This window comes from Ochotona curzoniae, unplaced genomic scaffold, assembly GCF_017591425.1.
Source record: "Ochotona curzoniae isolate NIBS_2020 unplaced genomic scaffold, NIBS_Ocur_1.0 contig_2699, whole genome shotgun sequence".
NCBI lineage: Eukaryota > Metazoa > Chordata > Mammalia > Lagomorpha > Ochotonidae > Ochotona > Ochotona curzoniae.
Genome location: NW_024465561.1, coordinates 1,077,584 through 1,211,864, shown reverse-complemented (window position 1 = coordinate 1,211,864; position 134,281 = coordinate 1,077,584). Strand labels below are relative to the sequence as shown.

Sequence of the window (134,281 nt, the reverse complement as noted above, 5' to 3'; positions counted from 1 at the left end):
GGCTGGAGCTGAGCTAATCTGAAAGCAGGAACCAGGAGCTTCTTCTGGGTCTCCCATGTGGGTGCAGGGCCCCAGGCTTTGGGCCACCTTCTACTGTTTTACCAGGCTATAACCAGGGGGCTGGAAGGGAAGTGGAGCAGCTGGGACTTAATAGCACCCATATGGGAGGCTGGCACTTGAAGGTGAAGGATTAGCCCAATACACCACTGCACAGGGCCCACCTCCCCCCCACCCCCGCTTTTTTTTTAACTTACTAGCGATGTGGATTCTTGCTTTTTCAGCAGGTTATAATCTTTTATCTTGTGACTTAATTTGATCCTTCATTTGTGCCACATGTGGTCCTGGGGAACTTCCTTCACATGTCTTTCCGGACCCCCTGGAGTGGGTCGCCGTGGGGCACAGGCAGGCTGCAGAACCTGCCCGAGTTTCAGTGATGACAGCGGCAGGACCAAGATGTGTGTGCACGTGGCTCCAAGCCGCTGTTTGAGAAGCCAATACAGGGAACTGGGGTGCACCCCGCCCGCCCACGAACCGATGGATGGCCTGCAGCAGGTGAATTGATCTCACCTCTCCCCAAAACTCCACCCCACCAGCATCCACTGGGGCAGGATGGGGGTAGGCAGGGAGCACTGCTGGACCATGTGTGTGTGTGTGTGTGTGTGTGTAACACACAGCAGGTGTAGCCACAGCCGACCGAATTCCAGACCAGCTGGAGCACGAGACCCCGTTGGAGGAACCAGCGATCACTCCACCAAGAATGGGTTTGGGCACGGCTCCTCCCGTGGGAGAGCGGGCAGGGAACGCGTGGCCTCATCTTGCCGGATCACAGCTGCCTGATGTCCACGGGGCACAGGGGGCTCCCCATCGGGCACGTTCATGGCCCCTCCACTCCAGCCCTGCCTGGCGATCCCGGCCGTCACGCTGTCTCCCCCTCCCACTGTAGAATTGAAAAGAGAATGGAGTAAAAACATGGCTCATTGCTACTAAGAAACTGTGTGAGCTTGCAGGCTAAATGTCCTATGTGATCTTTGCACTGATGGGCTCCAATTCTCATGAATCAAGACCCAAGTCTGGTTATCTCACAGGTGCCTCCAAGGCCCAATTCTGGTTATCTCACTAATGGCTCCAAGTAATTAAGTGGATGGTTACCTTAATTGCTGGACCAGAGAAGAGCCAGGCCTGGGCTGTCCAGCTGAGCTAGGTAGGGAATGTGAGTGGTATTTCCCCCCTCACCTTGTGGGCTATTGTGGACTGCCCCTATAAAAACCCCGTGAATGTGCTGTTCCGGGCCACACTCCGGTAAGGGGTGTTGGTCCCAGCTAGCCGGTCAGCTGGTCAGTCAGTCCGTCGGTTGCCTTGCCTCTCATTTCTCATAAAACTTAGTTGTGACTATCGCTGGTGTACATGACAACCTGTTTTAGCGGTCGAGTGGATGCAACACCACCCAGAAGCTGAATCTCCCCTCCAGGCTCCCACTGCAACCACTCTGAACCCGGGGAGACGCCCTGCACCTGCCTCGGCTCACCCCCCAGGCGCAGGCCTGCCACTCTGTGCACATCCATGCACTGGCCAGTTTCTCCAGTCTGGGGCCGTTTCAGAGCATAATACAGAGCAGACCACACCAGGGCTGGCGTTGTAGCGTGGCGAGATAAACACCAGACCATACGGGAACCCTGCCCTGTGCCCATCCAGCCCCTTGCTGATGCACTTGGCAAAGCAGCAGACTATGGCCCAATGTCTGGGCAACTGCTGATACAGGAAAAGAAGGTGAGAAGTTAGATGAGAATAAATGAAACTGGGAGAAGTGTAAAATTCTGTCTTATTTTTATTTGAAAGCAGATTTCACCCTCCAGTGGTCACAATGGCCAGAGCTGAGCCAATCCAAAGTCAGGAGTCATTAGCTTCTTCCAGGTTTTCCATGTGGCAGCAGGGTCCCAAGGCTTTGGGCCATACGCTTATGCTTTACTCTCCAGGTCACCACTGTTTGAAAGATGAAGAAAGTGGGGCGCAGGCAGGCTGCATAATCTGCCCGAATTTCACTGCTTCTCCAGGCCATAAACAGTGAGCTGGATTGGAAATGGAGCGGCCAGGACGAGACTCAGCGCCCATGTGACATGCCAGCATTGCAGATAGAGGATCGGCCTGTTGAGTCGTTCCAGCCCAAGGATTGACAGCTCTGCGTTGTAGCACTCGCTAACCTGTCAATCCGGCACGCTCACTTTCCCATAACGCGTGTGTGTCTCATCCAGGACCAGGAAGGAGGAGCCAGGATGGCTCTGTGTGGACGCTCTGTGAGGCTCCCAGCAGCCCGCACGCATACCACACTCGACCCAGGGTGCAGGTTCAGTTAGGGCACCATCTCCCACGCCCTGAAGGAGTGCCAGCTTTGACTCTTCCCTTCTGGGTCCTCCTGGCCTCCTCCCCGCTCTTTCCTCATGGTTCAGGATCTCTGTGTGGGCTCTCTCTCTCATCCACCCTGTTCTCACGTGTGCACGGCATGAAGCCATCAGCTTTGAACCCTTCTCTCTGTGGGGGCGAGAACCTGGAATCAAAGCTGAGATACTATCACCACGCGTGCACGCCTCATGGTCCAGAACTACAACAGCAAAGCTGGGAAGATGCCAGCCTGCCAAGGCCCATGTGCTGCAAGGGGGCTCAGCTGCCACTTGTCACCAGCATGCCATTAGGACCACAGGTTCAAGTCCCAGCTGCTCTGCTTCTGTCCTGCCTCCAGGGTTGGGCCCCTGAACCCGTGTGGGAGACCCGGATGGAGCCCTGGGCTCCTGGCTTTGGCCTGGCCCAGCCCTGGTTGTTGGAACCATTTGGGGAGTGAAGCAGCAGATAGACATGCCCTCCCCCCTTCCCTCCCCCGCCCTATGTGTTGTTCTGACCTTCAAATGCATAAATCAATCTTGAGCAGGGGTGGGGGGCCCTGAATGTCTTGCCTGGAGCCTGGTGCAATGGCTCAACTGGCTAATCCTCCACCTGTATCGCCAGAATCCCACAAAGGCGCCAGTTCATGACCACTTCCCATCCAGCTCCCTGCTTGCAGCCTGGGAAAGCAACAGAAGATGGCCCAAAGCCTTGAGACCCTGCATCTATGCACAAGATCCAGAAGAGGCTCCTGGCTCCTGGCTCCAGATTGGCTCAGTTCCAGACATTGCAACCATGTGGGGAATGAAACAGCAGATGGAAGATTTTTCTCTCTGTCTCTCCTTCTCTCTGTAAGTCTCTCTTTCAGCGCCTGCTGCTGCTGCTCCAAGCCATGGTCTCCCTCAAAGCACGCCTCTTCAGGAAGGAGTACTCAAAACACACTGGGGGCCCGGCACGATAGCCTAATGGTTCAGTGCTCACCTTGCACATGCTGCGATTCCACAGGGATGCTTGTTCATATCCTGGCTGCTCTACCAACCTTCCAGCTCCCCGTTTATGGCCTGGGAAAGCAGTGGGACCCTGTGCCCACGTGGGAGACCCAGAAGAAAGTTCTGGCTCCTGGCTTCGGATTGGCTCAGCTCCGGCCGTTGCAGCCACTTGGGGAATAAACCCCAAGGAAGATCTTCCTTTCTATCTCTCCTCTTCTCTGTATATCTGACTTTGCAATAAAAATAAGTAAATCTTAAAAAAAAAAAAAAACCGGGAAGGGGAGGTACCCATATGTTACTAGAGAGGAGATCCCAATGTCGCCTGCAAGTCATGACAGGGGAGACCCCAGCATCTCCCTGAAACCAAGAAACCTGGGATAGAGGCAATGAGAGGAGTGCACCTGCCTCCCAACTCCTCAAGTCTCAGAAATTCCTGAGCTGTGCCGTCCACGTGACCAAGTGCTGGCAGGAACCTGCACGGGCTGCCGGCTGGCCGACAGCAAAGCGTGCTCTCCCAAAGCAAAGCGTGCCTCAGCCGCTGTAATCAGGTTGGTATGGCTGGGCCCAAGAGTTCATCGGGGGCAGTTCGGCCTGGCAGTTGAAGGTGCAGTCAGCAGGCCCACATCACACAGGACAGCGCCTGCTCCTGACCCCTGCCTCTGGCTCCAGCTTCCTGCTAACGCACATCCTGGGGGACAATGGTGACGGGGCTCCTGCTCCCCAGGTGAATGAGGGGACAGTTTGGGGCTGTGCAGGCATTTGGGGAGTGAACCAATGAATGGGCTCTCTCTCTCCCTCTCTCTCCTCTTCCTCCCCTCCGTGGGGTAGAGACCAGAACTCAGCCCGACCTCAACTCTCCCATACATGGGGCACCAGGTGTCCGAGCCGGAGGGAGAGGCCGGTGGCCGGCCATGTAGGTCTGCTGATGGACTCCGGCCCCCGAAACAGGGACTCCTAGAGGACAGGAAGTAGCTTCCCAGCTGGCAGCAGAACCCCTGCCATGTGGGACTCCTCTCTTCTTGGGGCACCTGGGGCAGTGGCAGAGGATTGCCCCACCCTTTTGATGTCACCTTTTCAAAGAAAGGGCTCCCAGTCATGGACAAGGCCGGAAACTCTAACAGAGACTTGCACACATCTCCGAGAGACATCCAGGGGCGGGGGTGGGGGAAGAGATCGCTCTGGACTTCCAAGGCCAGGTCAGGGGGAGTTCGGGGGCCCAGAGCTGGGAAGAAGCCTGTCTAAAGTTTACTCGTGGGAGGTGTGCTGGCAGCTCTGCAGCCAGTCGGTCTGGGTTCAAGTGCAGGTGCCGCTGTTCACGACCTGGGTGACCTGGGTCAAGTTTCTCAGCCTCTCTGATTTCCTCACCTTGTAAAAGGCAGCTGATTCACACACCCACCGTCTGGAAGGCTATAAAGACGGTAGAATCCGAGGACTGCACACAGACAGACGCTGCACTTTGCACACGCAAGGCCTGCTGGGGGCTCGTCCATCACTTTCGGAACCTGTTTCCCCAGTAGCAAGGTGAGAAGCTGGAGGAGACAACGGCCGAGGACAGGCAGGGGACGGCCACCGACCGCGCGTTAGAGAGCCGTGTGCCCTCCGTGCAGAACCACACGGTGGGCGTGTGCGGTTATTACTCTCCACTGTGTTGTCGTCACTATTATCCCCTGTTTTTTTTGTCGCTTGGATGACCTCACACCGTTCCTCTGGAATAAGCAGTTAACACTGGCCATCCAGGGCCTACACTTTCCAAGGCAGACCTGACCCTTGTCTGGTAGCAAGGGAGCCAGACGTGCAGCTCAGGCCCGGAGTGATTCCCAACCAACAGGATGGACAACAGGTGGGGGCTGGACGCCCCTGCACCCCATGCCCCTGCACACCTTCCTGCTACCTATGGGTCTGCCCAGGGCTCTCCCGGCTAAAACCCTGGGAGATGAAGGGGCGCCCCGCACACACACACCCCGGTGGGGGCTGCAACTCTGGTTCTCCACTCCTCTGTCAGTAAAGGGCCCAGGTTCCGCCACCACAGCTCAGCTTGGAAAAGCAGAGGAAGTACAAGCGACTCATGGGAAGGATTGTACCAAGTCCTGATGTGTTTATTCAGGCCTTTCTGGGCCAGCAATGACCCTGTGGGACCCTGCCCGGGACGGGCTCACAGTCTGCAATGGAAAGCAGAGGACACAGTGTTCGCAAACACGTGAGAGGGAGGGGACGAGCCCCCCGCCAGGCTCTAAGAGGGCGAGTCGGCAGCCTCCCCACTTCCCGATCCCCTCTCCCCAAGCCCAGGGAAGGCCGACGGCTCCCACTCTGTCTCTGCCGGGGACACAGTAGAGACCACAATGAAGGGTTCACTTTTTGCTACCTCCCAAAGCTGGGACACCCAGCAGGGGGGCAGGACACACACACACAATGGTGACTTCCCAAAGCCACAAACCAGTGCAGCAGAAGCTGAGGGACCCTGGGCTAGCCCAGTCCAAGGCGCATGCCTGAAGCCAGGGAAATAGGGCAAGAGAGAACTTCCCAGATGGGGCAACTCACAATAGAGCTCCAACAGCCGCAACCCACATTAGGGCTACCAGCCCGGCAGTGGGGGCACCCATGCCTTTGTTGGAGGGGTACTGGGTCCCCCCTTTGGCAGGGTACTGCTCCATGTTACTGCGGTCCTGGTGGCCAGCGGCACCGCCAGCCAACCTGCTCTCCTCTCTGCTGAACGTGGCAAGCTCTGCTTCCGTACGAGGGGTCTGGCTGGTGGTGGGCGCCGGGGTGGGCTTGGTGGCAGAGGTGCGAGCAGTAGAGGCTGGGGTGGAAGGGGCGGAGCTGGTGTTGGCCCCAGTGGTCGGGGCGGCCGTCGTGGGAGGGGGCAGCAGGACAAGAGGTGGGATGCGAGGGGAGAAGTAGGTCTTGTTGCGGAGGTCAGAGTTACAGCGGGAGCCCTGGCAGCAGGAGCCACTCAGAATGAACCCAGGGCCTGTGGCTGCATCCCGGGTGCAGGATTCGTCCTGGACACAGCCCCGCACGGGCAGGGACACGGTCACATTAGCTGTGGGAGGGAGACACGAGGGGGTCAGACAAGAGGAGGATGCTTCCAGGAGGCAACAGAACGGGCCGGCACCCCTGGGCACCAAAAGCCTCTTATGCATGGACTCCCGGCCTGGCTTGGGCCACAGGACTGGAGATGCATTTCCCTTGAGGTGCTACAAGACAAGCACGTAGGACTACAACTCCCAGAAATCCTTGGAAGTGGGCACCCGTCCCCGACAGTCCAGGATGCCCACTCGTGCAGGTGGCCAGCTTCAGGCTCTCACCTGCCGTCAAGGTGACGTTGCCATCGAAACAGCCCTTGAAGACGCGATTGCTGGCATTGTAGCAGCTCACGACGGGTGGCGCCGAGCCCTGGCACGCCTCGCGGCTCAGCCCCACGCAGCTGTAGCACTGGACGCCGTTGGGCTCGTACGCGCTCTCATTGCCTGCGAGGGCCGGGGAAGGAAGGTGGTCTGGAGGGGTTGGGGGATCCAGGGGTACAGGGAGGGGCTCGGGCCCGCCCCCAGACGTTGTGACCCCGCCCACCTGCTCGCAGACCCGCCCACGCCGGGACCCACCCGCCTGATTTTAGCCCCGCCCACAGGGAGGCCCCGCCCGTCTGTTCTCAGCCCCGCCCACAGTGTGGCCCCACCCGTTTACTCTCAATCCCGCCCACTGCCCCTGCCCGCCCTGCCCACCTGCTCTCAGCCCCGCCCACACTGGGACCCTGCCCATTTACTCTCAGCCCCGCCCACAGCGTGGCCCCGCCCGCCTGCTCTCAGCCCCGCCCACAGTGTGGCCCCACTCGTCTGCTCTCAGCCCCGCCCACACTGGGACCCTGCCCATCTGCTCTCAGCCCCGCCCACAGCGTGGCCTCGCCCATCTGCTCTCGCCCCGCCCACCTGCTCAGCCCCGCCCCGCGCACCTGCCGGGTCGAGCGCCCGCGAGGTGAGGTTGAGCTTGGTGTTGCAGCGGTCCTGAGCGCACTGATGCAGCTGGATGAAGGCCAGCAGCCCGTGCAGGTCCAAGCCGCGGTCGTTTTTGCCGGGGAGTCCCGAACCGCAGCCCCGCACCGCCACCGAGAATTGCCCGTGGACTGCGGGAAGGAGGCGGGGTCAGAGGGTCGGGACCTCGGACAGGCCGGCGAGGGGGGCGAGGGTCAACGTAAGAGCGATCGGAGGGCGAGGCGGGGAGGGGGAGAGGCAGGCAGGGGAGCGGCCGAGAGGAACGGGGCAACGAGGGGCGGGGCCGTAGGCAGCGAGGGGCGGAGCCACGAGGGGACAGCGTCTCAAAGGGGCGGGACCACAAAAGGGACGGAGTCCTAGCGGACAGAGTGACAGACGCGAGGTCAAATCGAGGGCTCAGGCTAAGAAGGGGGCGTGGCCGCAGGGGGCGCAGCCCCAGAAACCACTGGGGTCTCCTGGGGGTCGTGACCTCGGGGAAGGAAGACATCCTGGCCGACTGTAGTGGGACGGAATTCCACTGAGAAGAGCAGCTTCTCGCCATCCCACACAGCCCTGAGCCCTGCGGGGCCTCGGGACCCCCGAAGGTCGAGACGGAAGCGGGATGTCTCCCGGAGGAGGCAGGGTCGAGGCTGCCCGCTGGGACGGTGGGCTGCGCCCTGGCCCCAGACCCGGCCTCTCCCGCGGCGTCCCCTGCCTGGGCACCCCGACCGGCCGGGGAGCGGACAGCGGGGCCGGGGTCGCACTCACTGGTCTCCACGGCGCCCACGGCCTCGGTGCAGACGTCCACGCCCGGCGCGCACGTCACGGTCTTCATCCTGTGCGGGGCGCAGCCGTCGTCCGCCCGCTGCACGCAGCTGTAGCACTCCAGGGCCTGCGCGCCTGCGAGGTCGGGGCCGGAAGAAGGCAGAGAGCCGTGCTCGAAGTCGCGCCTGCCTCGGGGGGCGCAGCTCCCCGCGACCCCCCATGCGGCCACCCCCTTGCACGGCCGCCTCCGGGTGACCCTAAAGAGAAACCCCTCCCGTGGATGCGCGCGCGCGCGGCACACTTTAGCTTCCCGCACCGGTGCCTGAGTGAGAGCCTCCTCCCCCACAGCCCCGCGCTTCCCGCGGAGACCCTCGTCTCAGAAGAGGAGTCTGGGATGGGAGAACTGCCCCCCATGTCCCCATTGTAAGGTTACGCTTCCCTGCGCCTCCCCTCGCTGAAGGACTCGGGGAAGGGGGTCGCCTCTGGCCGCAGCGCACCTCGGAGGAGCAGCAGCAAGCAGCCTGCCGTCCACACGGCTGCCCGGGCACCTGCTTTCCTGGCGGCGTCCATGGCTCCGTCCTGCTCCCTCAGCGTCCCCCCTGGATGTGCCACCTCCCAATCCCGAGCCCTCTTACCTGAGCCGGGATGAGTAACCTACCCCGGGGCAACCCTCGCCTTGCCCAACCGGGCCGACTCAGCGTCCGCGGCGGGGCGGGCCCGCCCCAGGTGCGCCACCCATTGGGAGAATGGCCCCTGTCCTGGGCACCTGCCAAGGAGGGAAAGGGAATCCCAGGCCGTGGGCGCCCGCTGCGGGGAAGAAATGGTCAAGTCTGGGGGGCTGGAGGATGCGGTGAGCAGCGCTGGCAGGCCACGGGCGCAAGGGGTGGCGCAGAGGTTAATTAAATCTTATTTCCAGTTGTTCCCGGGACAGGGGAGGAAGAGCGTTAGGGAGCTCCAAGGAAGGTTGCAGGCTGGCAGTGGGCGTCTGGTTACTGCCATGAGGCCAGGTGAAAGATGGGGGGAAACATTACAAGCCTGGGCAAGAGGAGAGAGAGGTGGGAGGCAGTTCTGGCGGTTCTGAGAGGAGCCGGGTGGGAACAGAGGCAGGGCTGTGTGGTTTGGAGAGGTCAGGTGCAGGGCTGGGCTGAGCAGGCAGCTCTCAGCACTGGGCAGTCTGGGAAGCCCTGCCAGCGCTCATCAGGAGGAGGGTGGGAGGGCAGCGGTTGGTGGCCGACAGAATGCCACTTGGCCTTCCTGCGCCAGCCTTTGTGGCCTAGGGCTTGTTCCCTGCCAAGAAGGCCACCAAGCCAAGACAGTCTTGCATTGGCTGGTGGGATCAAAGAACAGAAGAGGGAAGGACCCTTCTCCCTGCAAACTTCATCCCGCACAGGTGTACAGACACGCAAGGGGCCTGGCATGGTCGTGCAGCGAGACTAAGCTGCCACCTGCAAACCCGCATCCTGTATGAATGCTGGTTCGCGTCCCTGCTACTCCACTTCCAAAACAACTCCCTGCTAACGCACCTGGGAACGCAGCAGGGGATGGCCCGAGTGCTTGGGTCCCTGCACCCGCACTACAAGTTCTCGGCTACTGGGTATTGTGGCCATTTGGGGAATGAACTGGTGGGTGGAAGTTCTCTCCCTCTGGCTTCCTCTCTAACTGCCTTTCAGATAAGTAAATCTAAAAAAAGGTAATCACTGGACACGCATAAATGTGATACATTGTCTCCAATAATGTGCATTATCCTCAATTAAAAAAAATCTTTTTTGAAGATTTCTGTTCTTTAGTGGACAGGCGGTTACACAGAGGGAGGGGAGACACGTCTTCCATCTGTTGGTTCATCGCTCAGGTGGCTGAAATGGCTGGGGCTGGGCCAAAGCCAGGAGCTCCAGCTGGCTCTCCCACAAGAGTGGGCAAAGGCCTTAGCATGGGAGCTGACATTTGCTGCTTCCCCAGCGCACCAGCATGGAGCTGGATCGGAGGTAGAACAGCGGGGACGACATGGGATATGGGCAACACAGGTGCTGACCTGACTGGCTACGCTGCTATGCTGGACCCCTGTCCATGCCGTTTTCTCTTGCACCTAAGTCACCTCACAGGCCACCAACATTACCCCAGGCAACATGATGACCGCGAGGCTCCAAGACAAAATCAAGGCCAACTATGCCGAGAATCAGCCCAGTGCCCTGTAGACACCACGAGGTGACTCAGAATTTCTCGGCAAAGGTGAGTGGCTGGCTGTGACTCTGCTGTGAGGTTCAGCTGTAACCTCATTTGGCTTCTTCCGCCTTCTGAATGAGATGCAGCAGAGTACCCGACTGCGAGACAGCGTCCCATCCCGCATGCAGCCCATTCCCCACCCCGATCCTGGAACCAACCCCCAAATTAAAAGGCACTCAAGCTCAGAGCCTAACAGAAGTCTTCTCACAATCCCTGCTCCTGAGGCAGCCCGGAGAGCCCCATGGTGGGAGAGGCAGCCGGAGAGCCCCATGGTGGGAGAGGCAGCCGGAGATCCCCATGGTGGGAGAGGCACCTCTGGTTCCCGCACAGGTGCACGGTGGCAGAAACACCTGACTCAAACTGCAGGAGCAAAAAAGACCCGAACTGTTTTAGGAGGAAGGACAGTGGGGATTGCTGATGGGTCAAATGGGCATACAGGCACAGGGAGGTGTTCCCGGCTAGACGCCCACAGTTCCTACCAGGAAGCCACACCATGACAGCAACAACAATGACCACTTAAGAAATAATAATGGTGGTGGGGCCAGCATGATGCTGTAGCATGCTAATCCTCTGCCTGTAGCACTAGCATCCCATGTGGGCACTGGTTCATGTCCTGGCTGCTCCACTTCCCATCCAGCTCCCTGCTTGTGGCCTGGGAAAGCAACAGAAGATGGCTCAAGGCCTTGGGACCCTGTACCCATGTGGGAGACCCAGAAGAAGCTCCTGACTCTTGACTTTGGATCAGCTCAGCTGCAGCCATTGCAGCCACTTGGGGAGTGAACCAGCAAATGGAAGGCCTTCTCCCTGTCTCTCCTTCTCTCTGTAAATCTGCCTTTCCAATAAAAATAAATCTTTAATAATGATGATGATGATGAAGGCTGAGCATGGGGTTCTGATAGTGATGGATAGGCGTGGTTTTTCTCTGCATGGCTGTGGTTATTTCTGGAACCCCCACTCTGGGCTGGGAACCCTCTCTGCAAAGGGCACATTGAGTCCCCACTTCACAGTTGAGAAAACTGAGGCTGAGATGGGAAAGGCTTGGAAGCTGGTCCATCTGGGTCAGAATCCTCCTGTGGCTGCTTGTGGAGTCCGAGAGGGTGCTGTAGCCCAGGACTGTCCACTCAGGGATCCGATGCACTTGGGTTTGAGTCCTGAGAGCCAGGCGACCTGGGGCCGGTGGCTGTGACACTGATGGCTGCAGTTCTGCTCAGCAGAAATGATGGGCGAAATGCTACAGGATGAAGCATGCTCTCCGATGCCCACTACCACTCGGATGCTACCAGCACCCACGTGCTGAACTCCAGCCATACACCCCATGGGTACGTGGCCTGTCACAAAATCCTCTCCTCAGTCCCCAGTGGAGGGCACCCCGTTTCTCAGAGGAGCTAACTGAGTCCACAGAAGAGGAAACAACGCGTTCAAGCTCACACAGCAGGCAAAGCAATAGGGTCAGGACTCAGGCCCTGCGCACCTGCTTGGCTGGGCAGGAGACACAGAGCAACCTGCAACCCGCCCCCAGCCCGGCCATGACGAGCACCTCAGTCACTCAGTCCCACCCCCATCCGTATGGCTCAGCACTCCGAGGGAAAGTGAATGACTTTGGCTGAGGTCACCCAGCCCAGGCCCCTGAGAGTCCCCACCCTGTCCCAACAGAGGAAGGGGTGCAGGGCGGTGCAGGAGCTAACGGGCAGCCCCCAGGTCTGGAGTTGGAGTGACAGAACCATTTCTTCTGCTACAGACTTCTCTCGCTGGGGGACCTCAAGTCACGCCCTCTCTGAGGTCTGGGAGGAGTTGGGGGCCTCAAGCCACACCCGCTCCCTCTGGAGGGGGCTGTCTGTCATGGGGTGGGAGCAGCTTGGTCAAGGGCAGCGCAGGCACAGGCAGGGCTACGTGATCAGCCAACAGGCCCCGCAGGCCGCGCCAGCATCCCTGAGCGTGGGAGAGTTTCAGGGAGGGGCCCCAACTGGCACAGCCGGCAGAACCAGCGTCCTAAGAGGGAGTGGGACCAGGGCGGGGAGCCTCCTCCTGCTCAGGCCTGCCTGGCCCATTGATCACCCCCGGCCCAGCCCCGCCATGGAGCAGTGGGGGGGAAGCAGGATGGGGGAGGGGACACAGGGGCCCTTGGACTGTGGCTCCCCCTGTCCATCTGCTATCGGATAGGCTGCTCTTCCCACTTCCACTTCCTCAGCCTTCACGGAGAAGCTTCCAGAATCTGCTTCCTCAAGCAGATAGCTAGAAGGGGCAGGCCACAGGCCGGGAGGTCATCCTGGGGCCTCACACAGGACTGGGGTCGCGGCCTTCGGCGTCTGTGGGTTTCCTGTCCCCTGGAGGGACAGGCAGATTCACCCCCAGGATACCCATCTGAGAAGATGTGTCAGCTGGGTCACATTGGGGGGTCAGGGACAGAATGAAAACGTGGGGACGCAGGAAAGGGGGGCGTTACCAATGCTAAAACAGCAACAGCTGTCCCCTCCCCAAGCCTGGTGTGCTTGGGGTGCTCATGGGGCCAGCGCCAACCCTCACACAAGCCACAGCCCCTGGCCTGACCCGAATCTCCCTGCACCTGCTCTGGGGCCGCTGCCAGGCAGAGGGTGCCGGTCACAGGGTGGGATAAGAACAGGAAAGCAGGAACCCCGCCCCCGTGAGACCACCAGAAGGCCACAGGTGCAAACCCCACGACACAGACTTCACTTCAAAAATGCCCATTCCTCGATCCTTTGGAGCATGCGCCATTGTGACTCAGGCATGATATCGGATGGCTTTTCCCCATCCCTGGGTACTGGGATGGTTGGGAGGCTGGGATGGCCTATCCCCTTATCTCTCCCCTCCCCCCAGAAATAGGAAGAAGAAACAGAAAGCTTGGAAGCAATGCTCACACCCACTCCTCCCAAATAAGATCCTCCCCGCCCTGATAGATTATGTAAACATCATCTAAAAAAAGAAAGGAAAAGCCCATTCTGAGATCTGAAGCCATGAGAATTTCCTGGTGGTGAGCAGAGCAAGGGCCCTTGCCATGTGAGGGCCACACTGTGAGAGCCACACTGCCACGTGGGAGAAGCAGCCCCCGGGGAGGGGGGCTGCATGTGCAGGGGGCCCACAGGAAGGATCTGCTCCAAAAATCCAGGAGTGAGGCCACAGTACCAGGGCCTGGGTCCCAGGGTTCAGGGGCCTGGGGGGTCTTGTGTCAAGGACACAGGGATGGGGGGATCCTGAGGGGGGGTGGTCTTGCCTTCCCGCTTTGCAATCTCTCCGCTGAAGGGGGATTGGCAGGGAGGTGCAGAACTGTCTCCAGAGTGACAGCTTAGGGTGCTCGGGTTGGGAGGGGCCTAGAACTGTGGGGACCCAGGACAGGGACCTGCCCCGCCTGGGAGGTCAGAGACAGCTTGAAGGACACACAGAAGCTGGGGGCCTGACCCAAGCATGCGGGTGCCTTAGGGCTTCCCAGAGGAGGCTGCATCTAAACTAAGATGAGGGGGTGGGGAACACCCTACAAGGACACACACAGAAAAACAGCCCCCACACCCCAACCCGCGGGGCTGAGGAGCCTCAGGCGCCTAACTGGGTGGGAAACCAAAGCCACAGCCCCTGTTTTTCCTCCAGGTTTAATCCAGCATCACAGGAGCACCAATAAATAGTTCCTTTCCCGCCCCTGCCATCACCGTCCTGCTCCGGGCTGTGCCCGGCAGAGGGGGCGGGGCTCGTAAGGCAGGGCGGGGCCCCTCTGGGCACGCCCATTGTGGGCGTGTCTCCTCAGGGGGCGTGGTTCTCATCTGCCGCAGTCACGATGACGTCCATCCAAATACGCATGGCTTCAGGGTTCGGGGCCACCATGTAGAAAAGGCGCTCGTAGGTCTTGACGCAGAACGTCAGGCGAGGGTTTGGGCTCTGGAATAAGCCAAGGAGAGAGGGAGGGAGGGTAGTCAAGACCACAGACACCGGGTACAGCTCGGGTTCGAATCCCAGCCTTGTTACCACGTAGGCTTTGAGGATTAAATAAATTAACACAAGACAGTACTGAAGATCAATTTACATAGGGCGCTATTACCAGGAGCAAAATGAAAAGGGGGACTTACCCCCCTCCATGTGATTTAGCAAAATTAAGCCTCCACCTAGTACACCAGCATTCCATATAGATGCCGGTTCGAATCCCAGCTGTTCCATTTCTGATCCAGCTCCCAGCTAATGGCCTGGGAAAGCAGTGGAGGATGGCCCAAGTGCCTGGCAGGCCCCTGCACCATGTGGGAGACTCGGAAGAAGCTCCAGGCTCCTGGCTTTGGACCAGCCCAGCTCCATCTGTTACAACCATGTGGGGAGTGAACCAGTGAATGGAAGCTACTCTCGCACTCTCTCCTCTTTGTAACTCTGCCTGCCCAATAAGAAAAATAAATCTTTTTTTTTTTTTAATTCTTTCCCACCCCACCCACCTCTCCTTGCCTTCGCTCCCTCCCCTGCATCTCAGCCCCCTATTGTATCCCTAGGGAAAGTTAGCAGCCAGAGCCTATTTATGTTGAGTTGTGTATATCCCCCTGGACAACTCCAAGAGAACAGGTTAAAATGTGCCCGTTTCACAGATGAATAGACCAAGGCTGGGGACAGGGACCACTTGGCAGATCTGGGCAGACGCCCAAGCCCCAGGTTGCCACCTTCCTTCTCTGCTCCCAGCTTGGCATTACACTGGTCTCTGATACCTTGAGAAGTCGTGCACAGCTGAGAGCCCGGGCCAGCTGAGTTGCTCATCTCTGGGGGCTCCCTGCCTGGGAAGCGGGGGAGGCGCTCCCCAGGGCCTGCTGGAGGGGCGCCCGGCCACGGCTGACTCACCTTGAAGGGCCTGCTGGAGGGGCGCCCGGCCACGGCTGACTCACCTTGAAGGCACAGCGCAGGTGGTCATAATAGACTTCCTCAATGGCCTGGAAGTAGATGACGCCTTTGAGCTTGGTCTCTTCTTTGTCTGGTGGAGGCAGTGAAGGAGAGAGAGGCCGTAAGCTGTGATGGTTTGCGTATGAGGATGGGACTTAGGGTCGGGAGGGCTGGGTCCCAGTCCTAACTGATGGGGGGACAGAGACGGGAGGTCCTGGAGTCACCGTGATTGGGAAGTGAGGGAGCTGCTGAGGCTGGATGGGGGCTTGGAGAAGACTGGACTGGACAGGTGGGGACATGGAGGATGCAGGGCCAGAGTTCCAGGCTGTGGGGTGCAGTGGGGCCATGGGGGGGAATAGGCGGCCTGGCTAACATTACCCGCGTAATAGGCCAGGCGACGGGCCTGACGGTCGAAACAGAACCACCGCTTCCTCCAAGTCTTGATACGGCCGCCCATCTTCACCAGGGGCCCTCGGCAGCAGCCCCCGGACACCCGCACGTGCGCACAAGTCTCTGGGTTGTGGCCCCATTGCTCCAGGTGCTGCCGGAGGTCCAAGACTCGGGGTTCAGGAGGGCGGGAAGGGGGCATGGGCGGGGCCTGGGGAGCAATGACATCAGTGTGAGCCCCGACTTATGCAGCCTGGAGCCTGGGGAGGGGGACCTGCCACGGCCTGGAGGGGATCAACATGAACCCCATTTTACAGATGTGCCAACAGGGCACAGGGATGAAATAGTGACCTGGGCCCACACGGAGCTTCTAGCAGATGAACCCAGCTAAGCTGAAAGTCAAGGGGTAAGTTCCTTCCCCCCCACCCCTCCCCACCCCACTTTACACGTGTCAAAGCCGAGATTGGCAAGGCACAGTGGCACAACCAGGCCTGGCCAGGCCCCGCAGCCATCTCAGACAGGTACAAGGAAAGGCCCCAGGGAAAGGTACTTGAAGCATCTGCATCTTGGGGGGGTCCTGCCCGTGAGGAGTACAGGCTCCCCAAGTCAGGCTGAGGCAGGCAGCACGTGGCACACTGCCAGCGGGCACTGGGGGTCTGGACACACACAGACCGTGGGGTCTGCTGGACAGAGAAGCCCCCCTCCCTCCTGGAGATGCTTATGGTGCTGGTTTGGGGACCCCAGGTTGAGTACGGAGGGCTAAGACAGGGAAGGGTGAGAAACACACCGGCAATAGTGTGGCCAGTGAAGAGGAAAGGACATGGGGGGACCACAGCGGAGGGCAAGGCCTGGCTTACAAGGAGCTGGGCAAATCCACCAGGTGACAGCAAGACAGTGGGCCAGGTGAGCCCTCAAGGGGAGGTGGCTCAGCAGGGTGACCCTGTTGCGAGGAGCGGAACCACAGGGCCCCAATCCAGGAGGGCACTCTTTCGGAGCCACGCTGTGCTCCACAGCTGACTGTGCCAGCAGCTGGCAGGTGCTCCAACCCGGGGGGCATGAGGGGTGGAGCATGCACCCCACATGTACCCCTTGAATAAATGATGAGGCCACCAAGGAGGGACAAGCAAGAGTGCTTCATTTTTTATGAAGCCAGCCTCAGGTCCCAGCTTCCAGAAGCCTCCACCTGCTTCTGGCCGACTTCACTCCCTGGCGCTTGCCAGCACCTGCCGCCGTATGTGGTTCATGTTCCTTTGCTACGTCACTCATGGTCACTGTCCCTGCCTCTCTGGGACTCAGGGGACAAACATGACCAATCTGCACAGCTTAGGAAAAGCTGAGTGGGCTTCAAAAAATTCTAGCCCCACATCTTTTCATTCTGTGAACTTTTTGGGGGTACTCTTATTTAGTCACAAAAGATGGTTTTATCAATGTATGAAAATTACTAGGTAAAAAAAAATGATTTAAAGGCTTTTCTAGAAAAAACACCTGTATGGAGGTGAGATCAGGAAGGAAGACAGGGCGGGAATGATGCTGGATCATTCTTTCCTTTTTTTTCTGGATCATTCCTTTTAGCAGAAGATGTGTTTATGCAATTAACATCAGTAAAAAAGCCATTTTAACAAAACAGATAATACTAAGAGTGTGAAAAAACAGATGAGATAAATGACTTGTTTCCCACCCCGATCCTCATCCCCGCCACTGCAACTCGCAAGCAAACAGGCGAGGCAGGTGTTTAAGACCCTGGCAAGGAGCAAGCATCCATGCCACAGTGCCAGCTGTGGTCCCGGCCTCTGCTCCTGACTCCAGTTTCCTACCTACCCTGGCAGGTTGAGGTTAACAGCCCACAGCGGTATCTTCCTGCCACCTGTGGGAGACCTGGAGGAGTCCCTGGCTCCTGGTTTCTCCCGGCTTTGTCCCAGCCACTGAAGTCATTTAGGGAAGGGAACCAATAAATGGCAATTTGTTTGCTTCTCTCTCTCTCTCTCTCAAATAAATATTAAAGGGAAATAAAATAAGGACTTACAGAGATCAAAAGATTTCCGAATCACTTTAACCAAAAATCAAATAGAACAACTATTAAAAAATAATTTTGTGGTTCATCAGGCACAATGATTAAATTCAAAGGTTAAATCCTCACCTTGCATGGATCCCATATCGGCACTGGTTTGTGTCTTGGCTGTTCTACTTCCCATCCAACTCCCTGCTTATGGTCTAGGAAAACAGTGGAGGACGGCCCAAAGCCTTAGGACCCAGAAATACTTCCTGGCTCCTGGCTGCAGATCAGCTCAACTTGGGCCATTGCAGCCATTTGGGGAGTGAAGCAGAGCGTGGAAGATCTTTACCTCTGTCTCTCCTTCTCTCCAAAAATCTGATCTGCCTTTCTAATTAAAAAAATATATATATACTCATTTTTTCAAATGAATATTGCTCTTAGAGACAGAGGGAAATGAATATGTACTTTATACCACAGTATTACTGGGGCCAGTGGGATAGCTCAACCGGCTAATCCCCTGCCTTGCAGCACCAGAATCCCACAGGGTTGCCGGTTCGTGTCCCGGCTGCTCCACTTTGATCCAGCTCCCTGCTCATGGCCTGGGAAAAAATCAAAACTACTAAAGGTACATAGTGAGTATAGATGAAAAGAGACAATATCTAGAATTTGGTTTTCAAATATTCTGGGGCAAGGGCTGGTATTGTGACCCAGCAGGTTAAGCCTCCACCTATAATGCCAGGATCCCATATGGATGCTGGTTCATGTCCCAGCTGCTCCACCTCCCATCCAGCTCCCTGCTTGTGGCCTGGGAAAGCAGCAGAGGATGGCCCGAGGCCTTGGGACCCTGCACCCATGTGGGAGACCCAAAAGAATCTACTGGCTCCTGGTTTGGGATCAGCTCAGCTCTGGACATTGTGGCCATTTGGGGAATGCACCAGCAGATAGATGATCTCTCTGTAAAATCTGCCTCTCAAATAAAAATAAATAAACCTTTAAAAAGTCCAGCGCACCTTGCCCCTGCTCTGTAGTAGCATCAGACACTGTCACCAACTCACAGAAGGGATACTGAGGCGCACAGAGGCCAGACAAGTTCCGCAGAAAAGAGCCACAGACCCGAGGCCAGTCACGGGAGCGGGAGCCAAGCCCATGTGCAGCTCTGTCAGGTACAGGAGGAGAAAGTGGGGGACGCACACACAAAAGAGGCAGCGACTCAGCAGAGCAGGGGAGGCTGCAAAGGGGGGGGGGTGCACTGACCGTTATGGCCGCCACCGCACGACCTGGGGATCCGTCTGCGCTCCTTCTTGTCCCTTCCTGAGGAACGGGAGGCAGGAGTCAGGGCGGACATAAACCCAAAAGGCAGGGGCAGGGGTTCTACCAGACCCCTGGGTGTGAGGGAGGAGGGGCTCGGGCTGCACCCCTGGGTGTGAGGGAGGAGGGGCTGGACCCCCTGGTGTGAGAGAGGAGGGGCTGGACCCCCCCGGTGTGAGGGAGGAGGGCACCTGGCTGGGTCTCATCCCACAGACAAGGGTCTGGGCCTCACCCTGGCCTTGAGCAGTCGCTCTCTCTCCGCCACAGCCTGCTGCAGGAGCCGCTCCATGTGGGCGATGTCCGCGTGGAATACCCCACAGCTGGGCACAGGGAACAGGGTGAGCAGGGTCACAGCGGCTTCAGCCTCTTCCTGCCCGGCTCCCTGCCGCCCACCGTGTCTCACCTGTGTCCGTGGCCGCAGTTCAGCAGCTGGTAGAGTGGGAGTCTGCCGGCGTTTGCAACAGCTGTGGTGTCTGGGGGAGAGTGAAAGCGTGAGGTGCCTGGGATGCTAGGCTCCCTGCCCTGGGCTTCCCTGCCTGAGACTCCCACCCAGCTGGCTGCTCACCTGTGCAGTGCAGGGACAGCGGCCGGGGGGCTCCCTTCTGGCCTGCTCGCTCGCCTCTCCTCCGGGGCAGGCTTCCAGTTCTCTGGAGGTCAATGGAGCCCTGGAAAGTCACAGGCCTGAGTTGGGTTCGGCCACCTCCCAAGTAACTAGCATCGCCTAGAAACACAGGTTTGATTCCCAGCTGCTCCACTGTCTAATCCAGCTCTCTGCTAATGTGCCTGGGAAAGCAGCAGGAGATACCTCATTGCTTGGAGCCCTGCCACACACACGGGAGGCCCGGATGGAGTCCCAGGCTCTTAGCCCAGCCTCAGCAGTTCTAATTATTTGGGATGTGAACCAGAAGTTGGAAGTCTCTCTCTATTAATCCTGCCTTTGAAATTAATAAATCTTAAAAAGGAACATAAATTGTGTGTGTGTGTGTGTGTGTGTGTGTGTGTGTGTGTGTGTATGTTCAGAGCAGATGATAAGCAAACATCAGTTGGAGGGCAAGAAAGAAATAAAACGGAAATTATTTTTAAAGAAAAAAATAAACCCTCCCAGATAGCTCTGCCTAGATAAAAAATGAAAAACAATAAAACAAATCAGGTGGATAATTGGAGCAGCAATAATACCCTGCTGCCCCAGATCATCACCCATCTAATACAATGAATCCATGGGTTAATGAGAAATAATGTTCATTGGAAATTGAACCAGTTATCCAGTGAGCCCGGGCTTTGTTTAAAGATGAGAAAAGAAGATGGGCCACCCTGCTCCCCCACAGGGACAAGCCTCTCTCTGTATTTCAAGTCAAGCAGGAAGGAGCAGCAGAGTGGAAATGTCACCATTTGTAACTTGCAATGAATGAACCTGCACACAGAGGTTGTGATTCTGCGGCAAGAGAAACAACAGCAGGTGCATGGGAGGTGGTTAGGTGCCCTCTGGGGATGCCCCACCTACAGAGCTGTTTCAGACCCGGCTCTTCCACTTCCGGTCCAGCTTCCTTGGCTATTGCACCCTAGGAGCCAAGACAAGCGAGACTGGATGGAATTCCCAGCTCCCCGCAACAGGCCTGCTCGGGCCTGGCCCTGCCCTAGCCATTGGAGGCATCTAGGAGAGTGAACCAACATACAGAAGCTTTTTTTCTGTCTCTCTACCTTCCAAATAAGTTATGTTAAAATTTTATTTTTATCTGATAGGCAGATTTACAGAGAGCAGGAGAAACAGAGAAATCTTTTATCCACTGGCTCACTCCTCAAGTGGTCGCAATAAGCAGGAGCTAAGCTGAGCTGAAGCCAGGAGCCAGGAGGTTCTTCTGGGTCTTCCATGTGGGTGCACGGGCCTAAAGCTCTGGGCCGTCCTCCACTGCTTTCCCAGGTCACAAGCAGGGAACAGGATGGGAAGTGGAGTAGCCAGAACATGAATCCATATCAATATTAGGATCTTGGCACTTGCAAGTGGAAAATTTGCCAATTGAGCCATTGTGCAAGCCCCCAAATAACATTCTTCGAAAAGGAAAAATGAAGTCACATGGCCACTGCGGAAACCTGCCAAAAACTGACCCTGTCGCAGCGTAGGCCTCCACAGCCATTACTGCAACTGTGCAAGTGCTAAGGGGTGGACCCTGACCCCAAGAACATGGCCAGCAAACCTTGACCAGGAAAATTCTACAGAGCAGAAAAACCTGCTCACCACCAAATCAGCAAAGGAGGGAGAAAGAAATGGGAGGGAGTCCTACAAGTGACGGGAGTGTCGAAGACACGCATGTGCACACACACACACACACACACACACACACAAGGCCACACCACTACACTGTGCGGAGGTGACACCCCACCTTCATCCAGGGTCCCCAGCACTTCCCAGCTCTGAGCAAGCAGGAAGGCAAGGTCAGACCTAAGCTCTGCCTGCCTGATGCCCGAGGGGCCCACGATGCCCTAGGTGCCCGTGGTGGTTGGAACTGAGCGAGCCATCACATCAGTGAAGCTGTCTCAGACACTGCCCTGAGGTGGTACAGCATTACAATGCCAACAACAACAATGCTGGCATCCCATATGGAGCTAGCCAGAGTGTCCCCTCTGGGACAGCCTAAAGCCTTGGGACCCTGCGCCTGCATGGGAGACCTGGAAGAAGCTCCTGGCTGCTGGCTGCTGGCGTCAGACTATCCCAGCTCTAGCCAAGGTGGCCATTTGAGGGATGAACCAGCAGATAGAAGATCTTTCAACTCTGTCTCTCTTTCAGTAATTCTTTTGGTAAAATAAATAAAGAAAAACAAACACACACACAAGTGGCTGCACTATGGGGAGCAGCTGGCAGTGTGGGAGGGACCTCAGCAGGTGACTTCCAACTCCTGGGTGCCTGACGCTTGTGACCAGGAGGAGTGTGAGGTAGGAAAAGGGAAGAACAGCAACAAAGCTGACAAGGGAGGTAAACCTTTGCCATCCACCCCCCACCCCACCTGCAGGATGGAGAGCCCCAGGGGATGTACTGCAGCCCAGAATCAGCAAGGTAAGGGAGACCTCCAAAGCAGCAGGGGCCGCACCTGTAGGGAACTGTGGACCGAGAAGAGGCAGGAGGAGGAGGAGGCGGCGAGGGCAGCGGGGTCCTGCAGCACCAGCAGCTGCCGGTCGGTCTTCTGTGTGAACAGCAGCTGCCAGAGGAGTGGAGGTGAAGGGAAGCTGCGGGCTCACAGGGAACCACCACCCTCTGGCCCTGCTTCCAGAGACAGCCCATTGCTTAGACGAAAATCAAGGTATCGTCATGAGGAGAGCTGGGATATGGGTCTCAGTGTCCTGTCCCCCACCATCATGGAGGGCTGTGAGTACAGACCACCAGGGAGGACATGAGGAGGGGCTGGGAGGTTGGACTTTGGATGGGAGGGAGGAGGGGCTGGGGCTGGACCCCAGGATGTGAGGGAGGAGGGCCTGGACCCCAGGGTGTGAGGGAGGAGGGGGTGGTCCTGGACTCCTGGGTCTAAGGGACCCTGACAGGCACTGCAGCCCCATACCTTTGTAAGAGCATGGCTATGCTCAGAGACGTCCCCACTGGGTGATCCCTGAAGTTGGTTGATCTCCAGGAGCCGGTTCTGTTCCTGTGGGAGAAACACCAGGACACACCACACATCCACGTCAGAATGGGCCACCCACAGCAGGAGGCCCAGCAGGCAGGTGTTTCCTGGGAGCAGAGAGGTGGGGGACTGTCCTGGTGGGGTCAGTAAGGAGGGGGGTGGGGGATGGTGAAGGAGGGAGGGTGTGCAGGGGGCAGGGTGGTCCGACCTGGGATGCCCACCTGAGCCAGGGCCTGCAGGGCCTCCTCCTTCTTCTGGCTCAGCCCCCGGCTCTCCACTGCCATCTGTTCCCCCAGCGACTTGAGCTGCTCCTCCAGGACCTGGATCCTGCGCTGTAGTGCACCCCACCGGCCCTGGTGACTCAGCTGTCCCAGGGCTGCCCTCTCCCACAGCCAGGTCCTGCCAGGATAGACCTGGGGTTGGCTCCACCCCCTCCCCAGCGGGGTGGGGCTCTGGGATCTGAACAGGGAAGGGGAGCAGGAAGCGGAGTGCCAGGAGTTCAGCTCCATGGTGCCCCCACTTCCTTGCTGGAGTACAGGGGAGGCTTGAGGGGACAGAGGATGACGGAACACACGGGCTGGAATGGAGGGAGATGGATTTTCCAAGAAAGAGCAGGAAGAGATGGAGACCTCTGGGCCACAGGCAGGAACTGAAGCAGGAATACTCAAGTCCCCCTTCATGGGGCCAGCCCTTGCTCCTGCCCTTCCCAGCACCGCTGTGACCTTGGAAAAGGTGCCCTTGGGAGGACCGTGTTCTTCAGCGACTTCATTCACACACACACACACACACAGGGATCATCTCCTAAATGCTCCAAAGAACAGGGTGAAGAAGGTACGTGAGGGTGAGGCAGGCAGGGCAGGGGACACAGGGCTGGAGCTGGTGTGCTGAGCCCCACCTTGTGCTGCGCCACGCTAGCCTGGAGCTCGGGGACCCTGGCGACAGGCACCCGGGCCCCAGGGCCATCCCGGTCCTCCTCCTCCCGCCGGCTCTCGCGCTCCAGCTGCTGGAACTCCAGGTCCTCATAGGCCCGCTGCGCTGTGTCCAGCTGCTCCCGCGCCTGTGGAGAAGCACACCGTAGGACTTCTGTGGTGTAGCCCGCCCCCCAAGGCCCAGACGGTGGGCACCCTGCAGTCCTTACCTCCTGCACCCCCTGCAGAAGCTGCTGGCGCTGGCCCTCAGGCTGGGAGTCCAGCTGGCCCTGGGCCTCTCTGAGTCTCTGGCGGAGCCCCTCCACGCGGTCCCGCTCCTGGCTCAGCCGCCTCTGCTCCTGAAAGAACACGTGGGTGGGTTCTCAGCCTCTGCTTGAGAGTAAAGAAGGACCCAGGGGGCAGCCAGGTCAGGGACCCCATCCATCTGGCCCACCTTGCTGCAGGCGCTCAGTAAATAGTTGCTTAAGGAACAAATAAATGCAAACCTCTAGAGAAGCTGTGTGTGGACCTGGGGGTGAGTGGGACCCAGTGGGGACTCATGGGAACAGCTGGGACAAGGAGAGCCATGCCACACAGAGGTGTGGACCCTGTCAGGGGAGGGGACTGCTACTGAGGGATGCCTTAGCTTCGTGGCTGTGCGACTAGAAGGCGTGTGGCAAACACCAGGGCACATTTGGACCTGGTTGGACACAGGAAGCTGGACAGGCATTGGCCAAGGGAACAGTATGACATAGTTACATGGGGGGGAGGGTGTCCAAGGAGAAAGAACTGGGACCAGTGCTGCAGTGCTGGTAAAGCTGCTGCCTACAATGCCAGCATCCCATGCGGGTGCTGGTTCAAGACCCGGCTGCTCCATTTCCAATCCAATTCCCCGCTAGTAACCTGGGAACAGTCGTAGAAGACAGCCCAAGTGTTGGGGTGACTCAGAAGGAACCTCCAGGAGCTAGAAGCCTGAAAACTTGGCAGAGTGGAGGGGAGAAGGGGCTCTCAGAGACTGGGTGAGAGCCTAGCCCGCAGCCCGCAGGAAACCCCCACATTCAAGATGTTTGCAGAGAGATGGTGCTGTGGCACAGCAGTTTAAGCAGTCACCTGCAACACTGGCATCCCGAGAGAGCACCTGTTCAAGCCCCAGCTGCTCCACTTCCCACCCAGCTCCCTGCTCAAGCACCTGGAAGGCAGGTGCTTGGGCCCCTGCTACCCACACAGAGACCCAGATGGAGTTCCAGGCTCCTGGCCCAGTTCAGCCATGGCAGCCATTTGGGAAGTGAACCTGTGGATGGAAGATCTCTCTCACTCTCTGGGTCTCTATCTCTTTCTCCTTTATTGTGTCTTTCAGATAAGTAAAATTATTTTTAGATTTATTTTATTTTTATTGGAAAGTCAGACGAGGAAAGACAGAGAGGAAGATCCTCCATCCATTGATTCACTCCCCAAGCAGCTACAATGACCGGAGCTGCACTGATCCAAAGCCAGGAACCAGAGCTTCTTCAGGGTCTCATGCAGGTGCAGGGTCCCATGCAGGTGCAGGGTCCCAAGGCTTTCGGCTGTCCTCAACAGCACTCCCACACCTGCCACAGGCACAGAACAACCAGCAGGGCCTACAGGTACAACCCCGGCCCCATCCTGCCCATGCCACACCAGACTTCTCCAACCGAGAGCACGCAAGCATCCTTTGTTGCTGACACACCGTTTCCCAGGCGGCTCCACCACAGGGGCCTTCCAGGGACCTGCTTCAAGCAAGGCACCTGCTTAATGTGCTGATTGTCTGGTTTTCCAGACAATCAAGGCAACACGGAAGGGGAGCAGAGGTGAGCTGACTCTGAGGACTTGTGAACCTCAGAGGGAGATAACAACAGGGTGATGTGGCTCTTATCTGCAAATGACACATGCCCACATGTAGGCACAGAAGGTCTGCCAGGGGCTTAAAAAAATGTTTTTATAGGCCCAGCGTGGTAGCTTGGTGGCTAAATCCTCACCTTGTATCTGCTGGGATCCCATATGAGCACTGGTTCATAACCCCTTTGCTTCACTTCCCTTCCAGCTCCCTGCTTGAGGTCTGGGAAAGCAGGAGAGGACGGCCCAAAGCCTTGGGACCCAGCTGAAGGAGCTGAGCGTGTATGTGAACTACAGGCTCATCACAAGCCAAAAACACCTGGTATCTTGAAGCAACCAAGTCCAATGTTACCTCTCCTAGATGTCTCATTCGGTAGGAAATTACAGAAGAAGCCCCCGCCCCAGCCCAAGGCTATCTCCTCCCCTGGCCTTTTGTTCATTGGCTAAATTGCTCTACCCTTTTGAATTTCTTTAATTAACATCAAAAAACCAACCCTAAGATTGTAAGTCTCCTCCAAGATCCTGGTTAACAACAGCTTGCATATGCTGGCCTCGGCAACAAGAGCTTTGTCGCCCTGGCTTTCTGGGACATAAAAATGTGGATGTTAGGCCTGGTGTGATAGCCTAGCAGTTAAAGTCCTTGCCTTGAACGCGCCGGGATCCCATACGGGCATCGATTCTGATCCCAGCAGCCCCACTTCCCATCCAGTTCCCTGTTTGTGGCCTGGGAAAGCAGTCGAGGATGGCCCAAAGCCTTGGGATCCTACACTGGAGTGGGAGACCCGGAAGAAGTTCCTGGCTCCAGGGCTTCGGATTGGTGTAGCTCCAGCCATTGTTGCCTCTTGGGAAGTGAACCATGGGACCAGATCTTCCTCTTTGGTATATCTGCCTTTCCAATAAAAACAAATAAACCTTTTTTTAAAAAAAAAAAAATCTGGATGTTCTTAGACAATGTGCCTCATTCTAAAAGCATGGGTGATGACCGCAGTGTAGTTTAATAAAATCATCTCTCCCTTAAGCACCTTCTCGTCGTTGTCTGTTCAGTCCATCCTGACACCTGCACCTGCATGGGAGGATGGGAAGAAGCTCCTGGCTTCTGGCTTCAGATGGGCTCTGCTCCTGCCGCTGTGGCCACTTGGAGAGTGAACCAACAGATGGAAGATCTTTTTTTCTGTCTCTCTTCTTCTCTATGTGAATCTGACTTTCCAATTAAAATAAATGTGAATATTTAAATACATACATAAAGATTTTTTAAAATTCATTTTAAAGGCAGAGTTGCTAAGAGGGAGATCTTTTGCCTACTGGTCCATTCTTCACATTGCCACATTGGCTGGCTGAAGCCACAGACCTGGAATTCCACTGCTTTCCCAGGTTCATCAGCAAGGAGCTGGACTGGAAGGAGAGCAGCCGGGACTCGAACCCAGTGCCCAGATAGGATGCAGCTTAACCTGCTGTGCCAGCCCCTCCTGTGGACTCTGAGGACTGGTGAGTGAGGAGGAGGTGGATGTGGGGCAGAGCAGTGAAGCCACCACCTGGGACGTCCACCTGTCCTAGCAGTGACCCAAGCCCAGCTCCCTGTGCTTGTGCTTCTTCCTAGGCAACCACTGATGGCCCCACGTCCCTCCTTGCTGCCCACGCGGGAGACCCAGTGTGAACTGCAGGCCCCTGCTGTGTTCAGCCTGGCCCAACCCTGATGTTTATGGGAATTTAGGGAGCAAACGTGCGTTTTTATAATAAAAATAATCAAACCAGTGATGTGGAAACCCATTGGGAAACGGAAGGCCTTAAGGGCATACAGCATCTTAGACAATTCGAGTTTTGTGGGTTTCAAGTTTGTATGCTATGACATTTAAGACTCGGCCATACTGAGAAAGGGGCCCCAGGAAGGGGAGGGAGGAGGTATCTGCTCCCAGCCCCCTGGAGCCCACGCTTCCCCTGCCTGCTGGCTCAGGTCCCCAGGGACACCACCAGGAACACCCAGACGCCAGGAAGCCACGAACCTCTTCCCGCTGCTGCTCCCGGCCGCGGCTGTGCTGCTCCCTGGCCACCTGCTGCCCCAGCAGCTCCCGGAGCTGCTCCTCCTCCCGCCGAGCAGCCACTCGCTCCCCGGCCAGTTCTCCCCGCAGCAGGGCCACCTCCACCTCCATCTGCCGAGAGAAGGCAAGGGCTGGGGTCCGAGGGGGGAACGGAGCGTGGGGACCCCAGGGAAGGCAGGTGCCCAGACAAGCGCTTCCCCCAGGGACAGCTGAGGCGTCCCTGGGCGAGCGGGCGCAGCCTCACCTCAATTCTCAGCTCCTTCTTCTGGCGCTGGAGTTCCTTCACGCGCTGCTCCATCAGGGCCACTCGAGTCAGGGCCTCCAGCTGCTGCGCCCGCAGCCTCCGAGCCGCGCCTCGCGCCCCTTCCCCAGGAAGGGTGGAGGTGGGGGTCCTGGCCTCGGGCTGGAGCTGGAGGGGGCGTGACCAAGGGGACAGGCCTCTCTCAGCAAGTCCCCCTACCCAGTCCACCCTGTACACTGCTGCTGGGGAGAGGAGCTGGGGTGCGGGTGTGGGGGTCTCGGTCTGCCTGACTCAGCCATCACTCGCTTGGCCCTTTGCCAGGCGCAGGCTCTTTTGTTTCAGGTGGGAGGGGGCGGGTGCGCAGACCACCAGACCCAGGGGCTCGCCATCAGGAGAGAGTGGTCCAGGCGTCTCTCGCCCCAACCCATTAATCGTCCGCCTCGGGGCATCCCTCCCTGTACTGCTGCAGGGCATTCCTCCCCTCCACCCTACAAAGCCTGCCCAAGTTTCCAGCCCCCCCGGGGCCCCAGTGTCCTCTCTCTCCTCCTGTCTCTGGGCTCCGTCTCCACTTTCCAGGGTCTGCCTCCCAGCCCTGTGTCTCCCCAGCCTCTCGCACGCGCGCTCCTCCAGCCCGGGACCTCCCCGTGAGTCTGGTCTCCCAACATGTCACCCACTTGGGGTTCATCTCCAAGCCCACCGGGCCTCTCCCCCTGGCTTTCCGTCGTCCGGCCCCACGCGTGTCACCGGGGGCCGCGTCTCCCGAGGCTCACCTCGTCCCGGCTGCTCTCCGTGCTGCTCGCTTCGCACACTTCCTCCTCTTCCTCCGCCTGCTGCGAGGCGCCTGGGACGCGCGGAAGCTCGGCCAGGGCCTCGGGAGCCGCCGGCTTGCAAGGCTCCTCGGGGGTCTGTTCCTGGGGCTGGGCAGCCCCTTGGGGCGGGAGCTCGGCATCGCATTCCGGGACTGGCGGCGGCGGCGGGGTGCCCTCGTCCGGGCTGCTCGGGGTGCCCATGGCCGCTGCGGGCTCCGGGGTGGCGGGGTGGGCGGTGCCCGGCGTCCCGGGAGGCCGGGCCTGGCAGTTCAAAGGCTGGACTGAGCCCTCCGCGGGCGTGGCCCCAAGTTCCCTGGGGCGGAGAAGCAGGTGGGAACCCAGTTAGATGGACACGCCCCTTCCTCCCTGTCCCTGGACTCTGAGTCTGGGGTCCCTCATTCGCCCCCCACTGCAGCGCCCCCACAGCTGGGACAGCCCGGGGGCGACCCCCATGCCCGCCTCCCTCTGGCTCCCACCCGCGCCTGTACCTCCTCCCGCAGGGAGCCCACGGTCGGATCACAATCTCACGCTCTCGCACGCGTCTGGAGCTCCTGCCTTCCCTCCGGGGAACGCACAGCACGCACTCCGGCCTCCCCGGGCTCCGCGGCCGCCTCCGCCCCGCAGTCGCGACCCCTCTCTCCCTCGCAAGCTCCTGCAGCACGCGCTGCGCTGCGCCGCACTCGGGGCTCCTGCCCGCACTGCCGACTCGGCCATCCCGACAGGTGGTTGGGGAACAGCCAGAGGCCGCCCCGTCCCCCTCCCCGGCAGCCCGGAAGCGGAGGGAGGGGGCACAACAGGTCCAACAGCTCCGAGGGAGGAGGGTGCCACCAGCCGGCCCGCCCGCGGCGGCCCCACCCCGCAGAACCCAGCATCACCACTTCCCCCTCGGCCTCCGGCGTCCACATTCCTGTCGCCCGGCAGGGCCAGGTGATGCCCAAATCCGGAAGTGCTACATCGTAGAGATGGGAAGACAGATGGGGGCCTCTCCCCTCTAATAAGCCCCTTGGAAGGGCTCCGACCGGTTCGGGGAGCTGGCCAAGGGGAGGGGGTGCCCTGAGCTGAGTCAGACACCCGCCCAGAAAGAAACCAAGGTCAACGTGTGTCGGGGTGGAGGGCAGAGGTGTCAGCCAGACCCTCTCCTCTGTGTGCAAACAGGAAAATCCCCTGGAGGGAGCTGGGCGGCTCAGCAGATTGTCAGCTCACAGCTGTTGTGGGAGTCAGCCGCCGCCCAGGGGGGAGGGAGAAACCCCTGTTGGAAGCATGCTGATACCCATGACATATCTGACAGGGCCCGGAAGTGCCTGAGAGATCCTCCCCCAGGATAGCAGCAGTTAACAGTTGACAAGGGCGGGGAGCATGTCAGGCCGGCAGAGGCTGCCGACATATCATCTTCTCATCACAGCGCCCACCCATCCCACAGATGAGAAGACTGAGGCCAAGGACGGTGAAGCACTTCACACCAAGATCAGATGAGTCCCTGCTGCAACTTTGCGTCAGAGCCCGCCCCCCCCCCAGGGCCCCAGCATTCACCCCGAGGCTCTCAGCCCACATGCCCAGCACAAGTCAGACAACAGCCAAAACCCAAAAGAGGCTTTATTTGAGAAGCTCAAAGGGCTCATGGGAGAGTGTGAGGGGGAGAAGAGGGGAGGCTGGGGGGCAGCTCTTCCCCATCACCCTCACCCTCTCGTCAAGTACATTCATAACGGATACAGGAACCTCACAGCGCATGTTGTCAGGACGGGGGGCTCTGCACCCCACAGCGCATGTTGGCTGGCACGGCAAAGTCTGCAGATGAGAACCCCATAGTCCCCATGTGATGGTGGGGACCCACATAGCCCAAGCCTGCGTCCTCAGGGTGCCTGACCTCAGTGCACCCAGGGATGCAGCCCGAGCCCCTCCTCCCTCACACCTAGGGGTGCAGCCAGAGCCCCTCTTCCCTCACACCCAGGGGTCCAGCCCAGACCCTCCTCCCTCACACCCAGGGGTCCAGCCCAGACCCTCCTCCCTCACACCCAGGGGTCCAGCCCCTCCTCCCTCACACCCAGGGGTCCCGCACAGCCCCTCCTCCCTCACACCTAGGGGTGCAGCCCCAGCCCCTCCTCCCTCACACCCAGGGGTCCATCCCCAGCCCCTCCTCCCTCACACCCAGGGGTCCAGCCCCTCCTCCCTCACACCCAGGGGTCCAGCCCCTCTTCCCTCACACCCAGGGGTCCAGCCCTTCCTCCCTCACACCCAGGGGTCCAGCCTCTCCTCCCTCACACCCAGGGGTCCAGCCTCTCCTCCCTCACACCCAGGGGTCCAGCCTCTCCTCCCTCACACCCAGGGGTCCAGCCTCTCCTCCCTCACACCCAGGGGTCCAGCCCCTCCTCCCTCACACCCAGGGGTCCAGCCTCTCCTCCCTCACACCCAGGGGTCCAGCCTCTCCTCCCTCACACCCAGGGGTCCAGCCTCTCCTCCCTCACACCCAGGGGTCCAGCCCCTCCTCCCTCACACCCAGGGGTCCAGCCCCTCCTCCCTCACACCCAGGGGTCCAGCCCCTCCTCCCTCACACCCAGGGGTCCAGCCCCGGCCCCTCACACCTAGGGGTCCAGCCCCTCCTCCCTCACACCCAGGGGTCCAGCCCAGCCCCTCCTCCCTCAGACTAGCAGTTCTGGACCCCAGTGTTGTACCTATCTGCTTAGGTTTGGGCAGGTTGAGGTTGTCCATGACCTTCACAAATTCCTCACAGCTGAGGGTGAGTCGTGGGTTCAGAGTGCGCTCCTCCTCCACAGTGGACACTGTGAGCCCTAGTGGACAAGGGAGGGGAAGAAGGAAAGTCAGCAGGTCCAGACCCCAGGGAGATGGGTGGGAGGGCTCTCAGAACTACATCTCCCAGGAGGCTCTGAAGCTGGGGACTAACAGGCTCCCCTAAGAATGCATCTAACATTGCTCTTCTTCCTCCATGAGCATCCTGGGAAATGTAGTTCCCTAGTTCTGCAGTCTTTGGAGGGAGCCGCAGTGTGGAAGCCCAGCAGTCTTGCAGCATGGAGGGGCACACAGACTCTGAGCCGCAGGTGGAGGAGTGTCTGGGATCTGCAGCCCCCATGCCTGGACTTGACAACAGCTTGCAGTCCCCTCTCCAAAGTTCCAGACGCCCCACACCTTCTCCAGGAAGCCCTCACCATGGTAGTCGTGAGCAGGGTAGATCAGACAGTGCCCTGGCAGCGTGAAGATCTTTTCATGGACTGAGTGGTACAAGGTCTTAGCACAGCCTGGGGAGGAAAGGTCAGAGGTCAGTGGGTCAACGGAAGCGGGGATGGGTCGACTCAGCCTTGCCAAACCCTCTGCCTCAGCTCCTACTGACACCCCTCTGTCTATGTCCAGCTGGGGAGGGAGCAGCATGCTGAGGAGGTGGAACAGCTGGGAGGAACAGTGTGAAATCCAGCCAACCCCCAGGAGACCGTGAGGGAGGGGAACCAGGTGCCAGCAGCAAGTGAGCCCCGAGTCACAAGTTGGGGCAAGGGGTCTGGCTTCCCAGCATGCCTGTCTGCTCTCTCACCCACTGCTGAATCTCCCAACTGGGTATCAGGGCAGCCAGACACTGAGATGCAGAACCCACTGGAACCCGCAGATCCAATGCCCCCTGCCCAGCCGCCAAGCCCCAAACGTAACCCCTGTCTCAGATCACCTCCGGCAGCCAAGTCCCAGCCCACAGCACCCACCCTGGGCTGTGCAAGCCTAGGCAGCCTCAACTGCAGCCTCTCTGACACAGGTCACTTGCTTCCTGACTCCCCGGACTAGTGATGTGTGTGCGACAAGCAGGATGCTGCTGCAAAAGGGACATACAGTGGCTTCTAAGGTCTTTCTCCTTCCGTCTCTCTCCTCCCCATCTTTCCCTCTGCCTTTCTCCATGCCTCCCTTCCCACCTCCCTCTCCCTCTCTCTCTGCCTCTTTGTCTCGCTTGTCCCTTTCTCTCTGACCACTCCTTCTGGGGACGCTCACCCGTCAGGCACTCAGGTGATCCTTATAACGAGGACGACACAGGCCCCGACCGGCAGGAGCAGTCACCGCCAGCCCTGTGGGCGAGCCATGTGGCGGCGGCATCCTCTACACACGCCGGCCGTTCTCGCCGTAGCCCTGACAGCTGCTTGGCCCTGCATCTGACTCTCCCCACGTGCGGCAGTGAAACACCTTCAAGACCCAACCCTCGTTTGTAACAGAGACCTAGCACAATGTGTGCACACAGCGAAGCTAAGATCTCAGGGAACGGGAGGGAAGAGGCGGAGACCTTGCTGGAAGTCCGTCCGTCCACAGCCGCGGATCAACAGGGCGTCTCCCGTGAAGGCCATGCTGTGGTCATTCAGGACGAAGGTGACACAGCCTGGGGTGTGGCCGGGGCTGGCCCGAGTCTCCAACGCCTGGTGGGGAAGGAAGGGGCACAGAGACATCACCAGGAAGCCGGGCAGGTGACTGCCCACGGGAGCCCCACCCCATCGCAGGGTCACACCTGGACCAACTCAAACCTCAACAGGGTAAGCTCCAACTGGATTAAAGACTTACTTTAAAATTGATTTATTTTTATTGGAAAAGCAGATCAGAGAGGAGAGACAAGAAAGTGAGAAAGACTTTTCACTGGCTGGTTTCACTCCTCAAATGGCTGCAATGGTTGGAATTGAGCCAACCTGAAGCCAGGAGCCAGCAGCTAGTGCAGGGTCCCAAGGCTTTGGGCCGTCCTCGACTGCTTTCCCAGGCCACAAGCAGAGAGCTGGATGGGAAGTGGAGCATCCAGGACTTGAACTGGCGCCCGTATGAGATTCCAGTGCTGCAGGCGAGGATTAGCGTGCTATGGCACTGCACCAGCCCCTCACTTGGTAATATTTTTAAAAATCATAGTCAAAAAGCAAAAACCTCAGAGACAATATGAGGAAGATGCATAACCAAGCAATGAAACGTGTAAATAGTCTTAAGATACAGACAGCTCCTACCATCAATTAGAACTCCCCAAAGAACAGGCAGCTCGGAGAAGGAGAATAAACACAGCAGGCTCCTCCTTATGCACAAGGGATATGTCCCACCCTCTGGGCCTCCGTGGATGCCTGGAAATTTCCAAGGAGCATCTTTGGACTCTAGATGAATGTAGGTAACTGAAATTGCAGGGAGTCAAATCTCAGGCCAGGGGAACTATTACAGGCAAAAAGCCACAGGCAGGGCTGACAGCGCTGGTCTCTCCGGCAGCCCATGTCCGCTTCAGGGAGGGTGGCCCACGTGCCTAGGCCGCCGCACCTGCACAGGGAGACCACCATGGAGCTCCAGGCTCCTGGCTTCGGCCTGCCTCAGCCCTGGCTGTTGGCCATCTGGGGAGTGAATTAGTAGATGAAATCTCTCTCCTTATCACTCTGCCTTTCCAATAAGTAAAATCTGTCTCTAACAACAAAAAGCCAGCGGACAGCGGCCAGTCCTGTGGCAGAACCCGTTACGCTGTCTCCTGCACACTGGCATCCCACACGGGCACCAGTTCATGTCCCAGCTGCTCCACTTCTCATCCAGTGACTTTCTAGAAAGTGAGTGACAGAATGATGTCAGGGAGACATCAGTAAGGCTCAGACAGCGTGGGAGAAGGAAGCCACAGGAGAGCTGAGCAAAGCATCCTGACCCATCCTCTGTGGGACCACCCTTTCAATCAAGCACCGTTTCATCCAAGGAGACAGAAATGATGGGGCCAGCGCCATGGCACTGCAGGTTAAACTTCAGCCTACACTGTTATCATCTCATTTGGGAACCGGTTCAAATCCCGGTCACTCCACTTCCCATCCAGCTCCCTGCCTGTGGCCTGGGAAAGCAGCTGAGGACGGCCCAAAGCCTTGGGACTCTGCACACACGCGCGAGATCCAGAAGAAGTTCCTGGCTTCTGACTGGCTCAGTTCTGTGAACACTTTGAGAGTGTTCCAGCAGAGGAAAGATCTCTCTTTCTGTGTTTCTCATTTGCTCTATAAATGCCTTTCAAAAAAGTGAATTAATCTGTAAAGAAAGAAAGAAAAATAAAATGACATTGCAGTGGGGATAGGAGAGAGATGACATGCTTCATGTCTCCAGGATAATTAAAGTCTTTTTGAGGAAAAAAAAATTATCCTGATCTTTACCTTACGCTATACACAAAAATAAAATTCCAAATTGACCACAGACCTAAATATGAAAAATAAGATGTAAAGCTTTTCTAGAGGAAAACCTACAATTGCTTTGTAACCTGGAGCAGATCACATGGTATACATGAGAATTTCAAAAAGCTTACAAAAACTGGAAACAAAATATGCTTACTTTGGTGCAAAAATTTTTGAGAGTGTTTGGTGTAGCTCGGAATGCCCACCCCCCACACAGGAGTACCCGCATCCCGGTCCGCCCTGCATTCCAGCTCCCTGCTCACAACGCACACCCTGGGGGGCAGCAGCTGACGGCTCAGGTGTTCAGGCCACTCTGCCACCCACATGGGAGGCCCTGACGGAGCTCCCTGCCCCTGGCTTTGGCCTGGCCCAGCCCTGTCCGTGGAGGGCATCTGGAGAGTGAGCCAGCAGAAAGGAGCTCTCTTACTGTGTCTGCCTGCCTGCCTGCCTTCTTTTTGTTAAGATTTACTAATTTTTTAATTGGACAATCAGATATACAGACAGAGGGAGAGACAGAGAGGAAGATCTTCTGTCTGCTGATTCACTCCCCAAGTGGCAATAACAGCCAGAGCTGAGCTGATCCGAAGCCAGGAGCCAGGAGCACCCACATGGGAGACCCGGAAAAGGCTCCTAGTTCCAGATCGGTTCAGCTCCAGCTCTTGTGGCCACTTGGGGAGTGAATCAGAGGACAGAAGATCTTCCTCTCTTTTTCTCCTCTCTGTAAATCTGCCTTTCCAATAGAAATAAATAAATCTTTTTAAAAGAATGTCCCGCTGCTTCTTAATGTCACCACCGGAAGAGCCTTGGGGGACAAGCGCCTACAGCTGCCAACAGCGTGCATCCCAGCTGCCCAGCGCAATGCGGAATGAGCTCGACACCACAGAGGCAGCTCACAGACAGGACAAGGGGATGACGTGGGCTTCACACGGCCTAGGATGGAAGGGGAGGAGGGAGCGGAGAAGCCCAGGCCGACTCGGGGTGGTTAGAAAGCTGAGGATTCCACCCGGAATCCAGATATGAGGACATCTGGAGGCACGTGGTGACCAACGTCAGAAGACCAAAGACCAAACTTGACTCTAAGTCAGCTGCGGGGTGGTGACCGTGACCCACAGCCAAAGTCAGCTGCAGGGTGGTGACCGTGACCCTGGTTTCCCCCAGTGCACCCAAAGGTTTCAACAGCCTGGAACCCTTTTTCCTTAGGGCGATCAGGGCGGGGCCACGCCCGGGCCTGGGGAGCTCCCCCACCTCTCTCTTCTCCTGCACCTGTGCTCAGGCACTGCCACTGACACGCCCCTAATCCCATCGCCACCCTGCTCGCGGTCCCTGCTTCCTCCAGCCATGGCTTCAGACAGCCCCTGACCTGCTTTCTGCTGATACAATTTGCGTGTTCCAGACTTTGTGTAAACAGAACCGGTGAGATTATAAAACCAACAGCCAGCGCTCTGGGGCCAGATGGCGGGGATTCTGACCCTGGGCTCCGCTGAGAGGCAGCCGTTGGACACGCCGTCTCCCCTCTCTGTCCATTCGTAAAGCGGACTCACAGCTGTGCCCAGCTCAGAGGTCTGCCATAAGAATTAGTACAGGACCCGGCGCCATAATGTAGCAGTTAAAGTCCTCGCCTTAAACGTGCCAGGATCCCATATGGGCACCAGTTCTAACCCCAGCAGCCCCGTTTCCCAACCAGCTCCCTGCCTGTGGCCTGGGAAAGCAGTCGAAGACAGCCCAAAGACTTGGGATCCTGTACCTGCATGGGAGACCCAGAAGAAGCTCCTGGCTCCTGGCTTCAGATCAGCACAGCTCCAGATGTTGTGGCCACCTTGGGAGTGAACCAGTGGACGGAAGGTCTTTCTCTCTGTCTCTCCTTCTCTCTGTATATCTGCCTTTCCAATAAAAATAAATAAATCTTATTTAAAAAAAAAAAGAATCAGTACAAAAAGGAAACACTTAGGAATATACACAGCCAAGTGGTAAGTGTTGCGTGATAAAAAGAATATTTTGAGGGGTCAGCAAAGTAGATAAAGACACCACTTGCAGTGCCAGCATCCCAATGAGTGCTGGTTCCAGTCCTGGCTGCTCTACTTCCGATCCAGCTCCTTGCTAAAGTGCCTTGGAAAGCAAGAGAAGATGGCTCAAATGCCTGTATCCCTGTCATCCATGTGGGAGACCCATGGAGTTGCAAGCTCCTGGTTTCAGCCTGGGCCAACCCTGAGTGCTGCAAGGGGAGAGAAAAGGCTAGGAAAATTCACTTAGCACAGTGTCAGGCAAAAAGCACGCGCACCTGTTATCCAATTGCTATTCTCAACAGATACTTAAGTATCCACAGTCCACTTCAGTCTGTAGCAAAGAGAGAGAAGTCCCAGGTTCCCTGGCAGCAGGTGGAAGGCACCACGCGGTACACACCACACCGGGGCTTCTCCCAGGCAGGGCTGGCAGCCTCCAGCGTCAGCACAAACGTCAGTGCAAGCCGGACTGGCACGCGGAACGACCCGAGAACCTCATGGGGGCGGGTGGGAGGCGTGGGGACACTGAACCCGGGCTCGCTATTTACAGAAGAAACAAAGGTACTACCTGTTCCCTGGCTGGGGACAAGGGTTTTGTAAGAGAAGAGTTCTGACGGAGCTGAGGGCGCCCAGAGGAACTGCTGAAGAAACTCAATGTTCACAACAGATCCCAAAAGCCCTCTGGCTCTCCCAGGAGCGCCGTGGCTGGACAGGAATGCTGGGGGCCGGGACTGGAGGCTCGGCCAGCAGCCGAGGGACGCTGTGTGCCGCTGCGGCAGCCCCAGCCTTACCCCTGCGGGTTAGGAGACACTGAGTCACACATCCTCCTGGCACTGATGGGGTTGCCTTCCAAGGGCTCCCTCGCCCCAGGTGGTCACCCATTCTGCAGTGCTGCGAGGCCAGCTCTATTCCAATTCACTATAGAGCCAGCACAACACAAAAACTAAAAATTTGTAGAGGGGCCTGGAGCAGTAGCCTAGTGGCTAAAGTTTTCACCTTGCATATGCCAGGGTCCCATATGGGCGCCGGTTCTAATCTTGGCAGCTCCACTTCCCATCCAGCTCCCTGCTTGTGGTCTGGGAAAGCAGTGGAGGACAGCCCAAAGCCTTGGGACCCTGCGCACCCGCCTGGGAGACCTGGAAGAAGCTCCTGGCTCCTGGCTTCAGATTAGCTCAGTTCTGGCCATTGCGGCCACTTGGGGAGTGAGCCAGTGGATGGAAGATCTTCCTCTCTGTCTCTCCTCCTCTGTATATCTGACTTTCCAGTAAAAACAAAACAGAACAACAAAAAATTTGCAAGGGGCAGCATGCAACACAATTGCAGCTGCTTCTGGCGCTGCAACAGAGAGGTGGGAAGTGGGGGTACCCACCCCACCCCGGGACCCCTCGTCCTCCCCACCCAGTCACCCCCATCCTATGATCACACAATGCTTCTCTGTGCCTATTCTCCCTTAGTTATTTATTTCCTCATTTAGAATTCTGAGCGAGACAGCTCTCCTACCTGCTGGTTCATGCCCCCAATGTCTGCAGCAAGCCAGGGCTGGGCCGTCGCCAGGAGCCTGGAGCTCCAGCCAGGTATCTGCCACGTGGGTGGCAGGGGCTCTGCCTCCCAGGGTGCCCGTTAGCTGGGAGCTGGGGCCAGGATTCAAACCCAGGCATTCTAATACAAAATGTCCCAAGTGGTGCATTGCCCATGGCGGCTCTGCACTACTGCTCTCCCACCTGTTACCTGCCCCAACTACCTGGCTGATAAGGAAAGCAGAGAGGCAGTTCGCCAATGAGCAGCCCGCGGCTCCCAGTCTACACTGCCCCCTGGTGGCAAGCAGGCCTGCAGCACCTTGCCTTTCGTGCTAAAGTACTTAATCCAGATGGAAATGTGCACGGTGCCTAAATTCTGTGAACTCCAAAATCCAAAACTTCACCTTCGCTTGTGGCTAAATATCCTGATCTTTCATCGGCTAAATTATCTTCTTTTGCTTTGTAGAGAAAAGAAAAGCAAAGCTGTTGTGTGTAAGGGATAGGTGTAAGCGGCAGGTGTACCAAAAAGAGGACGTGAGGCCGGCCTTGCAGCTCAGTGAGTGCGGGTTCAAGTCCCACCTGCCCCATGTCTGATCCAGCTCCCTGCTTGGAAAGCAGCAGAAGGCAGCCCAAGTGCCTGGGCTTGACCGCCCGTGTGGGAGACCCGGACGGGAGATCCGGCCTTCTGGCCTCTGCTTGGCTCAGCACCAGCCATTGTCTTCATCTGCAGAGTGCATCAGCTGATCTCTGTAACTGCCCATCATGGAACTAAATAAACCTTCACAGAAAAAAAGGAGTGATGAGTGACAGAGCTGAATACTGTAACAGTCTCCAACTTTTCTATGTACTCAAAAGTTTTCATAGCAAGATGCTGGGGGTTATGGCGCGGACTGAGACAGGCTCCACTATTCAGATATCTCGTTTCAGACAGGAGGAAGCAGGCTCCGGGTGGGTCAGCCAAGTGATACCAGGGAGCTGCTGCAACAGACTGGCCCCTGTGTCCAGCCGGGGCCTCTGGGGGGGTCTCCAGAGGGGGAGGCTAGGGAATCTTCCCCCACCCTGGGGAAGAGGGGGACCCCTCTGCATCAGCAGAACCAACAGGCGGTTGCGCTTTGTCCACGGTGTCCCCGACGGGGACCCCACGTCCAGTTCTCAGTCATCGCTTCCGTCTGTTCACAAGGAATCCATCTAAGCTTGGTCCACCTTGAATGTAAAAAACTTGACCACAGCGAGAGCAAATAATAATAATATTATTAATAATAAAGAGGAATCAAAGAAATAATAAAAACAAAATAAATTAAAAAATAAAATGTAAAACTCGTTCAAGGGCTGTCCGGGGACTCGTCTCCAGCTCAGCTGTACAGAAACCACTCAGGGCACCACGCGCCTGGGGGGTTCCACACCTGGCTCCCCACTCCGGCTTCCCGCTGGCGCGCCTCTTGGCACACGGAGCTGACGGCTCCCGAGGCTGCAACCCTGCCTCCTACCCGCGCGCTGGGCTCCTGGCTTCAGCCTGGCCTGAGCCGGGGCTGTTGGGGGTGCTTGGAAAAGCAAACCAACAGTGAGCCCTCTGTCCTTCTCAGTCTCTGCGTCTCAGAAACTAAAAGTCACCTTAAAGCTTGCGCTGATGCGTGGATTCTATTTTCTTAATGAGAAGAGTAACATATAAGTCAAAATCATAAAAAAGAAATTGTCATTTAGGGCCTGGTGAAATGGCTTAGGGACTAAATCCTCACCTTGCAAGTGCCAGGGTCCTTTGTGGGTGCCAGTTTGTGTCCTGGCCGCTCCACTTTCCACCCAGCTCCCTGCTTGTGGCCTGGGAAAGCAGTATTGGATGGCAAAAACCCTTCAGACCCGGCACCCATGTGGCAGACCTGGAAGAAGCTCCTGGCTTCCGATCAGCTCAGCTCTGGCTATTGAGGCCACTTAAGAAGGGAACCAGTGAATGGAGGATCTTCTGTCTCTCCTTCTTCCTGTAAATCTGATCTGCCTTTCCAACAAACAAATAATTGTTACTTAATTTGTTGTGGAGTAGCACAGTGGCTCAACAGGTTAATCCTCCATCTGTAATTCTGGCATTCAATACAGGCATCAATTTGCATCCCTGCTGCTCCGCTTTCCATCCAGCTCCCTGCCTGGGCCTAGGAAAACAGCAAAGGATGGCCCAAATCCTTGGGATCCCACACCTGCGTGCCAGACCCAGAGGAATCTCCTCCTGACTCCTGGCTTCAGATTGACTCAACTCTAGCCATTGCGACCATGTGGGGTATGAATCGATGTGCAGAAGATTTTTCTCTCCTCTCTATAAATCTGCCTTTCAAATAAAAATAAATATATCTTTCAAAAATTGCTTGGAGGGGGAGGATTGTAGGTTATTAAGCTGCCACCTGCAAAGCTGGTATCCCATTGTTAGAGCACCAGCTAGGTCCAGCGGCTCTGCTTCTGGGCCAGCCCCCTGCTAGTACACTAGGAGGCAGCCCAAGTGTTTGGGCCCCTGCCATGCACAGCAGAGTTCCAGGAGCCTGACTTAGGCCTGGCCCACCCTAACTAATACGGCCACTGGGGAGTGAATCAGCAGACAGAACACATCTGTCTGTCTCCCCTTCTCTGTGTCTTTCTGTCTTTCAGATAAGTATTTTGCAATCAAATTGTTGGGAGGGCGGCAGTTGGCCTGGTAGTTAAGACACCAGCACAGATGCTTGCATCATGTATTGGAACATCTGGATTGGATACCAGGTGGCAGGTCCTGACCCCAGCTTCCTGCTAACACAGACCCTGGCTCAAGTCACTGGGTCCTTGACCCCACGTGGGATCCCTGGCAGTTCCCAGCTCTGGCCCAAGTTCAGCCCCAAGTGTTGCAATCACTTTTTTTTTTTAGATTTATTTATTTTTCTTGGAAAGGCAAATTGACAAAGAAAAGGAGAGACAAACATCTTCCATCTGTTGGTTCACTCCCCAAGTAGCTACCTCAGCCAGAGCTGAGCTGATCCCAGGCCAGGAGCCAGGAGCGTTTTCTGGGTCTCCCATATGGGTGCAGGGTCCTGAGGCTTTGGGTCGTCCTCGGCTGCTTTCCCAGGCCACAAGCAGGGAGCTGGATGGGAAGTGGAGCAGCAGGGACTCAAATCAGTGCTAGCACTGCAGGCAGTGGCTTAGTCTGCTTTGCCACAACCCTGACCCTCCCTCTTCTCTGTTTAATATATACTGCATTGTGTTTGTGAACTTCTTGAAGCTCCTTTGCAGTCCATTTTTACATTTTTTTCCAAAATCTTTTTTACTTTTTTTTTAAAGAGATGGCTAAAACATATCTTTTTGTAAAAACTTTTTTTTTTTTTTGAATTTGAAAGGCAGAGTTACAGAGAGAGAAGGAAGAGACAGGGAGACGGACAGAGAGAAATCTCCCACTCACGGGGCTGCTCCCCAGATGGCTACGGTGGCCAGACTGGGCTGACACTTACCTTTCTTTGATGCCCATTTTAAATGTAAACATACATTTGAGAGAGAAAGAGAATGCTCTCGTCTGGTGGTTCATTGCCCAGAGAAGCACAGGGCCTGACAACAGGGACCCCGTCCACGCATCCTCACGACTGCCCCCGAAGGCGTGCCTTACCAGGAAGCCGGGGTGAAGAGCCAGAGCTGGGACTCAAACCCAGGTCCCCGGACGCGGCTGCAGGGATCCCGAACCCCATCTTCTCAAAGACTTATGAAGCAGCCACACCGTCAACAAACAAACCCCGAGGAACCATGCCATCACAATGAGAAGGGCTGACCCCAGCGGAGTCGAACCGCTAGCCAGCAGGACTGGAAAAGGCGCGGCCACACTGGAGGACACTTTGGTGATTCCATGCGACCCAGCCATTCCACCCCGGTATCGCCCAACAGAGCCGGGGACGCCCGTTCGCACAAACAGCTGCCCGAGCTCCACTGCCCACCGACTGACCAATGAAGAACTGCCCTAACCATTCACAGCGGGGGACACTGCCAGTCAGCGCACGCCACAACAGGGGTGGGGTTTAAAACCTTTATAAAAACCACTCACAGAAGACCCCATATGGTCTGACTCTGCTTCTGTGAAATGCCCAGAACAAGCCAATCCACAGTGAAGGAAAATAGATTAGAAAGTGCTTACGGCTGGCCAGAGAGGGGCAGACACAGGGGCTGGGGTCACAAAGCAATGAAAATACGCTAGGGGCCAGTGGTGTGGTGTGACAGGTAAAGCCGTCCACCTGCGGGACCAGCATCTCTATGGGCACTGGTTCAGGACCCAGCTGTTACATTTCCTTCTTTTTTTAAAGATGTGTTTATTTTTATTGGAGAGTCAATATAGACAGGAAGATCTTCCATGCGTTGATTCACTCCCCAAGTGTCCGCAATGGCCAGAGCTGAGCCAATCCGAAGATCCAGGAGCCTGGAGCCTCTTCCAGATCTCCCAAGCCGGTCCAGGGTCCCAGGGCTTTGGGACATCCTCAACTGCTTCCCCAGGCCACAAGCAAGGTGGGCTGCTCCATTTCTAATCCAGCTACCTCTAATGTGCCTGGGAAATTAGGAAAAGATGGTCCAAGCACTTGGGTCCCTGCACCCATGTGGGAGACCTGGCTCCTGGCTTCAAACCGGCTCAGTTCCAGCCATTGTGACCATCTGGGAAATACACCAGTGGATGAAGAGTTCGCTCTCTCCTCCTTCCCTGAAATTCCATCTTTCAAATAAGTCAATAAATCCTTTTTTTAAAAATGTTCTTAATTCTACGGTGTAGGCATGGTGTTATTATGCCTTATTATACTCTTTCCCCAAGTCCTTTAACAGAACAATAGGATGCTAAGGAGTCTGATTAGACCAGGAGCTACTAACCCCAAGCCCATTTCCTGTAGAGGCTCAGCTTAACGAGTGCTAATCAACTCCTTAGCCCACAACAGTTCTTGATTCTACTGTGCCAGCATTGTGGTACCTGGTGTTAAGCTGCCTCTTGTCACGCTGGTATCCCATATCACAATGCTAGCTCAAGTCCCGGCTGCTCCCCTTCCCATCCAGCTCCCTGCCTGTGGCCTGGGAAAGCAGTTGAGGACGGCCCAAAGCCTTGGGACCCTGCACCTGCGTGCGAGACCTGGAAGAAGCTCTTGGGTTCTGGCTTTGGATCGGCTCAACTCCAGCTACTGCAGCCATCTGGGGAGTGAACCAGCGGAGAGGAGAGCTTTCCCTCTCTGTCTCTCTGTAAATCTGCCTTTCCATTAAAAACAAATAAATTTTTTTTTTTACAATTGTTAAGGACTTTAGCAACTAGGCTACCATGCCAGCCCATAATTAAATCTTTTAACATAAATAAATAGCTGTAGTGGTAGCACCATTCGGAATATACTAAAAGTCAATGGACTGTGTATTTTAAAGAGGCGAACAGTAAAGTGCATAGCTACCAGCAAAGCTATTAAAATAAAAGCGCTCGAAGCAACTACACCACAGCTCAGCCCTCCCACGTCTACACATCAAAAACCCTTCAGTGGAGCAGATCATCTTGACACGAACTCCTTCACCATCCTAATCCCGCTGAAGCTCCTCTCAAACCCACGACATGCCTGCTCACACCTGACAATCATGCCCGACACACACGTGAGCATGCCTCCTGTCATAGCGCCCGGGAGGACTGGAGGAAGTGCAGCCAAAGGCCGTCGAACCCCTCTCCTCGCCCCCTGGCCTCACACACAGCCCTCAGACCTGCTAAACAGCCTGACCCAAGGAGAATGTCTCCACCAGGGTCTCCACCAGGCTAACCTGCAGGCCGAGACCTCACGGGGTCACAGTTAGCCAAACTCTTCCCTCTGAGCTGGAATGGCAGCCCTCCCAGCTGTAGCCCTGGCAACTCCAACAGGATGCTCCGTGTCCCTCACAGGATGCTCCGTGTCCCCCAGCTTACCCCGAGCAACTCCCACAAGATACCCAGTGCCCTGGTGGCAATCCTGGCCTGAAACCTGTTGTAAGCCTCGTGGTCAGGAACCCTCAGAGCTGGTCAGGGTGAGGCAAGAGCAGGGTTAGAGCTGGGAAGAGGCTCTGGGTGCAACTTTTAAGGACGTGGCCCCTTGAGGCGCCACCCCTACCAGCACTGGCCCCTGGGAGCTAGCGCCTCCTTAAACGCCCGTCCAGCTCCTGGACACAGGATGCACTTCCTCAGTCTGTGGCTCTCAGACAGGCCCAGGTGCCCCAGGAAACTGTCACGGAGATGCCAGGCCCAAGGAGCTGCCCCAAAGCCTTGGTCAACCCTGTTGACATAAGGGGCCTGGCCAGACATGACGCCTGCCCCGGGCCTACCTCCCAGAGACGCCCAAGCTCAAGGGTCAGGCGCCCAGGGCCTCCTCCCTTAAGGAGCCCAGGCCACCACCCTCTGGGGAATTTGTCATTCACTCACAAAGCGTCCAAAGCGGATGGAGTCCCCTTCCTCAATGTGCAGGTCGGCCTGGGCCCCACTGAGGCGGGAGATGACGGACTGGCAGCCAGGAAGCAGGGTCCGCAGCAACCCTGAGCCGGTGATGTGGTCGGCGTGGCAGTGGGTATTCACTGTGAGAGAGGAGCACAGGTCCAGGAGGGTACACACAGCACCCAAGGGTCCAGCCCAGCCCCCCCTCACACCCAGGGGTCCAGCCCCTCCTCCCTCACACCCAGGGGTCCAGCGCAGCCCCTCCTCCCTCATACCCAGGGGTCCAGCCCCTCCACCCTCACACCCAGGGGTCCAGCACAGCCCCTCCTCCCTCACACCCAGGGGTCCAGCCCCTCCACCCTCACACCCAGGGGCCCAGCCCCTCCTCCCTCACACCCAGGGGTCCAGCCCCTCCTCCCTCACACCCAGGGGTCCAGCACAGCCCCTCCTCCCTCACACCCAGGGGTCCAGCCCCTCCTCCCTCACACCCAGGGGTCCAGCCCCTCCACCCTCACACCCAGGGGTCCAGCACAGCCCCTCCTCCCTCACACCCAGGGGTCCAGCCCCTCCTCCCTCACACCCAGGGGTCCAGCCCCTCCACCCTCACACCCAGGGGTCCAGCCACTCCTCCCTCACACCCAGGGGTCCAGCCTCTCCTCCCTCACACCCGGGGTCCAGCCCCAGCCCCTCCTCCCCCAGACCTTGGGGTCTTAGGCACCAGCTTCCGGTGCACCCTCTCTGCACCCTGTGGACTGACCTGCATACAGCAGCCGCAGCCCCAGCTCCTTGATCAGCTGGGCGTCTCGAGGCGCCGTTTCCAGAACCGGGTCGATCAGGACAGCCTCTCGAGATTCTCTGTCCCCCAGCAGGTATGTGTAGGTGCAGCTGTTGGGCTCAAACAGCTGGGATGGGCGGCGTGGGGGGCGCGGGACACAGGTGAGGGCGCGGACCCCGACGTCCACACGCCCGGCGGCCAGGACCGCCCCTCCCTCCCAGTGGCCAAAGCGCAGCCACCACCTACCACCGCCAGAACTGGGAAGTGCCAACTTCCTCACATCCCAGACCAAGGAGACCCTCGGCACCCGCGCTCTTTCGGCCCCCAAACCCTCGACCCCGACCCGGGAGCCCCTCTCCCGCCGCCTGGGGCCCAGGAAGCCTGCTCCCTCCCCGGGTCTGGTCACCCCTCACCTGCCGCAGGAGCACGGGGGCTCCAGCCCCGCTGCGCTGGCTCAGCTGCCGCCTGGCGACCCTCAGCACAGCGCCAGCCATCGTGTCCACCGCCGGGTCCGGACTGGGAGGAAGCCCCGCGCGCCACTCGGGGCACGGCGCACCGACCCCGGGGCGGGCCAGGGGCGGGCCGAGGGCGGCGCCGGCCTTAAAGGGGCCTCGGGCGCCTCGGGCGGAGCCCAGCGACAAGGACAGCCTGCCCCGCTGGGGACACTCCGGAGACCCAGAGAAGCAGAGACTAGAGCCACGCCTAGAGAGCGAGGCAGGGGTGGTAGGAAGAGACTAGAAGAGGAATAGAAATCTGAGGTTTCCAGACGCACAGGCCTCCTGGGAAAAGCAGGTGGTAAGAGTGAGAAAAGATGCTAGGCAGGTGTTTGGCCGGAGGTTAAGACCCCTGCAGCTTGGTGTGCACGGAGTCCCTGGTTTAGTCCTGGCTCTGGCGGGACATTCCAGCCTCCTGCCAGTGCAGACCAGCTAGTGACGGGCACAAACCCTGGGGTCTCTGTCACCCCCATGGGAGACCCGCCCTGAATTCTCCCAATGCCCCCAGGGGGAAGGGTTGTTGTAAGTCATTTTAAGGAGTGAAGCAGAAAACTGTGTGAAACAAAATTTACAAGAAATAAAAAGATGTTGGGGCCAGTGTCTCGGGCAGACTAAGCCTCTGCCTCTCATAAAGGCACAGGTTTGAGTTCCGGCAGCTTCACTTCCGATCCAGTTTCCTCTGTAACTCTGCATTTCAAATAAAAATAAACAAATGTCTAAAAAAAAAAAAAAAAGAAAGAAAGAAAGAAAGAAAAGATGTTTATCTGAAGCTCACTGCTGTGTCCCAGGACTGCTGGCTGTGTTACTTAGATTGGATCCAGGGGTGGCTGTTGTGGCTCTGCAGGTTAAACCACTGCTGGCACACCTGCCAGATCCCTTATCTCCATCCCACATGCAGAGGGCCTGGTACAAACCCCAGCTTTTCCAGGCTTCTGATCCGGCTCCCTGCTCATGTGCCTGGCTAGCAGCAGATGATGGCCCAAGGGTTTGGGCTCCTGCCACGTGCATAGAGGACCCAGGTGGAGTTGTGGTGTGCTGAGTTTCAGCTCTCAGGCTGCTGCGGTTATTTGGTGGGGGTTGATGGAGAAACCTGCAGACAGAGGGTGTGTGTGTGTGTGTGTGTGTGTGTCACTGCCTTTCCAGGTGTCGCTGGAGTGTCCATAGAATGCAGTCGAGGCCCTGGTGGCAAGGTCTGCCCTCCCTGGAGCCTGCACTCTGCCCTCCTAAGCTTTTCCTGGCAGGGCCTCCTGTCCCGGGAGTCCTTACTTTCCCTCCCCAGGTCTGAGCACACAATGGTGCCTGCCTGCTCCCTGGGTCTCTCCTCACCCGGGCCTCTCCTCGCACGGGCCTCTCCTCGCACAGGCCTTTCCTCGCACGGGCCTTTCCTCGCACGGGCCTCTCCTTGCATGGGCCTCTCCTCGCAATGGCCTCTCCTCGCACGGGCCTTTCCTCGCACAGGCCTCTCCTCACACGGGCCTCTCCTTGGGGAATCAGAGTTGCAATGGAAGGTTCTGTTTTGTTCACGTTGCAGGAAGTTTGTGTGAGACTCTGGTGGAGAGTTGAAAGACAAGGAGCAGGTGCACTTTTGAGCCTGCGGGACTTGGATGAAGTTCACACAGACAGAAGTTCACACAGCAATAGTTTATTTATAGGGAAAGTCCACTTAAGAGCGGGGAGGTGGACCAGTGCTGTGGTGAGCTGGGTCAAGCCACCACTTGTGGTGCCAGCATCCCTTACGGTGCCAGTTCATGTTCCACGTGCTCTGCTTGTGCTCCAGCTTCCTGCTTATATCCAGGGGAAGCAACAGAGGACGGCCGAAGTGCTGAAGTCCCTGAACCCATGTGGGAGACCTGATCGGAGTTCCTGGTTCCTGGCCTCAGCCTGGCACAGCCCCAGCCACTGGGGATCATTTGGGAAATGAACCAGCAGATGGAAGACCAGTTAGCACCTCTTTAATTCTGCCTTTCAAGTAAATAAATCCTCACAGGAAGAGAGAGAGAAAGCAGAAGTGGACCAGGAACTAAAGCTCAGATGGAGGCTGGGACTCCAGGCCCAAGAGGGCTATGATTTTGTATGAGCTGGTGTTGGACGCAGGGGCTGGTGGGGGGCTAGTAGTTCTCCACCTGTTGCCGGGGCCACCTGGCCCCTATCATCTGTAAACAGCTTCTAAGTGAATGTTCCAACTTGCAATTGGGCTCCCAAAGGGGGAGAGGGAGAGTGTAATTTTTTTTTTAAACTTGCTACTTTTTCTCAACTTCAAGGAGTCCTCTGCCTCTGGCCTCAAGGGCAAGGGAGCCAGAATTGGAGAACAACTCGCCTTTCTCAGCTTCCCCAGTTAATCCCTAACTGTCTCCTGCCCCCGGAGAGAGGGGGCTGGGCAATTAAAGGACAGAGTGATCTGGAGAGAGAGAGGAAGCCGGTCAGGATGGGGGACACAGGCCAAGAAGAGACCATTGATTGCAGACAAGGGGGGACCCTGAATGCTGGGCCCCAAACTAGCCAAAGCTGGGGACCCCAGTCTGGTTGGTAGGGAGAGTCAAGGGGAAGGAAGGGTTGGGACAAGGGAGGTGCAGGGATTGGAGGGGCTAGGGAGATCGGCCCTGGAGCACCTTTTCCTGGCAGTGCCACGTAAGTCGGTCCTCGTCCTGGGGCCATCTTATTGCTTCCTTGCCATTTCTAGAGCTTTCACCTGTGCCCTAGAGGCACATCCTGCCCTGAGCCTTTCTGCCAATCACATACCTTTCAGCCCTGTGACCTCAATTAAGAATATCTGTTGGGTTTTAATTTCCTAGTGGTGTGGGAAGCACTTCCTCTCGAAAGGTCTGGACAAGGCCCACTCAGCAGCCTGGCTTCTCCACGTGGGGTGGGGTGGAGGCTGCGGGGAGTGTTGGTGACCTTGTCACACCATCCTGGGCACCTTTCTCCCATGGCCACACCCACCCAAGTCATTCCAAGCCCTGCTCTCTAACCTCTGCAAACCGGCACCTGTCTGCTGCCTTGCCCTCTGCCCCAGTCAAGAAGGCAGGGACTGCTTCCTGGCTGGGATGGCACTTCAGGGCCGGAATTCCATCCTGCCCCAGCTACTTCCTGGCGGGGACCCTGCTGTGTGACCTTGTCCTCCCTTCGGTACAGGAAGGATCACAGGAGCACCTCTGTGGGGATGACAAACAGTAAGGCATTTAAGGACCGTTTCCTGGAACAGAACAGGTGCTCAAAAATACTAGCAATTAGAGTTGTAATTAGCACATAGCTGAGACCCCACTGGTCCTGTGGCTTTTGGTCTGCCCTTCTAAATGCCAACAAAAGGGAGCAGGGCATCGTGGTGCAGTGGGTTAAGTCGCCACCTGGACATGGGTGTCCTGTAAGCAGCACAGGTTCCCTGACACTCGCACGGAAGAGCCACAGCAGTTCTTGGCTCGCGGCTGGGCTGGCCCAGTTCTGGCCATTGCAGCCGGTTTGAGAGTGAAGCTGCAGAGACAGATCTCTGTCTCTCGTTCTCTCTCTGTCATTCTGCCTCTCTTTCTTTTGGACTCGCCTGCAAGAACATGCCCTGCTTAATAAAAGAGGTGGAGCCGTGGACACAGCCCCTGATGTAAAACGAGATTAAGGCAGCACATTTGGTGCTGTAGCTGAAGAATTAACTGGACAACAACCCCAAGTAAACCAAGACAGCAAATAATCTCGATGAAAGGAGCCAGTGGACACTGGGAGGGTGACGTCATCCTCGGATCGGTGAAATCGGCAGCATTCCAGAACTATCCAAACCACTGGGACGGAACCTCGGAATATGCGCACATGGAGAGTCTGGGTTGATATGAGGTGGCGGTGCCTCATCCCTGGGTGCTGGGACGTGTGGCAAGTCAGGAGTGGTTTTCCCCTTTGTTTCACCCCTTCCCTCAGGAACAACAAGAACTGGCAAATTTGTAAGTAACAGATTCACCCAGTTTTCCCTAAACATTGATTCTTCCCACCCTGATTAACCATGTAATAATTATTTTTAAAAATAAAATTTAAAACAAATTTCTCTCTTTCTCTATTAAGATTGATTTATTGGCCAGGCATGGTAGTCTAGTGGCTAAAGTCCTCGCCTTGCACACGCTGGGATCCGATATGGGCACCAGTTCTAATCCCAGCGGTCCCACTTCCCATCCAGCTCCCTGCTTGTGGCCTGGGAAAGCAGTCGAGGACGGCCCAAAGCCTTGGGACCCTGCACCTGTGTGGGAGACCTGGAAGAGACTCCAGGCTCCTGGCTTTGGATCGGCCCAGCACCGGCCATTGCAGTCACTTGCGGGGGGGCGGGGGGGGTGAGCCAGTAAATGGAATATCTTTCTCTGTATCTCCTTCTCTCTATAAAGTTGCCTTTCCAATAAAAATAATCTTTCAAAAAATGTCACTGCAAAGCAGACTAAAGATCACAGTGAAGAAAAACAAGGGGTGGGCCTTGTTGAGATTCTGTTGCAAACACAGTGTAATAAAAAGGCACTCGTGGCTGTGAGGTCTGGCTTGGAGCTTCAGAATTGTCTGGGAGGAGCAGGGTGGAGCAGGGTGGGGCAGGAAGAGCAGGGCCTCCAGTGGCCAACTGCTGAGGCCAGCCTGTTCTATGCTGACTCAGAGAGCACTGCTATTGTTTTATCTTTCTGCAACTTTGGAATAAAGTAAAGCACAGGGCTTGCAAAGAGGACAAAGCAGCACTGCGGGGTGTGTGCTAAGATGGGTGAGGTGTGATGGCTCAGCTGGATTGGCTAATCCTCCACCTGCAATTCTGGCATTCAATACGGGCATCAGTTTGTATGCTGGCTGCTCCACAGGTCTGCCGTGCAGGTGCAGGGTCCCAAAGCTTTGGGCGTCCTTCGCTGCTTTCCCAGGCCACAAGCAGGGAGCTGGATGGGAAGTGGGGTCACCAGGGTACGCACCAACGCCCATATGGGATCCTGGTGCCTTCAAGGCCAGGACTTTAACCACTATGCTATTACACCGGGGGGCCTCCCCCCAAAAAAATACACAAATATATCTTTAAAAATAAATAAATAAATCTCAAACAAAACAAACATGTTACAGGCCTTCCCTGATTCCTTCTCCCTTTCCAAGTCCTATCACCACAGTGCTACTTCTTTTCAAAGTTGTGGCTCCTCCTCCGGGGGTCAGTGGCTGTTTATTCTTGTAGGCTTCTATTTAGCACCGATTCAGAGGGCATTGGCTACGTGTTGAACTCTGTTCTGGACTCTGGATCAGAGAAACAAGCCCTGAGGAAGATGGACCGTAGCATTTGTAAGAGCTGGAAGGCAGGCCCATGCACACAGCATGTGCCTCCCCCAACACACACACACACACACACACACACACACACACACACACACTCCGCTCTGTGCACTGTCTCCAGTTCCCCACACACCCCACCCTCCTCACTAGATATATCTTATAAAACAAAGCATAGGGCCTGGTGTGGTAACCTAGTGGCTAAAGTCCTCACCTTGACATGCCAGAATCCCATATGGGCATCGGTTCATGCCCCAGAAGCTCCACTTCCCATCCAGCTCCCTGTTTGCCACCTGGGGAAGCAGTCGAGGACGGCCCAAAGCCTTGGGACCTGCACCTGCGTGGGAGACGCGGCCCAAGCCCCTGGCTCCTGGCTTTGGACCCTCCCACCCTCCAGGTTCCAGATGGCGGAAACAGACCCAGAAAGAGACGCCTGGCCTGATGCCTAGAAAGTGTCTGGAGCCCCAGATTGCAAAGCTCGGAGCAGGGAAGGGTGCCAGCAGGACCCGGCACCGAGGGGACGGGGGAAGGGGCGGGACCTGGGCCGCCATCACCCAATGACGAGCCAAGGCCCGAGCGTTTATGCAAATCCCGCGCCTTTCATTGGGAGCAGGCTCGCTCCGGGTCTGCGGTCCCCGCCCCCTGCTGAGGCCAGGGCCTGCGGGGCGGACACGGGCCTCCGGTGCTGGACGCCGCCTCGGCAGCGCGAGCTCGGGGCGGCCGGTGCCGGTCAGTCCTGCCCGCGCTTGGCTCCGCCCCAGTTCCCTTGGCTCACCCACTCCACCCCCAGGCTCCGCCCCTTCCGTCCCCGGGCCTCAGACCTGTAGGCTTCATTCTTGCTCCTGCAGCCACGCCCACCATGCCCTGAGTCCCGCCCACTCCAATGTGGGTTTCTGCTGTTGAGTTTGGATTCTAGAGTCCCCACCAGCTTGGGTCAAAGTGGCACCTGTGTATATTTTCATAGCCACACCCACCGTAGCTTAGGCCCCACCCACCCTCCCACCCGCGTCAGTGTCGCCCCACGCCCACCCTAGGTTCCTGTATCCCGCAGGATGCCGGAGGGAGGCACGGAGCCCGCTGCCGGGGCCGCCGATCCCGGTTCCACCGCCCAGGACCCGTGACCCAAGCAGGAGATGAGCATGGCCCGCAGGGACGGGGTACGTTCTGGGAGGGAGGGGGATGCGGAGACCAAGGGAATCAGGCTTTTGGGGTCTCAGAGCAGGAGATCGCGGGGCCAGGCAAGGACCAGGATCCTGCAAGATGCAGCTTTTGGGGAGTCCTTGTTCATCTTTGAGGGGGACCCTTAGTAATCGTTTGCTGGGGCTTGGGGAACTCTCGGGGGGGCGGTCGCTTTGAGGGTCCAGAGAGGGATGGAGGGCAGGGACATGCCTATGGTGGAATCCGTGTGCACTGGAGGGGGACCCCTTCAATACTGAACGTGCAGCCGCTGGCTGCTTCCTGGCGCCCACCAGCCCTCCTGTTCCTCAGCTCCGCCGAAGCCCACCGTGTTGGGGGTCGTACCTTCCCGGCCCCGCCGGCGGCCGCCTCCCCAGTGCCCACACCGCTGCTCAGACTGCGACAAGGCCTTCTCCTACCCGTCCAAGCTGGCTACACACCGGTTGGCGCATGGCGGAGTCCGACCCCACCCGTGCCCAGACTGCCCCAAGGCCTTCTCCTACCCCTCCAAGCTGGCTGCCCACCGCCTCACGCACCATGCCACAGACGCCCGCCCACACCCCTGCCCGCACTGCCCCAAGGCCTTCGGCCACCGCTCCAAGCTGGCTGCACACCTCTGGACCCACGCCCCCTCACGCCCCTACCCGTGCCCCGACTGCTCCAAGTCCTTCTGTTACCCCTCCAAGCTGACGGCCCACCGCCACACGCACCATGCCACAGACGCCCGCCCCTACCCCTGCCCACACTGCCCCAAAGCCTTCTCCTTTCCCTCCAAGCTGGCCGCCCACCGCCTTTGCCACGACCCTCCTGTGGCGCCGGTGGCCAGGCCTCAGGCCGCCATCGGTGCTCCAGCTGTGACCAGGCTTTTGGCCAGAGATGCCTGCTGCTCCTCCACCAGCGCGGCCACCAGGCCAAGGGCCAGGGCAAGAGAGAGCTCAGCCTCCCTCTGCTGCCAGGTGGGACATCCAGGACTGCACGGGGAACTTGCCTTGCACCGAAGCAAGGCCTTGACTCCCCTGCCATGGGAAGGGAGAGCTGTGGGCCAATGCAGGTCTTGGGTTGGTGAGAAATACCAACAGGCTCCCTCGGCTCGTTAAAGGTTTAACCCGGGGTTAAACCTTTGCCAATGACTGAATGCAAGTGTCCTTGTTTGAACAACTGTAAGTTGGGATTTGAAACTTTAAGCATGTGAAAAAGGTGCTTGCTAGAGCCTTATGGTCTGGCTCAAGACTGTCAGCAGCCCAGTGGGCGTTGGCAGAGGCCAGCTGCTGAATGACAGCTGTCAGGGCCGTGTGCGGACATGGAGACAGCCGAGCCGGCCAGGTGGTGACAGCACAGACAGTTCAAATACAAGCCTGACTGCCAACCACTTTGTGCAAACTGGGGAACCCTGGCCAAGCGCGGTCCCTTCTCTGGCATGGGGGTACCTGTAAGGGACAAGCAGCGTCCTAGGCCAAGGCAGCTCCCCTCCTGGAGCCCGTGTCTCCCCGTGACACATGGATGGGCAAAGTGACAGGCACGAGGCTATTCTGTGTCCCACAGGTGTGCTGTGCACAGAACACTGGTGGTACACAATGCAGATGGGAGTGGTCTAGGTGGGGAAAAGCCAGCACATAGCGGATCAGTGCCCCGTCCCATCCTTGCTTCCTCCCCCACCACAAGAACAGTAGATGGAGCCTGTGACCTTGGCCTGGGAACAAAGCACCCAGCTCAGAAACAGACCTTTGTGGGTCGATGAGACAAATCCCACGTGTGGGCAGATGCAGGGCCCGGCGGCTTATGCTCCTAGGTGGTGCAGGGTTGCTGCGATGACCCACCTCGCACCTGATGGCAGGTGCATCAGGGGCGTGGCCGCGAGCCAGTGAAGCTCCACAAAGCCAACAGAGAGGCTGGTTTTCCAGGGCGGGCGCTGGCACCTGCTCACTGACCCCTGCTGTGGGATGGGGGCCAGGAGGCACCATCAACAAAGAGGCTGAGAGGTACAGGGAACAAAATGAGATGGGAGCCCATGCAGGCAGGTAACGATGCCCCAACCATCTGCCTTAGTTTCCACATGGCCAGGGGCTTTGGCAGAGTGCCCGGCACGATCACCAAGAACCCTGCTGTGGGAACAAGGATGACAGAGGAGCCGAGGCTGTGGGCAGCCTGCGGAGGCTGAGCAGCAGAGAAAGGGACTCTGCCTCAGGAGTCCAGAAGGATCCCAGACCCGCTGAGGCTGCAAAGCCAGCTCCGCCCACCCAGGCTGGTCTGGGCCTCCTCCCTAAGTGGAATAAATGTGCTTTGTTGAAGGCTGTTACGCTGCTGACTGCACGCAGGCCCTTACCTCACCCCAAATGCTCAACAAGTTTCTGGTATTTGCAGGCTAAATTGGAAGAGCAGAAGTCATAAAGAAAGAGGACTTATTTCAATAAGCATAGAAATGGAGGAAGTCTCCTGAGAGATAAAGTATAAACCGCAGACAGACAAGTGAATGAGGCCAGAAACCAGTGCAGAGCTGGGGCGGACAGACAGTGCTGGGGGAACCTGCGCCAGTGTGGCCGCACACAGGGCAGCCAGGAGAGGCCCTTCTGGGCAGAGCATGCCCGGCTGTGACCCGAGAGCTGTGGAGTCAGAGGGAGACAGTCTACAGAAGGACATTTCGCTCATGAGCGGGCACTGAGATGGCCCACGGGAGCGAGCAGGCCACTGGCTGCCACGAAGCAACCTGCTCAGGACCTGGGAGACAATGATATGCCCCCCACCCCCGGGTACTCTGTGGCCATATGGGCCAGCAGCCGAGCAGGCGTCCTAAGTCTCCTGACGGCTGCTGGCTCCTGGGACACAGCCCGCCAGCTGTGCCTCAGACTCCTCATCTGCACCAGGTCCCTGCAGAGCAGCAGGACACTGCGAGGTCCTCCCAGGCATTCCCTCTGGTCCACCCGGCCCCGCCCCACCATTCTATCACACTCCCAGGCTGCTTGAGCTGATAATCCCAGATCCAGTATGGGGGCACCTGGTGTGACACAGGGAACTTTACGCGTGGAGGAATGAGTCATGCTTGGGGAGGCGAGGTGATGCTCCGTGCGTGGGCTGTGCTTTAGTTTAAACATGAGTGGGGCTGGAATGCAGCGACCTCTAGAGCTGGACGAGAGCAGTGCGCCTCTGGGCCTGCAGAGGGATGGCTGCCCAGCCCATGCCAAGAGCCCTGGACCTGTGGGAGCATGCCCCACATGTGTTGTTCTTTCTGCCCACCCAGTTCTCTGGGTGACCCATCAGCCAGCCTGTGCCCCAGGCCTTGTGGCTGCTGTGTGCCGTGCCACCTCTGCAGGTGCAGCAGTTGGCCCGCTACCTCGGGATGCTCCCCACTTCCTGGCTTCCGCCCGGGCCGAGTCTTGCCTGCAGCTCGTGACCCTCAGCTCCTGCAGAAGACAGTGGAGCTTCAGAGAGGGCCCAGGATCTGGGGGACTGGACTGTCCCCTCCCCTGCCTGCTAAACCATGAGGCAAAACCATGCAGGTGCCCCCTCTCAGAAACTTTTGGCAACCCTGAAGCACAGGCCACGCCCACAGATACCCAGCTGCCCCAGCCTATGGCCCACAGAGCAGACTGCGTGGCAAGGCTGGCTCCCAGCGCCATGGCCTTGGAGTGACACTGTCAGACACTCCTTGCTTCCACTACAAGCGGCATGGGGCCAGAGAGAAGCAGCAGAGTCCTGAGTAGGGGTGGTGTGGGGAAGGGGCTGTCCTGCCTCCTGGCCCCCAGGACAGGAGCAGACTCGTGGCCGGAAGAGGGGAGGCAGACGCTGAGTGACAGTCTGGAAGACTTCAGAGTGAGAAGGGGCAGATGCTGCAAAACCTGTCTTTATTCAGCCCACTTCCTGTGTGTGTGTACGTGTATGTGTGTGTGTGTGTGTGTGTGTACGTGTGTGTGTGTACGTGTGTGCGTGCGTGTGTGTACGTGTACGTGTGTGTGTACGTGTGTGTGTACGTGTGTGTGCGTGTGTGTACGTGTGTGTGTGTGTGCATGCCTATGCTCAGGCCTGGGGCACCACCCCGTAGAGCTGGTGGGGGAGGAGCCTCTGCTTCTCGTTGCAGCTGTAGATCCAGCGGGGGCGCACGAAGGCCAGGGAGGGGTTGTCCATCAGGGCCTGCAGGTCAGGGTGAGGATTCAACATGGGAAGGTAGAATCAAGGGGTGCCAAGGCGTTCCCCTCTCCCCTAGGACCCACCTCCTCGAAGCTGGGGTCCCACTCCTGGGCGGTGATCACAAACTGCACGCGATCGCTCATGTAATCCTCGAGCTCCCTGGCAGGGGAAGAGGCGGCGGCTGGAACCTCAGGGACCAGAGCCACCCTGCCTGCTGGCACTGCTCGGCCACCCACAGCCACCATGGCAGCGCACACACGGCGGCCAGCACTCCTGCTCGCCCCGACCACAGCCACGGGGACAGCACCCACACAGCGACAAGCACTCCTGGTGACCCCTTTAGACAGCAGAGAAGCCAGGTGGGCAGGGCAGGCTCTGCGGCCCAGCCCGTCTGCTGACTGCCCCCTTCTCACCCTCCCCTGCACCTTCCGCCCACCCTCGGGACACTGACCCGTTGAAGGCTGTGACATAGCGGATGAGCTTCCGTCGCTCGTCCCCGGGGAACTCCCCATACAGGAAGAAGTGTTTGCCCTGGAAGAAGTCTGTAGGAGAGTGGGATGCAGCAGGAGGCAGCGGGAGGCACTGGATGCTCCGCCCCAGGTCCCCAGGAACTGGGCACCAAGACAAGGAGGTGAGCCCAGATGGTGGGCAGGAGAGGGGTCCAGGAGAAGGGAGAGGGGCCCAGTGGGTGGGACCAGTGGGTGGGAGAGGGGTCCAGCGGGTGGAACGGGGCTCAGCGGGTGGGTGAGGGACCCAGTGCGCTCCAGCAACACTTCTCACACAGGGCAGGGCTGGCGAGCCCACCTTAGGTGACCCCCACCCTCATTCCCACGTGCCACTCTCTCACTGGCCCCATGTGCCTTCCTGCCTCACTCCCCCCTCCCACTTAGCATGCCTTTCCTGACCACTGGCTGACGCCTCTCCGGGGGCTCTGGGTCACGTCCCGCTCGTCATCCACAAAGACCAGGCTGTGAGAGCTTGCTCAGTGGCCCAAACCTGCCTGCCTTCTCCCTCCAGTCTGGACCTGAAGATGTGCTGTCCCCAGGGGTCCCCAACCCCTGCACATGGCCAGTGTTCAGGTTGATGACTGATGTTAAAGTGAGCATGTGTGGGCCCAGTGCAATAGTCTAGTGACTAAACTCCTTGCCTTGCATGTGCCAGGATCCCATACGGGCGGCAGTTCTAATCCCGGCAACCCTGCTTCCCATCCAGCTCCCTGCTTGTGGCCTGGGAAAGCAGTCAAGGACAGCCCAAAGGCTTGAGATCCTGCACTTGCGTGGGAGACCTGGAAAAAGCTCCTGGTTCCTGGCTTCAGATTGGCTCAGCTCCAGCCACTGTGGCCGCTTGGGGAGTCAAACAGAGGACAGAAGATCTTCCTCTCTGTCTTTCCTCCTCTGTATATCTGCCTTTCCAATAAAAATAAATTAATTTAAAAAAAAAATGAACACATGCGTGCACAGCCCGGGTCCCAGCAGACAGCACTGCTCTGGCCCTGTGATGTGTCCAGGCCCCCGGCCCCTGCACTGGTCCAACAGCAGTGTACCTGCTGAGAGACTGGCTGCTCTCACCTTGGGGGGGCACGTCCAAGGGGTCACCCTGGCACAGGGCTTTGGGGCCAGGAGGCAGACCAGGTGGACAAAGCGGGGCAGTACAGGGAGGGAGCTGAAGGGATGGGGAAGGGGTCTTGGAGAAGCCGGGGTGGCCTGGATGGTGGTGGAGGAAGACGGGGCTGGCACTGGTCCCAGGGCTGGCTGAGTCAAGTCAAGCTAAGGACTGACAGTCCTGTGGCAGGAGGGACGAAGGGCAGAAGGAGACCCACCTGGGAGCTCGGGAACCGGCAGGTCGGGTGACTCTGGCTGCTCTTCGTTGTCTGTGTTCTCATCGGTGGAGCCCGCGTACGGGTCCTCACCATTCTCTCCCTGGCCGGGCAGTTGTCGTTGGTCTCTCTGCTCCACCACCCTGGGAATGGGGATGAGAAGGGCTGCTGAGTGGGCATGCGCAACACAGGTCCCAGCATCCCCGAAGCCCAGCCCTGACTCCACTCAGCCTACCTCCTCAGCTCGTCCTCAGTGTCCCCAGAATCCTCAGCCCCGTTGTCCTCTCCTTTTGGCAAGTAGAAGATCAGTCAGTGCCAGGTGGTACCTGGTCTCCTGAGAAGACTAGAACCTTCTCTCCCAGTCTCAATTGCCCTAGGATCTGATAATGTACCATTCAACCCTGGCCCTCCTCCCTCACACCCAGGGGTTCAGCCCCAGCCCCTCCTCCCTCAGTCTCAGAGGCCCAACCCCAACCCTCCTCCCTCACACTCTGACCTGACTGCCCCCCCTCAACATCTGTATCATCCTGGGGTGTTGGTGAGGCTGCTTTGGTCTCTTTGGGGCTTGGGGGCCTCTGCGGTGAGCTAGGTCCAGCTGCCTGAGGGGGCCTGGCTTTGGTTTGGGGACGCTAAGGAGGGAGAGACAGTATGGGTGAGTGGGGAGCAGGGAGTTGGAGTAACCACAGTAGCTCCACACCCCCCTCCCCACCACAGGGCCATGGAACCTTCCGGGCAGGCCGGGGGGCTTCATCCCCGCTGCTGCTGGCAGAGCCGTCCTCGTCCTCACTGCTGGAGCTGGGTCCTGCCATGAGGTACCTGGGAGGAAGAGGGGGAACCCAGGCCTCAGCCAGCCAGGAGCCAGCAGACGCTCGGGGCAGGGCTTCTGGCCCCACCAACCTGCTCTGCTCTGCAAATCCCCATCAGCCCAGCTGCCCAGGAGCTAAGCACCCTCTCTCGGCTCTTCAGGGTGAAACAACCCACTGTAGGAAGGGAAGATGAATCAGAAATCATCCTCTCCCTGCTGGGAGCCCCAGCAGCTCTTCCTTAGGAGAACTCCCGCCAGCTCCAGGAAGGTGCTGGAAGCTGGCCCTCGAGTGACCCCAATGCTGTACTCCTTGCTCTGTGAAGAATACAGGGGTTCCCACCTGCCAGCACCCCGTGCCTGGGCTGAGCATGTGATGGACACATTGTTGTTGAAGCTCATTTTACAAGGGAGGAAATGGCACCGAGAGTTGAACTGGTCCCCAGCTCGGGGCAAGGCAGGTGGCGGAAGACCAGAGATGTTTGTGGTTCTGGGACCCGTGCTGAGAGCCCTGTGTGGGCCTGGGCCATTCCCAAGCTGGTGACCATCGAGGAGGGATGCCCACTGATCGGGACTCATCAGTAAGGCCCCTAGACCCTTTCCTTCAAGCTGCTTTATTTTAATGGAGAGAGAGAGAGAAACAGAGAGAAAGATCTCCCATCTGCTGGTTTGCTCCTCAGTTACCCATGACAGCCAGGGTTGGGCCAGCCCCAAGGCCAGAAATCTGAACTCCATCTCATGTGCCACAGAGCCACCACCTGCTGCTTCCCGAGACGCGTCAGCAGGAAGCTGGACAGGATGTCAGTGCGACCTAGGCACCCCAGTCTGGGGCACGGGCATCCCATGTGGCAGTGAACCCTGACATTAGACGCTTGTTCCTCACAGGGTTTCAAACACTCAGCTGATGATGTGGACAGGGGAGCTGCCTCAAGCCCCCCTCGTGCTGACTGACATGTAACGAGGCAGGGCATTGTTTTGCACAGAGGATGACACGAGGTGGGATGCCTGTGCCGGTTTCAGAGGACGTGGTTGGGGTCCCAGCTTCAGATCCCAGCTTCCTCCTAACGCAGGCTCGGAGGGGCAGCAGGCGATGGACCTGGCACTTGGGTCCCTGCCGCCCACATGGGACATCTGAGTGGAGTTTGCTGCTCTGGGCTTTGGCCTGGTGCAGGACCGCCGCGGCCACTGTGGGCGTTTACACAAAGAACATTGGAAAGGGAGTTTTCACTCCATCTTCACCTGCTTTTCAAATATGCACGCACACTGGGAAAACCGCAGGCCCTGGTACCCGTCCCCTCACAGGAGCAGGTAGAGCCTTCCACTCCGACGTCTGCTGAGACACCGTGATTCCAGTCGGATTCCCCTTGGGGGCTCAGCACTGGTGTGTGTGTGTGTGCGTGTGGTGTGTGTGTGTGGTGTGTGTGTGGGGGGGTGTGTGTGTGTGTGGTGTGTGTGGGGGGGTGTGTGTGTGGGGGTGTGTGTGTGGGTGTGTGTGTGTGTGTGTGTGTAGTGTGTGTGTGTGTGTGTGGTGTGTTAGTTACGTGTGTGCACGCATGGGGTCTCACCTCCGGGAGGGCAGCCGCCGCCGCATGCGGTGACAGTCCAGCACCCACTCTTTGCGCACGATGCGGCCTCCAAGGCCTAGGACCTGGCTGTACTTGGGCGTGTTGGCAAAGGCACAGCTGTCGGGGAACAGAGTAGAGAGGTCTCAGTTAAGTGTGAGCTGTTGGGGAGGCAGAGACAGGGTTAGGGGGAAAGAGACCGAGAGAAACGGGGAAAACAGAGATTGGCCGCCAAGGGAGAGACACAGGAATGGGAGACAGACAGCATGCACAGGGTGGAGGAGCAGAGCGGGCACAGAGGCCAGGCCTACATGAGGTGGGTGCTGTCCGGGGTCCAGTCGGGCCGGTACTTGGCCCCCAGTTCCAGCGCCTTGTCCCGGAGCTCCGAACGGAAGGGGTTCTGGAAGCCGCTCAGCACCACCACCACCCCTTGAAGGATCTGCCCCAGCTCCTGGGGGCCGGCTCGGGCTGCCCTGGGCTCGGGGCCTTCTCCCCGTGGCTTCCCCGGTGCTGCTCCCTGAGCTGGGGCAGGGACAGGGGCCGCGGCTGGGGTACGACTGGGGGCTGACACTGGGGAAGCCAGAGTTGACAGTTAGCACTGCCAGGGCCAGGCCTCCCCCCTCCCTCAGCCGGGGGCCCAGACCTCCTCCCTCAGACCTTCCTCCAGCAGCCCAGGCCCTGGGGATCAAGGGATCAGCCTGCTCACGTTTGGGTCTCTTGGCAGCAGGCCCTGCAAGCTGGGCTGGTTGTTTGCTGGGGACCTTCTTATCCTCCTGGTTCAAATCCAACTTCCTCTTCCCTTTGGGGGACTCCTGAGGCTGAGGGGCACACTGAGGTCTCAGCGCTTTGCCTCCCAACTGCCCCCTCACCCGGGGTCTGAGGCGCTCACCTTGGAGGTGCTGACCACGGCCCTGGAGACCGGAGAGGTGGGGGTGGCGGCACTGGAGGCCTGGAGGGTGGCAGCTGCATAGCTGGGGCCGGCTGGGTCCCTGGATGTGGCTGCGAAGGGACAAGAGGGGCATTCGGCTAGGCCTGGGCTCCCCCTCGCCTGGGGGTCCCTCACCCTCTGCCCGGGCTGAGCACTCACTGGGGGACGTCTTGTTGATGCGGTTGAAGAAGAGTGCCCCAGGTTTTAGGGCGCTAGCACCCTCATCTTCCTCCTTTACGCGGAACTGGCCCAGCTTGGTCACGGTTCCCTTCTGAGATGCCACAAGGTCAGAGCCTGAGCAGGGGCAGGGCAGGGGCACGGGCAGAGCTCTGGAAGGGGTGAGGCTTACCTGTGCGGGCACCTCTGCCTCGTCTTTGTCTGGGGGGCTGTGGAAGCGCACGAAGCTCAGGCCGTAGGGAGCATCCTGGGGAAGGAGGCACCAAGTCAGGGACGGTGCGCAAAGGGGGACAGTCCCTGCCGGCTCTCTCCATTCCAGGGGCCACCCAGCAGACATGAGAGCAGCAGCAGCAGCAGCAAGGAGCTGTGACTGGAGTCTGGGCTCAGAGTCAGGCCCTGCAGCTCCCACAGTGCCTGCCCCGGCTGACCGGCCGCTGGGGGAGCCGCAGCACCGGATCCCCCTGCGGCAGAGCCCCCGTCACTTCCTCCACTGGGTGGCGCCAACACACACAAGCACCAGAGCAGCCCTGTGAAGGTCAGGAGAGCAAGGCCCAGAGAGGCACTGTACCTGCCGAGCTCACACAGCTGAAGGGGAGGGGGCAGACCTGCTGCTCCAGACCTCCAGACCTGCTGCTCCCCTGACACTCTAGGGCCCCCCACACCTCCCCTCCCAGATGCTGTGGTCACAGCTCCTATGCTCCTAACAGGAACGAAGTTTCCCGTGGTGCAGAGCACCCCAAACCCATTTCAGGAGCACAGGGGCTCAGCCTCCCCATAATCCCACAGGGACACCAGTGGGCCAGCCCTCCCAGAGCCTCGGTCCCCAAGCCCCACCCCGGGCACCTTGCTGTAGGGCTGGCTGCAGACAACCCGGACACGGTCCCAGCGCTTCTCAGCTGCTGCCCGGACCAACTTGTCAGGCCCAAACATGCGGACACGGTTGGGGTTTGAGCCGCTGCGGCTCTCAGAAGGGGACATGAAAGATGACGTGACCAGTAGGACCTGGGAGGGAGAAGGCACAGTGAATGAGAGCCAGGGATGGCTGGCTGGCGGAGGTGACGCGTCCTTGGGGCTGGGCAAGAGGCTCCAGCACGACTCAAGTCTGACACACGCCGACCCTGCCAGGGCCCGAACAAGACCTCCTGCCTTCTTCAGGATCTGAACGCTGGACCTGTCTCCGAGCTGCCCCAGTGCAGGGAGCTCCAGCAGCCCACAAGGCAAACCCCTTTGGGAAACGTGGGGCTGAATGCGCAGAGAAGCCCAGGAGCGGGAGAGGAGTGGCACCCATACTAAGCGATGTCTCTCCACGCAGACCCAGGGCAGTGCTGTACGCTGGAAAAGCACAGGGACCTGCAGGCCCACTGCGCCTCCCCAGCTCTGCCCACAGGGGGAGCCCGCGAGGCAGCACCTAGGGCAATCCTGTGGTGTCACTCCAGCTTCCCAGCAGGGGGCGGGTGGCCGGGAGGGGGCCCTCAGGGCAAGGAGGAACAGCAGCCCCTCCCCAAATTCCCTCCTTCACCCCCAGTCCCAGTTCTAACTCTCGAGCTGTCCAGTGACTCCCATCTCCTGTTCCTCTAACCCGAGGGGTGCCCCTGCTCCCCCTTCATCACTCCTGGGTCTTCCAGTCACACCCCCTCAGACAGCCCTGACATGAAATTCTGCTAAAATGGGGAGGAATGCAGGAGCAGCCTCCATGTGGCTTCCTCTCTTCAGAAAAAAAGCATGCGTGAACTTTGGGGGGATCTTTGAAGATTTACTTCAATGGTTCCAATCTATCTCCGTCTCTTCCGTTCTCTAACTCTGATTTTCAAAAACCTGGCCTGGGATGGCATCTTGAGACCCCCACCCTGCTGCAGGTGCTGGTGCCCAGGATGGGGGGCAAAGGAGGGAGGAGACGCTCTCCCTGGGAATTCCCGACCACAGCCCTGGAGCCCCAGGATCTGCAGGAAACACTCATGCTAACCCTGCACTGGCAAGCCCCAGCTGGAGCTGCCCTGTGCGCACACAGGCTTCCGAGTCTCCTTTGCAGAGGTTGGAGCGGGGGCAGTTTTGCAGTTTTATTTCCTACCCTGTTTGTGGCTGCCTCAGGCTGGATGTTTGGGGGGCATCAGCAGTGGCCCCCCCCCAGCTCTCCTTCCCTGTTCTTGGTTCTTCCTCTTGGCGTCTCCAGCCCTGCGGGTCCTGGGAGCCCGGGGTCTCAGCTACAAGTTGGGACAAAAACCTGAGCTCAACAGACTTTGAGCAGAGAATCCTGACAGAACGAGAGGCCACAGGCATGGGGTGTTTTCTGACCCTGGAAGGAGGAATTCCTCACCTCGCCTCCACCTTGAAAGAGACAGACCAACAAAGGCAGAGAAACAGTCACTGTCATGCTTCTTGCAAATCTTTTTCATGGCAAAGTGAGGTTGCAGGGGTCCCCTGCAACATGAAGTCTCCGCTTGTCCCTGGGAGCCAGGAGCCAGGAAAAGCAGCTCTGCTCCCAGGCAGGTGTCCGTTTACCTCCCTGGTCGGTGGTGTCTCTGCTGCAGGCCCTCCCGGGGGTCGGGGGTGCAGGGGTCAGGCGCGACCCTCCTTGCCTGGGGTGGGAGAGGGGAGGCCAGCCAGACCTGCTCACCTCGTAGTCCTGCTCGCCGGTCCCTGCGGCCGAGCTGCCCACCAGCACCTCCACAAAGGCCGAGCCGTCGTTCCCGATGTCCACACTGTGTATCTGCTCCTCCTTCTCAAACTGTAGATGGAGAGAGACGCCACGGTCACTGCCTGCCCTGCCCTTGGAGTTGCTAGGGGACCCTTGGAGGGACGACTGCTCTCTGGGAAGTCCCCTGGCACCGTGGTACCAGCTGCATGAGCCAGGGTATGGCACAGAGCAGGAGTTGGCAATAGCAACCAATCCACATACCCCCAGCCCTGCACACCTGTCTCCCCACCTCCCTGACTGCCAGGGTACCCTCCCCCAGCCCTGCACACCTGTCTCCCCACCTCCCTGACTGCCAAGGCAGCCTCTGGCAGAGTTGGAACTTGCCACGTGGTATCATGTGTTGCCAGTGCCTGCGGTCATGTGGGACTCCACAGGCAGGGCATGCTGTGTGCGCTTTTGCTCTCCACTGGTTTCCAGGTTTGAGTCCCGGCTCAGTTACGCCCTGACGCTTAGCCTCTCCAGTCAAGCTCTCAGAGCCCCAGCTCCCTCCTCATCACACGCACAGGATCCCATGGGGAACAGCCGGCCACAGGGCACTGCCTGCAGCAGGCACTCTGCTGCCAGTTGGGAGGTGCGGGGATGAAGGCTGGGCGGACCACGTGCTGGCGATGCTCTTCCTAAGCCGGGCCCCCAGGAGCGCTCACGGCTCTGCCTGGCAAGGGGTCGGCTGCCAGCGCCTCATGGAGGAGGCTGCACCCAGTCCACTCACCAACACTCTGTGCTTCCCACACCCATGACCTGTTCTGCCATCCCACTCCTCCCTCCGTCCCCGGGGTAGAACCCCGACATCCTCACCTCTCCCACAGCACAGGGTACAGGTCCCAGAGCGGGGAGCACGCAGACCTGTGCATTTCAGATGAGTGGCTTTTATTACATCTGTAAATCCTTCTATATTTGCAATCCTTGGCATTTTGTTTTCTTGATAAGCAGGAAAAAAAATCTGATAAAAACATGCAGCAGGGGAGGCTTTTGGCACAGCAGGGAGGCTGCCATATGGGGCCCCTAAGTCCCCGGTAATGGGGCCTGGTTTGAGTCACCCCTCCTGCCCCTGGGCACCCTAAGATGGCGCAGGCAATGGCTCAACCCAGGCTGCGTGCCAGGCTGAGTGCCATGTTCCTGGCTTCAGTCCCGGCTACTGTGAGCTTTCTCTCTGCCTTCCAAATGAAATGAACATAAACACTAATGTGTGTGCATGGGGCACGCAGGTGACCCAGCAAAGTGGACGCTGGTCAGTGAGGACAGTGGTCAGTGAGGACAGTGGTCAGTGAGGACAGTGGTCAGTGAGGACACTGGCCAGGACAGCCTTCTTGCAGCGGCTGAACTCGATGCCCAGCTCTGGGTCCTGGTTCCAGAGACCTGCTCACTCGCTAACACCCAGACACCATGAGGCAGCAGGGATGGCCCACGGACTGGGGTCCTGCCATCCATGTGGGAGCCTTGGATGGAGTTCCCAGTTCCAGCCTCGCTCTGCACTGAGCTCTCCCACACAACCCCTTCAAGCACACAGCACAAAACCCTGGGGACAACCCGTGTCCGTGCTCTGGCGAACGGTAAACACTGCAGGGTGAACCTCCCCGAAGAAGGGAGTGAGGCTCGCAGCCCAGCGCGGCGGGACCGGAAGGCGGTGTGCTGAGAAGCCAGGGCCAAGGCCGACATATGCAGGCAGGAAACGCTCAGCACAGGCAAATTCAGAGACAGAAAATAGATGAGTGGGTGCCCAGGGCGACAGGAAGTGAGGACTTCACAGTTATGTGGTTTCTTTCCGGGCAGATGAAGTTATTCAGAATTGGAGAAGAAACGGTTCCACAACATCGTGAATCCCCTCGAAGACACCGGGTCGCACACTTGAAGTGGCGACAACGGCAGCCTCCTGAGGGCCAAGTCAGCGGTCAGGATGACTGGGTACGACTGTCACCAGCGGGCTGCTGTGGGCATGTCGCCCTGTGTCAGAATACACATGACAGCAACACAGAGGGCCGGCAGGGTGCCTGAGAAACCCCTTGAGAACAACTCGCCCTGCCACGCACCACCTAAAAACAAGGGCAGGGTTCTAAGGAGGGACCACGGGACTTCCCACGTACTGCCAGAAAATACAATGCTGTTAAAACAAACAAACAAAAAAGGGGGGAGCCCAGCACAGTAGCCTAGCAGCTAAAATCCTGGCCTTGCACGCACCAGGATCCCATATGGACACTGGTTCATGTCCTGGCTGCTCCACTTCCCTTCTAGCTCCCTGCTTGTGGCCTGAGAAAGCAGTCAAGGACAGCCCAAAGCCTTGGGACCCTGCACCTGCATGGAAGACCTGGAAGAAGATCCTGGCTCCTGGCTTTGGATCAGCTCACTTGGGCAGTGAATCAGCAGATGGAAAATCTTCCTCTCTGTCTCTTCTCCTCTCAGTACATCTGACTTCCTAATAAAAATAAATAAAATCAGGCCCGGCGGCATGGCCTAGCGGCTAAAGTTTTCACCTTGAACGTGCCAAGATCCTATATGGGCGCCGGTTCTAATCCCGGCAGCTCCACTTCCCATCCAGCCTCCCTGCTTGTGGCCTGGGAAAGCAGTCGAGGACAGCCCAAAGCTTTGGGACCCTGCACCCGCGTGGGAGACCCGGAAGAAGTTCCTGGATCCTGGCTTCGGATTGGCGTAGCATCGGCCGTTGCGCTCACTTGGGGAGTGAATCATCGGACGGAAGATCTTCCTCTCTGTCTCTCCTCCTCTCTGTATATCTGACTTTCCAATAAATAAATAAATCTTGTTTGTTTTTTTAATAAATAAATAAATCTTAAAATAAATAAATGAATAAAATCTTTTTTTTTTAAGTGGGAGGTGTGGAAGGAAGAGAACCCAGGATGGAAAACATCTCCAGTTTCTCCCTCTAACTCTGCCTTTTCAATAAAAAATAATGTTCGTGTACAGAGTGACCCACGAAGCTCACACAAGAACCTGCAACGGCAGCAGGGGCGGTGAGAGCGGGGCGGCAGCAGGGGCGGTGAGAGCGGGGCGGCAGCAGGGGTGAGGAGAGCGGGGCGGCAGCAAGGGAGGGGAGAGTGGGGTGGCAGCAGGGGTGAGGAGAGCGGGGCGGCAGCAGGGGTGAGGAGAGTGGGGCGGCAGCAGGGGAGGTGAGAGCGGGGCGGCAGCAGGGGTGAGGAGAGTGGGGCGGCAGCAGGGGAGGGGAGAGCGGGGCGGCAGCAGGGGCGGTATGAGCAGGGCGGCAGCAGGGGAGGGGAGAGTGGGGCAGCAGCAGGGGTGAGGAGAGCAGGGCGGCAGCAAGGGAGGGGAGAGCGGGGCGGCAGCAGGGGCAAGGAGAGCGGGGTGGCACCAGGGGCCTCCTGGACCAACACAGCCTCTTCCGGGACTTCGCATCACATGAACAGAGGAGTCATTTAAGCAGGAGAGTGAGTGGGCCGACCGTGCTCGCAGCACACCATGGAATTGCACAGGGAAATGATGAGGCACTGACCATACACCCGCCAGCAGGGGTGACACCAGCACACACGATGTGGGCAGCAGAAACTAGACACGAAAGGAAACACACTACAGAATTCCACCGGCATGAAATTCAAAACCAAAGGCCAGTGTGGTGGTGTGGAGGGCTAAGCCACCAGCAGCTGACACCTATATGGGAGTGCCAGTTTGCATCCCGGCTGCTCGACTGCCAATCCAGCTCCCTGCTAATGCTCCTGGGAAAGCAGCAGATGTTCCAAATGCTTGGGCCAAGTGGAAGACCTGGAGGAAGCTCCTGGTTCCTGGCCGACCCTGGCTTCTGCCTGGCCCAGCCCCAGTCACGGCAGCCACTCGGGGAATGAGCCGCAGATGGAAGACCTCTTTATCCTACTGCCTTTCAAATAAAATAAGAAGAAAATTCAAAGCCAAGTGCAACTATCTTTTCAGTACAAAATCAGGACAGCGTTTACCGCTGTCGGGCGAGAGACGGGAGGGAAGGTAAAGGGCTGTGGGGGCTGGGCAGACAGTACCGTTGGTCCGGGGTGAAGTACAAGCGGCTACAGACTGGACGATCCCCTGGGCGGCACATACAGGCTCTCTCGCCTCCTGCCTACGCCAGGAACAAGCATCAACCCCAAAGACACAGTGGCAAAATGCAGGCCTGTACTACCCCGAGCCTTAACAAGGAGCCGTGTGCCCTCTCACTGTGAACCCCCTCCACAGCACCTGTCCAGTACTGCAGACACTCGCCTCTGGTTGGGGCCCAGGGGCCAGGAGTGGTGGCCAGAGGTGGGGAGTCCCCGCCCTGCGGCCGCCACAAACAAGGGAAGGTGTGTGGGGCTGTCACGGGCAGAGGGCTGTGCCCCACGTTGCGACATCCAGATGTTGCACAACAGTGTTTGCGGGAGCAAAGCTGGGGGGAGAGAAGAGAAACTCTCAGCGGACCCTGCTGTCCCTGTCTCCCCGAGCCCGCCGCCTTGTCAGGCATCACAGCAGAACCCAAGTTAGCATTGGGCAAACTCAGAGTCACCCCCAACGCTGGCAAACATCAGAGACGACCAGATCTTCCGCAGGGTGTCCCATGTGAAAGCGGCTGACGGCCCAACAGCACCCAAAGGACGCCCTCCCCTTCCACAAACACCCACGTGCTGACGGCAGCTGTGCAGACGCTATGTCACCAGACGGTCCCAACAATGCCAGGCGTGCACGGCGCTGGTCCCTGACGCACAGTTGAGAAAACAGGCTCCGAGAGAAAGGAAAAAATGTGCCCCAGGCCATAGAGCTAGTCGCAGGGCAGCTGCCGATACGAAGCCAGACCCTCCAGTGAAACCGCCAGCAACCCGCAGCATCTCCCACGGTGTAAGAGACGGGTTCTCCGGGCCTCAGTACCCTCACCTGTGAAATGGGGACAACAGCAGACTCTAGGTCCTGTTCTTTGTGGGTTTTTTTTGTTGCAGTTTTTGCTTTTTAAATGAGGATTCAAGGAGTGCATCCTCACCACGGGTATAGAACTGGAACTGGCAGGTTGCAATACCCAATGATGTTAGCTCTCACGATGAAGGGAGGAACTTGGGGGACGTCTAAACTTCTGAAACCAGCCAGAAAACCTTGTAAGCATGTACATTCCCCCCACCCACCCCGGGAAGAGAATTCCCAGCTTCTCTCCAGTTCCCAAGATTTTCTGGACTTAGCACCATGGCTCAGTGGCTAATCCTCCCCTGTCAAGGTGCAGGGATCCCATACAGGCACCGGTTTATATACCAGCTGCTCTACTTCCCAGCCAGCTCTCTTCATTTGGCCTGAAAAGTAGCAGAAGACGGCTCCAAACTTGGAACGCTACGCCTGCATGGGACACCCAGAAGAAGCTCCTGGCCCTGGATCAGCTCAGCTCTGGCCATTTGGGGAGTGAACCAGCAGATTGAAGATCTTTCTGTCTCTCCTCCTCCCTATAAATCTGCCTTTCCAATAAAAATTAAAAATTCCTGACCCAGGCCAGGCATAGTAGCCTAGCGGCTAAAGTCCTCGCTTTGCACATGCTGAGATCCCATATGGCTGCCAGTTTCTTTCTTTCTTTTTTTTTTTTTTTTTTTAATTGGAAAGGCAGATATACAAATAGGAGGAGAGACAGAGAGGAAGATCTTCTGTCCAATGATTCACTCCCCAAGTGGCTGCAATGGCCAGAACTGTACCGATCTAAAGCCAGAAGCCCACAACCTCTTTTGGGTCTCCCATGTGGGTGCAGGGTCCCAAATCTTTGGGCCGTCCTCCACTGCTTTCCCAGATGACAAGCAGGAAGCTGGATGGGAAGTGGGGCTGCCAGGATTAGAACCAGCGCCCAGGGGCCTGGCGCAGTAGTCTAGCAGCTAAACTCCTCACCTTGCAAAATAAATCTTTAAAAAGAGAGAAATTAAAAATGTATATACAAGGAAAAACTTCTGAACCAAGGCTTTTTTTTTTCTTTTCCCCTGAATAATAGACCAAGAACACACTCAGAGTCAAATACAATCGCACAAGCCTTGTCCCTCACCACAAGATCCATCCCCAAAGCCAACCGTATTCAGGACCAGAAAGCCAGTGTGTAAACACAAATGGCCCAAGACTCCACACTCGGCTGCACCTGCCAAGTCCTGACCCTGCCCCTGCCAAGTCCTGATCCTGTCTGTCTGGCGCCCCTGCCCCATACTTCCGGGGTGGGACATCTGGACCCCCAGCTGGCAGAGCACAGAACCTCCGACACACCCAGCGCCCTCTGGAACTCCATCACCCCTCGAGTCCAACCTCCCTCTCCCGTGGGCCCCCGCAAGCTCTGGGGGCTGCGATGTGGACGTGCCGCCTCTGACGGGCACCTGCGGGTGCCCTCCCTGTGGGTTCCATGCCCGCTGCTTTCAGGTCTCACACACGCGCTGATTCTGTTCCTGCCGGGGAGACTGAGGCTGGGAAAGCAGACGTCCCCTAAGTCGCCCCATCTTCTCCTGGGGGCGGGGCACAGAGATGGGGCTGCCCGTTTTCCAGCTGTCCCCCAAGGACAAAGGGGCTCACACCCCGAAGGAGGCGGCGGGGGAAGGGGCAGCTCACCTGTAAGACCACCGAGATGGTCTTCTCGCCGGCCTTGGCTGCCCGCCATTTACGGTAAGTGTCAGCTTTGAGAAGGTTTTCGGCGCAGTGGGTCTGCAGAAGAAGGCAGGGAAGCAGGGTTGGGGAACAGGTGAGGGCGCGAGGTCCTGGGCCTCATGCTGAACCCAAGCCCACCAAGATCCCCCCAGGGCTCAGTGTCCTCGCTAACACCCCCATTCCGCCTTGGAGGAGTGTCCCCCACATTGCTCTCCAAGAATGCGCCCCCCCCCCACATACACACATTCCTTTTCTCTCTGTAAATTCCTTAATCTCACCTCTCTCCCTCAATTCACCTTGAGCCTCCTGGAAGAACCCCACCTCCTGATCGACTTTAGATTTCCATGAAGTTCCCTCATGCACCCCAAAAGTTCCCACGCTGTCCCCTCCCCCTCTCCAGCGTCCCACCACGCCAGCCCCTCACCGAGTCCTGGCTGCTGCAGGACACGACATGACGGAGGCGGATCTCCGGCATGCCAAGGGCTCGGGATTCCCGAAAAGGAGAGAAGCGGGGTCGGAGTTTACAGGGTTTGGGGGGCGTGAAGAAGGTGCTCCGCGCACGCAGCCTTCAATGCGCATGCGCGCGTCGCTTGGGCCTTTCAAACCGCGGCGCGCCGGCGCTCGCGTCGACACCGCGCAGGCCCAGTCCAGCCTTTCCGCAGCGCGCGGCGCCGCGTTCCCTAGCAACGAGCCGCGCCACGGGTCCCGCTGTAGCTCCGCCTCCTGATGACGTACTCGTTCGGCTTTCTGAACGCCTAGCAACAAGAGCGGCCTCTGTGATTGGTGGCTGCAAGGCCCCGGAGATTTTCATTGGATATCGGATGCAATCAGCGCCCAAACTGAAGGTTAGAACTCAGTATTTTTGGCAGAGAATCTGGATCCGCAAGCCAGGGCATCTCCTCCACTGGGTTCCTGCGGGCACCACACTCGCCGCGGACACACAGTGCCAGCCTTGTGCTTGAGGCCGAGAGAGACAGAGAGACAGAGAGAGAGACTCTCAGGAGCCTGAATAAAGCACCACACGCACGCAAAGTGTCTCCGTTTCCCAATACGTGGCCCGTGGCCATCTGTCTCCGACCACACCCGCCTCTGGGCGCTGACAGGCACCTCTCTGTTTGGTCCCCCTCAAGTTGCAGGGGTTCAACCCTGGGCGGAGTCAGGGCTGAAGACACACAAGAGCCAGTGTGGGCCCGGCTTGTGAAGAAGGGAAGGGAGAGAAGGCGCCTGGCCCCCGCAGGACGAGCCTGGGCACGCTGGGCACTCCCGGGCCGGGCGCCACCCACGCTGGACGCCTCCTTGGGAAAAGAAGGACATCCCAGTGTCTGTAGCCACTCTGCTCTCGTGGGGACATTAAGTGACCAAACACATGGACGGGGCGAAGGTGAGAATGTAGGGTCCTGGTGCACACAAAGGGGGGTGCAAGCCTGGACTTCTGGGGTCCCCGTGGGGCAAGGGGCTGGGCAGCAGATGTCCAGAGCTCTCTCTGATTCCGGTCCCGCCTCCCCAGCCCCGAGGCTGCAAGGAGCACTGACCCTGGGTTCTGACCTCACCCCAGGCTGAAGGTGGGTCTGGATCCACCCATCCCCGGCTTCCTATAAGGACAGGGGACCTGGGACTGCAGGTTCACACACCATGAGGCCACGCACGAGACCCGGGAGCTTCCTGCTGGCCAATCTGCTGCTCTGCGCCCTGCTGGGTCTAGGTAAGCAACTGACAGGGGATGCTCAACGCCTTCCTGAGACCTCGGGAGAAAGGCCTGGGTGGCGTTTAGCAAGGAGCTCTGCTGGGGAGGGATCCTGGGAGTACTTGGAACAGGCTAAAAGAACTGGGAACTGGGGCCCGTGGGAGAGAAGGTGCAGCCTGGATCCCAAGGCAGGGGAACTGGGGAGGGGGCGGGCACCAACCTGTCTCCCAGACAGGGCCCTAAATCAGACAGCTGAATTCTATCTAGGAAATCAAGATTTATTTTTAATGGAAAGGCAGATTTACAGAAAGAGGAGAGACAGAAAGATCTTCCAACCACAGGTTCACTCTCCAAAAAGCCTCAACCACCGTCACAACTGGGAAGTTCCTTTCTCCAGGGCTCCCTCCTCCCTTCAGCACAGGAAGCCTCATTTTCTTGCTGCCCAGCTGCCCCAGCCAGCCTCTTCTCTCAGCCTGCCCTTCCCTCTCCCTGGTGACCTACAAGGCCGACCCTCATCCCTGCTGCGGTTTGAGCTCCTATTGTCTTCCCGCCTCTGGTCCTGCAAGGAGGAAGTCCCACACCCAAGAACCAGCTGGACCTGAAGCGTCACCAAAGTCCCTGGAATCCCCGGCCACGACCCCTCCTTGCCCTGGAGCTTTGCAGACAAACCCCCCCACTCCCGCGTCCCAGGTCCCCAGCTTTGTAATTAGTACACAGGCCCTGGGAGAGTCGCTTCCCGCCCCTGCAAGCGGCTTTTTGCTGGCATCACCAGGGCTGCCCGCTCTCTGCACAGTTCCCTTAGGCCACAGCCACGCCCCCACCCACGAGAAAACCAGGGGCACGTAGGTCCCTCCTTTCTCCTCCCACCCCCAGTCCCCAAATCCAAGCCATGGTCCTTGGCTGCAGCCCCGCCCTCTGCCCTGCAGGACGCCCTCTAAGCTGTGAGGTGTGTAAGGGGTCTGGGCGCACATGCACCGGGAAGATGAAGACCTGTGAAGCCGGCAAGGACACCTGCGTGGTCCTGGTGGGCGAGTCCAGCACAAGTAGGCGGGTGTGACGTTGGAGCCCGGGGCTGGCAGTGGGTGGTTATGCCACCTCGCCGAGGGGGTGGGGAGCATCCTGCCTCTCTGGAATCTGGGAAGAAAACCCAGAGTGGGAGGAAGAGAACTGGAGCCATTGTTGTCGGCGATTCTGAACATGATGAGAAAGAGAGTGGAAGGAGGAAAGACACCTGGGTGGGACAGAAAGGAGGGGGAGAGAAGGAAGAAGCTGGGTGGGCTGGAGCAGGAGGCAGGAGACAGACCCTGATGTTGGGGTGTGGGAGAGGAAGACAGGGGTCATTCCAGCCAGGAGAGGGAGAATGCCACGCAGTAAGAGGCAGATCCACGTAGAGAAGTAGAGAGGAGGCTGAAGAGTGAAATGCGAGGGCGAGGAGGGGCGCCGGGGCGGACCTGAGGGAAGACGGGGAGAAGAACAGGGTTCCAGGAGGAGGGGCACCACCACGGCCTGCTGAGGATGGCAGGGCTGCGGGTAGCAGAGGGCACAGCAGGGCCTGGCATCCAGTGGGGAAGTGGGGCCCAGGGTTGGGGAGCAGCAAGCCGAGGACATTAGGGAAGCCACCCCTCAGTCATTCTGAGAATCCTCCCAGTGGGCTGAGAGACCATTACACGGAGGAAATGGGGAGAGGCTGTGGCGGCTTCTGGCTGGAGCTGGAGAGAGGCAAGGGGGCAGGGTCAGCGACCAGGACCAAGGGGGTGACAGGGTGGGGGCGGGAGACTGGGAGAGAGCACTTCAGGGGTGTGAATGTCCCGGAAAAGATCAACATGGTCGGCACAGGCAGAGGACAGCAGTGGGGTGGAAGGGGCCACATCAGGCAAGCACTTGGGATTGGCAATGGGAACCCCCAAGAGACAACTAAGAAAAGCCCCCAAAAGGGGTCACTAATGAGACCCCAGCACAGCTGGGGCCAAGGGTATGACCCTAGGGGTGGGAGGGAGCAAGATGGGGGGTGCAGGAAGAGAGTGGGGCCACCACCCATCCCTCCTGACTCCCCTCCCTCCACCTCCCTGCCCCACAGAGGGCCACAAATCTGTAAGCATCTACAAGAACTGCATGAAGCTCAGTGACTGCTACTCGGGCTTCGTGTCCACCACCATGAGCCGTGACGACTACATGGTCACCAATGCCCGCTGCTGCCAGAGCGATGGCTGCAACCGTGGCACGGTACCCCGTGAGTGCCAGCTCAGCACCCGCGCCCACAGACCATGGGCCCGTGGTGTCCCCAGGGGTTGCCGGGAGGGTGCGGGGTGACCCCAACACCCCTGACTGACCTCACTCTGTGTCCTTGGTGTTCAGCCCCCCAGAACAACCGGACGGAGAACGGCCTGATGTGCCCGTCTTGCATCGCGCCCTTCCAGGAGACGTGCCCGGGGACTCAGGCAGCCCGCTGCGTGGGCCAGGAAACCCACTGCATCTACTTTGCAGGCAACGTGCAGGCTGGTGAGGGGCGCAGCTGGCTCTCTGGAGGGAGGGAACATGAGTCCGGGTCTGCAGGCCCTGACCTCTCTTCCCCCTACCCCCAGCCCCGGGTGAAAGGTGAGGAGGTGACGCCCTGACTTTTGATCTGAACTTCTGCAATGCCCCACCGCCCCCAGGTATCTTCAACACCAAATTTGCCACACGGGGCTGTGCTACGGAGAGTGCCTGTTATACAAAGGCTGGTGCCGAGGTGCCCTCGGCCTCCTACCTCTACTTCCTGAGGCGAGCTGACTGTCTGCCGGCCCCCTGGCCCCCAGGCAGGGCCGAGTGAAGATCCCAGCTCTCTCCATCTATCCTGTAAAAGTAAACAGTTAAACGGAACAGGCCTGCGTCCCTGTGCTGTGACACACTTGGTGGGGGAAAGTGGGGTTCAGAAAGACTCCCTCTGTCTTCCAGGTACTGTGTGTGGTCCATGCTGCTCAGTGCATGATCACAACTATGAAGGTGCTGTGACTATGTCCATTTTACAGGTGGACAGACAGGCCAACGATGACTGGGTCCAACAGCCAGGGATTGGCAGACTCTAGATTCCACAATCACCTCTTCCCCCGCCCCCTGCTTTTTGTCTGTTCTCATGACTGCAATACGTGGGAGTTAGTTCTATCACTTCATAGGGTTGCCATCAATGTCAAATGAAAGGACATTTGAGAAGCATCCAGTGCAGGGTCTGGCACCCAGGAGCCAGCGTCAGCCCTGGAGGCGACATGGCGAGGCAAACAGCAATCATGCTAGCAGCTGCCACTTATGGAGAGCCATGGGGCTGGCAGGTGCTCCACGCACATAGCCATCGGTCAAGACTAACCAGATTGTGCTACAGTAACAAACAAGTCTCTTAGCTCGGGGTTGAAAACAATGGAGATCCAGGAGTCAGCTGGCGCTGCAATAATGCCGGGTGAGGAGCCAAACTGATTCAAGGCACTCAGCTTGCGGGCCCGACCGGACTGGCTCTGGCTTGGGAAGAGGGTCCCAGATTCCTCCAAGAGTTTCCACCAGCATTTAGGACCAGCGGCTTTCTGGCAAAGGTTCTCCTATCAGACCCTAGGAGCCCAAGTGTATCCAAGGCCGTGGCTAAGGTTGAGCCTGCCAACTTTTCCCTGAGTCAATCAATCCTGCCTCCAGACCCAACACGAATAGGACTGGGAGGCTATTTTCCCCTGCAGTGTAGGACAGAAGAGTGAAGGCGCGTCATCCAGTTTTTCCCTCACCCTGTGCTTCTGCCCATCTCTGTCAAGTGCAGCCACCCCCTTGAACACAGTCAGCTTCTTGGCTCCCAGGAAGCACCTGGGAGAGTCTTCCATGGTGACCACACGCAGGGATGCAGAAATGACCTAACATTTACAGCTCGTGAGTCTACTCCCACAGCCCCACCCAACCACACAGCAGCCGAAAGGCAGTCCCGCCCAGTGTGGGAAGTCAGAGAACCAGGCAGGTTTCACAAACACCGGGCGGCCTCTGGGTAAAGACAGTCTCGTTTCACCTTGTTGACAGCTGTGTGTGATGGCATAGTCATTCTCATTGTTGCCAGGAGATGAATCTGGGATTGAGAGAAAGGACATCATGAGGGAGGTAATAAAGCCAATCATTGGGTCATGGCTAAAGGGGAGACCACAGCAGGGAAACGGAATGAATGAGTCAGTATGGGTTACTGTTCGGCTCCGTAACAAAACATCACCAAATGGCGTGACCTGGAACAATTATCTTTATTTAGCTCATGAGTCAATGAGTCAACAACTTGGTCACGAGACCAGCTGGGTGTGTGTTTCCAAATTAATTTGGAAGAATTAGAGAGAGGAGGGAAGAGATTTTGCATCTGCTGGTTCACTCCCCAAATGATCACAACAGCCAGGGCTGAGTCAAGCCAAAGCCAGGAGCCTCATCTGGATGCCTCAGTGGGTGCAAGTGTGTCAGCACTTCGACCATCCTCTGCTGCCTTTCTAGGTTATCAGCAGACAGCTGGGTCAGAAGTGATGCTGCTGCAGGTGATTTAATCCGTTGCACCCTGGCACCAGCCCCCAGGTGGGTGCTCCTCTGCTGATGTCACTGGGTTCAGCTGTCTATCAGCTGGACAGTTCCATCCCTGGGGGCTGGCTGTGGACCAGGGGTGGGAAGTCACAGGTAGCTGGGCCATGCAGTCTGGGTTTCCTGATGTGCAGGGTCCTGAGGGCAACAAGACCGGTGGTCCTCAGGCTGGACTAACACCACGGCGGGCTTAGTGACCGCCTACGTCATTGGCATGCCATAGGAGCACTGGTTCAAGTCCCAGCTGCTCAGCTTCCTGCTAGTGCTCCTATTCCCCATGATCTTCTCACAGGACCCAGGATTCCAACCTGAGATACTAAGCATCTTCCTTTCTCCCCTACAAACCCCAAAAGAACAGATACCACAGGACAGCCACACCCAAGTGTTGGGTTCAAGTCCTGGCTCTACCACTTCCAAGTTCAGCTTCCAGCTACCACATACTCCAGGGGTTGGGTCCCTGCCACTCACCCAAGACCCAGATGGAGTTCCATTCCTGGTTTCTGTTGTAGGCATTTGGGGAAGGGACCAATGATGGGAAGATCTCTGTGTCTTTGAAATAAAGAACAGACACGAAGTACAATTCCTATCCATATTTATTCAAGACACATCTCTAGGAATCTGCCTTCGAGGGCGGCCAACAGACATCCACAGGGACTCGGGATCTGCTGCCTGAGACGAAACCTCACTGTGCGTCCATAAGGCCCAAGGCTCAAAGCTGTGAGATCCTTGGGTGCCAAGCCATAGCCATGCCAGTCCACATGCCTCAGGGAGCACCGACAATGCACACAGGCCCAGCTGTCCTGCCCTTTCAGGCCTGGGCTCTGATGAGGGCAGAGAAGCGATGTTGGACCAGCTCTAAGATGGTATCAGAGGGGCAGAGAGGTGCCCAGGGCTCAGGGCCTGGCGAGTCAGCATCTGCGGGAAGGGCTGTAAGCTGCTGTGTGTGCACACAAGAACCTGCACACATCGACTTCTCACAATAACTGTGAGTAGATGCCACTCACACTCTCAAGGTCATCCCAAGGTCAAGATCCTGGAGCTGCCTCTGCAGCCACGACCCCCTGTGTAATGGAGACAACCCCATGTGACCACCCAAATGTGAGTAGGCAGCTGAATTCCACATTTTATTTCAAAGATTCATACCCACTTCTGCTGCTGAAAGACTACCAAGTAGATTCAGGTATATCAAGCTGGTTCTTGCACTGCGGCTGACAGAATTGGCGGAGGCCACAGGAAGGGGGAGAGGCCTACAGTCTGTGTATGTGTGTGTGGGGGAGCATCTGAGCTTCATTCTTAACTCTGGCTCCTGTGATGAGGCCTTCCATGCCTGGGGTCCTGCCACCCAATACGGGGACCTGGGTGGGATTCCAGACTCCATGTTCCAGACGTGGCTAAACCAGAATAAACTAGCAGATGGGAGCGCATGCACTAACAAATAATTAAATAAATAAATAGGGGCGAAGCATTTCTGCTTATTATCTGATGGCGATGCGGTCGGTGCCAATGACCACACTCCAGGAACGCAGCGGAAAGAAGGAAGCGAGCAGCACTCGAGACTGACTGCATGCAGAGATGACAGTAACAGGCACGCTGGGTCACGTGGGAACGGATTCCGACGAGCCCCCGGCCTTCGTCCACTCCAGCAACGTGGCCACTAGGCAGTCTGACATCACACGTGTGGCTCTTGGTGTCTCGCTGCTGGACAGGATCGTGCTGCACCGGTCTTGATCATCTCCATTGAGGGAGGGGCGCACTGCAAGCTGCACGGAGAAGGCACAGATGCAGACATGCATGGGGGGGGCACCGACATGGCCCCCCAGCAGCATTACCAGGGGGCCAAGGGCCTTGAGGACGAGGACACCATTTTCACAGCTGGAAGCTTCTCCGTCTTAAGTCATTTCACCCTTTGGCAGTCTCTGCTGGGGCGGGGGCACAGGCTGGACGTGGGGTGCTGTCCCTCACCCTTGTCTATAGCCATCCAGGAAATGGAGTCCTCGGGGGTACCTGTGGTTGTGGTCCAGCCCTTCCGGCTCGCCGATGGGGGGATAAGGCAGTGATCTCAGTGGTGTAACGTGGCAGAGCTGTGCTCGCTACCCAGGCCTCCTCCACCACCTCAGACGGGACTTCTCAGCCATTAGACTCGCTTCTTTTTCCTTCCTGTGGCAATTCCGGTCCTCGCCCTCCCACTCATCAACGACTGAAGCATCTGCTGTGTGGCGGCTGAGTTCTGGCAGCCGGCGGGGTGCCAGAGGACAAGACAGGCAAAGCATCAGCACCCACTACGGAGGCCAACATGCAGAGCACTGTCAACGGGACTGGATCGGCAGGCAGAGACCAACAACGGTGGTGTGGGGGTTAATAGGGCCAGGTGAGCAACAGGAAAGGGCAGGGCTTGTCTCTGAGCATTCTGGGAGACAGGACAGCCGTGCCAAGGGCCTGGGGTCTATTCAGGCCTAGGCAGGGTGGCCTGGCAGGCTGGGTGGGGAGCAGACGGCAGGACCAAAGCACACAGGAGCCTCGCCGTGTGCGCTGGGGTCTCCAGCCAGCCCTGCCTGTATTTGGTTCTCTGTAACCGCTCCTCAGGTCCCCCTCTTGTGGTCATAATGCTGAAGCATTCAGGAGCCTGTGGCTTCTCCAAGACACACAGCTCTGGCCACCTTCCAGGCACTGTGGTGTCTGTCTCCACACACCCCTGCTCGCTGCAGCACCCTCTAGGGGCAGTGCATCTTGGGAAGCCCCTGGACGGCCCCACACAGGTGTTGGAGACAGAAGCAGCTGCTTGTCCAGAAAGGCAGGTGCACAAAGGACCAAGGTCAGCACACATTTAGGTTTAACAACCGAAGAAACCAAGACAAGAACAAACAGCGCCCCCCCCCCAGGTGGGAGAGACAGGAGGCATTCTCACTCAGCATCTACACCGTGGGAGCACACACCAGGAACCCTCCTGTACCAGGCCCATCTGGAAGGGGTCGCCATCATGTGGCCCTCCCATCTCCAGCCTTGTTCCTGGTCTCCCACGACCCTTGGCGCCCACCACGTGCAGATGGCTGCCCTCTCCCACTTCTGTGAGACCAACCATGCCCCCCCAGACCCGGCGACAAGTGTCATACAGACCTCCCCCCACCCAAGAATTAGAATCCAAGGTCCCAGGTTTCTGGGCTCCTGCAGACCCCAGCCCCATGAGGACTGAAAGGACCCTGGACCCTCAGGTTTCTCTTCCCTGTCTGATAACCAGCCCAGGGCCTCAAGAACGTACACATCCAGGAACTCTCATTTCTTCTCCCCTGGAGACCAAGACCTGCCCCCTCTGTGGGAGTCCAGGCTCCTACTTGCTGCAGGAGGCAAGACTCCCTACCAACCCCACCTCTGACCCAGGAATCCAGGCGACCCAATCCCCTTCAATCACCCAGAATTCCCAAGGACACCCCGGCTCCTTTACCCTCGGCACTCCCGCAGCCCCTCCCCCAACAGGACTTCGGATCCTCATGCCCTCAGGAGCTGGCAACCAGAACAACAGGTACTCCCCAACCCTCACAGGGTGGGCTCAGCGGGTGCCAACACAGCCTCGGCGTCTGCCTGCATCTCGTCCAGCGCCTGCAGCAGGACGCCGTGTGCCGCGCGGTAGCCCAGGCCGCCAGTGGCCGCTGCACCCCCCGCGGGCCACAGGAAAGAAAGAGCGCCTAGCGCCGCGGACCCCGCGGTACCCTCGCCAGCCCAGGCTCCCAGCCTGGCTTCCACCTCGGCCCGCGTTACCGGGCCCGGGAAGTGAGTACGCGCCGCCAGCTCTCCAGGGGTCAGACCCAGGGCACGCTCACGACGCGCCAATGACGCAGGTTCGAGCCCCAGCGCCCGCCTCCACTCTGCCAGCTGACCCCGCAGGAGCGCCACATCGCAGGCCCAGCCTAGTCCTGGTACTGGAGCTGCTGCCGCTGCCAGGCTAGCCAGCAGGGCCGGCCGCCAAGCCCCTGCCCGCAGCGCAGCCACCTTCCTCCGGGCTGCGGCAGGAGATGCAGGAGGCAGCGCCAGCAGCAGCGCCCCAGCCTGGGCGGGGGGGAGCGCACAGCGCAGCCACTCACACAGCCCCGGGAGTCCAGCGGGCCGTAGGGGGAACACGGGTGGCCGCGTCTCTTCCAGCACCTCCCATGTCTCGTCCTCCGGACTCAACGCGGCTGAGCGCTGGGCATCTGTGCTGCCTGCCGCCGTCCCACCATCGCCCTCCTGTGAGCATTCGCTGCCAGCCTTCTCCTGGCCTCCTCCACCTGTACCCTGCTTCTCCCTCCCCTCACCGGGTGCAGGATCCGATCCGCCCACACCTGCCTTCTCTGTGCTCTGCCTGCCAAGCTTCTCCACCTCTCCAGCTTCACCCAGAGCCTCTGGATCCTCGCCCTCGCCATCGGTCCGCACGCAGACCAGCGGTGCATCCGGGGGCACCAAGGCTCGCGCCTGCACCAAATCCTTCTCCATCGGTGCCCCAGAGGTGACTAGGATGAGGGCATCGTAGTGGGTCGGGTGAGGGGTGCTGGCAGCTGAGGCGACGGTAGGACCCAGTGGCACAATCCAGAACACGACATTGGGGCGCTCAGGGGCTGGGAAAGGGGTGGGTGCAGAGGCAGGCACTGCACATGCGTCGTCAGGGTCCAGTCCAAGCAGCACGCCCAGCACACGGCTCGTGTCTGCAGTGCCAGCCACTGCTAGGTCCAGCCGCGCGCTGCCTAGGCGCTCCAGGCCAGCGCGTACCCACGACAGAGCTGCCTCCAGGCCTCCCGTCTCGAAGGCCTCGCGCACAGCCTCCAGCTCGGCTGCACCCAGTACCTCGAAGCCATCCTGAGCCGCTGGTAGGAGCCTGCAGGGGCAGGGAGAGAAGGCAGAAGGGCTTGAAGGAGGGACTCCAGGTGAAGCGACCAAGGAGTGGTGCTGAGAGAATAAGACAGGACATGGGGAACAGAGGCAAGAAATAAGTAGACAGGACTGGCCATAAATGCCGGTGGGAAGGGGCTAAAAACATAAGGGTGGGCCTTGGAGCAGCCCCGGACAGGATGGTGGGTAACCCCAACGTCAGGGTTCAAACAGAAGCCCAAGACGGGAAGCCTTCTGCAATGCTCGCAAGTAGAACCCCCACTGTTGTGTACGTTGAGCGTTTCACAGGGGCCAGCCCAAGGGGCCAGGGTGCCCTTCCTGAAGCCGGCAGAGTGGGGACTGCCCAGGTACCAGTTCTGGCCAAGCAGGTGTGGCTAAGGGGACAGCAGGTAAAGCTAAAGGGCTCTGCCTGTCCCCTCTCCCCCGTTCCCCAGACTATTTCTACTCCCAGGCATCCTCTATTGCCACACCACTGCTCCGCTTTTAATCCAGTTCCCTGCTCATGGGCCAGGAAGGCAGCAAAGGATGGCCAAAGCCGCCTACCACCCCCACGGGAGGCCTGGACGGAGCTCCTGGGTACGGCCTGGCCCAGCTTCGGTTGCTGCTGCCATCTGGGGAGTGAACCAGCAGATGGAAGCGTTCTCTTCCTCTCTCTCTCTTCTCTCTCTGGCTTTCGCTCTGGGACTCTTTCAAATAAACACTCAATGCATTTTTAAAATCCTAAAGCTCACTTGATGTTGAAGCTTTTGAGCGACTAAGGGTGCTTGAGAACCAAGCTGCTACAAGGTTAGACGCCAGGGGCTGCAAGGATCACAAACCCGCTGGGCAGAGCGGGTCTGCGGGCAGTATGTGGGTCCCACCAGCCCAGGAGGTCCCCCAAGGACCCTGACAACCGGGCAGGACCTCCAGGTGGGTGAAGTGAAACTAGATGCCAGTAAAAGGTCCCACAGAAAGAGTGGATAACCCTTGTCCCTGAGCGGCTACGGGGCATGGGTCTAGCCTAAAGACCCCCAACCCAGCCCAGCTGGAAATCCGGGGCTCACCTCTGCAGTGCCTCTGCCCGGCTCCTCAGCACCGACCGCAGGCGCTCCAGCTCCCCGAGGCCATCGCTGCTGGCCCGTTCCGCAGGCAGCACGAAGAGGGGCGCAGCTCCCAGCCCGGCGGCCGCCAGCAGGGCGGTGGTCTGCTCCCGGGCCTGCGCGTCCTTCTGCAACTGGTCGCCAGGGAGGATCCGCACGGCCAGCAGCGGGGCTCCTCGGGCCAGGGCGGCCCGTGCTGCCTCGCCCAGCTCCGGGGCCAAGGGCTCCGCAGCCCCCTCCGGTCCGGGCAGCACCAGAACCAGCATGTCGGCCTCAGCCGCCCAGGGCCCGGGCGCTGCGGGTGGGCAGCTCAGCTCGCCCAGGAAGAGCCCCGGGCCCGCAGCTCTCAGGCGAGGCACCCCGGAGTCCGGCCGTCCTTCGGGGATCGCCTCGGGCAGTTCCACCGGGTCTGCATCCTCGGCGCACAGCGCCTGGATCAGCGCCGACTTCCCGGAGCCCGGGGGTCCCAGGCACAAGGCGGTCACGTCTCCCCGGGGCGGAGGCATGGCTGCAAAGCGAGCAAGGGCGCGGGGTTGCCGGGGTCACGGGCGGCCGCGTCTCCCAGCCCCGACGGCTTCTCCCCTCGCGGCCGTCGGAACGGCTTCCCCTCCGCCCTCGCTTCCCAAGCACTCACCGGGAAGCAGCACGCTCGCTCGTGCAGAAGCCTCGTCCCGGACTCACCGGGGAACCGAGGTCCGGACGCCGGGACGCGTTCTAGAGCTTCTGCCCTGACGTCACTCACCCCCGCCCCCGGGGAGACGTGACCGCCTCGACGCGCCTGCGCACTACGGCCGTGCGGAGCACGCCCCTCAGCTCCGGCCGCCTCTCGCCTGGGAACAATGAACCGGCCCTCGGCGCCTGCGCACTCCGCGCGACCCGCTGGGGTCTTGTACGGCACGGCGGCTGCGACGTCATCAGCACGCATCACAGCGCAGGGAAGGACCCCTCTCCTCTGATCCCGCCCCGAGGTGCGCGTTCGCGAATGTACTACTTGATGCGGGATGGCGGTGACGGGCTCGGTTTTGAGAGGCGCCTCAGGCTTTGAAACCTCAGGAATCTTGAAATTCAGTGGGCCCTGCTTCACTCCCCTGCGGGTGGTGGCGCTAAGGCGCGCCCGTGACAGGCGCCGCGCGAGGCAGCCTGTGCTGTACGGAAGGAGGGTCGAGTCCCGGGTACCCTCGCTCCGAGGAGCAGGCAGCGCCCCACTGACAGTGGTGGCGGGTAACCGGGCACTGGGGCTGACCGCGCGAGCGGGGCACGGGGGTGGCAAAGCACGATGTCCAGGGAGAGACAGAATCGGTGTCCCGACATGTTCAAGAGCGCGATGACGCTCCGAGGGCAGCGGTCACAGGTCACACCGTGAGCTGTCTTTAGCGGGGTCTCGAACCGGGGAGGTGCCGATCGTTTGGATTGGACGGTCCTCTTAGTGGCAGCTGCCTCGGAAAGAACGAGGTGGTCCCGTGCCGGTCACAGGTGGGCGTCGCGGGCCGAGATCGCTAGGTTTTTAGGGGGCTGGTGCCGGCCGAACAGCACCCCCTCACTCGCGCTGCCCTCTTGAGCAGAGGGGTCTCGGGCATCATGGAGGAGGAGTCCGCGGAGCAGCAGGAATCGGCCGGCAGCCCCCGAGGCGGCGTCTGTGAGTACGGCTGGCTGAGGGGTCGCCTCCCGCACCCCGGGTTCCTCGCTTCCTTTTGGGAAGGGACTGTGCCGGCCCCTCAGCTCATCCCCACCCCCAGCGCCCCGCGAGCTCCTTCAGTCCTAATGAGACGGAGCAGGGCAGCTCCCGACCCACGGCCGGCACAGTGGACAGTCCTGCTGCTCTGAGCACTTCTTAGGGGCTAGCCCCTCGTCCAGGTGTTAATCACCCCGTGCCCCTCGTGCCTGCCAAGGGTGCACCCCAAGCCGGCGTGGCCCGAGGGCACTGTCCTCCCTGCCCTGCTGCTCTGTGGGGCGGCCACTCCCAGCGTCCCAGTCCTGGCCCCACGCTCCACGGTCTGCCTGCTTTGAGCTCACCCTCTGAAGTCCACTCTGACAGCCGGCCCCCCGTAGGCCACAGCAGCGTGGACCCCGGTTTGGGCAGCGCCCGGTTCTGGGGCTGGGGAGAGGTGCTGGGGGCCTTCCCCAACCTCTGTCCACATCCTTCAGGCCACCCGGAGGCCCCGCAGTGCAGCCGCTGCCTCATCACCTTCGCCGATTCCAAATTTCAGGAGCGGCACATGAAGCGGGAGCACCCGGCCGACTTCGTGGCCCAGAAGCTGCGGGGGGCGCTCTTCGTCTGCTTCACCTGCGACCGCTCCTTCCTGTCCTCCAAGGCCCTGATGGCCCACCAGCGCGGCCACAGCCCTGCCGGCCCCGCCGGCCTCGCGGCTCAGCCCCCCTTCCCGTGTCCTGACTGCGGCAAGGCCTTCGGGCAGGCGGCTTCTCTGCGGCGCCACCGACAGGTGCACGAGGCCCCCGCGCCCGGTGGCACCTTCGCCTGCACCGAGTGCGGCCAGGGCTTTGCGCAGGAGGCCGGGCTGCACCGACATTACATCCGGCACGCTCGGGGGGAACTCTGAGGGGCTGCTGGCCCAGCAGGAAGATTGCTGCTCCTTCCCAAGGTGGGAGGGACAAGAGCTCCTGCTGGACAGGGCCCAGAAGATTCTCCTCCAGAGCTCTGGAGGACACGGGAAAACTGTGCAACCAGACTGTCCATCGAGTGGGCTTTTTTGGGAGTGAAATAAGAGTTTATTTTTATCTCCCTCATTCCCAATTAAACAGCTAGCTGCAGATTATGCAATCACCTTGAATTCTTCCCAGATGGATGCTGCGGGCTGCCGGGAGCCAAGTGCCTGGATCAGGGCCTGGATGGGCACATGAATGAGGCACCGCCTGTGCTGTGACCCTACCGGGCATGGCGCATGCTGTCCTGGGGAGGGGGCAGCGAACGCGCTGGCGCCACATGCACTGGTCGGGAAGGAGCGGGTGGTGTTGGCACCGGGTCCTGGTCTCTTCCCACCTACCCCTCACCAGTGCTTCCATGCAGAGGGGGTGGGGGCATTGGGGTCGAAATGGTGCAGAGCTGGCCTGGCACTGGAGGACGACTGGCTCCAAGTCCAGCAGAGACGCCATCTGTCCTGTGCAATCTTTGGCTGGCCTCGGGACACTCCCCGTTAGGGTCCTGTTTGCAGCTCTCCTGAAAGGCCCAGGCCAGGCCTGACCGTGTGGGCAAGGGTGAGACAGGGCCAAGGCTACCAGCCGAGGTGGCCCATGGCCCATGGCCCTCTGCCTCTGGGGGCGCCCACTGAGCCAGGCTCTCATATGTTGCCTGTGGAGCTCTGGGTTCTGGTGATGTGAGGCTCATCCAGGTAGACTGGGAGATGATTCTTGGCTTAAGACTACATTTCCCAGAGTCCCTTGGAGCAACATGTGGCCATGGGACCCGGTTCAAGCAAAAGTCCCAGGGAAAATCTTCCCTAGCTTGGGGAAGGGGCTCGGTTTTCCTAATCAGAAATGTGGACATGGTATCCAAACATCCTGGATCCTGAGGACAAGACCAGCATGTGGGATGGCAGAGCAAAAAGGCAGTGAGGGCCTGGGGCACAGGTCCAGTGTGGGCGCGGTGCTCTGCTGTCCTGTGTCTGTCATATACAGCTGAGACAGAGGTCTGCGGTCACATCTAGCCAGATTGTACAAATAAAGTTTTATTGAACAGTCACGTTGGTTTTGTATTGTTTATGGCGGCTTCTGCCTGGAACCGATCTGAGAGCTTCCAGGAGGCTTCCTGGCTTCTGCTGCTGAAACATGAGGAATAGTCATCTAGTCCCTCCCTGCGGTGCAAGTCCGCTGGGCCCTGGTCTAACTCACAGGCACACATGACCTCTGGGTCTGGGCAGTGCTGTGCCTGGCAGGAGAAGGGGTGTGTGTGTATTGGGGAGCAGTTGGGGCATGGCTGGCCTAGACCCCTTGTCGGGAATGGGATGGAATCAGCTGGCCGTTGGGTTTTTCCAAGATGTCAACTTACCACAGCTGAGGCCAGTACTGTGGCCATAGCTAAGCCACCTGTGGATGCTGGTTCGAGTCCTGACTGCTCCACTTCCATTCCAGCTCCTGCTAATACGCCTGGGAAAGCAGTGGAGGATGGCCCAAGTGCTTGGGCCTCTGCGCCCATGTGGGAGACCCAGCTGGAGTTCCAAGTTCCTGGCTCCAGTCTTGTCCAACACCAGCCGAAACATTAGGGGAGTGACCTGGAGGATGGAAGACCTCTCTCTAACTCTGCCTTTCAAATAAATAAATCCTGGGGGGAGGGGGGGAGTCACCAAAAGACTCCAAAAATAAACTGGGTCACGTGCTTCCTGTGGCCCCACCCTGCCCCACGTACTCTCCACACTGCCCAGCCAAGGCAGTGGCATGCTGTGCTCAGGGCCAGAATCTGGAGGAAGAACTCTGGGTCAACTGGCTGTCCCGTGGAGAACCTCGGTGTGTCCCACAGCAACCTCCAGCCCCAGCTGCAGCTCTGTCTCCTGGCTGCCCTCCCCTCTCCCTCCATATACCAGGCCGGAGGTGGGGGTGTCCTCTACTTCCTTGGGGTGGGCTCAGCCTCGGGGCCTCTGCACCACCGCCCACTTCCCCAGGTCTCAGCACCTGCCCACTCCTCAGGTCTTCCTAAAGCTGCCTGGCCAAGCCCTTGCCCTACTTTTTCTTGCCAGCGCATTCAGCACTTTTCATTTTCACCCGTGACAGGGACAGCCAGGATACAGCCAGGAAGGAGCTTCACACACTTCCATGCGCTTCCTCTTTCCGCCCAATGCCATGCTGTAACCCAGGCCCCTTTGCAGATGCCACGCTTGCCTGCCTTCCACAGGCAGGTGGGCAGCAGCCCACGTCCCCTGGCCCTGGCTGAGGGTCGGGGAGTTCTCTGGGATGGCAGGATGGGGGTCTCCAGGGCAAGTGTTGTCTCCTCACTGAGGAATGTGCTACGGTCTGAAGGGCTGGGAACCCCAGGATTCCCACGTTGGGAAGCCGAGACCCCACATGACCGAAGCCGGAGGCTCAGCATCCCAAGAGCTGGAGGAAAGGGGGTCTTTTGCTTTCTCCCACCTCTCACCCTCTGCCCTCTCCGCCGGGTGAGCCCTGGGAGGCCAACAGCAGCTGTCAGCTGACCCAGAACCTGCCAGCACCTTGATCTCAGCTCCCCGCCTCCCTGACCATGAGCAATGAGCATCCATTGTCATGACTGTCAGGTTCTGCTCCTGTGACTGAAAGCCAGGAGGCATGGCCATGGTGACAGCAGATGCCTGCGGGTGCCCAGATCACTGCAACTGGACGAATGCCCAGAGCAGCCATGGGTCCCTACTGCAGTGGTGACCAACCAACTCGATGGCCCATACAAAGCGCCGAGCCTAGGCCTAGCCTGCCGTGAGCATGGCTGCCTCACTGAGTGGCCATGATAGTCATTCAAATTTTATTCCTGAAGGTTCCTGGGTGTGGGTTTGGATGAGCCAACATGCGTGACGCACCATGGGCCCGGCCTGTGGTCAATGCTTAGGAAGCAAATGCAAAGACAGACTTAGTACCTAGCCTTTGTGAGCTGGCACTGCCCGTTTCGAGAGTGGAAGCCCCAGCTGCCACAGCTCCTCTTTCTTCCCAACTCTTTCCCCATGCTCTGGCCACCCCGACACACCACCCGGGATCCTCATCCCGACTGGAATGTTCTTCCCCGGCAGCACATACACTTCCCCGCCTCCCTCCTTCCTCCTTCCGGTCTGGCACCTTCCTTCAGAGAACTGTGCTATTTCAGATGGCAGCTGCCTGCAGGCAGTTCTGTCCTCCAGTCCCGCATGGCACCTGTCACCCGTGTCACCCACCAGGCTCGCACTGCTGGCCCCTTGTCTGCTGCCCGTCTGCCAGCGGCACCCTGTTCACCCCTGTGTGGATTTGGGGAGATTTTGCTTTGCTCCCTGGGGTTTTTCGCTAGGCTGTGGCAGCGGGCGGTAGGTACACAGGAACATATGCCAGGCAAATTGCTGGCTCCTGCCTCTTCTCTGAGTTATTCTAGGAACCAGGGGTCTCATGCAAATAAAGCGTGGCAGATCTGCAGTCACACTCCAGGCTGAGGCTCTGCTCTGCACGCTCTTAGACACACACCTGGGTACACACACCCCCTCCCTTCCAGCTCCCGGACCAGGAAGGGCTTGGGCAGCGCAGCACAATTACAGTGGGACTTCTTGGGTGGCTTGGTCAAGCACACTGCCTTTCCCAGACTCCTTTGCAGTCAGCTGTGCCCACGGGACTCACGTCCAGCTAAGGCACACGCAGGGGCAGCACACATTCCTTGGCAGAGGACACAGCCATCTCTCCAGGCTCCTGTCAACCAGCAGGATGCAGGTGGCAGGCACTGGGCCTGATGACAGACAAAAGGGAGGCCCACGCCCCCAAGTCATCTGCTCAGTCAAAACCAAACTTGCGTTGGAGCCTTACTATGGCTACGTCTGGCAGGCCCCCAAGCCTAGTGCACAGTTGTTTCCTTGGTGAGGTGAGGAAAGGGGGGCTGTGTGCAGGTATAACACACATACGCGACACACGTACACACAATTGGCTTTTATTCTGGCCTTCATACGTCTACACCTAAGACGACACACATGAGCTATGCCCGGGACCTGACCACGTGACCTGCCCCTCCTCTGCCCCTCGTCCCGCCCTGCCCTCCCCGTGCCTACACCTCCCCGCGTGCGTGCAGCATGAAGTGCGCGTGCAGCTCGCCCAGCGTGGAGAAGGAGTCCTCGCACTCCGTGCAGTGGTACGTGCCCTCCTCTTCATCCTCTTCATCCTCCTCCTCCTCCTCCTCCTCTTCCTCCCCGCGCCCAGTGGGGCGGCCCTCCCCAGCCTGAGGGGGCTCCTCGTCTCCCCCCCCAGGAGCCCTGCCTGCGGGCGTGGGGAGCTCCTGGGGGGCCGAAGCAGGGCGGCAGAGGCGGCAAGGTGGGGTGCCCGGTGGGGCCTCGGCCAGCGGAGAGCGGCCACAGAGCTGGCAGGGCTGTGCCAGGGGGCCCGGGGGCTGGGCTGCCCGTGGGGCCCGACGGGAGGGGCCGCCCCGGCCGCCCCCCAGGCGCTGCTTCACCTTGTAGCCGGGGTCATATTCTGGATCATCAGTGGTCTCCTCTTCCTCTTCCTCCTCCTCCTCCTCTTCCTCGGAGTCCGGCTCTGAGAGAGTGTACTCCGAGTCAGAGGAATGCTCAGGGCCTGTGGGGGACACACGGAGGGGGCAGCGACGTCATGGCCGAGTCCCGCTCAGATTGGTCACTGCTACCAGCAGGAGCCGCCCCCTGTAGGCATGTCAGGCCGAAGGGTGGCTTGCTAGACCCACCCGTGGGATGGGGACTGGTCAGTGATACTGGAGCCAGGGTGGACACACAACAGCAATGGGCGTCTGTGAGCTTCCGCAGTGGGCGACAGGGAGATGGAGGCCCCAGATAGGGAAGGTGGCTCATCGGCCTGCACCCATACACAGCCCTGTTGGAGTGCTGGTCCACACAGACGGGCATCTGAGCAAGTGAACACATGTACAGAAGTAGTTCCATACGTGGTGGGGGGTGGGCTTGGGGCTGTTGCCTTGATATTGTTATTAAGCCTCTCCGTGCACTGCTGGGATCCCATATGGGCACTGGTTCGAGTCCCGGTTGCTATACTTCCTATCCAGCTCCCTGCTTGTGACCTGGGAAAGCAGCAGAGGACGGCCCAAAGCCTTGGGACCCTGCACCTGCGTGGGAGACCCAGAAAGTGCTCCTGGCTCCCGATCGGCTTAGTCCTGATCTGAAGTTGAAGAGGGAACCAGTGGACGGAGTATCTTTCTCTCTTCTCTGTAAATCTGCCTTTCCAATAAAAAAAAAATAAAACTTTAAAAATAAGTAATAAAGCCTTTTTAAAAAAGCGTAGATATATTCCTGGGACTTCATGTGTATAAAGGACATGCCTGGGACAGACAAGTTTAGAATTAAGAAAAAGAGAAACAGGGGCCAAGGTTGCAGTGCAGCACGTTAAGCTGCTGTTGCCATCTCAACATTCCACATCGGAGCGCTGGCTGTTACACTTCCCAGCCAGCTTCTCGCTTGTGCTTCTGGGAAGGTAGCAGATGATAGCCCAAGTGGTTGGCCTGGCACCTGTGGTGGAAGATGAGGACGGAGTTCCTGGCTCCTGGTTGTGGCCCGGCCCAGCCCTGGCTGTTGAGGCCAGGTGGAGCCGAGACATCAGCAGTCCTTACAGAGGCTGCCCACACAGAGCAGCAGGAGAGTCCCACAGAGGTGGAGATGCTGGCCGTGGCCTCCCAATACCGACAGCCACCTCGCCTTGGCCTGCCCTGGTCCTCTCTCCACAGCGGTCCTGTGACCACGGTGCCAGTCACAACAGCCTAGCACTTTCTCCCTCATGACATTGCAGTGGCACAAGGCTTGTTGGTGCCCTGACCTCCCCTCCTGTTCCTGCCAGCCATGGGACCACTCCTCGGAAATCCCACTGTCCCAGTGCCCCGCTGGCCAGCCCTTCCTTGGCCTCAGTCGTCTTATCGTCCGCCCCATTGCATACATGTCCCTGTGTGTGTGAGTCTCCTATTCCCGGCATTCTGGAACATTCTGTTTGTGCCTATATAGTTGCAAGCTGGATATCTTGGCATTCAACCTAACATATCTTTCTGGAGTCCTTCACTGCACATGCCCTGCCCGAGTATTTTTCAGAAGAACCCACCCCAGGTAGCCAGTCCCTTTGCCTACTGCCCTCTGCTGTCCCAGCTCTGAGCTGTGGCTGGTTGTGCCTGGACCAGGGGCCGGCCCGCTCTGACTCACAGCTCCATCCCCAGCAGCCTGGAGGAGCGGGCTGAGTGTCCCTCCCTGCGCCACCCTGTCCTCCCCCTGCCACTGACCCAAAGTCTCTGGAGGCCTTGGTGAGGGACAGGCTCCTGTGCCTGGGACGCTGTCCCCCACCCTGTCTGCTGGGGAGCCTCTGACCCCTTTGTGACCCAACATGGGCTCCATCTGTCCTCTGCAAAGCCTCCACTTTGTGCCCTGGCCTCCCGTCAGAGGTCTACCCACTATGCCCTGTCCCCCGGGGTCTCCTTCAGGGCAGCTCTAACCTTGGGGTCCCACCCTGTGTGATAGAGGTTGCATGGACCCCACTGTGCCCAGCTCCTCAGGGACTCTTCCAGGGCAGCTCTTAACTTGGGGTCCCAACCTGGGCAGCAGAGGCCCTGTGGATCAGCGACTGACAGGAGCCCTAGGCTCTTCTCCCCTGGGTAGGGACGGGGGCGCGGGGGGGGGGGTTCGACTCTACTGACAAGCTCGTTTCTCTGCCAGATCTGGCTTATTAGTCACTACTTCCGTGAAGCCCTCCCTGACTTCCCACATGGCCAGCGTCCCTCTCCTCTGGGTTCGAATGCCCTCCATCACACCCTGATCACCCTGGGCAGTGGCCGCTGGGAGACCCCTTGATGACGGGGCCTGGATCTCACCGTAAATGCTGAGCCTGAGTCAGTCTCAGGAGCTGGAAGGCCACCCAAGAGGGGAGCCCCCCAGCCCAGGGCCCCTCCCTCTGGGATCACCCCACCCACCCCGAGGGACTTCAAAATGGCCACTATGACTTCACGCAGGTGGCCTGTGACTGGCGATCAGGTTACTGTCCACAGCCACCAGGTCTTTCATGTTTCCCATGACGTCCAGGGCCACCAGCCCTTTCAGGCCTACCATGCCTTCTCCACCTAAGAGATCCTCCAAGCCCAGCACATCTCCAGCATCCACCGGACCCTCGGTGCCTGCCATGGCTCCCACACCTCCTGCCTCCTTGAAGTCCACCAAACTGGTAACACCCAGCAGCCCCTCCAAGCCCACCAAGCCATCCACGACCCCCAGCAGGCCCATGAGCCCAAGCAGCTCCAAGTCCACCAAACCAGCTGATGCAAAGAAGGTCCCTCCCAGCAAACCCGGCAGGAAGTCCCGGATGCGCAACAAGGCGAGAATGTCAAGCCGGGCCAGCACGGACACCAGGGCCAGCACGGACACTAGGGCCAGCAAGGCCAGTGGCATGCGGCCACAGCAGCAGCAGCAGAAGAGGGTTCCACGCAGTCGGGGCAGAACTCCGGGCCGCAGGGGGACCCACAGTTCTAAGAGATCACCTAGTAGGACGAGCACCTCTAGTAAGATGAGGACTCGCAACAGCAGGCCCAGCACTGCCAAAGGGGCAGGGGCCCCTGCTCCCCAGCAGAAACAGGCCAGGGCTGAGAGCTCCAGCCAGCCGCAGGCCAGCCACAGGGAGAAGAGTGACAGCCAGGCTGGAAACATGAGCAGGGCACGGGAGCAGAAGCCTAGCCCACCTGGAGGTGCAGGTCTGGGGACCAGGTCCGGACTGGCCAGCAGGACAAAGAGTGGCAGCTTGTCTCCAACAGCCTCTCAGCAGCAGGGACATAGCCAGTCCCCACCGCCATCACCGCCACCACTGCTGGGGTCACAGGAGGTGCAGGGTCAAGGACAGATGGCTGCCTCCCAGGGCGAGCATGATCAGAGCCAGGCGGCCGTGTCCGGCGGAACCAAGGGTCCCAGCCAGGCCAGTCCCTCCAGCATGACACGAAGCCTCAGCCGGTCCAGCACCCCCAGCAGGACTCGCAGCCCTAGTGCGTCCAGCACCCCGAGGAGGGTGAAAAGTTTCCGCCACCACAGAACCCACAGCCGGGCGAGAAGCCGTACCCGCAGAGGCACTCCCAGCCTGGCAAGCAGCCAGAGGCCAGCTGGAAGAGCCAGGGGGAACAGAAGTGACAGCTGGTCCCAAACTCCCACAGACAGAACCCACAGCCAGTCCAGGAGCCGCAGTAAACACAGAGCTCGCAGGAAACAGCGGTCCACCACCCCAAGCGAGGATAGGGACCACAGCCAGCCCCCACCCTGCAGCAGGAAGAGAGGTCCTCGGAGACGCCGGCTGGCCAGCAGCAAAAGGGGTCGCAGCCCGTCGAGAACGCCCAGCCGGGAGAGCAGCCCCAGCAGCGAGCGGGTGGGCAGCTGGAACAGAGCTGCCGGTCCAAAGCAGGGTCGTGCCTGCCCATGGAGAACGCCCAGCACCGACCGAGCCCGCAGCCGGTCCCGGGCCTCCAGGAAAAAGAGGCTCAGCAGTCGATCCCGGACCACAAGGAAGGATCGTAGCCAGGCGACGGCCCTCACGGGTGGTTCTGGCTCTCCTGGCAGGACCCGGAGCCGATCCCTCTCCAGACGGCCTCAGGAAGCCCCAACCCTACGCCAGGCGGATGTCCATGCCCACACCGGCCCCTTGGCATTCACCTCACCTGGCGAGAGGTCTTCATCATCCTCTTCCAGGCTGGCGTAGCCCCCAGTCTCAGCTGGTTCCCGGGTCTCTGTCATGGCCAGGGCAGGGGGCCGGGAGACAGGAGAAGAGTAGCAGCCTGGGCAGCGTCCCTCCCCGGCCGGCTATCCACAGCCACACCTCCGGCCACAAAGTCTTCCACTAACGCGGGATGCTGGCAGGTCGAGAGGGACGCTGGACAAGGGAAAAGAAAGGCCTGTGATAGCTGAATAAATTTATATATAGCACGCGGCCCCACTCTGTGCCTAGCTGCCGCCCCACTCCTCTATGGGACTTCACATCCCCCGGGGGTCTTCTCCATGGTGGGGGTGTACACAGCGAAGGTGAAATTCCTAATACTTCATGGCAGGTGATGGCCAGAGAACTGAGAGCGGAGCAGGCCTTAACCCTTTAGTTGCTGGACCATGGGCCTCCCACCCTGCCCTCAGTGCAGGGGCAGTCAAGGGGCTCAGAGTGTACTTGGCGGGCAGTTCAAAGCTTTTCCCTCCTTAAGTGCAGCTGCTCTTGGTTCTGAGGGTCGGCCTCAGAGCACCCCTCCCCCCACCCCGACACAGCTCCAGCTTTTCTCTGTCCACAGGCGAGGTGGGATCTGGGGCGAGGCGGTGCTGTAGGGTCCCAAGCCCTTGGGCCATCTTCTATTGCTTCCCCAGGCCACCAGCAGGGAGCTGGATGGGAAATAGAGCAGCTGGAACTTACTTGTGGGATACTGGCACTGCAGGTGGCCGCTTTACTCCCTATGTCACATTGGCTACTTTCCTTTTTTAAAAAGTTCATTGTATTTGAAAGGTGGAGTGACCAAGAGGGAAAGCCAGAGAGAAGTCTTCTAACTCTTGGTTCACTCCCCAAAAGCCCATGAGGGTCAGGCACTTATCAGGAGCCGGGCACTCCATCCTGGTTGGCCACATGGCCGGTAGGGAGCCTGAGTCCTTGGGCCACTTTTCATAGCCTTGCCAGTCATTGTCAGAGAGCTGGATCTGAAGAGGAGTAGACAGGACTCAAACTGGGCTCCAACACAGGATCCAGCTTTCCCAGGCAGTGGCTTAGCCCACTGCCCACTTTCCTATAGGGTTACAGGTTGCTGATCTGAGAGTCATGCTTAACCTAGGCATTCTAAGTTTATCCAGCCACTAAACAACCAAAAGCAGTGGGGCTTCTAAGGTTAACTGGTCCTGCCTGGGCTTGCCCAAGGTCACAAATAAAGGGCCCCTCCCTACTGAGGAGGGCCAGCTTCATTAGCTCACAGGAGGGGCTAATCCTGGAAGACTGTGAGTCCTGGCCACTCCTCTTTCCACCCAGCTCCCTGCTGCTGCACCTGAGCAGCTGTGACCACACCTTAACTTTCTGGGTCCTTGTTGATGTGGCTTTCAGCTTCCACCTCACCCAGACCCAGCTGTGACCACTGCCACATTAGAGTGGACCAGATGCAAGATGTACGTCTCTGTCCACTCTGCAATTTCCATAAATAAAGCCATGCAGGGGCCTGCGTAATGGCTCAATTTGTTTCCCACCTGCAAGCGCCAGCATCCCTTTTGGGTGCCAGCTCATATACCAGTTACTCCACTTCCTTTGCTGCGTCGTGGCTGCAGCCTGAGGAAGCAGTGGACGATGACTTAAAGCTTTGGGGCCCTGAACCCATGTGAGAGACCTGCAAGAAGCTCCTGGCTCCTGGCTTTGGATCGGCTCGGCTCCGGCTATTTACAGCCATATGGGGAGTGAACCAGTGGATGGAAGATCATTCTGACTCTCTCTCTATGCATCTGCTTTTCTAATATTTTTTTAAGCTGCAAAGTCAGATCTGAAGAGGAAAGGAGAGACAGTAAGATTTTCTGTCTACTGGTTCACTCCCCTGCAACAGCTGGAGCTGAGCTGATCCGAAGCCAGGAGTCTCTTCCAGGTCTCCCACATGGGTGCAGGGTCGCAAAGCTTTGGGCTGTCCTGGACCGCTTGCCCAGACCCCAAGCAGGGAGCTGGACGGGAGTGGAGCAGCCAGGACACAAAACCAGCACCCATATGGGATCTTGGTAGATGCAAGGCGAGAACTTTAGCCACTAGGTTACCTCGCCTGGCCCAGAATAAATAAATCTTAATTTTAAAAAATATAATACAGCGCTGGTGTGGTGGAGGCCACCAATGCCAAGTCTAAAGCCCCACGATGCCCTGCGTGAACAATGGGCACCACGTCTGATCTTAGTCCCCGAGTCCCCACAATGCCCTGCAGCGATGCCTCCCAGGAGGCCTCGGGCCTGGAACGACCACCCGCCAGGGCGCCCGGCACCCCCGGCCCAAGCTGGGTGACAAAAGGGAGACTCCGACCCAGGCCTGGAACGACCGACCGGCCCCCATGCCTGAAGGCGCAGTGCCCGGTCCCCCTGACCCCCGTCAGGGCAGCAGGCCGGGTCGCCCACCCCACACCGCCCGGCCCGCGCTCGATGACAGGAGGTGTCAACTCCCGTCATGCCGCGGGGCCGCCGTAGCGCCCGCTTCCCGGCATTCCCCGCGCGCCCCTTCCCACCCGCGGACACTCACGGTCACGGTGGCCGCGCGGACCCCCGGTCGGGCCCGGCGGTGGGTGGCGGCGGCTGCACGCGCCCGGGCCCCGCGCCTGCGCCGGCGGGAGGGCAGGGACGGAGCGCAGAGCGCGTGCGCGGCGAGCCCGACCACTCCCGGCGCGCGGGGGGCTGAGAGAGGGGGCTGTGCGCGCCGGGCGGTCCACCGGGCCGCGTGCGGGGGTGCGTGCGTGCGCGGCCCCTCGAGGCCCTGCAGGACTTGGTATAGTCCATCGGCGGCCTGCGGGGCGCGCGCGCGCGCGTGAGCCGGGCGGAGGGCGCGGGGCGCCCGACCCCCTGGCCCGCCCATCTGCTTCGACCTCTCAGGGGACAATGGCAGGCCATTTGTGCATCTCCACGTTCCCCGGAGAGGCAGGCCTCCCGAGCGCAGGGATTAGCATAGAGCCTGGGGTGGGGAGGGGGCGATGTGAAGAGGCGCAGGCGCACAGGGACTGCAGACTAGCGCGCGGGATTGTCCACTGCTGGCCTTGGTCTGGGGTCACTTTGCATCCTAAAGCCATGACCCTGGGCCGGGAGGGATGCTTGTCTGCAGCTGTCAGATTCCCCTCCCGGTGGTCAGTGTCCCAGGCACAGTCCCTTAGGGTCTATGTCAGCAGCCTCTGGTCGGAAGGGTCAGAAGCAGCTTGCGTGGAGCAGAGAACCCGCCAAGAAGCTGCGACATGCCCCAACCACCCTCAGGTTCTGCAAGGGCTTTCCATAGGTGGTGATTTTAATGCTTAATGTTGTTTTTAGCCAAGGAATATGGGAGGCTTTATAGGAAATTGCAAGGGCAAAAGCAAAACAAAGCAAATACCACACACACACACACACACACACAAACACACAAACCTCTCCATCACCCAGTGTGAAAAGTACCTGGAGGGAGGAAAAATTGTCCCCATTTTGACCTACCACGCCCTAAGCAGGTCTCCTTACTTTTTTCTTTTGATATTCCAAGGTCTGTGACTTGACCCATTCATCTCCCCACCCACCCACTTTCTTCTTTTGCAAATTATACTTAATGATGGTTACCTAGTTGATTAGGGTGGGAAGGGTTGAGGACTAGGGGAAAGTGGATGAGACCCTTGTTTCCAATTTCCCTTTTCTTCCTTCTGTGTCTGGGGCAAGGGGGTGGGAGGTAAGGGGAGAAGCCACACCCAGCTTCCCAGCCTCCTCAGTACCCCAAGATGGGGAACAACGGCCACCTGATAGCACCCCAGCATCCCAGCAGTGGAGCATGCTGGGGGGGAGGGAGGTTCTGCTCAAGTGGTTTCCACACTTCCAAAATGCTGTTGAGCTTGCTGATCCAAGAATGAGGAAATCCTTCCAAGGTCCATTGGCTGACACAGTCCATCTCAGAGTCTCCATTCACCCAGATATTTGCTGTCAACACTTGGCTGGGAGAGTTGCTCAGTTTGTTCAGCCCTCCATCCTCTGCTATGGCACTAGATGTCCTCTGCAGGCTCCAGTGGACTGCCATCTCCCCATGTGCATCTGGACGTGCCGTCCACTGCTCTGTCTCCAGCAAGTGGGAAGGCCCAGTTCTGACACATGCACTCCATGGTCAGGCCAGAGATCCTGCAGTTTTCCTCATGGTTGGAGTCCTGAATCCAGCAGTTCAGTGAGGGGCCCACCCAAAGAAACCTCACCTGAGGTGGCCCAAGACCTGACTTGTGTGTGCTAGATGGTGTGGGGTCAGCTTAAGTCTGTCACCCACAGCACCCTACACACACACACTGGTGGTTGCAGCTGCTAGGTCAGTTCTGTCTGCAGCCCCATCTCTTACAGAAACCAGTGGGTGCTCTGGCCCAGCATCCCCATTTACTGGAGACAGAGCAGTGGACGGCACGTCCAGATGCACATGGGGAGATGGCAGTCCACTGGAGCCTGCAGAGGACATCTAGTGCCATAGCAGAGGATGGAGGGCTGAACAAACTGAGCAACTCTCCCAGCCAAGTGTTGACAGCAAATATCTGGGTGAATGGAGACTCTGAGATGGACTGTGTCAGCCAATGGACCTTGGAAGGATTTCCTCATTCTTGGATCAGCAAGATCAATAGCATTTTGGAAGTGTGGAAACCACTTGGGCAGAACCTCCCTCCCCCCCAGCATGCTCCACTGCTGGGATGCTGGGGTGCTATCAGGTGGCCGTTGTTCCCCATCTTGGGGTACTGAGGAGGTTGGGAAGCTGGGTGTGGCTTCTCTCCTTACCTCCCACTCCCTTGCCCCAGACACAGGAGGAAGAAAAGGGAAATTGGAAACAAGGGTGTCACCCACTTTCCCCTAATCCTCAACCCTTCCCACCCTAATCAGTGGTCCACGTGGGCATGCATCCTTGTCAACTATTTAAACATCACCACAATTAAATCTTAAAAAATGAAGCAGCTAAGCAGGGTCAGGCCTGGTTATTACTCGGATGGGAGGTTTGGTGACTGGTGAAAGAAGTGTCAGGGGACAAGCCAGGTTCCTTGGGTGGGTGACGTGCCCTGGTGAGGCCAGTGCATCAGAAACCATCCCCCTTGTCCCCAGCACCCCTCCCCCTCCCATCCCTCCCAGCGATGCAGCTTTAAGCCAAGGGACAGACAGACGGCCACCCAATGCTTGTTCTCTCCTCAGTTTAATGGTGGTTAGTGGGATTGCCAAACCCCCTCCCCGTTCCCCTCCCTGCCCTGTACAAAATGTTGTGGTTTTTATTTATTATTTTTTTTTACAAGAAAAAGGGGGCCATAGCCAGGAATAGGGGAGGGGGTGCAATCTGATATTTTCATACAGATTTTTGATTTTTTAATATATTATATATAAAACCATAGAGACCACATATTCCCCTCCCCCCCAAACTCGTTTCCCCCTCCCCGGGGGGCCTGGAGGAGAGATGGGGAAGGCCCCCCAGGAGTGGGTGGACAGACACACATGGGAGTGGGATAGACATGAGGGCAGAGGGAAGGGGGGCCCAGAGACCTGGGGAGGGGGGCATCTCCCCCACTGCCCCATCAGCTATCACACGTAGACACGGAATCCCTGCTTCACGCCCGCCCCCCACCCTTCCCCGACCGTGCAAACATGGCTTTGCAAAGAGGTGCCCAGAGCTCTACGAACTCTCACAATGGCTGGCGTGGGGTCTGAGACCCCCAAAGAAACCTGCGTTCCCCTTCCCTGCCCACCCACTTTCCCCAGAATCTGACCCCCTCCCACAAGACCTGGCTCGGTTGCCCCGGGGCCCTGGCCTGCCCCCAATCCTCAGCCCCCTACCCAATCCCTACTGCCCTCCCTGGACTCAGGGGTGTGTGTTTGTGTGTGTTGGGGGGGTTGTCTGGACCTTAGGTCCTTGGCCTCTGGGGCACCGAACATCTGAGTCCTCGCTCCTGGCCCCCGCGGGGATCCAGGCATCCAGTCCCCCGCCCCATCCCTGTCCAAGCATCCGACATGTTAGTGGTGGGGGGAGAAGCCCACCAGCCCCGGCTCTGGTAAATGTCTCTGCTGGCTCCTTGCAGCTGGCAGTGGGGCGGGGGGCAGAGGGGGGAACCCCAGCCCAGGCCCAGGCCCGGGGTGAGGGTGGGGTCAGATGAAGAATTCTTCTTTCCTCTTGTGTCCGTCGCTGCCATTGAGGAAAGCTTCTCTGGCTTCTCCCTGCTCGTCCAAGCCACTGGCCTCATGGGTCAGATAGGAGCCTGAGCGGATGACAAGGCAGTCCCCGGGACAGACCCAGGAGTAGGGTGAGAGGGGACACACAGGGAGCGGTCAGGGGTCAGGAAGGGGACAATCAGGGGATAAAAGGTACGGTAAAAGGGATGAAAGCCACCTCCCCGCTCCCCCTGTCCCCGTCAGCAGACTGTCTGCTTATTTCCATCTGCACCCTTAATTCAGCTTCTCGTCGCTTTTAGAATCCTGCCTTCTTTGGAATCAGCCTCAGGTCCCGCTGGATTTATTTAAGACATAAACTCATTGTTTGAATGGCAGAGAGCCTGCCATGGTGGGGACTGGGCCAGGCGGAAGGCAGAAGCCAGGAGAACTAGGGAGCCAACACGTGCAGCCGCCCGGGGTGCTTTAACAGGTAGCTGGAATCCAATCCCTCCTCAGCCCGCCCCACTGCCCCAGGACCTGACTGCCTGGCTCCCCCACCCTCCTGCTTTGGGCTGTGGGCCCCGGGGTCCCCAGGCCACAGCCCACCCCTGACCACACTCACCTTTCTGTCGTACAGAGCACCAGACCATGCCCACTAGCACACATATGATAAGGAACACAAGGAGGGCGAGGATGCCCCCCACGATGGCATACGGAACCGACGTCTGAGCCTCGACCACCGCACCGGGGTCTGCGGAGGGACGCGATTGCAGGGCCAGGTTACCCCAAGTTCAGCCCCAGCCAACTGCTGGGAACTCGGAGGCCATTCTGCCCCATGGATTGACTTCTGGGGGTGTCACGGCACAGCCCACTTGCCCCTTGCGCACTGCATGACACTCGTTAGCTGCCGGGGAGGGGAGCACAGCCACCCCTTTGCACATTTAGCTGGGGTCTCCTCCCAACACCCCTGCTGGTGGGAAGACTAAGATGAGAGGCTAGCGGGGTCAGATGTGAAGTCAGCAGGTGCCCAGCCGGCTGTCTGCCCTTGAGTTACCTGCCCTGCCCTGCCCAAGCCCCCAGCACCTGTGCCCTGCCCTCACCGTAGACCACGAGCACGTAGAGCGCCCTCGCGTGACCGTGCTTGTTGGACGCCTCGCAGGTGTAGGTGCCGTTGTCCGCCGACACGAGGCCCGGCAAGGTGAGCGTCTCGCCCACCGCCTCCGCCCTCTCCGGCAACGACTCATTGCCGCGGTTCCAGCGGATCTGGTTGGGCCTGGGCAGGGGGCCGAGGCAGAGAGGTGAAAGGAGACGTGTGACAGCCAGGACGCCAAGGCCCCGGCACCCAGGTGTGACCAGAGGAGGTGCAGCTGACCCTGCAGGACCTCCAAGCAGGAGGCCCCCCCGACTGGCCGACCCTTTCCTTCCCAGCCATCTGCCCAGCTGCCAGGGCTCCAAACCCTCCAGGGCCCTCCCACCCTGGCAGTCCTCCAGCCACCCCCCCACATCTCCCTTCCCTCCTGGGACACAGGCGTCCAGGCCCTCAGCTCACCTGGGGTTCCCTGTGACCGCGCAGGTCAGCACCAGCGTGTCTCCCTCCCTCACCACGGCCTGGGAGGCATGGATCCGGGCTGTGGGGGAGTCTGCGGGCGGAAGAGCCAAGGGCGGGCTGTCTCCAGGCCTTCACGCGGGCCAAGCTCCCACTCCCGGCCCTGCACCCCGGTCAGCCGGGCACTTACACTGCACGTCCAGCACGTACTGCGTCTGCTTGCTGTGGCCCGCGGGCAGCGCCTGGTTCTGCGCCTCGCAGATGACGATGCCGCCGTCGTCCTTGCGGTCCACGCGAAAGCGTACCGTGCTTGCCACACTCCACACCTTGCCGTTCTCCTGGCCGCTGCTCACTCCTGCCCAGCGAGGACAGGGTCAGGACGGGACTGCAGGCTACCCACTCCAGCCACGTCCCCTCACGTCTCTGCCCAGATAACCAAGCCCCGCCCACCCATCGCCACGCCCCCTCACACCTCTGCCTGCGGATGGACAAGCCCCGCCTCCCTCCGCCATCGCCACGCCCCCTCACGCCTCCGCGCACCGAGGGGTTGGTCTCTTCACCAAGCCCCGCCCACCTCCGGCGTCGCCACACCCCCTCACACCTTTGAGCACTGATAGACTAGCCCCGCCCATCCGCGCCAAGCCCCACCCAGCTCGGGCCCCGCCTCCCGCACCTTTGAGCTCCTTGCGATCGCGGTACCAACGCAGAACGGCTGCGGGGCGCGAACGTGGCACCAGGCAGCTGAGCTCCACCTCGCCGCCCTCCACCGCCTGCTCGCGCACCTCCACCACTGGGTTCTCGGGCGCCACTGTGGCAGAGGGAGAAGGGGTAAGAAAGGCACCCTTAGGCTCCAAGCACCCAAGGCTGCAGGGCTCCAGAGCAACGCAGGGACAAGGTGGGAGATGGGGAAAGAGGGATGCTGTATTATTTGCTGGAGAGAGAGGACGCAGATGGGCGGAGGGGAGGCTGGTACCTAGCACGGTGAGCGTGGCGATCTGGTGGTGGGTGTCCTCCGTGTACAGCTGGCAGAAGTAGCCCCCCTCGTCCTCCAGGCGGGCATCTGACAGCCGGATCCGCACCCTTCTCGGGGAGAACTCCTCCAGCTGGAAGCGCTCGTCCTTCAGGGCTGGCGTAGGAGGAAGGCAGGGGCTTGGGGGTCTAGAGCCCCCACCTTTCCTCTCCGAGCTGAGAGGCCAGCCTCTGCTTCTTTCCTCCAGCCACACCTCAGGGTGGAAGTGGGCCACAAAAGAATCCCGGGGATACCAGAATGTTCTGGCACCTATTGCCTGTAGACCCAGGGGTCCAGGCCCAGCCCCTCCTCCCTCACACCCAGGGGTCCAGGCCCCAAGCCCCCTGCCTCCAGCACTCACCCCGGGTGCCGTTGAAGAACAGTGTCTGCCGGACAGGGTTCTGGATGACCACGATGGACCCGTCATACTGGTGCAGGCGGCAGGTGATCTCGGCCACACCCCCCTCGGCCACGGTCACGTTCTCGGTCTGCACTTCCTGCCCTGTCCCTGCACGGGCAGACAGCACAGGAGGGTCACGGAGAGCTACGCTCACGTCCATCCTCTCTGCCTCCTGGTCTCCTGCCTTCTCCTTCAGCACAGCCCATGCTGCGAGGCCTGGGGGCCAGAGCAGCTGAGGACTGGAGCTGTAACGAGGCAGGGGTGTGTGTGTGTGTGCAGCACGGGCACACGGGAGCTCAGGAGTGTCCAGGGAGAAGTCTCCAACCTGGACCTTAACGTGGGCAGAAGGGCAGTGAGCATGAGCGAGGTCACCCATGTTACACTGGGCACAAGTGAGCCCAGCTGTCCACCAGGATCCCCCAAGTCACGAGCAAAATCAGTGGTTCTTGTTTTAAGGCACTGGATTATGGCAGGCAAGGGGGACAATCCATTCCACCGTCCCCCCTCACCTCTAAAATTAACTGATGCAGTGCCCAGCCAGGCTACACTTTTCAGCAGTTCTTCAGTGCCAGGTGACCGAGAGGGACAAGGGTTGCACAGCCTGGCCCCTCACCAGCCCCAACTTCAGTCCTTCATGCTGCCTGGCAGGATGGAGAGGACTTCCGGGAGCTGAGGGGAGGGCAGCATCAAAGACGGGAAAGGGTGGGGGTGGGAGGTCCCTGACTGTCTCGCTGCCACCATCTGGCTGTGTAGGACTAGGATATGGGAACACATGACTGCCCTGTGCAGCGGCAGAGGCTTCAGGGCTGCGGGTCAGAGCAGTGAATCCACGCAGCTTAATCCCTGGGAGCCAAGCCGAGAGGCAGCGTGGCCGCGGCCGTGACCAGCGGCATCCCTGATCACCAGCTATCTATACAGGCTTCCAGGAAGCCTGCAGCATCAGACAACGGAGCATGGGCTCAGGTTGTTTTTGCAACAAAATTATCTTCTCATTCCACCATTTCCATGAAGGCCGACCTTCAGACAGACAGACACACACACACATTTTTTATCTTCTGATTCACTCCCCCAAATGCCTATAACAACCAGGTCTGGAGGGCCCAGCACGGTAGCCTAGAAGCTTAAGTTCTTGATTTGCACATGACGGGATCCCATATGGACACCAGTTCACGTCCCAGCTCTGCTCCACTTCCCATCCAGCAACCTGCTTGTGGATTGGGAAAGCAGTGGAGGACGGTCCAAAACCTTGGGACCCTGCACCCGTGTCGGGGAGACCTGGAAGAGGCTCCAGCCGTTGTGGCCACTTGGGGAGTGAATCAACGGACAGAAAATCTTTCCGTCTCTCCTCCTCTGACTTTCCAATAAAAATAAATCTTCAAAAACAGAAACAAAACAAAAAACCAGGTGTGGGGCGCACTGAGACCGGGGGTCAGAGACTCCACCCGGTCTCCCACATGGCTGTAGCAACCCAAGCACTTGGCCCGTGCTCCGCCACTTTCCCAGGCACCTCAGCAGGGAGCTGGACCGGAAGCAGAGCGGCATGGAGTTGGAACTGGCATGGCCATATAGGATGCCCATGTCGCAGGCGCTGACTTAAGCCACGTTGCGCTTGCTCAGGGTCCCCGTGAGGCACGTGCTGTGCTCGAGCACCGGGGGACAAGGGCGTCGCCTGTATAACCTGTGGTTCCCACGTTCTAAGAATTTCACTCATTCCCTTATTTCCTGGCCTTATTTCCAGAGATGAGTCAGATGAAAGCCTCCATCCGGGAAGCCTTTCCCACTGCCGGGGCGGTAGTGCCTCAGATGGGCCGCTTGTCTGCTCAGAGGACGGTTTCCAACCACAGAGGCTAAGCGGGGGGACCCCATTAATTCTAGGGGAACTGCCAACCTCCTATCCCAATCTTTACAGCTTTGTCTAGTGGAGCAAAAGCAAAACTGCCATGACGTCACGCGGAGGGGGCGGGCAGAATTTCCCAAAGAAAGGAGATGGCTCGCTCTTCTACCAGGTGAACTTAACACAACCTGGAACGACAATGTGATGTGTGAGGCTCCAGCAGCCACCTTGGATCAGGAGGACACGATGAGAGAAAGAGCTGGAAGGTGCTTGGGTCGCTAATGCAGACGGTGGCTGCTTACAGGAGCCCTAGCTCTCTCGCCCTGCCGTGCCCTTAAGTCTGCTACACTTGATTTTAGCCAAAAGGCCGAGAAGTGATATACACAAATATGCAAGTGCACTTCAAAAACACTAGAGACACGCATGGCATGATGGCCCAGTGCCTAAATCCTTGCCTTACATGCACCAGGGTCCCATATGGGTGCCAGTTAGTGCCCCAGCTCTGTTCCACTTCCCTTTCAGCGGCCGCAATGGCCAAAGCTGAGCCAATCTGAAGCCAGGAGCCAGGAGCTCTTCCAGGTCTCCCACGCAGGTGCAGGGTCCCAAGTCTTTGGGCCGTCCTCTACTGCTTTCCCAGGCCACAAGCAGGGAGCTGAATGGGAATCGGGGCCGCCGGGATTAGAATTGGCACCCATATGGGATGCTGTTGCATGCAAGGCAAGGACGTTTAGCTACTACGCTATCGCACCAGGCCCAAATCTGCCTTTTCAGCTAAAAACAAGATATCTAGATAAAATGTGTTTATTCTGGCACAAACAATTGAAATTTATACTCACAGCTTTTTTTTCCCCCATAATGTGCACCTTCCATGAACTATCTGAGGTGGCTCTTGCACATCTTGGAATACCATCCACCACGGAGCCAACCCCTGCCTCAAACACGCTCTCTCCTACGTTTTCTCAGGCTCCACACACGTCAGCGGTGGAGGTCTGGCATGCCTGTTAAGACACCCTCTCGGGATGCTCGGATCTGCTCCGGATCCCAGCTTCCTGCTAAGGTGCACCCCGAGAGGCTGGGTGATGCTTCCATGGGCGACCCAGATTGGCCTTGGCCCCAGCTGCTGTGGGCATTTGAGGGACAAAGCAATGAAGAAAAGATCTCTCCATGTGTCTCTGCGTTTCAAGTAAAAAAAAAAAAAAAAAGTCACAACTACCTGCTGACCACGTCAAAACTTGAGACATCGTCCAAGTTTTCTCTCTCCTTCCGCTCCATCTATCATCCATTCCATCAGCAGGTGCTGCTCACTATACCCCATGTCCACTCCCCTGTGGCCGCCTGCCTCATCCCATCTGTCCCCGGACACCCTTCAGAGTCCTCATGGGTCTCCCTGCTCCATGCCTGCCTCCTATGAGGCCTCCTCCACATGTTGTGGTTGTTTTATTTAAAAAAAAAAAAAAGGCAAATTGAATCAAGCCACTTCTCTTAACTGCTGACCCTGCCAAGAGCTGTTGATGACACGGAGCAGCCAAGGGCCGCTCACCCAGGCTGAGGCCTGGCCCCTGCCCAGCCTTGGTTCTGAGCATGGTCCCACAGAGGGAGGTCACCACAGCTCCTAGTGACACAGCCCAAGCTTATTTCTTCCACCTGCTCCACACCTGGCATCCCAGGCCTGTGCCCCAACTTCTTCATGGACAGAGACACTTCCTCAGAGGTGTCTCATGTCTCCCCAGCCCAACCACTTTCTAATTCTTCACCATGGCTTAATTTCCCCTTGGGGTCACTGAGCTCCTTGGGGTCACTGACTGCTATACATCCTGGTCGGTCGTCTGCACCCCCTCACTATGACAAAGGGCTCTCCAAAAGGCCTGGGATCACCCCCTGAGTTTGCTCCAGCAGCCCTGGTGCCTGGCTTGGGCCCAGGCCTGGGCTGGTGCCTGGGCAACTTGCTGGAAGCCTCATACATGGCAGCCAGGATCCCGTGGCAGGCCCACAATGCCTTTGGGCCAGCATCTGTCTTACTATAAACATCTGGATTGGTAACCCAGCCGTGATCACCCCTTGCTGTCCTCTGTGGATTTGGGGGGGCAGTGTCCTCGCCCTCTCGAGCCTCAACTGCTCCATCCATAAAATGGAGGTGATGCCAATGCCAGCCTCAGCAGGGGCAGCCCAGAGCCTGCCAAGCAGGGAGCCCCGCGGGCAAGGCTTTGGATTGGGACAAATCCCAGGCACACAAGCACACAGACATGGGGAACCACCCTGCACGTTCTGGCTCTTTGCAAAATGTCTCCAAGTCCGCCGACCCCCTCCTATCTCAGGGCCAGCGCGATGCTAGCCCCTGCCCGCATCCCCCATCTCACACATGTGGAGAATGAGGTCTGGCGGGAGCGTTGGAGGCAAGGTGTCCCAGGGAAGTCATGGGCAGATGTCATGGACTCCCAGGAACCATCTGGGTCCGTCCCCCATAAATGTATCTCCTGCTGTCTGCCGGAGGGTGCACATGGGGTGAGGGGGGCCTTTTGTCTCTCTCCCTCCCCCTCCGGAGGAGTCAGTAACCAACAGTGCCTGTGCCTAGAATATCAATGCCTTGGGAGCTTTTGTTTCGGGAGTTTGGGGGTGGTGGGGGCGGGACTTTCTGGTCCGAGAGGGGTTGAGCTCTGGGGACTGGGGCACTGGCCCTTTAAACTGTGTTGACAGCTGGGAGTCGTCATGGGGATGGTGCCCCGAGAAGGGGACAGGGTAGGGTCTGGGAGAGAGTGGGTGGGCAGGTGATGTGAGGCTCCTCAAGGAGTCCACAGACCCAGGAATCCCTTCCCCGCTCCCAGCCACTCCTGCTTCAGGACCCCAGACCCCTGTCCCCCTGCCCCCGCCAGTCCCCTTCCTCCAGCGGGCTACAGGAGTCTGCCTGCTCAGCATCCTCCTCTTCCTGCAAACCTAGGAATCTGAGCTGAGCCCTCCCAGCCTTCTCTTCCTGTCCCCCCCCCCCCCAACTGAGCCACGGAGGAACCGGGAGCTAGGGGGCTGGGGGTCCGGAGCACACAGCTGGTGGATGTTTCCACAGTGATTAAGTGGGCTGGGGGGGAGCACTGCCTGGGTCCTGAGTCAGCGAATACCCAAGGGAGTCTCAAGGTCATGCTGCAGGAAGGTCACAGCCACCCCTCTGGGCTGGGTCCCCAGGGGGGCTCCTGGCATCTTGCCTCTGTTCCCCCCTCCTCCCCTGGGAGGTGGTACATCCCTGCATCTTGACCGAAACCCCCCCGCAGCCCCCCATCAATGGCGGAGTCCGAACATCCTTGCACAAAGATTCGATTCTTCCCCAGCTCAGCCTTGTGAAGGCGCCTGTATTCGCTGGACCTAGGCGGCAGGGTCCCAGCCCCCTCTGGGAAACCTGGAGTTGGACAACATCAACCTCCCCAGTCCCTTCTTCCCTCAGGACCCCAACCCCTTCCTCAGGACCTGGGAGTGAAGACTCCCAGTCTCCCTCCTTCCCAGTCAGGGGCTCGTCCCCTCCTCCCTCCCGCAGGCTCAGGGGTCCAGCCCCAGCGCCTCCTCCCTCGCACCCAGAGGTCCAGCCCCTCCTCTCTCAGGCCCAGGGATCCAGTCCCAGCCCCTTCTCTCTCCCTCAGGTCCAGGGGTCCAGCCCCCGCCCTTCCTCTCTCACACCCAGAGGTCCAGGCTCCGGCCCCATCCCTACTGGAAACTTCTAACCTAGGTCTATGGCCCTCAAAACCGTGGTCCAGCCTCACTAGGCCCTCGGCCACCCTCCCAGCTGGGGGGCCCAGGCAGCAGGTCGTGGGGGCGTGGGGGTGAGTCAGCAGCTTCACACACAAAGTCGTCCCTGTGGCCCCCACATTCCTGGGATATTCGGGACTCCCGGAATGCCTGATCTCAGGCCCAGCCAGGGGGTGGGGCGCCCCAGGAGGCGGTCCCTGAATGCAGGCTGGGGGCCTCATTCCTAGGCCCTGTCATTGAACCCCCATGGTCTACCCCGTACCCCATCCCTGCTGCCCTCCAGTCACGCCCTGCCCAGGGGTGGGGGTCTGGCACTGGACCTGCTCCCTTGCCCCCACTGGGTTCTGGTGCCAGGGCCTGGGGTGTGTGTGTGTGCGGCCGGTTGGCCAGCAGTGAACAGCGGGTGCTTGGGTCCTGGTGCCACAGGCCCTTGGCTGCTGGCGGGTCTGTCTCCAGCTCTCCCCTTCCCAGAAGGAGAAAGCTGCCTTTGTGTCCCCCAACACGGGGACAGGCCAGGCTCACACGACTTTAACCCACCCCTCGGCCCAGCCTTGCCACGGCTGAGGTCTTGGAATCCGTTGCAGAACCTGACCCCCACCCCCGGCTCTGGGTGGATACGGATCAGCAACAGATACTTCTAAGACCCAGTCTTGGGGGTGGCTAAGGATGGGCCCCCCGCCCCCCAAATGTTTGCAGCACGAATGCTCAGAACTTCCATGGGGGTGGGAATGAGTCATGGAACGAGGCGGGGACTTTATCTCAATGAAAAACCCACCCACCATCATGACCAGCCCCCATATCCCCCCGCCCTGTCTTCCCCATGTCCTTCCATCTTTGCATCTGTGTGTCTGTCTATTGCCTGTCCCGTTCCGCTCAGGGTCTAGCCTGTGGCTCTCTGCTTGTGCTCCATGTGGCTCTCTAGGCACTCTAGGCTCCTATCCTGGCCCACCTCAGCCCCTCGGCCAGCTTAGATCCCAACACCCTCTGCTGGGACCCCCAGGGCTCCTGGCTGGGGAAGGGAGAACATTATTGAGTACCACGGACCCCTGTCTCCCATCCTTGTTCCTGCTGGCCGGCCAACTGAGAAGTCAACAGAGGAAACGGGAGCAGGCTTGGCCCTGCAACCATGGAGATCAAGGCCGTTCAGAAGTAGCCAGTGAAGAAGCTCTCATCACCCACTCAGCTCTGCAGAGAGCCCCATGGAGAGGCCGGGTAGGCCTGGGCCACGGGAGAGGGCCAACCAAGGCCGGGCCCAGCTCCTCTGCGCCCCTCTGCTTGCTGCAAGCCTCGCTTCCTCACAACACCCACGCCATTCAATTTAGAGAAAGTTTGCTGAGAGGATTAAGATGTCAGGAGGTGAGGAGGGACCAGGCCAGAGAGCTGTGTGCCCCAAGAGCCCAGGGGTGAGCCGTCCCCCTACGCTAGGTTCAGAGTGTCCCTGGCTCCAAGCTGTAAAGATTACACGGTAACAATGTCAGGATCTGGGGATGCCAAGAGACCCGGATTTCAGGGGGTGTGAAAGTCGCTGGGCTGCTAGGATGCTAAGAGCATCCAGGTCCTAGATGCAGCAAGATGTCAGGATGCTAAAGACTTCAGGATTCTAGAATCCCAGTGACGCAGAAGGTCTAAAAAAACCCTCAGGTGCTCTGCTTGCGGGGATTATTGCAAGCTAGGAACCTGTTTTAAGGAGAAAAAGGAAAGATGTGACCCACAGCTAAGGTGCCCAGGAGATCATCACTGCGGGTCTACAAGCCAAGAACAGAGGCAACACGGAAAGTTCTGAGTCTCCCTCACCCCCAGGCCCCCAGAAGGCTGTAGAAAGAGGAGCAGGGGGCAGGCAGTGTGAGCGAAGCTTAGCCACCCCCTCCATCTTGACCCTGCCCGTGGGCGGGAGGCCCTGACCCTAAGGGTGGGGGAGAAGCCACCATACTGGGTATGCTACACACTGGGTGCAGCCCCAGCCAGTCTTCCCTTTGGGGTCACCAAGTTCAACATCCTCACTTTACAAAGAGAAAACTGAACCCGGAACAGGGGGGTGTCTGCTCTGGCCTGCTGGGCCAGAATGGAAATCCAGCTCCCTGACCCCCGTGCTCCTGCCCAGCCTGGGGTCACCTGGCCACCTCTGCCCTCCCACACCCCCACTGAGTCCCTGCATTCCTCATTCTGCCCAGCGACCTCCCCAGTCATCCGCTCCTCCTATCAGCAGCTTGACCCCTCAGCAAGGGGACGACCCATGGCACACACACACACACACACACACACAAACACACACACACACACACACACACGGTATGGGTGACATTTCCTGACCTTGTCCCCAGCCTCAGGGTCACCCCACCTTGCAGGGTGGTCTCCAGCTTCTCCCAGTGTGTGACCATCGGGGGCTGCGTGTCCTGCAGGGGAGCAGTTCCCTGACTCCTGGCCTGGGCGTGTGAACCCGTGGTGAGGGTTTGGGGATGCATCTGCTAAGCCCACGTGGGTGCCCACATGTCAGGGCTCCCCAGCCCCCCCCCACCCTTCCTCAACCGCACACACAGGGACATCTCTCCCCCTCCCCAGGGCTCGCCACATCGCCCCGCCTGGCTCAGGGGCACAGGCAGAGAGGACATGCAGGATCCCAGGGTGAAGGTTGTAGGGGCAGAGAGAGAGGGCACAGCGAGACTTGGGACAGAGGGAGATGGGTGGTGGGGCAGGCTAGAGACAGAGGTGACAATGAGAGGGAGAGGAGGGCAGAAATGCAGGGGACAGAGAAGGGTAAATGGAGAGAAGGGAGAGGGGACAGAGTGACCCAGGAAAAAGGCAGAGGCCGGAGGACAGAGGTGGGTCACAAAGAGAGGCTAGAGGCAAGGAAGCAGACAAGGAAGCAGGCGGACAGACAGGAGGGACGGGACTTGGAGACGGGCGCAGAGGACAAGGGTAGGGGGACAGGGAGGCGACAGAGGGATCCAGACACCGGGGAGGACGGTGGGTCCGGCCGGGAGAAGGCGGGCTGGTTGCGGGCACAGGGAAGGAGGAGAGGGTCTCGAGCCCTTTGTCCCCGGCGGGATCCGGGCCTGCGGGTGAGGAGGGAGGGGGGGCTGCGGCACGACGGCCCGGGCCCGCGCCCCCTCCCCCAGCTCGCGGTTCCCAGCTGCCGGCCCCGCGCTGCGCTTTTGTCCCGGGGAGGGGGGCCCAGCCCGGCCCCGCGCGCGCATTGTTCGGCCTCTGCGGCCCCGCGCCGTGGCTCGGCTGTCATCGCGGCGCGCCCCCCGAGCCCGAACCCCGACCGGCCGAGCCCGGCCCCCGACCCTACCTGGCCCCGCCGCGGCCGCCCACAGCAGCAGCAGCGGCCACTGGAAGCGCCGGGCCCGGCCCATGGTGGTGCCGCCACCGCCGCCGCCGCCGCCGCCGCTCGCTCCCGGCCCGGCACCTGCACCGCCCGCGCCGCCGGTCCCGCCCCCGATCCCCGCCCCCTGCCCGCCCGGAGGCGGGGCGCCGAGGCCGGGGCGGGGCCAGGCTGGGGAGGGGGCGGCGGGGGAGCAGCCCCGAGACAATGGGGGTGGGGGGCGAGGGGAGCGCGGGGTGCGCGCCCAGGGCAGGTGTCGCCGGGGGGCGGTGGCGGTGGGGAGGTGAGAGCGCCGTGCGGAGGCGTTGGAGTGTGCGGTGCGAAAAGGGGGTGCGTGTGAGGGTGTTGCTGCGGGCTGGGTGCGGGGTGCGAGCTGTGCGTGACGGCTGTGAGCCCTGGGGAAGGGACTGTGGGGGCGGGAGGCGCAGTGAGCGTGAGAGGCGTTCTGGGCACGGGTGCGTGTGAAGGTGTCAGGGCCAGACGGGGGGCCTGGACTGGGGCCCTTCTTGGGGTCGGTTCCCTCCCTGTCTAGTCCTGCCTGGGAAACCCAGTGTGGCCGCCTCCTTCTCGGGGCAGTGAACCAGCTGCAGAGGAGCCCACAGCCCCTGGGGCCTCCCAGGAGCGTCTGGCCTCTCGGTGGTGGTCTCGTCTCTCCTTCCCAGTCCACAGGGCTGGTCGTTTCCCCCCTCCTGCGAGGGCACTGCCCCGAGCCCTCGCCATTGGCTGCCATGGACCTGGTGCACCTTACCAACCTGGGGGACCCAGGAGGACTGGGCAAAGTAGGAGACCTCCACAATCAGGTAAACCGAGGCCCAGAGATGCCCGTGATGAAAGTCCGTATTCGTTTTATCTCCATCACCCCTAAAAAAAAAGATAAACTCTCCATCCGGGCTCCGCAAGGGACTTCATCTGCCGACATCCTGTTAAAGCTCCTGGCGGCTCCTCGGTCCCCAGGACCAGAACTTGAACAGCTTCTTTCCTTCTCAGCTCTCAGTTCCCGGTTTGCCGTGACCAGGAAGAGGTGGCTGAGCTCTGCCCGGCTGGCTGGCCTGGGCTGGCAGGGCGAGAGGTGCTGAGCCTTCAGACCATGGGCAGTCCATAGCTGCGAGGTCCAGCATCCTTGCTCAGGACCAGGTGTGCACAGGCCTCCCTGCGTCGGGCCGCCCTGGGAGGTGTGGGCTTGCTTCTCATCTGTTATCTGCGGGTTCTGCTGTTACTTCCATCTGCGGGCACCATGATAATGGTGATCCCATCCCTGCCCTTTATTGCCAAGGCCTCTGTCCATCGCACTTCTAGTTACAGGTGACAGCAAATCCAACTCGAGAAAAGAGGGGTGAGTGTGGTGGGGCTGTGGGTTAAGTTGAGGACCGCTGGGATCCTTGGGAGGAAGCAGAGGCAGGCCCACCCAAGGGCTCGGGTGGGTCCCAGGCATGAGTGGGCCGTGTGTGAGTTTGTGCAGGCTTGGCGTGTGCTTTGCTGCCTTCCGAGCAGAGACTTCTTGGATGTGGCTATCCAACCTTCCTTCCTGGCCCGATGATGCGATGGGAGCTTTGGGAGTGAGTGCTGGGTGTGATGTCAGGAGTGGAGGACGCCACCCTGAGGCTGTGAGGTGGGCAGGACCGAATGGATCCTGTACGTGGTAGAACCCTCGTATGAACCAACCCAAGAACTAGCTCACAACTCTACTTATTGGGCTAACGAGTTTGCCTTTGTTTCAGCTCTTGGGAGTTGGATGTCTTGTTAAAAGCGGCTTTGTCCATTGTATGGCACCGGATTCACTCTGAGCTCAAGGAGGCAGCTCTGTTTGCAGTGAGGTGTGGTAAGGGACAGCTTGCATTGTGTGTTTTAAGATTTTATTTAGTATTTGAAAGGCAGAGTTACAGAGAGAGAGGTCTTCCATCTACTGGTTCATTTTCCAGTGGCTACAATGGTCAGGGTTGGGCTAGGCCAAAGTCAGGAATCAGGCGCTCCTACGTGGGTGCAGGGGCCCAAGCACTCGGGCGCTCTGCTGCTGCATTCCCAGGAAGCCGGATTATTCTCCGACCAGTTGGGATGCTGGTGTCAGAGGTGCTGGTGTCACCAGCTGCGTCTCAGGGCTGGCCCCTAAACGTTCTTTCCACTGAGGTTTTGAAGTGCATTTCCCTGGCCTTTGCAGGAAGGAAGGGCTGTGGACAGACCCCAGCCCAAACCAGACCCGGTCAGCGTCTCTGGGATGAGATTCTAGAATTGCAATGCGCGTGCGGTTCGGCACGTGTGGCAGTGTGGATCAGGTTGTTCCTGCAGAGGCTATAGGAAGCTTCATTTGCTGGGTGTGGGCCTTGAGGCGGAGAAAGCTGTTACTGAGGTATTCAGGTCACTGTGGGCCCCCGCCCTTGGAAGGACTAGTGTTGGTCTCAGAGGGTGGGTGGGGTCTCGTAGAAACGAGTTCCAACCGTAACCAAGGGGGGAGGGACGGTGTTAACAAGAGGAGTGACTGGGGCTAGCATTGTGGAGCAGCAGGCTAAGCCGCAACCTGCAGTGCTGGCATCCCATGTGGACTGACGGTTCAGATACTGGCTGCTGCACCTGTGATTCCCTCAAATGCTGCTGGGAAGGCAGTGAGAGACGGTCCGCTGCTGCCCACGTGGGCTCTCCCTGCCCTCACTGTTGTGCTGTGGCCATCTGGGGAGTGAACCAACAAATGGAAGACCTTTCACACACTCTCTCTTTTTCTCTGTAATTCTGGCTTTCAGATGAATAAATCTTATTAGAAAAAGGTCAAAGAAGCCACGCTGGCTCTTCCTAGTCTCTTGTTTCCTGTCTCACAGTGTGACCTTTTGCACGCGTTCCTGGCATTCAATGCCACCTGCCCAGAGGCCCACACCAAGGCAGGGGCGGGGTCATGCTCCCACGCCTAAGCCCCTGGAGCTACTGAAACTTCTTAAGTGTGTAAAGTACGCTTGTAGCCTGGGGGATCTTGTGAGAGGCACAGAAAACCAGCCCTCGCCAAGCCGGAACTGTGCATCTTAAAGGACGCTTACGCCCACTCTGTGTGAAGTAGAAAAAGCCAGCCTGAGAAACAGGGCAATGGAGGGGACCCCCCTATGAACACACACACACACACACACACACACACACACACACACACACAGAGAAATCAGAAAGGGAGAGGCAGCGATTGAGGTTCCGCAAGGGGGAAGACAGTCGATTTTCCACACAGCTCAGCCCTTCAATTCTATTTCCTGTTCCCCCATGAGGCCCGGAGACCTCACTCTCGCTTGGATTTTAAACTTCCAATAACACTGGTTTTGCTGAAGTCAGCGGGAACAGATTTTATTCTCACAACCCAAGATCTCCGAGCAAAATCGCCGGAGCTATCAGGCCCCGATCGTGAGCTGTGGTACAGGACATGATGAGAAATTATCTGGTGCCACCTCCTGCCCCCCCATGGTGAGGCATCATGGGGAATGTCTTCCTGACCCCCAGGCTCTGCCCCAGGGCCTCCTGGGAGATGCAGTTCTAGCTTCAGCTCTGCTGCAAGGCATCGTGGGAGAGGTGTCCACAGCGCGGTGTTGTAGGGAACTGTGGGGAAGGTCATGTTAACCTGGGTTTTGATGGTGTGGATTCTTCAGATGGTGTTGTTCTAACAGAAGGACACCGCACGAGAGACACTCCAAGCATTTTGTGGGGAAACACGGAATTGAAACTCTGAAGTTCATTGTGCGGCAGACTTTTATAAAATCCTTGTATACTTAAAATCCTCGCAGGACAGTGCAAGTGCAGTGAGTGAAATGACTAGCTAATCCTTTACCTGCAAGCTCTGGGATCCCATATGGGCATCGGTTCTAATCCCAGTGGCTCCACTTCCCATCCAGCTCCCTGCTTGTGGCCTGGGAAAGCAGTGGAGGACGGCCCAAAGCCTTGGGACCCTGCACCCTCGTGGGAGACCTGGAAGAAGCTCCTGGCTCCTGGCTTTGGATTGGCCCACCTCGGCCATTGTTGCCATTTGGGTAGTGAACCAGTGGATAGAAGATCTTTCTCTGTATCTCCTTCTCTCTGTAAATCTGCCTTTCCAATAAAAACAAATCTTTTTTAAAAAATCTTTGTATGCTCTTTCGTAATATGTTTTTTCCCACAAAGGCCTCGTGATTGTCTGGCATGTTTGGGCTGTAGGACACCGTGGGAGATGGGGTTATTCCTCCCCCATTTCTTCATCCTGTCTCTTGGTCTCTTGGTCTCCCTTGGTCCCATGGCTTCAATCTCTGTCCCCTGCCACTGGTCTCTCTGCAGTGCCTCTGGAGTTCCTGTCGTGGATACAGCAGCCTAGGGCAGGCCAACATCCTCCGACACCAACAAGGCAGTTCAGCGGGGCCCTCCATGGGCATGCCATGCCTGGAGCTGCCAACCAGACTGGCACCTGTGCCCCAGCCCTGTCCCCAAATCTAGATGCAACAGAGAAGGGCAGATAGGGTACAAAAACTTTATTTCTGTAGAAAATAAATAACACAAATATTAATAAAAACAGCCAGAGCCACCCTAACAATTGTCAGGACAAAGAACCAGCCCTTGGCCAGATGTCAGGGCATCCCTGGCAGATACACAGTAGGCAGCTGGGAACTCACAGGCCCGGAGAGGTTGGCACACGGGCCTGGGGTCACAGCACCTGGAGGTCAACCGGGCTAGGCGTGGCAGGACAAGGTGGTGCCCCGGGGCCTGCCCGGGGTGGAGGTGGGGCTGCGGCTCAGTTCCAAAAGAGAGTAATCCCCCCTAGGGTGGAGGTCAGGAGCGCTGAGGTGACCAGGAGGCTGAGGTGAGCAGGGCCCGACCGGGGCGCCAGCGCCGAGCGGGGCTGGGCATCTGAGGCTGCGTTGTTGCAGCCACTGCCAGTGCAGCACGTAGTAAGGTTGACATGGCTCAGGCCAAAAGCCTCAGCCACGTGCAGCTGGTGGCACCAGGAGACGGTGGCACAGCCTCGGATCGTGTAACTCAGGTTCCCCAGCCCTGAAGAGACAGAAGCATGGAATAAGCCTCTCAGAGTCTGGAATTCTCAGATGGGAAGGACGTCTCTCCTTCTGGGGACACCAGCGTTCCCACAGTGTGGCCCAAGAACCCCCCGGTCGGGGTGGAGGTTCCTGAGACCCATGCGGGGGTAACCTGCAAAGCCAACATTAGTTTTCTAAGGATGCTGAGACATGCTTTGGCTTTTCCACTTTCTGGAGCTTTCCAGAAACTCCGAGACACAGGCTATTGCCACAGACTGAACGTGGAGCATATGTGAGGCTCCAGCTGGCTTCTCTCTAGCCAGACACGAAAGCCATGTGCGACACACATACACACACCAGTGCCTGGCTTCTCGCCGCAGTTCTTTTGTTTGGGAAAACACAGACATTTTTCATAGAAGAAAAATGTGACTTATGTTCCCATATATAATGAAAACTTGAATTGTACTAATGAATCAATAAACAAACCTCTACCGTTTCTCAGGTTTGATTTTTAGTGCAGTCCACTAAGAGCCTGAAAAAGTCTTAAGATAGTGGCCTGGGCATCGCTTCTCGGCTTTTTGGCTAAGATCAAGTGAAGAAGGTGGCCTGGGGCCTGATGTGATAGCCTAGTGGCTAAGGTCCTCCCCTTGCACATGCCAGGATCCCATATGGGCACCGGTTCTAGTCCCGGCAGCTCCACTTCCCATCCAGCTCCCTGTTTATGGCCTGGGAAGGCAATAGGGGATGGCCCAAAGCCTTGGGACCCTGCACCCATGTGGGAGATCCGAAAGAAGCTCCTGGCACCTGGCTTTAGACTGGCCCACCTCCGGCCTTTGTGGTCCTTTGGGGAGTGAACCGACAGATGAAAGATCATTCAGATAAATAGATCGCACTGCGGAGAGACCTTGCTAGGATGTCAGGAGTTTAGGTGCCCACAGGAGTCCCGCCCCACAGAGGCCCACATTTCCCCAGCAGGTGTCCGAAGGTTCCAGCCTCTCCCAGCCTCCCCCAGGGCCTCACCGTTAGTGCCCGTGGCTTCCACACACCGATCCATGGGCCCCCTGCAGTCGGTGAGGGATGTCTCCTCCGCGGAACACCCGTGGGTGCTGTTGCCCTCGCAGCTGTAGCACCGGAGGCCGTTGGGTGGCAGGTGGTGATGGTCCAGGGCTGTGGAGAGCACAGAGGCCGAGGCCGAGAAGTCAGCCACCAGGCTCAGGGCTCCTGCCCTCTCGGCCCGCCACGGGCAGCACGTGGGGAGGCAAACCAGCCGAGAGGAGCTCCGGCCGTCTTCTGCGTCTAAGTAAACTTTTAAAAAATTAAGAAAAATGGAAAGTGCGTGAAAATGCACACTGTAAGAAGACGCTATGCACGGATTTCAAAAGCCACAGGCAAGGTGGAGTTTGGCAGTCAAAGAAATTAAATGAAAACCATGAGGTGCACAGATGTGGAATGCCTTTGGCTACAGTGGGGCCTCTGGTTTTTCTTCGCCTTCTTCTTTTTAAATTATTTACAAGTCAGAGCATCAGAGAGGGAGGAAGGAAGAGGGAGGGAGATCTTCCATCCACTGGTTCTCTCCGCAAATGGCTGCAGCAGTCAAGGCTAGGCCAGGCCAAAGGCAGGAGCCCAGAGCACCACCCGGGACTCCCACGTGGGTCCAGGGGCCCAAAGCCTTGGGCCATCCTCCGCTGCTTTCCCAGGCCATGGTCAGAGAGCTGTTTCGGAAGTGGAGCAGCCGGGACAGGAAGCGGGGACCATACGGGATGTGGGGGTTTTGAGCAGCAGCCATCAGTGGCCCCTCTGGATCTTACTCCAAGGGGATGGAGCAGAAGCGCTGCGGGAAACACAGTGATACCGAGTGACAGTCTGGAAAACATGGAGAAGCCCCGAGCCTTGGGCTGGCAGGAGCCGAAGCAGGGAGAGTGGAGAGGAGGATTCTGCAGTGAGGCGGGCAGGAAGTCGCCAAGGCTGAGCCCGGGATGGCGACTGTGGTGACGCTGGCAGTGGGAGGAGCTTCAGGGGCCGGGGAGCAGGCAGATGGGGCCGGTCTGAGTTCCCACAATGTCCTTCTCCAAGAAAGTCAGTAGGGAGAGGGTGCGTGGCCCACGCGTGACTGTGGGGGGACCTGCAGGGGTCCCCCCCGCCCTCCCCCCAGGCTCACCCCAGTCCCCCCCCCTTACCAGGGCCTCTGTTGCAATAGGAGGTGTTGCAGCACCTCAGGAAGTGGAAAGTATGGTTGTTGTGGAAGCCCGTGGGGCCTGGGCAGCCGGGAAGCTGGCCGCAGCCGTAGGTGTGGTGCTCATCCCTTAGGCTACCTGGGGAGCAAAGAGCAGAGGTCAGAGGTCACATCACAGGTAAAGGGCTGTAGCTCGATTTGCCCACAGAGCAGCTATTCCTTTTGCCTCTGTCCTCCTTGCAGGATCCTCACTTTCTTTAGGAGACTACATTTCCCAGCCTCCCTAGTCACAGGATGAAATTCTGGTCATGTGATACAACAGGAACTATTTAAATGGGATTCTTGGAACGTGACCATGAAGGCTGGAGCGCTGGCAGCCATTTTGGACACCAAGGCAGCTTTGAGAATGGATGACATGAGAAGGCCTCTAGGTCCCTGCTTACTCTGGGACTGTCCTAAAGGCCCTGGACTGGCAATCCCCTGTGATCTGGGTCCCCAGGGTGGGGGGCCGGGACTCACTTTCCAGGCTGTGGTAGCTCACCACCTGTAGGCACTGCTCCTCAGGACGGCGGCACTGCAGGCTCTGTTGCCTGCTCCTCTCGCAGCTCAGGTCTGACGAGGCGCAGGAGATGCATTCCAGGTACCGACCCCTGGGGAACGTGGCCACGGGGTCTGTTTGGCGGGGTGGGGGAAGCTCCATAAGGAAGGGGGCTCCGACTCCCCCTCCTCATCCTTCCCTTCAACCCACCCAAGCCCCGCCCCTTCTGCCTCCTGGATCTTTCTGGAATCCAGATGGCCCCAGAAGGATGGTGCTAGCTCTCGTCACTGACCCTGCCTCTCCCTGCTCCAGACACTGCCGTGGCTCCCTGCTGTCCTCAGAATAAAAGTCCAGATCCTCAAGGCAGCACTCAAGACGTGTCTATGGCTGGGCCTGGCTCTCCCTGCTGCCCCGTCCACGGGCTCCCTGGGTCTCCTCCACGCAAGCTGCTTTGATCACCACTCGTGTCTCCACCCCAACCTGCCTAGGGGTGGCAACAGTCTCCAACATGACTCCCAAAGAGCCTGACTTTGGAATTTAGGCCCTTGGCAGTGAACGCTGGAGTTGACCTTGCCTTGAGGCAGGCGATTGGAGATCCACCTCAAGCTCAGAGCTCGGGTTCCAGTCCTGGCTCTGCTCCCCATCCAGCCTCTGGGTCATCTGCGTGCTCGCTGGCAGCCAGCAGGGGGCGCCCCAAGCAGCTGAGTCCCTGGTACCCAGGTGGGGGACTGATGCGTTTCCGGTTCTCAGTTCCCCCGCTTTACCGCTGCCATGGCTGTGGTGGGCACTGAGGGGATGAACCAGCAGTTGAGAGTTGTCTAGTCTGTCTCTCTCTGACCGACAGCATACTGAAGGCAAGCGAAGACACAGCGACTTCTGCCTGGCTGACTCTCCGCCAGCTTGCCGGGGTGGAGGGCAGCTGCCACGTTGCACGGACACAGTCTCCGGCAGCACCATGGACAGGCCCCTGTAGCTAGCAGAGGAGGTCTTGGCTGAAGCCGTTGAAAAGCTTCCAGACGCGAAGCCACGTGGGGAGCGCCCGCTGTGGTCCCGACTGTATTCTCCTGACAGATTCTGAACCACAGGAACCCGGCTGAGCAGCCAGTGCTGTGGCATAGCAGGGAAACGCTGCCATGTGCAATGCTGGCATCCCACATGGGTCCTGGCTGCCCCACTTCTGATCCAGTTCCCGGCTAATATGCCTGGGAGAGCAGCAGAAGATAGCTCATGTGCTTGAGCCCCTGCTGGTGCGTGAGAGACCTGGAGGGTTTCAGCTTCCTGGCTTCACCTGGCCTGGTCTGAGCTGTTGTGGCCACTTGGGAAGCAAACCAGCGGATAGAAGTTTCTCGTTCTTTGTGTGTCTTTCAAATAAATAAGTCTTTTTTTTAAAAAGTGCTTGGGAACCATGTGCAGTTTTTCTAGAATGAGCATTTGTGGTCCCCTTACACGCTGTCTTGGGGCATTGCGGAGTCTCGCTCAGCGATCCACTTTCACTTCAGTGGGAAGCTTCCAACTGGATCAGTGTCTTTTCCTTGGAAACACGACATCATTCCTTGGCCCAGGCCTTGGCGCACACTGGGGCCTAACCATCCCTGCCTGACCCCAGATATCCGGCCTGAGTCCCGGCCAAGCCTTAGGAAGCGCTAGGACTGCCTGGGCCAACGCATCCAGCTGGCAGGCAAGTGCAATTAGGTGAATCACCTCCCTTCCCGGCCAAATCATCTCCTTCAAAGAAACACAGCTCCCAGGCCCGTGCCTTGCCGTCAGTGCCAAAGAGCTGTGGCAAGGCTTGCCGCCAGGGTCTCGGGCCTCTTCGGGAGGCAGGGGGTCCCCTGTGTCTAGCCCGGGGTGCTGTCTCCCGACACGGCTTCTGGTCTGCTCGGCTGGCGGCTGCTCACCCATCTCTCCCAGCCAGATTTCCCTCGAGCTCCTGACCTGCAATCTAGCTTCTTCACCAATGTGCCTGGCTGCCACTCAACCCCCCGAGCTTCCACCTGCAGGAACCGAAGCTCTGACTTCTCCCTCGGCTCGGTCCTTCTGCAGGATGCCTCATCTCAGCATCGCAACAACCCAGATCCTCAGGGCAGGGACAGCCCAATCCCCTCACCCTCGGCTTCTGAGCAGCCATCTACTGTTCCGTTCTCTAGGTAGTACATCTTTCAAAAAAAAAAAAAAAATAGTTCCTTGAGAGAGAGAATCCCTGTCAGCTTGTCTGCCCACACATGCCCATGGCAGGCAGGAGAGGAGCATGAAATTCCAGCCAGGTCTTCCACGCAGGTGGCAGGAATCAAACCATTTGACCCAGCCCTGCTGCCTGTTGGAAGGAAGGTGGAGGCAGGCGGTAGGGGTGGAGCACCTCAACCAGCATCCTAGCTCGCAGATCTCCCATCCAAGTACTAACCAGGCCCGACCCTGCTTAGCTTCCGAGATCAGGCGCGTGCTGAGTGGTGTGCCGTGGATGCAGCTGGTAGACCAAGCTCCCATCACACATAGACCTGTTCTTGCTGTTCTGTTTAGACTCTATGGAGCACAGCTGCTGAGCTCTGCATTTCGTTATTGTTCTAGATTTCCTATCTGATTCTTTCAAACATGAATTCCAGGTGCTAAAATATATCTTTTCCTCTACTTATATATATATATTTGCAAAGACTTATATATTTGAAAGGCACAGTTCAGAAGGAGATGGAGGACAGAGTTCTTAAATCTATTGATGCAATCCCCAGTTGGTCACAATGTTTAGGGGTCGGGCCAGGACAAAACCAAGGGATTAGGAACTCCGTCCTGGTCTCCCACATGTATGTCAGCAACCCAACTACTTGGCCCACTTTCTGCTTCCTTGCCAGGTGTGTTAACAAGGAGCTGGCTCAGGAGTGGAGCAACTAGGACTCGAAATGGCGCTCAAATGGGGTACTGGCACTTCAGACTGTGGCTTAACCCACTGTGTCACCACTCCAGTCCCCCTATTTTTTTTTTTTTAATATTTATTTGGATTGGAAAGACAGATATACAGAGAGGAAAAGAGACAGAGTGGAAGATCTTCCGTCCGATGGTTCAATCCCCAAGTGGTCGCAACAGCTGGGGCTGAGCTAATCTGAAGCCAAGAGCCTCTTCTGGGTCTCGCATGCGGGTACAGGGTCCCAGTACTCTGAACTGTTCTCCACTGCTTTCCCAGGCCACAAGCATGCTGGTTCTAGCTGCTGCGAACTTCCCTGTCTAGTCAGCACTGAGCCACTGCGAGTCTGTTTTCCTGCCGAGTTTGCTTTTTGTTCCTTGGTCCGAGGGTACCTTGTAAGTTTCGATTCAATGCTAGACAGCACCAGGCAAAAGCTGCAAAGGGCCCAAAGGACTGTCATCTTCAGGAGCGGGCTGGGGTTTCCTCCTAGCCAGGATTTGACCTCAGGCTTCTGTGGGGTTCAGCTAGCGCAGTTTACTCATTTGCTGCTGGAAGGAGGTCCCAGAGGAATGCCGGAGGGTGGTCCCCAAGCCCTTTCTTGCTTGGCCCTGTCAGTATGCCCGGGAGCTCCTGCTCTCAGGAGGCCCTCGGGGTCCTGTGACTCAATGGTTCATGCCCAGCGTGTGAACTTCAGGCTGATAAGGCAGCTGTGCACATTTGGGGAGGCCCTGTTGAGGGCCATATCCTTTCTGGGGTTTCACTTTTCATCACGCAGACACCCTGGCCACCCTGGCTCGAGTCCAGCGACTCTGCCTGCATGGGCTCCATTCCCCGACAGCCTCCCACCCGCACGCCACCACGGTCAGGCAGTTCCTGGAACTCAGGCCTTCTCCACTTCCTTCAAGCACCCCAAGTTCCTCCCTCCGCTTGCGACTCTCCAGGGACTACAGAGAGCTGTCTGTTTTCTCTGTCCCGTCACCCGCAGCAGGACTGGCCTGATCCAAGTGTCTCCAGCGTGACTGCAGCTGCACAGCTCAGCCATCGCTCAGCCTGCCTCTGTCTGCGCAGAGCCATCGGCAGCTGTCCCTCTCCTTGCCTGATTCGTCCCTGTGTCCTCCTTCAGCTGGACAGTCTCACCCACCTCTTTGGCCAAGTCTCCTGCCCTTTCTCCTATCTTCTCTTCTAGGATCAGAAGGACTCACTGAAAACTTGTGATCAGGCCCTGGCGGCTAAAGTCCTTGCCTTGTGGCCCAAAGCCTTGGAACCCTGAACCCGCGTGGGAGACCCAAAAGCAACTCCTGACTCCTGGCTTTGGATCAGCACAGCTCCAGCCATTGTGGTTGCTTGGGGAGTGAATCAGCAGACAGAGGATCTTTTTCTCAGTGTATCTGACTTTCCAATAAAAATAAATAAATCTTAAAAAAAAAAAAAAAACTAAACTTGTGACCACAGGGCAAGCATCGTGGGATATCAGGTTAAGCTTCTGGTTGCAATGTTGGCACTGGCTGCTCTGTGTCCGATCCAGCTCCCTGCTATGTGCCTGGGACAATTCCAGAAGATGATTCAAGTGCTTGGCCTCCTGGTGGGGTTTCTGGTTCCCGGCTTTGCCTTGCCCGAGCCCATGGTGTTATGACTATCTGGGGAGTGAACCAGCAGGTGGAAAATCTCTTTCTTTCCCTCTGTTTTTCAGGTTAAATAAGTATGTGGAGTGCAATGAGGAAGTCAGCAGCTGATGCCTTGCACTTCCTGGCTACACCGCAGCCCTACCAGTGGATGACAGCTTGTGGCCAGGATGGACGTAGGTTTGGAGGAATCAGGGTGGGTGGAGAAAGGCCTGGGCACAGGGGCTTTGACATTACAGGGATGGGTGGCTGGCCTTGGCCGCCGTCCTGTCCTACCAGGGCCAGAGCTCTGCTTGCCCTGCCTTCCCATGCTGTGGGAGCATCAGAGACCCCACCCTTTCCACACAAGGATTTGTGGGAGTTTCCTCACACATCTCCCAGGACCAGCTTGCTCAGGGGACACTTCCTCTCTCTGCCTCCCTTCCTCCAGCTTCCCTCCAGACTGCTCTGTCTCTGCTCCCGTCTTGGTCCCTCAGCAGCACTGCTGGGACCACGCCCAGGCCCACGGAGCAGGCTTATATGGGAAAACAGATGAGCCCGGTGCAATGGCTCAACTGGCTGATCCTTTGCCTACAAGCATTGGCATCCCTTGTGGGCATCAGTATATGGCCAGCTGTTCTACTTCCTGTCCAGTCTGGGAAAACAAAGAATGGCCCAAAGCCTTGGGACTTGCACCCACGAGGGAGACTCGAGGGAAGTTCCTGCTTCTTGACTTTGAATTAACTCAGCTGTGGCTGTTGTGACCATTTGGGGAGTGAACCAGCAGATGGACGGTCTTTCTCTGTCTGTCCTTCTCTCTGTAAATATGCCTTAGCAATTAAAATAAGTAAATCTTAAAAAAAAAAAAAAGCAAAGTGGAAAAACAGAGAGGTCTCCTACCTTCCCTGTGAGCCTGTGCTGGCTGCACACATACACACACACACACACACACACACACACACACAGCACGTGCAGGCCAGGCAGAGACTGCATGGCCTGGGCTGCTCTGCTCACCGAGTCTGGGCTGGTTGCACAGGTCTGAGGCGCACACAGTCTCCATGAGGCTGATGATTTTGTGGCCTGTTCGGTAACTCAGGGTCCTGTTGCTCTTCTCTGCGTGGGCACAGCCTCGCTCCACCACCTCCAGCTCCTCCCCACCTGTGAGTGATGGAGCTTCGTTAGCCTCAAGCCCCTTTGCTCCCTGCCGACCTCCACCACTCCTGGTCTTAACCGCCACCCACCGCTAGACCCAGGCCCTGCCGGGCCTCTCCCGTTTTCAGAGCTCAATTCCATCCTTTCTAGAGCGACCCCCTCCTCTGCCATGGGGACTCTGTTCTCTCGCAGTAAAAACAGGATCGTGGAACTTTCTGGATCCTGGAGACGACAGCAGAGACCTGCCTCCCACAGGAACTTGTCAAGGGAGAAGCCAGGCCTGGTGTCGTGGTGCAGTGCGGTTAAAGCACCTCCTGTAGCACCAGCATTCCACATGGGCACCGGGCACGTCCAGCTCCCTGCTGTGGCACCAAGGAAGGCAGTAGAACATGGCCCAAGTGTTTGGGACTCTGCCACTCGTGTGGGGGACCCAGGAGGTGTTCCTGGCTCCTGGCATCTGCCCTGGTTTGGTCCGAGCTGGAGAGTAAGCCAGAGGATGGATGTACCTTCTCTCTCCCTCTCTCTCTTGCTCTCTCTCTCCCTGTCTGTAGGCCTCTCAGATGAATACGCAAACAACACACAGCATCTCCCATCTCAGCATTTCCTTATCTGATTTTTGCTATCACAAACATTTTGCTAGGAACAGCCTGACGCACATGTCCCCGCACGCTGACCTTCAGCTGGGCTGCAGCCAAACCACCCTGGCCGTGCTGGGCACCTGGTCTGTGGCTCCTCACCCCCGGCCCTCCAGCTGCTTCTGCACAGCGGGCATGAGCTCACCTTCCCAGTCCCGTATCACCGTGGTTCTGCAGAGGTCTCGGCCGGGCTCACACTCCTTCACTTGGCAGGGCCCGGTGCGCTGGCACTGCAGGCACAGCAGGCCCTGTGAGACTGGGGGGCGGAGAGGATGGACAGGGAGTGAGGAGGGGGCGTCAGGGCCCCCACGCAGGGTCCTCCTCACTCCCAGCCCCCATGCTCCAGGTTCCAAGGCCTGGAGGGGCCCTCACCCAAAGCTGCCACAAAGTCCCGCCCGGCTCCCTCAGTCCCTCAGGGCTTTGTATTTCTGCCCTTGCCCCCTCCCACCCATGTTGCAAACTCGGTTAGGGGCGTTTTATCCTCGCCTCGTCCCAGCCATGCTATCTTTACACCAAGGCTCTCCTCCACGGCCCCCAAATCTCCCTCAATATTGTTTCAGCTCCCCACCATGCCTTTAGCTCCGCCCCGATTTCTGGCCACGCCCCCAGGGCCGCCCCGCAGATGCTTTAGCTCCGCCCCTACTGTGGCCCCGCCCCTGCAGGGCTCAGCCATTTCCGCTCTGCCCTACGGCTTCGCCCCAGGTTCTAGCCACGCCCCACGGTCTAGACACGCCCACAGCCACGCCCAGTTGCCGTGGCCACGCCCCCAGGCTGCCCCGGGTCCCCTCGCTGCGCCTAATGGTGCGTGATTACTCATTCTCTCGGGAGCTTTCCGGGTTATTCATTACCGCACCCGGCACCCCCGGCACCCACCCCGTCCTGACTCAGTTCCTTCTGCTTTTTCCTCTCTTTCCTCTCAAATCCGACCCCCCCCCCCGCCGACGTTTTCCGGAGGGGCAGAAGCAGGTGAGATGGTGAGGTTTGTGAGAGGGAGCTGGGGGTCCAGCCCCTGGGAGGGGTGTCCAGGGGTCAACTCTGCGGATCCCGGCCTCCCAGGACGCGCTGCGTGTCCACCCGCCGGGCTGGTCAGCTCCGGTCAGCTCCCGACGCGTGCCGGGCCCCTCCGGCCAGCGGGGCGCGGGGTGCACGCGTTCGGCGCCCGTGCACTCCCGGCCGGGCGTCCTGCAGGATTAGGGGGTGGGGGTCGCAGCCAGGCCCCGACCCCCGGGGGAGCAGGTATCTGGGGATCCGGCACCTCACCTGGGAGGCAGGTCTGGAGCCACAGCAGCAGCAGCGGCAGCAGCAGCAGCAGCAGCGGGCGGCCCATGTCCGGAGGGCAGCTCCCCGGCCTGTGCGCCCAGGTCGGCTCTTCTCTCCCGCTGGCTCCAGGAAGCCCAGTTTTGTGGCCCTGGGGCGGCAGGGGCGGGGAGGACTCCTCCCCCGGCGTTTTGCGAAATGGCCCGTCACAGCTTGGGCAGCGAGGGAGCCAGCGCGCGTGGGCGCCTCCCACTCCTCCCCCGACCTTCCTTCCCCGGGTGCGGCCGCCCCTGACTCACCGTCCCTGGTCACTGCGCTGCCCTTCCTGCCTGGTACATCAGGAGCCCCGCTCTGCTTCCTGCTGCTCTGGGGGCCTCAGCCTGAGGTGTGGGCATTTAAGCCTTGGCCTGCCGGGACCTGTGCAGGGGGGCGCGGGTGTTATTAGCTGGAGAAGTTAGAATTTCTGTGGGTTTTCTTAGGTGAGGTCAGGGTCCTGTGGTTGTGTGGGACACGGCGTGATTTCGAGGTGCGCACTAGAATATCGGGGTGTGCCATGACATAACGTCTGTCTTGTGGACACCACCGTTGCAGACGCGATCTTGTGGCAAGGTGGGAGTGGTACCCGTCCTCTAAAAATCTCTGGAGGCCACTGTCCTTGGAGGCTGTGCTTGCTACAAGATACTCCTGAGAGCATCAAAACCAAAATGGCCAAGCATCTGTAGGAATTATATCTAGAAAACAGACCCGTGGGGGGAAGGGGCTGTGTTTTTTCCTGCTCTCCCCTGTTGGCCAGCGTTCAGAGTGAGAAAACAGAGTCAAATTAAAGGCACAGGGTCTAGTACGATAGCTCAACCGGCTAATCCTCCCCTTGCAAGCGCCAGGATCCCATGAGGGCTTAGGCTTGTGTCCCGGCTGCAGTCGAGGATAGCCCAAGATCTTAGGATCCTTGCACCTGCTTGGGAAACCCCAGAGGAGGTCCCTGGCTCCTGGCTTCGGATCAGCTCAGCTCTGGCCGTTGTGACTTTTTGTGCAGTGAACCAGTGGATAGAAGGTATTTCTGTAAATCTGCCTTTCTAATAAAAATAAATAAGTCTTGACCTGTGAGCTGTTTTAGCAGGTGTGTGTGTATGAAAGAGAGAGAGAGAATGACCCGGAGGCTTCCCTGAGCTGCTAGCACCTGAGGGGCGAGGAAGGACGTGAGGCAGGGAGTGGATCTCTCCGGGGAGTGGATGTGGCGTGTGCAAAGGGCCTGAGGCGAGAGCGAGCCTCCCGGGCTGTGGCTGGCAGAGCTGTGTGTTGCTGGAGTAGGGGAGGAGATGAAGTTGTACGAACAACTGCTCTCCTAAGGACTTCCTGCGCATGCACTGGCGCTTTAAACTAGTCACACTGGGATTCAATCAACAAGTCCCTAAGAAATTCTCTTTTCCCAAGGGTAACCCAGTGGTTAAGAGCCCAGCCCGTGGGGCTCGAATTGCAGCTGCGGCCCAGCGGTGTGGCCACCTTGCTGTGCCTGGGAGAGGACGTGGGCTCCTCACCTGGACAGCAGAGGCAGCAAGTGGGCTGGTGTGCAGGAGGGGCGAGCAGCCCGGTGTGTGGTTAAAACAACTGCTAAGATATACATACCCCACATCAGGGTGCCCCAAGCTTGTTTGTTTTTTCAGAATTTATCATTTTTATTGAAAAGTCAGATTTTTACAGAGAGAACAGAGAAGGAAGATCTTCTGTCTGCTGATTCACCACTCCCCAAGTGGTGGAGCTGGAGCTGAGCCGATCCAAAGCCAGGAGCCAGGAGCTTCTTCTGGGTTTCCCACATGGGTACAGGGTCCCAAGGCTTTGGCCCATCCTCTGCTGCTTTCCCAGTCCACAAGCAGGGAGCTGGATGGGAAGTGGAGCAGCTGGGACATAAACTGGCACCCATATGAGATCCCACCACATGCAGAAGAAGACTTTAGCCACTAGGCTACTGAGCCAGGCCCAAGATGCCCACTGTAACACCTGACTGCGACTCCAGCCTCCTGTAATGCAGACTATGGGCGCCTGTACTTGCAGCCCTGCCACCTTCCTGGGAAGACCCGGACTGAGTCCTTGACTCCGCTGCGGTTCGGTCCTGGCTGTTGCAGGCAGTGGATGCAGTTCTCTGTCTGCCTCTCACATTCACTAATTCGCATCTTTAAAGGAGACACCAGTCTCCTGCTCGCATCAGGGATTGCCCAAGAACCCGGAACACAGTCCAGCACTGAGGACACATTGTAGCAGCCACCGTCATTTGTTCTCCCTTGGTTTTGAAAGGCGGAGCAAGTGAGAGGAGTTGGGGAGAAGGGTGCCCAGCCCTGCACCACCCTCCTCTCAGGGCCTCAGTTCCCGGAAGCAGAGGGAGGGGGCAGCTGCGTCAAGCCTGAATCAGATGCAGATGTACAGGGCTGGGTGGGAGATGCCACTTGGCTTCTTGCTGCCCCTGTGAGGTGGGTCTAGGGGCGGGAGAGGCGTCTCAGTGCAGAGGAGATCTGGGCCTGGGGGGAGGGACAAGGGTCACGTGGAGCTCTGTGGTCATGTGGCCATTTCCTGGTGTGGCTGAAAGAGGTGGCCTGCCTGTTCCTTTTTTTTTTTTTTCTTAAGATTTATTTATTTATTGGAAAGTCAGATATACAGAGAAAAGGAGAGACAGAGAGGAAGATCTTCCGTCCGATGATTCATTCCCCAAGTGGTGGAAACAGCCGGAGCTGAGCTGATCTGAAGCCAGGAGCCAGGAACCTCTTCCAGGTCTCCCACATGACTTCCAGGTCCCAAGGCTTTGGGCCATACTCTGTTTTCCCAGGCCACAAGCAGGGAGCTGGAAGGGAAGTGGTGCAGCCGGAACATGAACAATATCCATGTGGGATCTCATGCATGCAAGGCAAGCACTTTAACCACCAGGCTAGTGCGCTGGGTCCAGTGCAGGTTCCTGTTTTAATCTGTGAGATCTTGGACTGCTGTGGTCTCCCAAAGCCTCTCTCTGCTTCCCTCTGTTTTGTCATCTCTCTCTGTCTCTGACTATTGCCTCTGCCATGACCCTTTCTCCGCACTTGTCGCCTTCTTCCGGTCACTTTTGGTTTCTTTCTCCCTCTTTCCTGGAAGTGACGCACACCTGGAAGTTTCCTGCTCGGGGAGGGGATGTGGCAGAAGCCGGAAGTCAAGCACGATCCAGGAAAATGCGAGGAATGTGCGCTCCGCCTCCCTGTGACTCACGGCCTTCTGGGTCACAGGTGAGGCCCGGGTTTCGGGGGCTTCCCGAGCCTGCGGCGGGGAGGGTTTCATGCCTGTGTGCGCGAGTTGTACAGGTATGGGTGTGTCAGAGAGGGAGGGGGAGAGTCAGTTTTCAGACGGAGCGAAGTGGACGGAGACGCTGGGATATGTGAGTGTGCGACCGCCGAGACCCGCATGGGCACTCATGGCTCATGCAGGATGGCAGCACAGCAGGCTGTGGCTTAACCCTGCTGAGCTGCAGCTCCATTTCTGGTTTTTAAAGCCACTGCACTTGTATGATTTGTGACAACAACACGGGAAACCAACGCAGAAGGGGATGTTGTTTGCTCACTTATTCGATGTTGTGGAGTTGGGATTTGAACCCCAGGCCGTCAGCTTTCTTGTGTATCTGCTCACCACTACGGGGAGGGCCAGGGTCTGTGGGGCCTGGGAGCCGCTGTCCTGCCCCAGCCCTCTCCCATCCCATCCTCCTGGCTCCCCGCTGCTGGACCTTCACGTGGGGAGCAGAGGGGCCCCTGAGCAAGTCGCCAAGCTCAGGGCTGTTCTGTCCTGGCCTGGCGCTGCACTGGCCGCCCGGGACAGAAGGAGTTCTTGCCACGGGCTGGAGTGTGTTTGCAACCCCTCAGGCAGGTTGGAGTCACGCCTCCAGCATTCGGAACGTGACCATATTAGGAAATAAAAGTGTCACTAATACAATCCTGCTGTGTCACCCTGGTGTCTGGTGGGATCCCCCCTCCCCTCACCAAAGGAAGGATGTCCTTAGGAGGTGGCTGAGTGAAGACAGGGGCCTGGGAGGGTGCCCGGAGTGACGAAGGCAGAGGAGGCTGGCTCCACAGTTGGCAGCCGGATGTGCCAGAGCCTGCCAGCCAGAGAGGGGCAGGCCAGGGTGGACCCCGAAGGCTCCTGTGGACAGTCAGCAGGCTGGCCGGCCCTGGCAACACCTGCTTCTCTGCTACCTGACTCGAGGCTGTGGGACAACTTCCTGTCAACTTAACCCAGCCTCTGGTTGGCAGTTCTCGGTCACAACCACCGTAGGAAAACAACACAGCTTCTAGGAATAAAATGAATAAACTGCTCACACAGGACAGGATGAGACAAATGACTTTTATTAGCAAGGCCCTGGGACGCCCTCACTTCAGTTACTCCTGCTTGGTTACCGTGACTCAGAAACTTGTGGCTGAAATGGGAGACCTCGGATGCTGCTGCTTGGCTTGGGGGTCCTGGGAACCCACTGGCTTGGGCCCCTCTGTTCTCTGCAGTTCAGGTGTTGAAGTCTCTTAAAACAGGAGTTTCTTTTTAAAATTGAGTTACTTATTTGTTTGACAAGCAGAGTGACTGAGAGAGAGCTTCCATCTGCTGCCTCAACACCCAAATGACCACAATAGCCTTGGCTGGGCCCCTCTGAAGCCGGGAGCGTCCTCGGGGTCTCCCACGCGGGTGCAGGGTCCCAAGGCTTTGGGCCGTCCTCGACTGCTTTCCCAGGCAGGGAGCTGGATGGGAAATGGAGCAGCCGGGCTTGCAACAGAAGCTCTGATATAGGACGCGGGCAAGGGCAGGTGGCTTCATGTATGGTGCCACATCACTGGCCCCACGGGCTGGAATCTTTCCCCCAAAGTGAAGAAGTGGGCCTTTGGGTCATGAGGGCAGGACCCTCATAAGCTGGAATTGATGTCCCTGTAAGAGCCTACTTCCCCCTACCCCCTTCTGCCATGTGAGGATTCAGCAGGGAGATGGCCGACACTGGGTATGAAGCCCCAAGTGCCCCCTTGCCAAGCACAGACTCTGCTGGCACCCCAGCTGCCAGCTCCGCGAGGAGTAAACCTGTGTTTGGAAACTGCTCTGTTTGTGGAATTTTGTTGCCGCCGGAGCTGTGGGACACAGATGGCCTTGTTCATGCGTCTGGGTTTCTAGCTGGTGGCTGGGGCTGGCTCGGGGGCTCTGCTGTCCTGGATTTCCAGGCTGGTGGAGGAGAACCCGGGCTCAGCCACCCGCAGGAAGAGCGTTCTGGACAGTAAGAGCGTGAGACCCAGGCTGCAAGGTGCTTGCCTCGACGTCCAGCCGCTGAGTTCCTACTGTCAGATCGGAGGGGAGTGGGAGCCGTCTCTCTCTCTCAACTGTTTTTTTTTTTTTGTAAAGATTTATTTTTTCTGGGAAAGGCAGACTTACAGAACGAAAGGCAGAGAGAAAGATCTTCCATCCACTGGTTCGCTCTCCAAATGGCCACAAGAACTAGACCTGAGAGTTGATCCAAAGCCAGGAGCTACTTTCTGGGTCTCCAGGGTGGATGTAGGGGCCGAAGGACTCCAGTCATGTCCCGTTGCTTTCCCAGACCATCAGTAGGGACCGGGCTTGGCACAGTGGTGTCGGATGCCAGCGTCATGCAGGGCTTCTTTATTTCAACAACACAGAACCTCTAAGTGCAGGCTGACAGGTGATGCAGCCTCGGCGTAGCAGGTGCCAGCCCCAGCTGGGTGTCTGGATGAGTTCCCCAGTCAAACCAGAGCCCCTGGCCGCGCTGCCTGCCCCTGGCCGCGCTGCCTGCCCCTGGCTCCTGACTCCAACTCTAGAAGACAGTAGAGATGGCTCAGAGTTGGATCCCTGCCACACCCATGGGGAGACCTGGAGTGAGTCCCCAGCTCCTGGCATTCAGAGCCAGAGCCCCTGCCACACCCACGGGAAGACCTGGAGTGAGTTCCCAGCTCCTGGCATTCAGAGCCAGAGCCCCTGCCACACCCACGGGAAGACCTGGAGTGAGTTCCCAGCTCCTGGTGATTGGAGCCAGGGCCAGGAAAGGGTGGTTTCCCTCTGCCTCTCAAGGAAAGAAACAATGTAAGATCTTTCCAAAGTGTCTGGGCCTGGTGTGCTAGCCTAGTGGCTAAATCCTCACCTTGCATAGGCCAGGATCCCATATGGGTGCCAATTCTAGTTTCAGCTGTTCCACATCCCATCCTGCTCCCTGCTTGTGGCTTGAGAAAGCAGTCAAGGATGGCCCAAAGCCTTAGGATTCTGCACTCACGTGGGAGACTCGGAAGAAGCTCCTGGCTCCTGGTTTTGGATCAGCTTAGTTCTAGCTCTGGGGGCCACTTGGAGAGTGAGCCAGTTGCAGCCGCTTGGGGAGCGAACCAGTGACCACTTGGGGAGTGAACCAGCGGATGGAAAAGCTTTCCCTTTGTCTCTCCTTCACTCTGTAAGTCTGCCTTTCCAATACAAATAAATCTTAAACTTCTGGTTATAATTTCAACTGCGTTAAATTTAAATTCTAGTAAGTGATATTTGGTTCAGGGCTTACTGTAGCACTGCCCATCAAATAAAGCAGGAGCCCTAGGTATTATTAAAAATTGTCTAGCAGACCAAAAAGCTAAAAGAAGCCGATAGCATTATTTGGAATGACGTGTTTGATTTAAGGCAGTGCATCTAACACATCACTGTTTCGACATGTATAGAAGTCAACATCAAACTGCTCAAGAAAGATCTGTTGTCCTTTGGTGCTGAACATCTGGAGTCTATTGGGAGATTCCACACTCGGGTCGCATGCCAGCAGAAAGTGTGGCTCGGCAGGAACGCTTTCGTCTTCTTTTATATGTATATCATATGTTTTATTAAATGAAAACATACTTCAAAGTTTTTATGTCAAGAGAGGCTGGA

At 58.5% G+C, this 134,281-nt stretch overlaps 11 protein-coding genes across 19 annotated transcripts; 3 read left to right on the top strand and 8 right to left on the bottom strand.

Moving 5' to 3' along the window:
• Positions 1-5,713: 5,713 nt before the first annotated feature.
• On the bottom strand, positions 5,714-8,741 carry LYPD3 (LY6/PLAUR domain containing 3). 2 transcript variants are annotated; one of them, XM_040976210.1, is made up of 6 exons: positions 8,590-8,662; positions 8,322-8,324; positions 8,096-8,227; positions 7,309-7,479; positions 6,668-6,829; positions 5,714-6,402 (listed from the first exon to the last, which is right to left on the bottom strand). In XM_040976210.1, exons 1-6 carry the CDS (start codon positions 8,660-8,662, stop codon positions 5,897-5,899), a joined length of 1,047 nt encoding a protein of 348 aa, XP_040832144.1. In that variant the 3' UTR covers positions 5,714-5,896. The 2 variants fall into 2 exon arrangements, with proteins under 2 accessions (XP_040832144.1, XP_040832143.1); XM_040976209.1 differs by lacking the exon at positions 8,322-8,324 and having other exon boundaries at positions 8,590-8,741.
• Positions 8,742-13,898: 5,157 nt separating this feature from the next.
• On the bottom strand, positions 13,899-29,009 carry PHLDB3 (pleckstrin homology like domain family B member 3). Its single transcript, XM_040976187.1, has 16 exons — positions 28,802-29,009; positions 28,275-28,626; positions 27,508-27,666; positions 27,228-27,374; positions 23,604-23,732; positions 23,361-23,522; positions 22,687-22,818; positions 22,406-22,489; positions 21,941-22,048; positions 19,429-19,522; positions 19,261-19,357; positions 19,090-19,177; positions 18,804-18,860; positions 15,548-15,767; positions 15,175-15,260; positions 13,899-14,197 (listed from the first exon to the last, which is right to left on the bottom strand). Exons 2-16 carry the CDS (start codon positions 28,512-28,514, stop codon positions 14,063-14,065), a joined length of 1,938 nt encoding a protein of 645 aa, XP_040832121.1. The 5' UTR covers positions 28,515-28,626; positions 28,802-29,009; the 3' UTR covers positions 13,899-14,062.
• Positions 29,010-29,888: 879 nt separating this feature from the next.
• ETHE1 (ETHE1 persulfide dioxygenase) lies at positions 29,889-45,723 on the bottom strand. 3 transcript variants are annotated; one of them, XM_040976214.1, is made up of 7 exons: positions 45,556-45,723; positions 45,125-45,269; positions 44,359-44,507; positions 32,581-32,710; positions 31,475-31,564; positions 30,983-31,099; positions 29,889-30,098 (listed from the first exon to the last, which is right to left on the bottom strand). In XM_040976214.1, the coding sequence occupies exons 1-7, from the start codon at positions 45,634-45,636 to the stop codon at positions 30,046-30,048; spliced, it is 765 nt and encodes a 254-aa protein (XP_040832148.1). In that variant the 5' UTR covers positions 45,637-45,723; the 3' UTR covers positions 29,889-30,045. The 3 variants fall into 3 exon arrangements, with proteins under 3 accessions (XP_040832148.1, XP_040832149.1, XP_040832150.1); XM_040976215.1 differs by having other exon boundaries at positions 44,359-44,477; positions 45,128-45,269; XM_040976216.1 differs by lacking the exons at positions 44,359-44,507; positions 45,125-45,269 and having other exon boundaries at positions 45,556-45,722.
• A 6,221-nt stretch (positions 45,724-51,944) lies between these two features.
• On the top strand, positions 51,945-53,663 carry ZNF575 (zinc finger protein 575). The gene is given in 4 exon segments (XM_040976516.1): positions 51,945-52,009; positions 52,337-52,884; positions 52,887-53,024; positions 53,611-53,663. Coding segments are annotated over 4 exon segments (804 nt in total).
• Positions 53,664-55,890: 2,227 nt separating this feature from the next.
• XRCC1 (X-ray repair cross complementing 1) lies at positions 55,891-71,291 on the bottom strand. Of its 5 annotated transcripts, XM_040976183.1 has the most exons (18): positions 71,150-71,291; positions 70,690-70,782; positions 64,090-64,200; positions 62,319-62,477; positions 61,648-61,722; positions 61,458-61,569; positions 61,260-61,369; positions 61,077-61,188; positions 60,682-60,940; positions 60,374-60,490; positions 58,732-58,822; positions 58,503-58,635; positions 58,357-58,359; positions 58,242-58,293; positions 58,010-58,149; positions 56,642-56,732; positions 56,274-56,349; positions 55,891-56,193 (listed from the first exon to the last, which is right to left on the bottom strand). In XM_040976183.1, the coding sequence occupies exons 1-18, from the start codon at positions 71,198-71,200 to the stop codon at positions 56,080-56,082; spliced, it is 1,899 nt and encodes a 632-aa protein (XP_040832117.1). In that variant the 5' UTR covers positions 71,201-71,291; the 3' UTR covers positions 55,891-56,079. The 5 variants fall into 5 exon arrangements, with proteins under 5 accessions (XP_040832117.1, XP_040832116.1, XP_040832118.1 ...); XM_040976182.1 differs by lacking the exon at positions 58,357-58,359 and having other exon boundaries at positions 58,242-58,290; positions 58,497-58,635; XM_040976184.1 differs by lacking the exon at positions 58,357-58,359 and having other exon boundaries at positions 58,242-58,290; positions 58,497-58,635; positions 61,458-61,566.
• Positions 71,292-72,357: 1,066 nt separating this feature from the next.
• LOC121153600 (phospholipase A2 inhibitor and LY6/PLAUR domain containing) lies at positions 72,358-75,218 on the top strand. The gene is made up of 5 exons (XM_040976222.1): positions 72,358-72,427; positions 73,336-73,452; positions 74,487-74,639; positions 74,765-74,908; positions 75,064-75,218. The coding sequence occupies exons 1-5, from the start codon at positions 72,358-72,360 to the stop codon at positions 75,216-75,218; spliced, it is 639 nt and encodes a 212-aa protein (XP_040832156.1).
• Positions 75,219-77,841: 2,623 nt separating this feature from the next.
• Positions 77,842-83,626, bottom strand: IRGQ (immunity related GTPase Q). Its single transcript, XM_040976189.1, has 3 exons — positions 83,537-83,626; positions 82,867-83,410; positions 77,842-81,809 (listed from the first exon to the last, which is right to left on the bottom strand). The coding sequence occupies exons 2-3, from the start codon at positions 83,406-83,408 to the stop codon at positions 80,498-80,500; spliced, it is 1,854 nt and encodes a 617-aa protein (XP_040832123.1). The 5' UTR covers positions 83,409-83,410; positions 83,537-83,626; the 3' UTR covers positions 77,842-80,497.
• A 239-nt stretch (positions 83,627-83,865) lies between these two features.
• Positions 83,866-86,494, top strand: ZNF576 (zinc finger protein 576). The gene is made up of 2 exons (XM_040976226.1): positions 83,866-84,538; positions 85,048-86,494. Exons 1-2 carry the CDS (start codon positions 84,481-84,483, stop codon positions 85,458-85,460), a joined length of 471 nt encoding a protein of 156 aa, XP_040832160.1. The 5' UTR covers positions 83,866-84,480; the 3' UTR covers positions 85,461-86,494.
• A 3,102-nt stretch (positions 86,495-89,596) lies between these two features.
• ZNF428 (zinc finger protein 428) lies at positions 89,597-96,826 on the bottom strand. Its single transcript, XM_040976220.1, has 3 exons — positions 96,760-96,826; positions 94,196-94,407; positions 89,597-90,120 (listed from the first exon to the last, which is right to left on the bottom strand). Exons 2-3 carry the CDS (start codon positions 94,269-94,271, stop codon positions 89,597-89,599), a joined length of 600 nt encoding a protein of 199 aa, XP_040832154.1. The 5' UTR covers positions 94,272-94,407; positions 96,760-96,826.
• A 3,503-nt stretch (positions 96,827-100,329) lies between these two features.
• On the bottom strand, positions 100,330-112,248 carry CADM4 (cell adhesion molecule 4). The gene is made up of 9 exons (XM_040976206.1): positions 112,151-112,248; positions 103,257-103,403; positions 102,860-103,012; positions 102,560-102,694; positions 102,077-102,241; positions 101,890-101,980; positions 101,441-101,613; positions 100,963-101,091; positions 100,330-100,447 (listed from the first exon to the last, which is right to left on the bottom strand). The coding sequence occupies exons 1-9, from the start codon at positions 112,212-112,214 to the stop codon at positions 100,338-100,340; spliced, it is 1,167 nt and encodes a 388-aa protein (XP_040832140.1). The 5' UTR covers positions 112,215-112,248; the 3' UTR covers positions 100,330-100,337.
• A 4,003-nt stretch (positions 112,249-116,251) lies between these two features.
• Positions 116,252-127,492, bottom strand: PLAUR (plasminogen activator, urokinase receptor). Of its 2 annotated transcripts, XM_040976205.1 has the most exons (7): positions 127,397-127,492; positions 126,282-126,392; positions 125,364-125,507; positions 119,837-119,989; positions 119,322-119,456; positions 118,165-118,311; positions 116,254-117,163 (listed from the first exon to the last, which is right to left on the bottom strand). In XM_040976205.1, exons 1-7 carry the CDS (start codon positions 127,461-127,463, stop codon positions 116,904-116,906), a joined length of 1,017 nt encoding a protein of 338 aa, XP_040832139.1. In that variant the 5' UTR covers positions 127,464-127,492; the 3' UTR covers positions 116,254-116,903. The 2 variants fall into 2 exon arrangements, with proteins under 2 accessions (XP_040832138.1, XP_040832139.1); XM_040976204.1 differs by lacking the exons at positions 125,364-125,507; positions 126,282-126,392; positions 127,397-127,492 and adding an exon at positions 120,425-121,012 and having other exon boundaries at positions 116,252-117,163.
• Positions 127,493-134,281: the final 6,789 nt, after the last annotated feature.

Coding starts and splice junctions, on each gene's coding strand:
- LYPD3 (XM_040976210.1), bottom strand. CDS start 8,662: ATGGACGCCGCCAGGAAAGCAGGTGCCCGGGCAGCCGTGTGGACGGCA. Junction 7,480..8,095: donor CGTGGGCGCCGTGGAGACCA/GTGAGTGCGACC, acceptor TCCTTCCCGCAG/TCCACGGGCAATTCTCGGTG. Junction 6,830..7,308: donor GCGGGCGCTCGACCCGGCAG/GTGCGCGGGGCG, acceptor CGGCCCTCGCAG/GCAATGAGAGCGCGTACGAG.
- PHLDB3 (XM_040976187.1), bottom strand. CDS start 28,514: ATGGGCACCCCGAGCAGCCCGGACGAGGGCACCCCGCCGCCGCCGCCA. Junction 27,667..28,274: donor CGGAGAGCAGCCGGGACGAG/GTGAGCCTCGGG, acceptor CTCCAGCTCCAG/CCCGAGGCCAGGACCCCCAC. Junction 14,198..15,174: donor ACCTGCGCTGTGCCTTCAAG/GTGAGTCAGCCG, acceptor GGCTTATTCCAG/AGCCCAAACCCTCGCCTGAC.
- ETHE1 (XM_040976214.1), bottom strand. CDS start 45,636: ATGGCTGGCGCTGTGCTGAGGGTCGCCAGGCGGCAGCTGAGCCAGCGC. Junction 32,711..44,358: donor CCATCCGCTTTGGACGCTTT/GTGAGTGAATGA, acceptor CTTCCCCACCAG/GCGTTGGAGACTCGGGCCAG. Junction 30,099..30,982: donor GCCCAAACCTAAGCAGATAG/GTACAACACTGG, acceptor TCTCATCTGCAG/ACTTTGCCGTGCCAGCCAAC.
- XRCC1 (XM_040976180.1), bottom strand. CDS start 71,200: ATGCCGGAGATCCGCCTCCGTCATGTCGTGTCCTGCAGCAGCCAGGAC. Junction 61,570..61,647: donor AGGCAGAGGTGCCCGCACAG/GTAAGCCTCACC, acceptor GTGGCATCTCAG/AAGGGAACCGTGACCAAGCT. Junction 56,350..56,641: donor TATGTCACAGCCTTCAACGG/GTCAGTGTCCCG, acceptor TTCCCCTGCCAG/GGAGCTCGAGGATTACATGA.
- LOC121153600 (XM_040976222.1), top strand. CDS start 72,358: ATGAGGCCACGCACGAGACCCGGGAGCTTCCTGCTGGCCAATCTGCTG. Junction 72,428..73,335: donor CTGCGCCCTGCTGGGTCTAG/GTAAGCAACTGA, acceptor TCTGCCCTGCAG/GACGCCCTCTAAGCTGTGAG. Junction 73,453..74,486: donor GGTGGGCGAGTCCAGCACAA/GTAGGCGGGTGT, acceptor CCTGCCCCACAG/AGGGCCACAAATCTGTAAGC.
- IRGQ (XM_040976189.1), bottom strand. CDS start 83,408: ATGCCTCCGCCCCGGGGAGACGTGACCGCCTTGTGCCTGGGACCCCCG. Junction 81,810..82,866: donor CGGGCAGAGGCACTGCAGAG/GTGAGCCCCGGA, acceptor CTGCCCCTGCAG/GCTCCTACCAGCGGCTCAGG.
- ZNF576 (XM_040976226.1), top strand. CDS start 84,481: ATGGAGGAGGAGTCCGCGGAGCAGCAGGAATCGGCCGGCAGCCCCCGA. Junction 84,539..85,047: donor CAGCCCCCGAGGCGGCGTCT/GTGAGTACGGCT, acceptor CACATCCTTCAG/GCCACCCGGAGGCCCCGCAG.
- ZNF428 (XM_040976220.1), bottom strand. CDS start 94,271: ATGACAGAGACCCGGGAACCAGCTGAGACTGGGGGCTACGCCAGCCTG. Junction 90,121..94,195: donor TGATGAAGACCTCTCGCCAG/GTGAGGTGAATG, acceptor TGTCCCCCACAG/GCCCTGAGCATTCCTCTGAC.
- CADM4 (XM_040976206.1), bottom strand. CDS start 112,214: ATGGGCCGGGCCCGGCGCTTCCAGTGGCCGCTGCTGCTGCTGTGGGCG. Junction 101,614..101,889: donor GCGGTCACAGGGAACCCCAG/GTGAGCTGAGGG, acceptor CCCCCTGCCCAG/GCCCAACCAGATCCGCTGGA. Junction 101,092..101,440: donor CTACGTGCTCGTGGTCTACG/GTGAGGGCAGGG, acceptor GTCCCTCCGCAG/ACCCCGGTGCGGTGGTCGAG.
- PLAUR (XM_040976204.1), bottom strand. CDS start 120,971: ATGCCACAGCACTGGCTGCTCAGCCGGGTTCCTGTGGTTCAGAATCTG. Junction 119,990..120,424: donor ATCGCCTGCCTCAAGGCAAG/GTCAACTCCAGC, acceptor CCCGCCAAACAG/ACCCCGTGGCCACGTTCCCC. Junction 118,312..119,321: donor CTATTGCAACAGAGGCCCTG/GTAAGGGGGGGG, acceptor TGCTCTCCACAG/CCCTGGACCATCACCACCTG.